Here is a 143,562-nt window from a genome sequence, read left to right as displayed (position 1 = left end):
ATAGGGGAGGGTATGTGATTTGGTGAGTGCTGTGAAGTGTGTAAACCTGGTGATTCACAGACCTGTACCCCTGGGGATAAAAATATATGTTTATAAAAAATAAAAAATTAAAAAGAAAAAAAAAAAAAAACTGTGTACTAATGGAAAAGCAACTTTGTACCTATTGAAAAGCAACTTGCCATTTCTACTTCTCCCAATCACTGGCAATCACTATTCTATTCTCTGCTTCAAAACTCCTCAAAGAAAACATAAAGGGAAACCATCTTTATAGTAGTCTCAGAAACAATTTCTTGGATTTGCCACCAAAAGCATAGGCAACAAAACAAAACATAGACACATGGGACTACATCAAACTAAAAAGCTGCTCAGCAAGGGGAACAATGAAAAAAACTGAAAAGGCGACCAATGAAATGGGAGAAAACATTTGCAAAACATCTCTCTAGAAAGAGGTTAATATCTAAACTATATAAAAATCCCCGACAACACAATAGCAAAAGAAGCAAATATTAACCAGATTAAAAAATGGGCAAACTACTTGAATAGACATTTCACCAACAAAAACACAGAAATGACCTTCCATTTTATGCAACATCACTAATCAACAGGGAAATACAGATCAAAACCACAATGAGCTCTCCCCTCACAGATGTTAGGATAACCAAACAAACAAAACAAAACACCACAAAAGATAACAAGTATTGGGAAGAATGTGGAAAAATTGGAACACTATTACCCTGTTGGTGGGAATACAGAATGATGCAGCCACTATGGAAAAGTGTATAGAATTACTCCAAAAAAAAAAAAAAAAAAAAAAAAAAACTTAAAATTGGAACTACCATATGATCTAGCAATCTCATTTCTGGGTATATATCCAGAGAAAATGAAAGTAGGATCTCAAAAAGACATCTGCATTCCCATGTTCACTGCTGCATTGTTCACAAATAGCCAAGATATAGAAACAACCCAAACGTCTGTCAACAGATAAATGGATAAAGAAAATGTGCTTTTTACGTACAATGGGATATTACTGAATCTTTAAAAAGAATGAGATTCTTGCCATATGTGACAACATGAATGAACTTGGAGGACATTATGCTAAGTGAAATAAGCCAGTCACAGGAAAAATACTGCATGATACCCCTTACATACAGTAACAAAAATAGTAAAACTCAAAGAAGCTGAGAAGAATGGTGGTTGCCAGGGGCTGAAGGGTGGGGGAAATGGGGAGTTGTTGCTTGATGAGTATAAAGTTTCAGTTATCCAAGATGAAGAAATTCTAGAGATGTGCTGTACAACACAGTGCCTATAGGTAAAAATACAAGAGTGTGCACTGAAAAAGTTACGAGAATAGATCTCATGTTAACGTTCTTACCACCAGAGTAGGAAGAAAGAGAAGAGGGAGGGAAGGAAGAAAGTAAGGAAGAAGGAAGGGAGGAAAAGAAAGAAAGGAGGGAGAAGAGGAAGGAAAGAAAGAGACAAAGACAGAGAAAAGAAGGAAGGAAGGAAGGGCTTCCAACTTAAAGTAGTCACAAGATGTTGATGTTTTTAGTGGCTCTCCTCCCCCTCTCTCCCTCCCTTGGTGTCTCTCTCTTGCTTCTGCCATGTCCCTGGACAGAAGAGAGATAAAGGATGCTGAAGCCTGTGCAGAATGACATCAGCATCAGATCCTAGAGACATTAAGACATTAAGAATGTCTCTTAAACCAGAAGAGAGTAATTTAAGATTATAGAAGTCTTGTTAAGAGTAACATACAGAAACATATAGTAACATAACATACAGTACATAACATACAGTAACTCTGGGTGTCCCCCAAATACAGAGACACCCTCAAGGCACATCTGACCCAAGGAAAGAACCCACACAAGTCCAGTTATGATTCATATAGACAAATACGTGATTTGCAAAGATACAAATACGATTCACATAAGTAAGTGGTCATTAGGATAAAAATAATTTCGAAGAACCCCAAGAACATTATTCTGTTTTATTTAAATATTTCTTCTGAGGAGAAAAAATAAGGCTCCACTTAAAATATGCTTTAAAAAATATGACCCTGGCTTCTGGTTCTTCCTTACTAATGAATGATGGTTATCTCAGAAGTGAGTGTGGTTGATAATATTAATGTGCTACAGATCACACTTGTCCTCAATTGCTTCTTCTGTGAAATAAAAATAATTAATAATAGTACCCACCTAATAATGATGTTGCTAATAATACCAATGTTTCCTGAGTTTTACTAGAGTTGGCACGAGGCTCCAAGAATTAGGTCATGTGACATCCACAAGCTTCATGAAAAAGATACTGTTATCATCTCCACTGATTAGACGGGAATTCTAGGTCTAAGAGAGAGTCTAATAATTTCCCCAGCATTGAATCACCAGCAAGTAACAAAAATATTCGAAACTGAGAGTCTGATCGAAGTCACAGCCTAAACCACTGTGAGAAATTAGCTCCTGATTAAAGTAATGCACACACAAGCACTCAATATATCAAAGGGATTACTATTATTTTGTGCAAGTACTGCTTTTGTTTATCCCCACGATAAGTTATGCTACTCATCACCTGAGTATTTTTTTCTTGTGTTGGAATTCATTTCAGTCTTTGTGAACTTTTTCCCCCCATCCCTGCTGATATGACAGCTCAAAATTCTCTTAGAGAACAAGATTTTGCAATTCTTGAGGAGGCATAGCATCTCTCCAGTATGTTCTTGCAAAGTTCAAGCCTCTGAACTGCGGCCTTTGATCTCCTGTGCATTTATGTGTTCATCAAATTGGAGGCTCGTGAACTAAAAAAGAAGGTTAAAAACCACAGCTCAGTCTGTCAGGACTAAGCCTGGCTGTGCCATTTATGAGAAGCTGGGGTTTGGAGACTTTTTCCCTCCTCTGGGATTTCTGTATTCACGGCCAGATGCCATCTAGATTTTCTTTCTGTCAAAGCTCTGTGCAACAGTGGTATCATCCCATAAGTCCTTAAAAAAAAAATTCTGCACTATTACAATTTTAAAAATTGGAGACACTATTGAAAATACCCCCATCCTCACGCCTGGGTGGCTCAGTGGGTTAAAGCCTCTGCCTTTGCCTCAGATCATGATCCCAGGGTCCTGGGATCGAGCCCCACATCGAGCTCTCTGCTCGGCGGGGAGCCTGCTTCCTCCTCTCTCTCTGTCTCTCTCTCTCTGGCTGTCTCTCTGCCTACTTGTAATCTCTGTCAAATAAAAATAAAATAAAATAAAATACCCCCATCCTAGAGAATCTAATTCTCATTAGCCTATTAAAGATGTCCAGAAGCATTGAAGCCAAGAAAGCTGTTTAACTTACTCCTCATAGAAATACATTTCCTTATGTAAATCTATTGGCTCCCCAACTCTTCATAGCATTAGCATTTGGGGGAAAATCCCTACTAGACAGAAATGTGTAACCTGCGAAATTCTTACAGACTGTCCCCTGAGAGCAAGGCATTTCAGGGTGATACTCTGAATATTTCATGCCAGCTTTCAGCCATATAGAGTCCTCTCACTTTCATGATTCTGTCCCATTAGCCTGAGCACCCTGTGAGAACTCATTTTGTTATATTTACCTTCCAGATACCATCGGAACACCTGGATTGTCTTAGTGATCAATATATACTTGTCGAGTAAAGGAATAAATCAGAAACTTGTTTGTTTCATTGATGGGGAATAGAGTAACCAGCCATCCCAATCTGCTCAGGAATGCCAAGTCCCTGGCACTTGGGACTCTCAGTGCAAAATCCAGAAAGTCCCAGGCAAACTGGGACAAAACATCATGCCAGGCAGTGGTAACTTTTTGTTTTGTTGATTTTTGGTTTTACTTATCTTATCCATGCACTCTCTCCATGTGTTGGAAATAGAGTCAAACACTGCCATGAATTAATTTTTTAATCCTCAAAATGATCCTAGGAAATAGGTATTGTTTCGTCTTCATTTCACTGACAAAGAAACTAAGACAAAGCTTGCATGCCCTGCCCAAGAACATACAGCCTTAAGCCCATATGGCTCTAGAGCCTGCACCCTTAACCACTTCTCTCTTCCACCGTCAGAAGTGAATCCTGCAGGTACAGCAAAGAGAATAGGCCATGAAATTCATCTTTGAAAGTAAGCACTTAGTAATTTATGTGGAAAATATCATGGGCCAGCATAATCCATTCCCTGCTAGAGGAGGTAGAGGCAGGGAGAGAAAGAAACCTGGAAAGCCATAATCTTGACATTAATCCAGGAGGCGAGTGAATTTGAATATGAGCTTTTAATATCTTATAAACAGGCCAAGTCAGCCGAGAGCTATTTTTAGCTCTGAGTTATGAGATACAATCACATGGACAGGTGGCCTACATTTTCAGTTTTATAATTGGTGAGAAGTTTTGCGATCTAAGTGACAATGACATCCTACCAACCATGTTTGGAAAAGGCGACCACAGTCCTACAGATTCTGAGCCTGCTGAGCAGGAGAACTGGCTGGTGTTGTGGAGGGGGAGACGGGAAATCTGGGTGGATCCCTGACACAGCCACTCTAGCAATATGACTTAGGAAGAACTACTCAAGGCTTTTGTACCTATTTCCTTATTTGAGAGACAGAAGATGGTGCAGAGGTCCAGGTACAGGAAAAGACATGTAGAGGCTCCAAAATATAAGGATTAAATTCTGGTTCTGCCACTTACTGTCTGTGTACCTGAGCCTCAGTTTTGCCATCTGTCAAATGGGAAATTTAATTCACCGCTCACCCATTTGTTGTGAACTTTAAGGAGATAATGTACATTGAATTATAGAAAACAAATCTGGTATGAAAAAGGTGCTCAATAAAATGATAATTCCCTTTCCTTGAAGGTTCGATCATCTATCCATTCAGTAAGCATCATTGAACACTGCTATGTGCCAGGTACTAAGCTAAGTACTAGGGGCACAAAGGTGAAGATGACAGAGTGCCTATCCTCAAACACCTTATCATTTATTAGAATATGCTCCTCCAAGCGGGTGACCTTTAGTAAGTGACCTCATGTCTCCGAGGCTTGGTTTTATCAACCATAAAATTAGGATACTGAATTCAATGCTAAGAAAGTAAGTGTGAGAAACAAAAATGACAATTCACAGCAGATTATATATGCCTAGCACCCTGGAAACCCTTAGGGAAGACTTGTTGGAGGGAGGTAATGGCCCCTAAAGTCCTTTACATCTCCAGGAAATGTGAAAGTTGTGTGCACTCAACTCAGGACTATTAATTTCCGCTTATTCAGAAAACAAGTCTGCCTCATATCAATCAGAAGGACTAAAATTAACCACGTGGGAAATAGCAGACATTGGCGAGGATGTGGAGAAAGGGAAACCCTCTTACACTGCTGGTGGGAATGCAAGCTGGAATGTAATCCACTCTGGAAAACAGTATGGAGCTAACTCAAAAAACTAAAAATAGAGCTACCCTTTGGCCCAGCAGTTGCACTACTGGGTATTTACTCCAAAGATACAAATGTAGTGATCCAAAGGGGCACCCCAGTATTCATAGCAGCAATGTCCACAACTATGGAAAGAACCCAGATGTCCATCAATAGATGAATGGTTAAGAAGATAGGGAATATATATATATATATATATATATATATATATACACACACACACACAATGGAATACTACCCAGCCATCAAAAAAATGAGATCTTGCTATTTGCAATAATGTGGATGGAACTAGAGGGTATTAAGCTAAGTGGAGTAAGTCAATCAGAGAAAGACAATTATCATATAATTTTACTCATATGTGGAATTTAAGAAGCAAAACAGAGGATCATAGAGGAAGAGAGGAAAAAATAAAACAAGACGAAATCAGAGAGGGAGACAAACCATGAGAGACCATTAATCACAGGGAATAAACTGAGAGTTGCCGGAGGGAAGGGGGGTGATGGAGTAACTGGGTGATGGACATTAAGGAGGGCACATGATGTAATGAGCCCTGGATGTTATATAAGATTGAAGAATCACAGACCTGTGCCTCTGAAACCAATAATACATTATATGTTATTAATTGAATTTAAATAAAATAAAGTTTCACTGAAAAAAAAGAAAAAAAGTCTGGATATTTAGGATTTTATCTCTGAAACTGTGAGCAACCCAAAGCATGATCCCAAAGAAGGTAAAACAATATTATTTAGCCATAATAAGTTTGCAGAATTAAGAGCAGGTGAGAAAACCTCTTAGATCATCTTTTCTGGGAAGCAGGCTCTGAGACGGAGATTTGCGTGCAGGTGGCTCACCAGAAGTTGCTCTCGGGATTAGCCCCTGTGAAGGAGAGATGGTGGTGGGACCAGACAGGAGGGCTTCAGCCTATCCTTTCGGGAACTTGAGCTGGGGTAGGTCTCAGGAATCATCTCAAAGAGAAAAGACAAGGGGCCAGGCTTTTTTATTCTTCACTGACCAGTCTTAGTTGCAGGTTACCTTGGAAGAAGGGGCTCCCTAAAGACAATTAGTAGGGTCCACGTGTCACGCAGGTATAAAGCAACCACTATCAGAAGAGAGAACCAATACTGTGTTCATAAGGACAAAGAGTGATCCTATCAATATCCAGGAAGAAGAAAAAGTAGGTGTTTGCAAGCACGATATGGGAACTGGCCAGTGGCCAGGGCAGCTGTGGTGTGCGTGAGGGTCTGCAGTGGTGGACCATGGCTCAAGATCTGGCTCAGCTACTTCTTGGACACAAGACCACTTCCCCTCCCAGGGCCTCAACTTCCTCATTTGCAACATGTGATGGTAGAACAAAAATAGCCCTGAGGTCCTTCCATCTCTATACCAATAATTCTATATTGTAATCAGCATCGTTAGCAAGAAAACATGATTACAAAATGGATGATTTGGTCGTTACCTTGCTTTCTGCTGGTAAGATAAACCTTATGGCCATGCTTTCTCAGCAGTGTTCATTTTCCTACTAACATCCTAGTTAAAATGCTTAAGATTTCCCTTGAATTATTGAGGGTTTTATTTCTTGTTCTTTTAACATTTTACATTTCTACTCTATTTCCCAATTTCTTGAGGCTGGCATCTTGTCTCTCTTTTTTTTTTTTAAGATTTTATTTATTTATTTGATAGAGAGAGATCACAAGTAGATGGAGAGGCAGGCAGAGAGAGAGAGAGATGGAAGCAGGCTCCCTGCCGAGCAAAGAGCCCGACGCGGGACTTGATCCCAGGACCCTGAGATCATGACCTGAGCCGAAGGCAGTGGCTTAACCCACTGAGCCACCCAGGCGCCCATTGTCCACTCTACGGTCCCCAGTGGAGTGTTGATACATCAGTTGTGTTTCATTCAGTACAGACGATTTCTGGCTAACATAAAGGGGGAAAGGGAGTTAATTAAAAGAATATGAGGTTCACAGAATCAATGGACAAAGGGGCAAAAGGCAGGAACCGGGACCATTGGAGGACTAAGGAACAGAAATCAGTGGTAAAGAAACTATATCCTGTCTAAAATAGCCCAACCGTGATCCCATCATGGGAGCAAATGAGCCCCAAGCCTTCAGGTGGTGGTTGTATCACTTGCTTCAGGTTCAAAATTGGGAGATGAGAACTTTTAATTGTCTGAGCTTAGGACTCACACCTGCCCTCTGTGCACTTCTATGCATTTCTTTGCAGGAAATCTCTCTATAGGGACTTTGCCTCCCATAGGCTTGGGTGAACCCAGGGAATTCTCCCATCAACCCAGCGATTATGACATCATTCTCCAAAGGGAAAGTCTGAATTTGCCTGAAGTAAACAAATGCTTTGCCTTAACATAGGTGCATAAGCAAGACTGTTCTAAGTGGTCTACACTAGTTGGGATTCCACCTCTACTTCTGATATTTGCATGATATCTAGACCTTCCACTTTCAGTTGAGTTTGAATCTAGTTTAAATTGGAAAATCTTAACTTGAAAGACAATGTTCTCCACAGTTGGGCACCAGCCTACAGCATTCCAAACTTACTTTCCCTTACTTCATGAATATTACATTCCAGACAAATAGAACACTTTGGTGAATACATCTGCATAGCTTCATTCTCATTTCACTGCAATGTGTCTTGTCCAGAACAAGTGCTTTTGTCCTTAGTGTCCACCGACAATACCCCCCACCAGGAATCTATTCTTTTTGCAATCTACCATAACAGTTTATCTGCATCTCTTATTGGTCTTTATAATTTGCTACATAGAATTAAAGTTATTCATATGTAGGTGCTATCTCCACTTCAGTTTATGCTATAAAGTTCTTAAATATAGGAACTCTTTTTTAACATTCACATTACAAAATACATCTTATACAGAACAGTACATAACAGGACACATAATGGAAAAGTACATAAAGTTCTGTGATGAAATGTAGGGATGAATATAGGAACTTTTTTCATTTTCTTTTTATAACATTTTTATTGTGATTACATACATATATGTTTGTCTTACACATATAAGTGTGTACACACACACACACACACACATATATATATATATTCAAAAAAGTGCATAAAACATCTAGGTTGTATATTTTTTTATTTTATTTTGTTTTTTTTTACAGTGTTCCAAGATTCATTGTTTATGCAACACACCCACCACCAGGTTCACCCAATCCCCAACCCTCCCTCCCTCCAAAACCCTCAGTTTGTTTCTCAGAGTCCAGTCTCTCATGGTTTGTCTCCCCCTCCCATTTCCCCCAACTCATTTCTCCTCTCCAACTCCCAATGTCCTCTGTGTTATTAAGAATATATTATTAAGATATAATATTAATATATTATTAAGAATATTCACTTACTTATGCTCCACAAGTAAGTAAAACCATATGATAATTGACTCTCTCTACTTGACTCATTTCACTCAGCATAATCTCCTCCAGTCCCATCCATATTGATTCAAAAGTTGGATATTCATCCTTTCTGATAGAGGTGTAATACTCCATTGTCTTCATTTGTCTGTTGAAAGGCATCTTGGCTCTTTCCACAGTTTGGTGACTGTGGCCATTGCTGCTATGACCATTGGGGTACAGAAGACCCTTCTTTTTACTACATCTGTATCTTTGAGGTAAATACCCAGGAGTGCAATTGCAGGGTCAGAGGGAAGCTCTATTTTTAATTTCTTAAGGCATCTCCACACTGTTTTCTAAAGTGGCTGGACCAACTTGCATTCCCACCAACAGTGTAAGAGGGTTCCCCTTTCTCCACATCCTCTCCAACACACATTGTTTACTGTCTTGTTAGTTTTGGCCATTCTAACTGGTGTAAGGTAGTATCTCAATGTGGTTTTGATTTGAATTTCCCCGATGGCTAATGATGAACATTTTTTCATGTGTCTGATAGCCATTTGTATGTTTTCTTTGGAAAGTGTCTGGTCATGTCTTCTGCCCATTTTTTGACATGATTATCTGTTCTGTGTGTGTTGAGTTTGAGGAGTTCTTTATAGATCTTGGATTGTGTTTAATAATAGTTATGAAGCAAATATCAATATAGACACCATCCAAGTCAGGAATAAAGCAGAAGTATTCATTCCATAATTCTGTTTCTGTTTGTTTGTGATTTGCTTTATTTTTACCTAGCAACAGAAAAGTGGCTGAATGCATATGTGTGCCAGGACACAGGACAAAAAGTTCACATCGACATTGTTCATCATTACCCTAAATTGGAGATAAGTAAAATCAACATGAACAATTGACTGAGAGATTCCATTTTGTGTTTTTTTTCTTGAGCTGTCTATCTTTTTCCCACTGATTTGTAAGAAGTTTATACACACACAAACACATACATACACACACCCCTTATGAAGTAATCACAGGCCAACAACAGAAAAATCTCAGGTAATGAATAAGAGGTGAGGTTCTTGGACTTGGATCTGAGTAGCTGAGTGGTGGGATCCTAAAGCAATTTGTCTATAGAGGTACAGTTGCTCCCAGAAGCCCAGGTCCTTCATCCAGCTGGATGGGAACAAGTCCTAACTGCCCGCAGAAGTAATGGACTGAGGAGCTGGTGGTCCATTGACTTGATAGCTGAGTTGTTTGCTTTTCCTACAAGCCTATGCCAACAGAGGGTCCTACCATGTGCAATCCCATCTTCATTCCTGGTTTAAGTGGGTCCCTGTTGGTCAAAAACTCCCCATTCAGCTCTGGTAATAATTTCAATGTCAGTAGCAGTACTATCATTAGCAAGAGGGTAGCATCTTTAAAAATGCTTTCCTTTCCATTATATCCTTTACCCTACAACATCCTTCAGGAAAGTGTGGCCTACTACTATCTCCATTTTGATGAGGAAGAAATTGGCTCCAAGATAAGTGCTTTCGTCTGGTTTCACAGTTAGTAGATGGAAGGGTTTTGACTAGAAGCTAAGTCTCCTCTTTTGGAAGTCTGGGCTCTCTCTACATTATCCTTTCAGAGCTTAGCTCAGGTTCCACTTCCTCCAAGGAGCTTTCCCTGCCCATAGGATTCTGTTTCATCTTTGAAGAGTTCTAATTATTATTTTCCATACTGCTCACTTGACCATGACCACAAATGCCTCAAATTGCCATCTATCTGGAAGCATGTGCCTTGTTTTATTGCATTGTTTGTAAGCTGCTTTCAAAGCAAGAATGGCATTGACTATGGCCTTGTTCCTTCACAGACCTCACAGCATGCCTTTCTTGCAGCTTGTGCTCAGTGCCCAGTAAACATGGCTGCGGCTTGCTCTCTCTGTGGGCTGCAGACCCAACTCCCACTCTCAAGGCTGAAAACAAATGTGCTCTGATCCATTCATGTTCTGTAGTGTCCAGAAAGAATTCCTGCTGACAAAGTTATTGAATACTGAGTCATTAATCTCAAAGTTGCCCTGCAGCAGTCACCATATATGCAGGAGCATTTGCTTTGTTGGAGTAGGAATTATATCTTAAAGTCTTATATTTGTTTGTATTCTGCACAACGCCTTGCCACTGCAAGGACTTATCAGGAAAGACTGTCTATAAATGATTTATACATGAAATAAGTCCTCTGTTGAAACTTACTAAAATATTATGGTACTTGCTCTTTCTCAGAGAATTGGGCAGGGAAGGCAAGACTACCGTTCAAATCTTGGATCCTCTTCTTAATAGTAGGCAGGTACGCTGACTTCTCAAAACTCTGGTTTCCTCGACTGCAAAACTGAAGCACAAAAACCTTCTTTCTGGTAAACAATGAAAGTAAAAACACAAAAATGTCTTCTAACCCATCGAGAACTTTAGACAATGTAAAGAATGAAGAAGAGTCTAATAAGACTTGGTTCTCTGTGAGTTGAAACAAGTTATACTGTGGGAATCTGGACTGTCACCTATAAAAGGAGAGGGTTGGTCGAGATTATTTTTAAAGGCTCTTTGAGGGCTAGAGTTATGAGTCTGTAATGTTAGCTTCAATTGTCAAAGACTCCTAATATTTTCATTGTTCTTTCCCCATACATAAAGCTAAACAAATCATCTACAAATCATCTAATGCACAAAGGGAACCTCGGATTTAGAATAATTCAATCATGAATCCTTTTTTCAAAGGGGTAATCCATCCCGATATAAATAATTGTCCTGATTGATGTGTTTTCACTCTCTTTTGGCCATTTCAGGAAGGAAGTCTTCCTGTGCCTTTACTCTCCTGAGCCATGAGCCTCATTTGCTACCTCCCATTCCTCAGACCATCCCCTCAGGGAGAGGGTGGGTGCTGTTAATAACCAAATGGGCATTTCGTCTCCATCTGACAGATTTCCCATGTGGAAGTGAAAAGCTCCCCACAGGAATGTAGATTCTGAAAATTAATGTCTTGCTGGCGACAAGCCGTCTCCTTCTGAGTAGTTTCTGTACATGAATACTCATGTAATGTCAGCTTGAAATGTGTCTGGTGTAGAACTGGGAGCTTGGAAGAAAGGAAGTTAAGCAATGGCTCGAAATAAAAACTTGGACTTGGATGGGGTGGAGAGAAGGAGGGAGCTCAGAAGCCAAAAGTGGAGAGCACAAGGACAAGCCAAGTGAGAACCAGCACAGGCGTCTCTGCTGTATGGAATATGCATTCGTTATGCTGGCACATTCGGATACTTGATTTTGTCATCTTCACAGTTCAACCTTGATGTTGAAGTCAAATAGATTAAGTGGCTTTCTTGAGGTCCAGTTGATAAGACGAGAACGGATTTTCATCCGGCTCTTGACAGAACGAGTACTCTCTTATACCCATTGGCAGTCAACTGTCACACTGGTTCGGAGAGTGGTGGGGTGGGCGGCTTCAACAAGAAAGGGAAATATAGAGGCATCAGGCCTTTAGCTCTCAGAAGAACCACACATGCTTCTGCCACAATGGGGTGTGGGAGCACGAAGAAACACACCCAGAAATATGTCTTCCTAGGTACCATAACAACTATGATACACAAACTGTACAATCTGATTTTTCATAGGGACTGAATGGTTTCGTGGTGAGGCAAGTTTTTGCTTGGGTTGTGGAGAGAGAAGGGTGAGAAGAAAAGAAAGGGGAAGAAGAGGAACCTGGGAAAGGGGACGTAGAAAAGGAGGAACAGAAAGAAGATGAAAAGAAAGAAGTCAATTATATGGATCCAGTAGGAAAAGAAGCTGAGCTCAGACCAAAATGTCCTCCCTGCTGGGATAGCTGCTCCCAGACTTGCGTCCCAGTCTGGATATCCATGAGCTCTGTGACTTCTGTAAGTCACTGAGAAGGCTCCCATGTGAAGCAGATGCTGATTTTTAGTGATAGTTCTTCTGTGTGTTGCTCAGGAGGCCACCCTGCTACAGGGGGGTAGCAAGAGGTCTAGGCTGTCAAAGCCTTGGATCCAGGAGAAGTTCCTGGTCTCACTGGGTGGCAGTGTCCATGTGTCAGAGGAAACTTCTCCTATAGGTCAGCTTCTGTTCCAAAAACTCCCTCTTCGCTCTTCTCTCCACAAGCTCCATGATCCACTGTCCTCAGACAAAGACTGCCCTGTGCCTAATGAGCCTGATAATCTCAAAACAAATTTGATTTCTGAACTCCCTGATCCAGGCCACCGAGGAGGTTTTTGCACTTAAAATATAAATTCTTGTTTTGTTGACTTTGAGCTTGATGTCATGAAATATGTAGTGACTTAGACTAACTGTGGCTATAAATACCATCAAGCCATTGATATGTGGGGAGTAAAATTAATCCCCACCACTCCACCCCCCCACCCTTGCCCCCCACACACACACACATTCACAGATACCATCCGGTACACAAAACCAGATCCGAAGGTGGACTTGGGTGTCCATCATTGTGCTGTTCCTATTCAGGAAGTAAATTTCTACAGTCTTTTTTATTCTTAAAGCATCTAATTACAGAACATTGCAATGCAAGAAGGATCCAGAGGTGAACTGAATTATTGAAAAAACAGAAGCCAAGAGGGCACAGAAAGCTATTATGTGTACTCATAATAGATTCACCAAACTTAAGGGTGCTGAGAAATGCAAGCATTTAATTCAGAAGGCAAATCTCCTCTTTCATAGCCCATGGGGGAAAAAAATGCTTTTTCCTCCAAAACTTCCACAAGCTTTGGTAATTATGTTAGACAAAGGCCAAAAGCAGGGAACAGAGTGCAAGCTCTCTAAAGAAAGATATGTTGTTGATTTGGGTTAAAGTTTAAACAATTTATCTACTGAAACTGTTGCATACAAAGGTGGCTTATTGTTTTCTACCAAAGTTGTCCCAAAACATTAATAGAAAGAGCTGAAATATACAAAGGTGCTCAACCAACAGGTGAGGAGGAATGTGGGCTGGGGGGTTTGAAGGATTGAAGAGGCATCTGACGCTGGGAGCAGTGCCCTGTCCTTCAAGTTAAAACCTTCTAGAGTCATTATTGAAAATATTAAAACATCTTTTATCTGCATTAGAAACTTTAACTTTCAAACATATGGACCAAAGATGGAAAGCATAATGCTGTGCATTTCAACTAAGTGTTATATGATGAAGATGTGATCCTGAACACAAATTTTAATAGAGAGTGAAAATTTCTTCCAATTAAAAATAGGGAGGGGAAATTCAGTGGATTCAGTTTATGCTTTGATTTTTTTGCTTCAAGTCATATCAAGAAACTACTGCAAGAAGGTTTTTAAATATCCAATGTCATTATTCACTAAACATAAGATTATCTTCCTGAGTGAGACATTTCCAAGTGCTGCTTTCGTGATTTCTCCAAGTAGCAGACATAACCACACCTCAGAAGTCGTGATGGCATTGAGGTCTGGGGGAAGGTTTATTCCTCCATCACCTGCCTACTTCCTACTCATACTCACCGACTGGGGATTAAGTTTGTTGAGTACTTTCCAGAGAGCATTCTTCACTTCTTTGTTCCTAAGGCTGTAGATCAAGGGGTTCAGCATGGGGATCACCACCGAGTAAAACACAGAAGCAATTTTGTCAGTGTCCATGGACTGGCTGGAGCTGGGCTGTAGGTACATGAAGATGATAGTTCCATAGAAGATGGTTACGGCAGTGAGGTGGGAGGCACAGGTGGAGAAGGCTTTCTTCCGTCCTTCAGCAGAACGCATCCTTTGAATGGCAATGTAGATGAAGAGATAAGAGATGAGGATGACCAGGAGGGTGAAAAAGACATTGAAGCCCACCACACAGAAGACAGCCAAGTTGCTGATGCGTGTGTTGGAACACGAGAGAGCCAAGAGTGGAGGAATGTCGCAGAAAAAATGATTAATCTTGTGAGAAGCACAGAACGAGAGTCTAAAGGTGTTTGCTGTGTGAATGGAAGCATTGAGGAAGCCACAGACGTAGGAGCCCGCAGTCAGGAGGGCACACACACCTGCTGTCATGGTGGTGGCATAATGAAGAGGCCGGCATACAGCTGCATGGCGGTCATAGGCCATGCAGGCCAGGAGGTAACACTCGACAGTGGCAAAACCCACAAAGAAGAAGAACTGGGCAGCACAGCCATTGTAGGAGATGACTTTGTTCCCTGACTGCAGGGCAGTCACTGTTTTAGGGGCTACAGCTGATGAGTAACCCAGGTCTACGAAGGAAAGGTTACCAAGGAAGAAATACATCGGGGTGTGGAGGTGGGGGTCAGAGTGGATGATCACCATCATCCCCCCATTCCCAACCAGAGTGATGAGGTAGATGAACAAAAATACCAGGAGGAGGGGGACCTGCAGATTAGGGTCTTCTGTTAACCCCAAGAGGATGAACTCTGTAGCTTCTGTGCTATTTTCCATTGAGGTCAACTTGAATTTCATCTGGTGATTAAAGAAGAGTCAATAAAAATGACAAGAAAGTATAGGCTGGATAATGGATAATGGGATGGTATGAAAATAGTAAACCAGTATGTGTTGACAATGTAAAAGGCACATGCAAAACCCTTCCATTATATTATAGTTTTGAACCCTATGAGATAGGTGCTGCTATACCCATTTTACAGATGAGACAGTTAAGGTTTGAGGAGCTTAATATTGACCAAAATAACCTAACCAGCAGGGGTCAAAATCAAAGGTCCTGAATCCAAAGTCCCATACATTCAGAGCTTGAATTATCCTGACTGCTTACATCAGATAAAACAAATTATGATAAGTCCAGTAACGTAGTTTTTTTTTTTTAAAGATTTTATTTATTTATTTGAGAGAGAGACAGTGAGAGAGAACATGAGCGAGGAGAAGGTCAGAGAGAGAAGCAGACTCCCCGTGGAGCTGGGAGCCCAATGCGGGACTCAATCCCGTGACTCCGGGATCATGACCTGAGGTGAAGGCAGTCGTCCAACCAACTGAGCCACCCAGGTGTCCCAGTTTTTAAGATTTTATTTATTCCATTTTTAAAAATCAAAAAGAGAGGGGCACCTGGTTGCCTCAGTCAGTTAAGCATCTACTCTTGGTTTTGGCTCAGGTCAAGATCTTAGTGTCCTGGGATTGAGCCAAGCCCTACATCTTCAAGGCTCCCCACTCAGAGAGGAGTCTGCCTCCCCTTCCCCTCTCCCTCTGCTCCTACCCCACCTCGCACACCCTCTGTCTCTCTAAAACAAACAAATAAAAATCTTTTTTAAAAAATCAAAAAGAGACAGTTCTATTTTCAACATTTTGAGGAACCTCCATGCTATTTTCCAGAGTGGTTGCACCAGCTTGCATTCTCACCAACAATGTAGGAGGTTTCCCCTTTCTCCGCATCCTCACCAGCATCTATCAAGCGGAGAAAGACAACTATCATATGATCTCCCGATATGAGGAAGTGGTGATGCAACATGGGGGCTTAAGAGGGTAGGAGAAAAATAAATGAAACAGGATGGGATTGGGAGAGAGACAAACCATAAGTGACTCTTAATCTCACAAAACAAACTGAGGGTTGCTGGGGGGAGGGGGTTGGGAAAGGGGGGAGAGGTTATGGTCATTGGGGAGGGTATGTGCTTTGGTAAGTGCTGTGAAGTGTGTAAACCTGGCAATTCACAGACCTGTACCCCTGGGGATAAAAATATATTATATGTTTATAAAAAATAAAAAATAAAAATTTTTTTAAAAAATCAAAAAGAGAATAGTAAGAAGTAAAAAATAAAAATCCCTCATTTCTCATCTTCTTATTCCACTCCCAAGAACATCACCTCCAAAGAGATTTCCTAACATTTTCCATGCATGTATAACTAAATGGTACTAATCACAGAAATCACAACACTGGCTCACTCTATGCCAGGCTTTACTCACAGTGAACTCATTTAATTCTTCAGGTTTGATCCTATAATTTTCCTCACTTTACACAATGAGAAACTGCATAATGATAACACCCTACTCCCTCAATTCTGGTTTTTCACCTTTATAAACAGTGCTCCAAGATAGAGCATTTTTCTCTCTTAGATTATTTCCACTTGGCAGTATATTTTATGCTTGCTTTCCCTTTTTCTGGCTACTGTCTGCTCTTAATATCTAGTAGCTTTTAGATGGGACTGGAGAGCTACTACAGTAATAGTAGTAACTATTGTCCAAAGTCACATAACTAATAAGTGTTGGAAGCGAAATGAAAATTTGGGTCTGCCTGATGTTAAGTCCAGAGGTGTTAATCACAACCTTTAATGTCTTTCTGATTTTATTCTTCAAAAGCAATTCAGTTGATATTTACATATTTATGTGGAGATATGGATGTCCTCACCTGCTGTCAGAAATCACAAATTTTTATTTTCAACTCAGGAAACAACAGATGTTAGTGAGGATGCGGAAAAAGGGGAGCCCTCTTACAGTATTGGTGGGAATGCAAGTTGGTGCAGCTTCTCTGGAAAACAGGAGGGAGGTTCCTCAGAAAGTTAAAAACAGAACTACCCTATGACTCAGCAATTGTACTACTAGGTGTTTATCCAAAGGATATAAAAATAGTGATTTGAAGGGGCACACACACCCCAAAGCTTATAGCAGCAATGTCCATAATAGCCAAACTATGGAAAGAGCCCAGATGTCCATGGACAGAAATATGGATAAAGAAGATGTGGTCTATATATGCAATGGAATATTACTCAGCTGTCAAAAAAGGATGAAATCTTGCCCCAGGCAATAACATGGATGGAACTAGAGGGTATTATGCTAAGCAAAAGAAGTTAGTCAGAGAAAGACAAATGCCATGTGATTTCACTCACGTGGAATTTAAGAAACAAAAACAGAGGAACATAGGGGAAGGGAAGGAAAAATAAAATAAGATAAAAAGAGAGAGGGAGGCAAACTATTAGAGACTTTTGACTCTAGGAACAAACTGAGGGTTGCTGGAGGGGAGGCAGGTGGGGGATGGGCTAAATTGGGTGGTGAGCACTAAGGAGGGGACTTGCGATAAGCACTGCGTGCTGGATGTACGTGATGAATCACTAGATTCTACTCCTGAAACTAATACTACACTATATGTTAACTAAATTGAATTTAGATAAATTAAAAAAAAGAAATCTTTGTGACTGAAGCTGGCTACTATTAAGTCCTCTCTTCCTGTTCTCTCAAAGCTTGAGAGTCTGGCTTGCTTATCACACAATTAGCTGGGCAACCACCCAGTTCCATGACTTGCTCAAAGCCTCTCGGGACCTTTGTCTTCACGGGCTCTGGCCCACCCAGTCTACTGTGGCCCCTTGGCACACAGAGATAAATACTTGATGAATGGGACAGAACATCAACAGCAAAGTATTTCAACATTTTTCATGCTACCTAACTCCACAACAAATTGCTTATTGTTCTCTCGTCTATCTGGACCCATGTTTCCTGCCAAAATATTAGCTTAGGCTTGTGGTATGAAAAATATTCAGAAACAACAGTGCAAATAGAGCCCGCAGACCTGGAGAAGGGCTTGTGTCCGCGTTCGAATGCACTGTCTCTCTCGCTGTTTTTTATTTTCCCTCAGCCTGAGGCCATTATGCTCTTTTCCTGTCCCTGGAAATAGAGCAGAGGAAGGGCTCAGACAAGGAAGACAGAGAAAGTGCAGAGGAAGGAGAAGAAGGGAGAAACAGGGATGAGAAGGGGGAAATGTCTCAACTGTGCTTGACCTTGGCTTACTTAGAAAGCAGCTGCAGTCATCAGTGGGGGGGGGGGGGGTATAGTTAATACACCAGTTTCAGGTGTACACCATAGTAATTCAACAATTCTGTACAATATCCTATGCTCACCACGAGGAGCCTTTCTTACAGCATCAAACAAGGAGACCGCCAAGCCTGCCCTGCTGGGCGAGGGTTTCATGCACCAGTGCTGTGCTGGTGTCACAAGAACAGGCTCAGCCAGCCAGTGAAACCCTACTAGACACAAACCAGCATCCCTCTTCCACTCCTCACTTTCCAGTGTTTCCCCTTTACAAACAACGTTCCATTGAATACCCCTGCACAGGACTCCTCCTTCCTTTGCTTTTCCTCAGGATAAATCTTATAATTGTATCTTTTTCAGCCTCTTTTGCTTGTTGATAGATTCCCATCCTATAATGTACCAGCTAACTTTTCAAACTGGTGCTCTTTCCATTACATTGATCCAGTTCTTTGATTTTTTTTTTCCTCTTGACTTTTGTCATGTGCTTGTTCCATGTAATTTTGCAGTTACAGTATCCTGTCATCTGTGATAGGCGATTTCGTGATCTTATGTATTAAAACCTGAGGTATGTGATGTCCCCTTGATCACATAATTACTTAATTGCAGTATTGATGCAATGCCCCAGAGCAGGATTTCTCAACCTGGGCACTATTGACCTTATGGACTGAACAGTTCTTTAGCTGCTGGTAGGAGGAGGTTGTGGGGGGAGCAGTATCTCTGACCTCTACCCACTGGTTGTGACAACCAACAATGTCTCCAAACACTCCCAACTGTCTCGAATGTTACCTGGGGTTGGGGGGGAGGAGCAATAATGTCCTCACTTGAGAATCACTCTTCTAGAATTCATAAACTCTATTGATCAGTTCTACATTTAACCACAATTCCATCAGTCATATATACTATACATCTTACAGTGCACGTACACACACACACACACACACATAAATGCCTGTATCTATGTATAAATATATACACTAAGAAACTAAGACTTGGGGAGATCAAGTGGCTAGTTCAAGGTATGGAGCACCAGCTAAATGTTGCTGATCTTTGGTGGGGGGAGACCAGGAAGGGACAACCACTTATTAAGCACTGGGATCCTCTGACTAACAAGAAGGTCACCCTCATATCTCATAAACTGACCTCTTCCCCAACCCAAGAGAGGATAAACAACCTGGGAAAAGTCCAAGAATGAAAGGCAGCTGAAGCATGGATCCTGAATTCTATTCCAAAACACCTTCTCAAAACGTTTGCTTGATCAATTTCCTTGGGTAGAACTGACCCCTCAATTATATTCAATTAAGCTAGAGTTGTCACACACTCCCTCTACTGAGCTGTCCCGGATGGCCAACTTCCTATGTTAGCAATTAATATTCGAGGCATTTTCTATGTTCTCAAGATGGACAACCCTTTCCATTATGCATCACAGTCACTGTGGATGAATGTGTCTGGATCCAGAGCAGCAAAGAGAAATCTGAAGGTTTCTTTTGCCCAATGTCATCGCTGCAGGGTTTCAAGGCCTGAATCCAAACCCCGTGGTGTTCCTGCCACGGTATTTCTTTTTCTCAAGTCCTGAAAAGGTCTAAAGTAGATATCAGAAGGAGCCTTGAAAGAATAATGACATTTTTAAATATTTGAAGATACTATGGGATAGACTGCTTTATTTAAGAAATAAGAAAATGTGTTGAAAACTGAAAAACATTAAGACTTAAGGAATTTCAGAAGCTTAAATCACCAAGATAGAGAGTCTGGAAATAAAAGTTTCATCACAGTTGTTTCTAGAGGGGTTTGAAGACCTACCCCTGACCATGACATCCCATTTGGGAAGTTCCAAAGAAGGTTCTCAATGGAAAGGGACTGGACTGTATTTCATGAAGAAAGAGAAAAGGTCTGTTCCCATTTTGTACATCAGTGTACAAACGTGTACATTATTTGGTGTACATTATTCACTGTCTAGACTGGTGCCAGGCACATGGTACACTCGTATATTTGTTGAATGAATGAATGGACTAGAAGCTCAACAATTGAGTTGGAATAATAGTTTTAGGGGCACCTGGTGGGTCAGTCACTTAGCCTTTGGCTAAGTTCATGATCCCAGAGTCCTAGGATCAAGTACCACATCAGGCTCCCTGCTCAGCCCTTCCTGCTCAGCGGGAAGCCTGCTTATCCCTCTCTCACTCTCCCTGCTTGTATTGTCTCTCTCACTGTCTCCCTCTCTGTCAAACAAATAAATAAATTTTAAAAGAAGAAAAGAATAATGGTTTTATTGTTTTACTGTCTTGGCAACCGTAGGCAAGTCATGTTCCCTCTATCAATGAAGGATTCAGTCAGATCAAATATGGAAAAATCCAGTCACTCTGTGGTCCATGGTGGTTCCTCAACACAAACCAATTAATTCTTTTTCTGTTAAACTGTTGGTCAGTCATACAAACATGGCTTCTGGGGTTTATTAACACCAATTGGTATCCGTATTCTATCTGGCAATGACTAAGTCAGTTCCTGTTTAAGACAAGGTGAGCCAAAATTACCTATGGGAGGCTCACTCGGCTCCATTTTTTATAAGCTGTGGCAGAGGAGGATAAGAAAATAGAATTGAGTCATTTTTTTATACCTACTTCTGAGCCCTTTTCTCCTAAACAAACCCATTATTTTCACTCCCAGTGTGAAGAATGCTGCTTTAGAAAAGGTCAGGGAAAACATACCTGGTTCCTGGGGAATTATGAGATCTCACTTCAGAACTAACTGCCTGCAAGTACCAGACTTTTTGAATCTGAAATGGAAAAGCAGAGCTGTTTCGCCTCTGAGAACCTCAGATTTCAAATAGTAAAAGATTTCCTCAGGCTACATGGTAAAAGTGTAAAGGCAGTTGGGCTGGTTTTAGTTTCTTTCAGAGCCCAAGTGAGTCATCCCAAACTGGGAGGGGGCGGGGGCCAAGCAGGAGCTGGCAGCCAGGCAGATTCGGGATCCTTTGGAGGGGTGTTCCCCAAGGCTTCAGTCCCAACCCAGGGCTTAGTGTCTTGCAAACAAGCAATCAAAACACCACTTTCCTGGGGGAATGAAACATTGGCATAATATGGAAGAGGCTTCAGGTCCAGGGGGAGCCCCAGTTCTTCAAGCACAGGTGAAAACTATTGATCTCAAGTTCCACCAAAAATGTCCTCAAAGGAGCTGGAAGGTCTAACTGTCCCTACTTCAGCCTGCAGATTTCTTGTGGGTACTGGGATTTGGCTCCATCTCTAAGACTAAATGCGGAGAACTTTTTAAATGCCAACTAGAGATGGTAAACATCAGAATCCCCGACTTTACCTAAACTCAGCTCGGATCGAAGTACTGAGTTCCAGAGGAGCTTTCTTTCAGGAACCCCCCCCCCCCAACCAATCAATCTGGTTTTCAAGAGCTTTCACATGCAGCTTGTAGGAAGTGAACGATTCTATTATAGCACCTCCTGGATTTTCAGATAATTGGTGCTTCCTATGATTCAGGCCGTTTTACACACGTATGTTTTTCACTGAAAGTTCACACACGTCTATAAGAAATGCATTTCCTTTCCAGTTTTACAGATATGAAAACTTTGGCCTGGTGTCCAGGTCTTGTTTTTTCTAATCATGTTTTCTCAGAAAAGGAACCTGGGCTCCATGGAGAACTGACTGGTTTTTGAACCAGAATATGTCAGACAAACCTGGAGGGTCTTACAGTTCCAGTGAGAACATGCTGAAGTCTGTTGGACTCAGAGTCTCTGTGCTTTTACACTCTGCTGTATGGCAGTATGGAAGAGCCGGCATGTTCTCAGAATCTGGGAAAAGGTCCTATTTCTCATAGCGTCTCACAAAGGCCTGTTCCAGGAAAGTTGGCTACATCTGCAAAGCTTATGTACTTTTCTTTTTTTTCCATGAAAATACTTGCATGGAAAAATTTCCTGCTAGAACAATTAAAAAATATTTTTTATTAATAGAAAGAAATGAGAGGAAGAAAGAAAGAAAGAAAGAGAAAGAAAGAGAAAAAAAGAAAGAAGGAAAGAAAGAAAGAAAAAAGGAAAGAAGGAAAGAAAGAAAGAGAGAGAAAGAAAGAAAAGAGCCAAACAGGTGGCAAGTTAAGTCAAATTAGACCAAGGAGTTTTTGCACCACTCTGGGAATTGTGTAGCCTCTAACCTCCTGAGCCACACATCCAACTCTGAAGACTAGATGTCCTCCTTCTTATATTATTTGACCAATGCAGCAACCAAGGGGAAAATAGAGAGAGGAAGAGGAAGAGATGGAAAAGAAAGAGAAGAAAGAAGAAGAGCAAGAAGGAGGAGGAGATGGAGCCCAGCAGTGGGGACAAGAGGGAGAAAGGGAGGGAGGACAAGGAAGAAGGGGGAGGAAGGGGAGAGCGGGGAGGAGGAGAAGAGGGGGAGGAAGAGGAGGGAGAGGAAGACAAAAGGAAGGAGAAGAAATGGAAGAGAAGACAGAAGTGGGGAGGAGGGAAACGGAGAAAACTTCACCTCTAGGACCAGAACTAACAACTGGGGCAATCTAGCCCAAACACCTGGCTCTATAAAATAATTTAATACTCTCTTTTATTGGTGTTTAATATTTTTAAAAATTACATCGCTGAAAATGAAGACTATTAACATGGTGAAGTGGAATGGTCCCAGGTAGGGATGATTGAGAGACCTAGAATGTGCCGCTCACCTCAGATACGGGATCTCATCAGCTTCTCACAGCACTGGACGTGCCTTCTTCATTTTCCCTCTGGAAGACCCTTGAGGTCCAGGGAATACTTCGGCTTTGACTTCTCTGGCTCCTTCAACAGTTGGTTTCCTCACAAGACTAAATAGTGACTTCACATCCAAGTAGTTATACCCTAGAGATTCAGAAAAACGAAGGGCAAGAAAGGGGCCGCTTCTGAGTTGGGGGCTAGTTCAAGCCCAGACCACGGTGTCTCTCTACCCATCTTTGAGTTAATGCTGCCACCTCGCGACCGTTTCATGCCTTCTGTGAGCTGAGCCAACCCTAGCAGTGCCGGATGGGAAGGAGGAGAACTGGTCTTCATTAAGTTAGAATCAAGAAGCTACTAGTCTGGCTAAAAAGTTAATTTCATGGACACAGCATATGTCAGCACCTCTGACGAACACAGAGATCACTGGGTGCATGGTACACAAGACACTGCCACGTGGGTTCGAATCCCCGTGCTCCCCACTAATGCCTGGAGCGCTCATAGTCAGTTAGCCTCTCCATTCGTCGCTTTCTCATTACAGGGTTGTTGTGAGAATTAATTAAGTTAATGGATGCAAAGTACTCAGAATACTAAGCACCGTATAAATGTGTGTTATTTTGGAAACATCTAATTTTCTCCAGGAGTAAACAGACTCGCAGAGGTGAAGTGATTTGCCTAAAGCCCGAGCTGCTGATTAGCAGCATCACGTAAACCCAGGGCTCGTGTGCATCCATTGACTCCACAGACGTTCCTGAGCCCCACTCAAGTACCAACGTTCTCCGAGGATGACATTTCCCCCTCCTTTACTGAGGGCCCTCTGATATTAGGTTCTCCTTGGCCACACCTTGAATCCATCCTGTCTCCTTCTGCCTTTCTAGCTTAAAGCTTCATTCCTCTCTTTTCAGGTGGTTCGCGCCACTCACATACTGTTGATCCTGCCTCCACTTCCTTTTGTGAGATCTCACTATAGCCGTTAATGCCCATTCTCTATGCCCTCCCATACTCGCTCCTATCTTATTGGTCCACAAACATTCCCAAGTCACCCATCACTTCCCCCAGAACTCTCAAAAGGCTTTCTCCCACCCTAACATACCCAGGGCTATCCCAGGGTCTCTACCATCAAAATTAGCAAGGGTGGTCTACCTCATCTTCCATTCTGTCCTCCTCCCACTGTAACCTCCACTAACGCACCCCTTCCACTGAAACGATATTCTTTTTTTTTTTAAGATTTTATTTATTTACTTATTTATTTGACACACAGAGAGAGAGCACAAGTAGGCAGAGAGACAGGCAGAGAGAGAGGAGGGAAGCAGGCTCCCCACCAAGCAGAGCCCGATGCAGGGCTCCATCCCAGGACCCTGAGATCATAACCTGAGCTGAAGGCAGAGGCTTAACCCACTGAGCCACCCAGGTGCCCTGAAACAATATATATATTTTTTTAGATTATTTATTTATTTATTTATTTATTTATTTATTTAACAGAGAGAGAGAGATCACAAGTAGATAGAGAGGCAGGCAGAGAGAGAGAGAGGAAGGGAAGCAGGCTCCCTGCTGACCCTGGGATCATGACCTGAGCCGAAGGCAGAGGCTTTAACCCACTGACCCACCCAGGCATCCCCTGAAACAATATTCTTAAAGGTCGCTCCAGAGCCCACTTCACAGACACACATCCAGTGCAGTCATGCAGGGCCCTGTGCTAGGAAGGGTCCCATTCTTGGGGTTTGGGAAGATACAGTTCCCATCTTCAAATTACTGGTAATTTCATCTTCCGAATCTGTGCTTTATAACTAAAACCCAGTGGGACAACGGAGCGTGGATGGGAAGCTTGGAACCTCAGCTCGAGCATGGCCAGCCCCTCCCCCCACCCCCGCCCCCGCCACCCCGCCTGCTGCTTCCCACTCTCTTCAATCCACCATGTTCAAAAACCATGATGGCTCACCTGCTACCAAAAAGATATACCTGATATATCAGAATACCTGATATTCAAAGCAAACTAGACCCAGCCAACCTTTCCAGCTTGATTCATAACCACTGTGTATTCTACCTTTTTTCCTCACAAACCCCAAATCGGCTACCACAGCATGTGGCCCAAAGGTGATCCTCAACAGACAATTTCCTTTCTCCACCTCCCACACCAGCACATTTCCCCCTTTGCCTTACTTCGTGCTTTTCCCTCTGGTTGGGATGCTCAGTTTTATCTCTTTCACTTATAGGTTCAAATTAAAGCCATCTCCACCATGAAGTTTTTCTCTGCCGTTATGGAAAATCTATGTGGCCTTCTATTTATAGCACTTACCCAAAGTGCCTTATAATATTCAGTTCTATACATCTTCTGTCTCCTTGTGTTTCCTTACCCAGAAGTCAGACAGTCCCCAACTTATGATGGCTCAATTTATAATTTTTTTTTTACTTTATGACAGTATGAAAGTGATACATGTTCAGTTGAAGGTGTACTTCGAATTTGAAATAATTATCTTTTCCCGGGGCCAGTGATATGCACTACAATCCTCTCTCAGGATGTGGGGCTGGGGCAGAAAGTCGCAGCTCCCAGTCAGCCCTGCCATCACAAGTGTCAACCACCAATACATGCACACAGAAGGGTTATTCTCTACCCACACAACCATCCCGTCTTCCACTCTCAGTATAGAATTGAACATATTACACCAGACTGGCAACACTTATTATAAGGTAGGCTTTGTGTAAGATAATTTTGCTCAACTTGGGGCTAAAGTCAGTGTCTGACTTTAGAACCTCAGCTCGAGCATGGTCAGGTAAGGGAGGCTAGGTGAAGCGGTGATCTTTGGTAGGTTAGCTGTCTTTCATACATTTACTATATTGTCAACTTAAGCTGGGTTTATCCAGACATAATCCTACTGTAAGTCAAGGAAGTTTTCTGCTTTCACTTCTCCCATCCAACGTCTCTGTGTCTTTCACAACCTTTTCGTTAGAGAAGAAATTATCCTGTGTGGACAAGCTCATATTAGGACTGAATGTGCGACCAACATTTTCTAGACTGTAAGCTCCCTGAGAAGAGAGAGTCTGTCTTACGCTTCTTAGGCTACCTTCTGGAACCTAGAATAGTGCCTGTAGACAGTGTGGGCCTACTGAATTATGTAAATCCCACTGGATTCTCTGTTTAGTAAGTTGGATAAGAGATCTAGACACAGAAATGTCACTTGAGGAGCTCACTTATGAAAAATGTATTTGTCCTTAACTCACCAAACATGGTAGTTTTTTAAAAGGACTGTGTGATTAAAGCCTCTGCTTTCGGCTCTGGTCATGATCCCAGGGTTCTGGGATTGAGCCCCGCCTAGGGCTCTCTGCTCCGCAAGGAGCCTGCTTCCCTCCTCTCTCTGCCTACTTGTGATCTTTGTCTGTCAAATAAATAAAATCTTAAAAAAAAAAAAATAGAAAGGGGCACCTGGCTGGCTCAGTAGGTAAAGAATGAGACTCTTGATATCAGGGTCACAAGTTCAAGCCCCACGTTAGGCATGGACCCTACTTTAAAAAGGGGGGAAGGATAAAAATGGAAAATTATCTCTTTGTAAGTTTGTAAACCTTGAAGGCTTTTTTGTTAGTGAAAAATAAAAAAAATTAAAAAAACAGTTTAAATCGGTGCCGTGAAATATATTTCCCATCTTTGAAAAGGAAACCAACCTCCAGTCTCTGTATCACAGTGCATTTGCATATATAAGCACATAGAAGATGGACCGTCTTCATTCCTAAGGATAATGCTCTCATCTGGGCTCTTGCCTCCACCTCATCTGTCTCCTTCAGAACCTGATTTAATCAAATTTTCATCCTAAATCTTCACAACCATCATAATCTTCACCTTAAGCTCCAGCTTCCCCATGGCCACAATCCTCATCCTCTCAGCACACAAACATCCAGAAAACACTTCTCCACTCTGGTTACCCTCACAGCTTCTTCTCTAATGCAACTTTCCTTTCCATAAAACATCTCAAAAGAGATGTTCATGTTCACGGAATGATTGAACAAATGGTCAAAACCCAAGCGATGCCACAGGAGGTAACAGAATGAGTGAGCAGCAGAGCTGTATGGAAACCCACACCCGAAGGCAAGACCCACATCCCAAGGTCATCCTCAGCGAACCATGACTTCTTGTGTTAACTCAAAGAAAACGGGATTACCACACAACAAGCAGAAATCATTATATCCTGTATGTACGTTGGTCAAGACCACAGAGGCCAACAGGAATATCATTTCAAAGATTGGTCACCAAGATGCAGCCAAGATCACTCTTTGGCAAACAACCTCTCAGGGTGCTCATGGGGAAAAGGGAGCAGTTCTTTTGGAGAAGAATGAATTTTCATCCCTCCGAGCAGAAAGTGAGAAAATAAGATGGGAACTGCATCTGTTAAAGGAATAAGTAGTGGATGAAGCAATGAAAATCTGAACAGATTTGCATGCAACCTAAAAAGAAGCAGAGTGAAAAAATTGTGTTCATTGAGTGAACGGAAGCTTCTGGAAGTGAACACAGAAATGGTGGCGTTTCACGCTAGGCAAGATCCTGCCCTTATCAAGACAGACCTGTGATCACCGGCCTCAAAACCATGTTCTAGTCACAGAAGCTTGATAGTATTAAATATTTAGCAAGTCTGTATTCACCTGCCTGTGGGTGGCTCTGGGATTTTTATCACCTGTGGATAGAATAAAGTGTCTCTTTAAAAATAAATAAATAAATAAATAAGAACAAAATTTGCCCATTGGTGAGTTTAGGATTAGTTAACAGAGTGACACCACCTATCTGGTCATCAGAAAGCATGTAGAATTGTATCTTTGCCACTGTGTTCTTCGAAGTCATGTTTTGGGCTGAGTTATGTCCCCACAAAATTCCTGTGTTAAAGCCGTAATCCCCAATGTGTCCATGTTTGGAGAAGGTGTCTTTAAAGAGGTCACTAAGGTTAAATGAAGTCAGAGGGTGGAGAGCTGATCCAATAACATTGGTGTCCTTACAAGAAGAGGAAGGGATACTAGGGAAGCACAAAGCAAAAAGGCCATGTGAGGACACAGTGAGAAAGTGTCCTTGGGAGAAACCAAACCTACTAACCCCTTGATCTTGGGCTTTCCACATCCAGAACTGTGAGAAAACACATTTCTATTGTTTAAGCCACCTCATCTGGTGTTTTGTCACGGTAGCCCCAGGAGACTGATACAAGTAATGATGATAAGGATTTTCCTGGGTATTTCCCTTGAATTATGATTAAGCCACTGACAGGCGGTGAAAATCATAACACTGGTAGGTTCCCAAACTTCCTCCCTGTGGCTGTTTCCTTAACCCAGGTTCACTGTTTTCTGTCTGTGGCAAGTCGCTAACGGGATGGATTTCCTGCACCATGGAAATCACTCACTTGTGAGCGTTGCTTTGTCAATATGTTGCTGCAAAGGAAGATTATGGGCTCAAATTCAAGCTCTTCTAATCTCCCAGCACTTTCAATTCTATCAGCTTTCATCCTGAGCCTTAAAAAAGATTTCTAAAATCATACAGAAACAACGAAAAGCCTGCCATGGTTTCAGTCTCCATGGCAATGCCAGAGATGGAAGTGATGGTGACTTCACGTAGCTCTTGGACTCTTTTGTCGATGCCTTTTATGTATGGTTTGGGGTGGTTTACAAAGCCCCTTTTTCCACTTATTATCTTGGTTAATCCTCACAGCAAACCCACGTGGGAGGAATTATTCCTCACATTTAGCCTATTATGAAACAGATTTGGAGAAGATAAGTGGCTTAACCAAGGTTAACGCACATTGCTAAGTGGAAGACTCAACATTGGAACTTTGATTTGTCTGATGCCAAAGCTACTCTTCTTGATACTATAACCAAAAAGTGGCAGCAGTGGCTCACTTTCCTGCCCTGGTGCCCTCACTTGTCTCCTGAAAATATACTGCCCAGGCCATGTTTCTGAGACCAGCTTTGATGCAGAGCCTCAGCCTAAGAGCCAGTGTCCTAGGCAAAGATGAGGCACACTTTGGCCCGGTTCTAGTGTTATCACTAAAATTGAGTGATTTTGGCCTATTTACATAATTGATCATCTTCTCCATAGGTAAATTGGAAATCATAATTCTTGCCCCCTCTCCTCAATCCTCTCTACCATTTGCTACACTAGATGAAATTCATTAAGCTTTACAGAGCTGGGAGCATTTTAAAGCTTTGTAAACAAAAGTATTGTTTTAAAGTATTATGATTATCAGTGATTGGGAAACTATCTGATGAGTATTTGCTCATATGCTCACCCCTTCGTAACTTCCCCAACAGACGCTGTGAGTCCCCCACTCCCACCCCAGACCCCCACCCCATATCAGTTGGCACTGGCTGCTTGGTGCACACTGATGTTCTTGGAAAGGTTTCAAGCACCTGTGACTTAGAGGAGGGGCTTTCTTTGGCCACAGAAACATGTCTGGCTTACAAAGTGGGGCAGGCTAGAGGATGCAGAGGTGGGGTAGTGGCCCTGGTTGACATCCCATGGGTCCTACAATAAATTCCAGAGAGCCTCAAGAATCCTGAGCTCCATCTTCTTGCACACAGCAGTAGCCTGTTCATCAGTGCACACTGACCTGGGCTGCTTCTTCTTGCTGTCTCATTTTCCCCTCTCTCCTACCTATATATCCAGAGATCCCCCACCCCACCTCAGTAGACTATTACACACAAATCCTACCCTTAGGGTCCACTTCTAGAAAACCCAAACTCAGAGACACTCCAGAATAAGTAATAGCTTCCCCTGGCAGTTTGTATAGATGAAGTGAGTGACAGACAACCCACTCCCCCCACACCCCCTGACTTTCTCCACCTCACAGAGAGTGTGTTATATGTCACCTTTATCTTAGCCATGTTTCTTCCTTTGCTGAAAGCTCTGGAAATTTCACCTTGCCTAACTCACAAGTTCCCTTACATATCCTATAATTTTCTTCCCTCCCACTTTCCCTGCCGTTCAAATTTTTCAGATTATTTTAGAAAATGTCTCTCCTTCTAAGCTCCCCACTTTACTTGTGAGCCTCCAATATTTCTTTGACTCATGGCTGAAAAGGCAAGAGCACTTGGAGAGGGAAAGTCATGTTTTCCAAGTGTCATTGAACATAATGAAAATCGTCACCCTCAACCTCCGAAGCACTGAAAAGTGTCCTAAGATCTCCTCTCAGAATCACTGTAAATGTCTTTTTTCTCTTCCTCAAACTCTTGTAAACCTAATTTTTGTCAAGTACCAAGTTTCAAGATAAAGGTAAATCCAATTCTCTTAAAATTTTCTGAATTTTCTTTTTTTTTTAATTTGCAAGTAAAATATCAAGATTTTTCTAAAACTCTTTTCCTGATAAATACACAGCCTTACAATAACATTAAAGCTATGGTAGTTTTCTATGGATGAGCAGTAGATAAAGCAGCACATTTAACATCATTTCCAACACATTTTTGCATAGAGAATGACAGCACCCTCTTCTCCCTCCTTCCCCTTAGAGATGCTGATACGCATTACTCAGCTTTACTAACCACTTGGACAGGAACAAGAAGTTTGTATTTTCCATATACAGCTATCCACAGGGTGCCTCAGACTTAAAATACGAAGTGTTTCCTTGTGCTCTCATGTAAAAAGCATTGAGAAGATGCGATGCTTGTCTAGTAGTTTTGCACGGTGACATGCAATGTACATACCCTACCACTGTTGGGTTTCTTCATTCATTGATCCATTCTTTCACAAGACTCTATGTCTATAAAGGAGAGAATATGTCTAACCTGATTACACAGTTCTTTGGTCACAGTATTCCAACTCAAATCAGTTTAAGCAAAAAAGAGGACTTATTTGCTCACATAACTTCCTAGTCTGTGGCTAAGGGGTTGATATGGTAGGATTGAGTGGCTCAAGAAAAAGAAGACATGACCTTTTCCTTTTTTGAGATTTACTATTTATTTGAGAGAGAGAACAGGGGCAGGGAGGGAAGGGGAGAGAGAGAATCCCAAGCAGGCTCCCCACTGAGCGTGGAGTCTGACTTGGGGCTTGACTTTACAATCCTGAGATTGTGACCTGAGCCCAAATCTGGAGCCCAACACTCAACCAACTGAGCTATGTAGGTGCCCCAAGTTATGACATCTTCATGACTCAGCAATTCTTTCCTCAATGTTGGCTTCTCTCAGGTAAACTCCCTATATGTCACTAAAGAGATATATGTCAGCAGCAATAGGATTTTATTATGGTCACTGCTGGAATCTCAACCAAATGAGAATAGCTCTTTCCCAATAAACCCAGCAAAGGTCCTGGGAGAAATCTAGTTAGATTTGTTTGTTTGGGTCACATGTCTACTGTTGATCTAATCACCTTGGTCCAGAAGAACAAAGCACACTTACTGGTCAGGCCTGAGAGTGTGTCCATCCCAGAAGCTAAGGGATGGACAACCCCACCCAACCACCTAGGCCGAAGATGGGAGCCTGTGGTACTCCCATTCAATTTCACATCCTCGATTATGTCCAGTCACAGGACATAACTTAGGTTTAATTAACTTGAGTTGACATACTTTAAGTTGGGTTCAAAGGAAGTGAAGTCCTCTTTGATTTCCTGGTCTGCTCACACTGAGCTATAGAAGTTGCTCCATCCGTACCTGTGACCTGAGATATTGTCTCAGTGGAATTACAGTAGTTATCCCAGGCCAAAATGTTCCTGCTAGTAAGATACAGTATTTGGTGAGATGTGGTGATATTCAAAATAGGAGGTAAGAAGAATCGCTCAGCAGGATGCCAGTAGGTCTATTCAATTGTCCAGAATCCATGATCTGTGAACCTAAATGCAGTTAGGACATATCTTCCCACAGAAAATTAATTTAGGTACCATGTGTTTACCATATCTAAGAAGGAGAAAGCTCTTACATAAAGTGTCTCCTTTCTTACAGAATAAATTTGAGACATTGCTGCCTCCTGGCAAAGTTATAAATTTGTAACAAGCACAACTCAAGCCCTAGCTCTTATCTGAGACTTCTCTCTGTCTCATGCAGTGGATCCCAGTAGATTTCCACTTCTCCTTTGAGCTCTTGGTTCTCATGTGCTGCCCTGATGGTGAGTTCTGCCTGGTAACACAGCCTCCACAGTATGTAGGGGGTAGGTGGTCCCTTTTCTCAGTGCCATGTATGAGTGGCTGCCACCACTGCCCTTAGTAGACACCTGCTCATGCCCAAGACGACTGCCCCGAAAGAAAGTTGTCCCTCCTTCTCATCTTTATTTCAGCCAGAAGAGCTCCCTCTTTGGATTCCAAGACTGAGGCTGCTTTTGATGCTTCCTGATGCTGTGTCTCGAGGGTGCCAGAGAAGGCCTGGGCTTCTGCCCCCCAGTCTTCATACCATCATTCCTGGCTCTCCTGTTTTGGACTTCTGTTAAGTTCTGACAGGTTCCCTCGGGGCACTAGAAATATCTGTTTGCTTACCTTCTGTATTACTTTGGAACTCAGAAATGCTTTAAGGTTTTTGCTTTTGAATATATAGTCCTGCAAATTTGAGAGTCTTTACCGCCTCCCCACCTGTACCCAGATTTTTAAAGTATTCACACCTCCTCCACACAGCCCTTGTGTTTTCAGGAACTTAACCCTGCCCATAACTCTAGGAATGGTCTGGTGTGTCTTAAGCCAAGCTGCATAATCCAATCTCTCAGTAAAAACTAATGGTGAGTAATGACCTAAGCTACTTTCGAGAGAGGATAAATCTCAGGACCTGCGCTTGCAAAGCTGGAGAAAAGGGCTCTTCCTCCCTCTACTGGTCACGAGAGAGATGGCATGCGGAGGGTAGCCAGCCGACCACCACAGAAGTACTGCTGCAACTTGTAAGGAAAAATAATTGTTGTCCTTCACCTTGAAGGACTCTATCCTTATCTCAAAGAATAACTGGCCACATGAATTGAGAAGTTTCTCTTTGAGAGACCCATATATGTGGATATAGATATAGGTACAGATATCTAGTGCTCGCTGGTAGAAAAGCCGCATTCCTTTTTCAAAGCTAGAAGTTACTCAGAACCAAGAGTGAACAGGTAGACAACGAGTTTGTGTAACAAACGTTTTTGTTTTTTTGTTTGTTTTTTGTTTCCCAAGGAAAACTTCTTGTGAATGGTTTCCTAGCTGCTAAAACGCCCTGAATGCAGCATCTCTTCTTGAGCAAATAATACCACTTACATTCATCGTAAGGCGAAAAAGTCACTTCTTAGTTGTACCTGGTCAGCACTGCCTTTTCTCTGACTTCTTAAATATATAGATTCTACCAATATCTCGAAATAGCCAATCCTTAAGAAAGAAAAGTGTTAGCACCTGAACATTCTTCCTTAAGGGTTAAAACCTCGAGCATACGTTGCCAAAGCGCCAAAGCAGCCGTGAACACGGTCTTGTCGGCATCTGCACGTGACATTCCAGAGCGCAGCTACTGTTAGGAGGATGTTTGGAAGAACGAATACTCTGCTTGGTCTGGTCTCAACCGAAGAGGGCAAGAGGCCCGATGGCTCCGTGCGTGAAACTCCCACGTAGCTTGGATATGTTGAAGTTTCTGCTAACTGTTACTTCCTTCTAATTCTCATAACCCCCTTATGATATGACCCCATGGAGAAGAAAGATGTGACCAAGTTTAACAAGTATCATTCTCTAAGGAGCCTGTTCCCATACCAGTCTAAAGACATTAAATTGGTCCTATTTTTTTAAATAACTCTGGTAAAGGATTTTCCTCAGTACCTTAAACTCTGTTGTTTTTTTTTTTTTAAATAAATAATCGCACAACTATTTTAAGACCATGGTAAGGAAGGCATAGTACAGATCTTATCGATACCTCTTTTGAGGAACCAGGATTCCTTCTGAAGCTTACTTGAGATAGGACATTAGAAAGGCAGACTCGTCAATAACTAACAAGCTTTTCTACAAATATACTTATGATGTGTTGCAGAGGAACAAATAATTAAATGGGGATTTTCTTGGGGCTTAGATTTCCTAAGCCACACTGGAAATTATCAGATGATCCTTTATAGCAACTTTCACTAGAGATGAAACAGCCACTTGTATGTCTTTTTGAGATAATTATGAAGTTGAGAAAAATGTGTTTTTAAAAAAAACAGCTTTATTGAGATATAATTGGTATACAAAAAATGACTTATTTAATATACACAATTTAATGAGTTTATAGAAATGCATACAAATATGAATTTTCAAGTGTCTAGCAGAGATCTGATTTTTCACTTTGGGTAAACAAAGTGATGAAAACAATTTTAAGGGGCTTTGCCACCTTTTAAGATGATTCAATCATGTCAGTGCAAAAAATAAAATAAGATGAATGTTATGAGCCCAAACTAAGAGAAAAGTTAGTAAACAGGAGTCCCTCCATTCAATTTCTTTTGGTTAAGAGAAAGTGCCTATTGTATGGAAGTAAACAAGAGATAGGATAAGGATTTAATGGCACAGAGTATTGAGTATATAACACAGGAAGCAGTTTATCTTCAAACACAACAGTAAGATGTTAAAACTAAAAGCGGTTTTACTTATCAATGATGTCAGTACTTGAAGTAGTCCAGTTAAAATCTACTTCCTCTTGAAATAGAGAAGAAGTACACTGAAGAGAGATGCAGAGGGCTTCAGAGGGGCCTCAGGACTCCTGAGGTGAGGATAATGCATTGGTCATGAGAAAGTGAGTCAAGGCGGAATGAGGGAGGCGTGAAAAGGCCCAGTGACGAGGGCCAAGGCAGGAGTGAAAATGGGAGAAATCGGAGAAAACTGGTGGTGGAATGAATGTGCACATGTGGAAGACGCAGCTGCAGAGGTTCTAGAAGGAGGACGTAGATCTAAATCCAGATACTTGATTAAGGAAAAAAAATAAGACTAGAAATGTAAAACCTAAGACTACAAGCCTAGGCACGTAACAACTAGAAGTTCATCACCTTTACTTTCCCTATATGCCCACTGAGCTGAAGAGCAGTAACAACAAAGTATACTCCTTCCTCTCCTGGTTTAAATTTTGTAGAGGATCTACGGAGACTGTGGGTTCAGCTGGGATTACAGTGGGAAGAGTTTCGTGAAGCAGGGCTGACAATAGGTCTTGTCATCCTGCTCCCTGAAGATGCCCTTTGACAGCTGTGTCAGGCAGAAGGCACAGACGAAGTGCTCGGGGTGGAACTTGTGGCCCATGGCACTGATGCAGCGGCCGGTGATGGGCTGCCCGCACCCGTGGCAGAGTGTTCCCCGGCGCTGATGGTAATGGAGCTCACAATACGGACGTCCGTCCAGTTCAAAGAAGGAGCCGGAAGAGAAACTGCTGAAGCAGTCCTGGGGGACAAGGTGAAGGGAAAGAAAAGGAATGCAGATGTCAAGAGTAGAATATCAGCAAAGTAAAACTTGCAGCCTTGAACTTCCTGCCAGCTACCCGACCAGTGGAGGCGAGAATATCACCCACTTGCAAAAGAGATGAGCAAATGCCTACAGCCTCTTTTACCAGGACCGCATCAATTCCTCCCCCCAAGCTGTGAACCTTCTTTCCAGTTGCTGTTCTGCCCCTCAGAAAGGAAGACCCTTGACTTTGCCTAAGTCCAAAAGAGAGGTGAGTGTACAGACCCCACACACAAAGCATTCCGGGTGCCAGACGGTGTCCATGGCTGAGAGGTAGTTTTCCAACACTGGGCGGTTGCAGCCACCACACTTGGGTGAGAACATGGCTAAGAAATCCTTCTTGCAATATGGCTTCTTGTCCTTCTCGTGAAAGCCTGAAAAGGTAAAATCAACAGTTCGTGGTGCAGGGTGACACCTTCCGCCAAGCTGGAGGCTGAGAAGAGGCCAATGATTTCAATTCTCCCGAACTCAGTGTCCTCATGTTCAAGACCAACCTCAACAGCTCATTATAAGAAGTACATGAGAAATAATAAATAAATAAATAAATACAGGAGATAATGGGGGACAGGTGCATTCGTGCTGGGCCTGGCTCATACCCAGCCTTTCATGTTAGGGTCTATTTCTGCTCAACATCTCTGCACTAAGTATCACACTGGCCTGCACACAGCTCTGCCCCAGGCTTTGGTGTGGCTAATCTTACCTTACCATTCAGAAATTGGTTCAAATTTCACCCTATCAGAAGCACCTCTTATCAGCCCATATCTGTCACTTCATCTTTTCTAAAATCATCTTTCTAGCATTTACCCTCATCTGAAACCATCTTTGTGGTCTGTCTTCCTGCACTGGAGCATTAGCTCTGAAACTAGATACTGTTGGTCTTGTCATGTTATAACTCTAGTACCTAAAACAGCACCTGGAGAAAAGGCCTTAATCTTTAAAAAGAAAGTGCTATGAAATAATAATTTCTAAATGGATACAAGATTCTATGTGTAACGATTCAAACCACACAAAGGCTTGAGTCAAAAATGAGTGGGTTCCTCGTGAACCTGGGAATGAGAAAACTGTAGTACACATGGCTCAAGTTTCAAAAGCAAGTTAAAAATCAATAAATTTTGCTCCATTAAAAATATATATGAATGACTTGTGCATGACCGAAAGCACCATAAGCAAAAGCAAGACAAGGGACAAACCTATCTGCCGATTGTATCTCAGAAAAATTGTGGATGGGCTGATAAAGCAAGTACGTCAAACATCATGAGGAAGCAGCCACCGTCAAATCAAGAATATGGAACATGTTATCAGACATAGGTTCCAGTTTCTTAACAAATTAATGGTATTTTAGCGGGCGCCTGGGTGGCTCAGTGGGTTAAGCCGCTGCCTTCGGCTCAGGTCATGATCTCAGGGTCCTGGGATCGAGTCCCACATCGGGCTCTCTGCTCAGCAGGGAGCCTGCTTCCCTCCTCTCTCTCTCTCTCTCTGCCTGCCTCTCTGCCTACTTGTGATCTCTCTCTGTCAAATAAATAAATAAAATCTTTAAAAAAAAAAATGGGGAAGAGAGGATCATTACAGGATTTTTAAATTTTGAGAGATAAAATGGCCAAATGCAAGGCATACGTTTTGCCTCGACCCAACAGATTCAAACAAACCAAGTAAACGATGTAGTTTCAGAAATTTGAGAAGTTTAGATGTGGGTTTTGTATGATAATGAGGAATTAATAGTTTCACTAGGTGTGAAAGTAGTTATGTTTAAAAAAAAGTCTTGATTAATCAAAGATGACGCATGTTGAAGTATTTAATGGTGACCTAAGATTTCTTTGATTTGCTTTTAAATATTCCAGCAAGAAAAAGGGGTAGACAGGTGAGTGGAGGTTAGAGGAAATTAGTTTGGTAAAACAGATAGTTGGTGAACCAGGCAGGAAGCCATTTCCATAATTTAAAAAAATAATCAATTTGTTATTGTATAAGGCTTTCTCTTTAATACTGGATATTTTCACAGTTGGGCTCATGTTAAAACCCTGTCTTAAGTCTTATACATCCTACGCCCAGATAAAGAAGGATGAGAAACCCAAGGGATTACTCTTAAAACCCTTTAAAATAAGTCATCCTGGCGCCCCTGGGTGGCTCAGTTGGTTAAGTATCGGCCTTGGATCCGGGTTATGATTCCAGGGTCCTGGATCAAGTCTCTACATCGGGCTCCCTAATCAACAGGGAGTTTGCTTCTCCCTCTGCCTCTTCCCCAGCTTGTGATCTCTCTTGTTCAAATAAATAAATAAAATCTTTAAAAATAAACAAATAAAATAAGTTGTCCTCATAAAGAGACAAATAAGACGAAACACTTTTAGCTGTAATATGTTCAACATGAGTAAATCATGAAACTCAAAAGAAAAAAGTAAAGTTCTAATTTTTGCTAATTAGGAGGTTCAATTTCTAATTTTAGCTAAGTAGTAAAAATAGTGTTAAATAAGTCTACCTAATACCGGAAAATATATGGGAGTGATTCACATATTTATATATTCCCAGTGACAAAGTTAAATGTTAGTATTCTTTTGGAAAATCATTTGGTAATGTTTATCAAGAATTTTTAAAAAAAGATATAAATATCTTTCTCCTGGGAATTAACCCATACAAATAATTGAAAGAAAATATTATGTTTAAAGATAATCACTGCAGTGCTACTAACACACAAGAAGTAATCTAAATATACTATTATGAACACAGTTGTTTATAATATTTGGAACTATAAATAAAGCTTTTAAGCACATACTTTTTATAATTTGTTTACATAAAGCCCTAATGGAATAATTGATATTATTAAAATTATTATTATAAAATTATAAAGTCACATGAGGAAATTCTTAAGTGATGAAAAGGACTTTTAGGTACACCTAACTAATTATGGTATTTTGCATAAATACCAAATGTAGAAAAATATTACTAGGGAAACTTTTTTTATGTTATATTTGTTAACAAGGGTAATAGATTTTAAGTGAAGGTTTCCACAAGGTTTTTTAATCATCTTTACATTTAAAAAAGAAAAATATAATAAAATAGTTCATCTTCAAGCACCTATTTAAGTAATACGTGCCCTCTGCCTTGAGAAGCACTTCTCTAAGATTCCCAGACAGTTTGGTCCTCCACCTCATGAAGGGGCGTGTTCAACAGAACAACAGACCCACCTACCCTGTCTCAAACAGCACCCTATCACTCCTTCTCCTAAAATGGTGGGTAAGTTGTAAGTGAATTATAAGCATAGAGTGAGTGAGTTAATTAGCTGGCTAGTTCTGATGATTATCGGTCTCTCTCAACTAGAATATATGCACCATGAGGGCAGAAACTCTGTCTTTTGTTGCCGTATCCCTTGTACCTAGAACAGTACTTAGACACACAGATAGTAGTTGCTCAATAAATATTTACTGAATGAGCAGACATGTCAACAATGTTACAACTGCACAACTGAGACCATCAGAGGCTCCAGAAGTATGCTGTGGTTTAGAGCCCCTCCAGGACTAACTATAACACCTGTGTAAACAGGTGCCCTCTTCTGTAAGGAACTCTCCTTAGCATCTGTCAGGAGAGCCCGTCTAATGTGAAGATGACCACCAGCAATCCCATTTACGTAGCACGTGCTTTGTAGCGGTTCCAAATGAGGGCTCTACCTGTGGTACTAAATTGAAATTGAATTCTTCACAGCAATGCTCCCATCTCACAAAGGAGAAAAGGGAGGCTCAGAGAAATTACATATAACAAACTAGTCAACAGGGGACCTGATGTTCAAGTCTAGGCCTAACTTCAAAGCCTAACTTCAAAGTCATACCCTTAATTTAAATATACGCTAGTGGTGACCTCTCTGTGAGGACCAATAGTATCAGCTGAGCCCAAAAGCTTTGTAAATATGAGAGCTCTGCCTGTACTCGAACCGAAAGAGCATGTAAGCCAAGTGGACTGGAAAGCAGCCCACTGTGGAAACACACTTCTAGGAGCCCATTTTGATAGTAGTAGCCAGATCCAAAAAGGCAGTAAGAGCAGCCTGGGGTTTGGGACCCAAATCAGGCAACCACACTTTTTCTGTTCTCTCTGGTCACTTTTGGATATCCCTTGCTTTGTTCAACTATGCTGTCTTTGAAGAACAGACAACTGAATAGACTTCTGAGCCTATGCATCTAAGAAACTAGTAATTTTATAAGCTGTCCTATGTTCTGTTAAAGCCCCTGGACATAGAAGAACTCACTTTACTTTTTCCACTCTATCAAAGAACGTCTAGAGTCTGATCAAAGACAACAGAATGCAGGAAGGCCTACCACTTCAGAAGAACAAACCAGCACCTACAACCATCTTCCTTGTTTTTGTGTGGCCCGGTAGTTCTCAAATTCAGTGTGTATCCCGCAGGCACCTGGAGAGCTAGTCAATATGCAGATCGCTTGGGCCCCACCCCCAGAGCTTCTGATTCAGTAGATCGGGGGTGGGGTCCCCAAATTTGCATGTACGCTCCATAAAGCAAGTGACATAAAACTGAACTTGCCTGTAAGTAGGTGTTACTTGAGAAAATTCTAAGACACGCCAAATGACCTGAGAATGACCCTCATCTAGGCATTTGCAGGGTAGCTGGTCTCCAGAATAACACAGCAGGGAAGGAACAGCCTGTTTCAACTAGGGTGAGTCTCAGGAGAGGAATCAAAAGCAATCAGCCGAACTTGCTGTGATGTCCCTGCATTTAGTGATCCAATAAACGGAGAAAGTTTCAGCAGTAACTTTCCTGGAGGCTCTCTCTGGGGCCAATTATCTCTGGAGAACAGATAAGAAACACTAACAATTAAAAGTGCCACAGAGGGGGGGTGGGGTGTTTACGCTCTGGGGTGGTTCCCAGCCACAGGGGAAATTAGGGAGCACCTGCATGGCCTGGATAATGAACGATTTCAAAGGAAAGACATGGGCACTGAAGGCCTGGTCCCTAGGGGAGGATGCTAAGGCCTGAAATGCTTAGAAACTTGAGCCTTCAAGAGGAATTTTCTGAACTGAAACAAAAATGCAGATGAATTTAATTTCCCAGAAGGTTCAGTAGTTAAGCTCTCATTATAGAAACTCCATGTGTGACTATGTGACCTGGGGTGAGGCCGGATGCCACCCAATTAACAAGCCAGCCATATGGCAGGAGACCCACTTACAGAAAGCAAAGGACAAAAACAAAAATATAATGTAGGAGGAGCTTCTGGTAAACAAATGGCCTTCTTTTGTCACGTGTCTCAATAAATGCTTTAAGTGTGGCCTGGTGAGGATGTAAAGTCGTAAGAGACTTGTGTCGTTAGAGGAGGCCAAAGTCAAGAACAGTGAGTATTAGCTCCCTTCATGGTGCTTTCTGGTCATCCTATGGATGGGATACTTTTCTTTTGTATCTAACTCACATCTCATCTTGAAACACGCCTGTTATTCTATGGCTCTGCTCACAGGAGACCTCCTCAGCACGCTCGTCTGTGGGCAGTAAGTACTTGCTGACTGTTCTATTCAACTGACTCTCCCACTTCTGTGGCTACCAATAAAATATAAATTTACCAGGACACACTTCAATATGATTTAGATTAAATCGCAATTAAAAAATCCTGCTTAACTAAAGCACAATCTAGAAATGAAATTCCTAATGATTTGTGAAAAGCATTTAATAGGCTTCCATGAACAAGCAAATTACTGCAAAGCACTTCACTAGTGGATTATGTCAGCGCCACCGTTTCTGGGTCTATTGTCAAACAAGAGCGGAGCACGGCGGCACCACGAAAGTAAAGTAAAGGGAACCAGCTGCAGAAGAAGAACTGAGTCTCTGTCTGGGGGCAGTTGTGATGATGTAGAAACAACATAGAACTTGCAGAAATGGGACCTGAGTTTTGGTGCCAACTCTTCGACTTTCTAGCTGTATCACTTTAAGAAAATTATGTTACCTCCCTGAGGCTCAGTGTTTCCATCTATAACTAGGTAAAATATGGGATAAAAATACCCTCACCAGACTGTGGTGGGGATTAAATGAATAATCGTTAGGAATGTGCATAATAACCCTCCTGACATTTAGGTGAGTCTCCGTGCCAGTGAAGGGCAGGATTCATGGGATTATTTTCACTCCCTCTTGAAACACCACCGACACAATAGTTAAAGAATTATTCAAAATAGAAATACCCACAAGGAATAGGAGAAAAGGAGAGGAGATGCCATCGATGAGACATCAATAAAGTTTTCCAAAATTTTAAGTAGGTGTAAGAGTGGCAATGAGCTTGGCAAACAAGGAAACTGAAGCCTGCATTTCTCCCGAGGGGAGGGGCCCAGACACTTCAGGCTGGCCTTCTCCATTGCGTCAGAGGAGCTCAGAAAGTGAATGTACAAAATAGTCTTCAAGGCTGGAAACAGACTGGCTGAAGAGCAGTGACTAATTCTGGAACTATCACACCAGAGGATCTCAGGCACTAAAAGACCTACCATATGAACAGTCAGGGGTCTCCCAACAAAATGACTGGAGCATGCTACTTGCATACCACACAGCTGAGTCCACCAGTTGACAAATTCTGCTTATACCCACAGAGCTTCCAATTAACATTTTAGGGGCAACCAAAGATCAGCAGCATTTGGCCAAGACTGGTGTAACCAGGTGTAAGGCACAAGATCTAATGGATGTCAATTACAAATTGGGCTTTAAGACATCCCTCAAAGTAGATAGCCATAGACTGTTTATATGATTCTTGAACTCCTCACTCCCTGTGAGGATATAAAACAGGGAGGGAGGAAAGAAATTTGAGAGAGGGATTCCTTTGGAGAAAGCTATGGATGCTCTACGACCATCACACAGCCAAGAGGGATGTGTTCTGGCATGGTTCCCGCTAACCTCAGGTCAAGAGAGGGACCTCAGTAAAGCCACTCAGCGATCTGGGTATGTGTCCCGAGCCATCAGTGGGATATAGTTGATGGAAAAAGTCCATGAGTGAGTCTGGCTGAATAGGGAAACACAGCTGTTAACTGACTATAATCCCACTGAGTGTAAGGAAAAGGTGCCAGTTTCCCATGGTCCATATAGGAAAGTGTGAAAGAGATATCTGAGACCACTGGGATTACTTCTAAGAGATCACCAGGAGGGAACAATGAAAACCCTGCAAAACTGATCTCTGTGGAATGGGTCCTTCAATGTGCCAAGCAGAAAACAGCTGGCTAAGAGTCTGAAGTTGGACCTGTACCGAATTCACAAAAGCATCCAAGGGGAAAAAAAAGTTAAACATCTGCCAGGTCCAGAAAGCATGAAGCAAATTTACAGCATTGAGCAAGTTAGGACTTTCCTGCCCTCCAGGCTCAACTTCCTCCCTGCCAGTTTCAACCCTGAAGGGGTCAGATATCAAGATGAGCAACAGGGGTGAGGGTAGTGGATGTTAAAGGCAGGAAAGGACAGAGGAAGGGCCACAGCACCCTTCCCTGGTCTCTAGCAGTGTAAAGGCCTGACCAGGGGACAGCAGCAGTCACTTTAGTATGCATATATGTGTTGGTTTATTTATTAAGTGGCGGTCACTTTAAGTAAGTTGGATGCTTTAGCTATTACACAGATGGAATTACCCAAGGACTGAGTTTTGTGTTTTGTGTCTGAAACTGATTTTCTATTTAGAACTGTTTATTAAGAGTCATCATAAAAGACATGAGACTGCCCAAGTTTTTATTTAGTTAAGAGGTGAATAGTTTCCCTGCTAAGTTAACTCAAAAAGGACAGGAAAAAAAAAAAATAATAAAGAAGCTTTCTGATTCCACGCATGAGTCATACTTGTTCCAAGTAAACATAAAAAGAAGTCAGGAAAATAAAAAAATCAAAGTTAAGGCAGAAGAAAGAGGGAAAAAAAAACTTGCAAAGAGAGAAGGACCAATCACACAGAAAGGATCAGGAATAAGAACAAAATCTTAAAAACTTCTCAACCACAGAAGCTGGAAGACAGTGAAACGATGTCTTCAGAATTATAGGGGAAAATAGTTTCACCTAGAATTCTATGCCCGGGCAACTTAAGGTAGACAACAGAATTACAATATTTTCAGATATTTCAAGGTCTCAAAAGTTTTACCTCCTCTTCATTCTTTCCTAATTGCTGCTTCACTAAAATAAAGGTAGTAACATGTATTAAAAGACCAGGGATCCAGGAAACAGAGAACCCAAAGATAAAAGCAGTCAAGCAGCAAAAGGAATTCCCAAGACAATGGCCAAGAGTAAATGCTTCACAGCAGGCCTGAGGAGAAACCTTTGCAGACCAGGCAAGAGGATGGAAGTCTCCTGGAAGGATGTTTCCAAGACAAAACCAGTGGGACTGACCCACTACCAGATGCAGCTGACTATGTTGAGAATGATTTCCCAGCTCAGTCACATCAATTAGAGGCAGGTACAAGGAAAATTAAGCTAGTGAAAAAAGAAATCTAAATATTAACTTCAGGGAAAAAATTATATGAAAAAGATACCATGATAGTGATACTAATTTTTACTGTGTTTCCACGTGCCAGGCACTGTTCTAAACACTACACTGTCATTGTATCTTAAAATCCTCTTACTTACTCTGTAAGGCAAGATTACAGGGTAGGAATTATTACCAGGCCCATTTCACCAATGAGGAAAGCAAGGTACAGAGGGGTTAAATGACTTGAATAAAAATCCTATCGCTAATAAATAATACCACAGCCCAGATTTGAACCATGTAGTCTAAACTCTTAGAATCTGTGCTCTGTTGTAACCATACTTTGCAAGAGGGCTCAACAATGAACAATATTTTCATGACTGTGAATATGTGCACATTGAATACTGGTCTGACCTACAATTATGACCTGATTCTATACCGAGAGAAAATGGGGGGAGAGGAAGAATGTTGGGGGTAAAGTGGTAACTTCCTGGTAGGAAGTTAATATATAATGGTTAAAATTAGAAGGGGGGAAAAAAAATCAACCTATAGTAACAGATATAAATATATTATAGAAGAAAAAGCTGAAAACATTTGGAGAGGATAACTGGATTTGGGGGGTAGAGAAAGAAAATCAAGGGACTGATGCTTTTCACTATAATATTTGAGCTTTTAAACTATGCATTTGCATTTCTTCAAGAAAGCAATTTAAATGATATTGGTAAATATTGGGGAAAGGTACGGAGGGGTGGCATCTAGACTAAAATGGGCACATGGACACTGGCGGCAGGAACCGGGACTAGGCAGCAAACCAAGGAAAAGCTCTGCTGGTCTTCTCGCAACCCCAAGAACGGACCTACCTTCCGCACCAAACACCTCTCCGCAGTGAAAGCAGAAGAAGTGCTCTGGGTGCCAGGTTTGGTTCATTGCTGTCAGCACTTTCTGGAAAAGGAAGACACAGAGCCGTATTAGAAAGCCACAGAGCTATAAACCAGGACTATGGTGCAGGGGCAGGAAAAGGGGGTCGACTTACATCCAGGATGGGAGCAGCACAGTAAGCACAGCGTGGGGAAAAGAGATCGTGGTAGTCCTTGGGGCAGTAGGCCAAGCCACTCCGCTCAAAGAAGGGCTGGGGGCCGATCTCCTCCTTGCAGTGAGTGCAGACAAAGTGCTCTGGATGCCACACTTGCCCTAGAGCATGGATCACCTAGGGACGAAATAAAGCATGGCAGGCCATGGCAGCTGGGGGCTGGAGGGCCTACGGTCACACAATCTGGGACAGCACTTTTCCCACAGTATTCCACGCAAACGGCACCTCCTGGGGTGACCCAACACGGAGGTCTAGACCCAGGTCCCTTCTACGGGGTCTGATGTCCATGCTTTATGGATAGTAAAAGGGTGCCCAGTTTCCTGACTAATCATGCTGATAAAAGTCTGTGGGTGTTCGTTAGGTGCTCTGGAGGGTGGGGGAACCAAACCTGAGCATAGTAGAGACAGACAGGGAGGGGTAACTACATTCTGGCCTGGAAGGGATCCCTGGAAGAGGAAAAAGCCAAATGAGAGTTTTATTCCTCTGGTCTGAGCACCTCACTCCTGCCCCACGCTGAGTCAGGGCTCAGAGCCCTCTATTGTGGCTTTGGTGAAGGATGATGTAGAGTTGGAGTCTGTGGCCATGAGTTGGAGCTGAGTCAGCTGAAAGTTACCATCAATCAACTTGACTGCGAACGTTGGGACAGAGGGGCCACGGGAAAGTCCCTCTCAGGACCGGATGTACAGAAAAGCAGTTAAGAGTCACACTCAGGAGTCAGGCTGTCCTGGTTCAAATCTCCCCTCTACCTCTTTCTAGACTTGGACATGTCAGTTATCAACCCAGAGCCCTTGGTTCCCTCGTCTTTACAAAGGAACCATATTACAGTCTCCCTTGCAGGGTTGATGTGACCATTAAATGAATCTTTATACTCATTTAATAAAATGAGTCTTTTATTCATCTAATAATGAATTTAATAAAATTCATTTCATTTCATTCATAAAACTTCATTTAATAAAATGACTCATTTTAAAAAACGAGTCTTTACACATACTTGCAAAGCACTCGGCTCAGTGCCCGGAGCACTGTAAGGGATGAGTGATTACTAGCTACCATGAAGACATCTTAGAAAGTGATAGAACAATCCTTGGTGGGACAGCAGACAGCTGGCTACAGGACCCACACCCTGGCCCACCACACCTTCCCAGCAATCGGTTTCCGACAGGAAGCACAGTGGCCCTTGGACACTGTGGCAACTCCAAGGTCCTGCAGATCCTGCTCCAAATCCCCCAGCATTGAGTCCAGGGAGGCCTTGGGATCCTGCTTATTCGCTGGGTGCTTCTTGCTGGCATCTGCTTTCACTGCAACCTGGCACCAGGGAAAGAACCATGAAGAACCATCAGTCTCATGAATATCTGCCCTCACTGGCATCTTCTACATGACCCCTTAAGCTCACCTCTACAGACTAATGTTTTCTTCTGTACCCAACCTCCATCCAAGGCACTGGAAGAGTCCAACATTGTGACACCAATAAAAATGCTTCTATCTCCCTTTTATCCCGAATTCCTCAGGCCAGGTGAAACACCAGTAATCTTCCTCCATTTGTAAATCTTTTCTGCCCATGAGAAATTGAGTGCACTGAAGATGCTACCTTTCCTCACTCCTTCAATGACCACAGGTCAACAATTACTTGTATCTTCTTTTTACCTATTTATTCTACAGTGTTTCTTGAGCACCTAGTTTGTGATGGTCACAGTTCCAGACTCTTGGTATAGAGCAATGCACAGGGTAACCAAGAAAGTCTGCCATCATGGAGTTTGCTTTACTGGGAGACAGACAATACATGGATTAAATAAATGTATGATGTGATGTCAGGCAGACATGAGACATAAGTCATCTATCAAGACAGAAGTGCCAGAGGGTGGGACAGTGAAAGAGAACTGATTTAGATGAGAAGACCCTCTAAGGAGGTGGCATTTGCATAGATGCACTGAGGGGCCCAGAAATATTGAATTGGTGGGAAAAGCACTCCAGAGGGAAGGAAGGCCCAGAAGGGAACAGTTTGGTATGTCAGGAGAAAAGTCAGAAAGGTTGGGGTGGGGGTGCTGGAACAGAGGGAGGGGGGTAGGCATGGCAGGAGAAGGTGATGGAGAGAGAGGCAAAGATCATGTGGGGCCCTCATGGTAAACTCGGGTTTTATTCCAAGGGCGATGGAGCCTCCAGAGGGGTTCAGGCATGAGAGGGAAAGAATCTGACCCACAAGATCCCTGTGGTAGCTGAGGGAGGAGTTAAGTGTGGACAAGCCAGAGTGGAATCAGAGACCCTAGCTTGGAAGGAGATTATTGTTAACAGTTCAAACCAGAAATAGTGACTTGGACCAGGGTTAGCAGAGAAGGTGATGAGAAGCTGGTAAGACTAACTCATGGACTGGATTTATTTAAGGAAACCCCTAAAAAATAGTTATTAGAACCCACTCAAAAGAAAAGCCTCAAATTACAAAAAAGAGGCAACGCCCAGCTTGTCCTTCATCAGTTCACGTCCCGATTTTCTCTCTCAACTCCCTTCCGACAGGGCTACTACTCCCATCGACTTAATACTTCCTGATCAGGAAACAGGTGCTCTCTACGGCCTCCACCACATCAGATTTGCACGCACTAGACACACGTTCAAAGTCTCCCATCCGCTGCCCTTGCTTTACCTTTCCAATCTCCTCTTTCATTACTCACTAAAAGCCTCCATTGTTTGAGGCCGGCCAGGCTCCCTGCAGTCTCCCGAATGTGATTTGTTACTGTCTGCCCTGAGGCCTCTATGTATCCTATTTTTACTGCCAGGAATAACCTCACATTATCTCACTAATCCAAAATGCTCATTTCCCTTCAAGAAACTTATCAACTGACAGATTTCCTTCCTCCTCTATTATATAATGTTACTTAATGTTGAAGAGATTAGTGTTCCAAAGGTTACCGTCTAGAAAGTCCAAAAGGGTCATCAACATGAAGTAGGTAAAAACAGAATTTTATATGTATATACACATATACAAACACACACACATATATCTATCCATATCCCCATCTGTTTGCTTACATATTCCAGAATACTTCTAAATGAATATATAAGAAACAGGGTTCAGAACTGGATGAGTGGGGGGCAGGGCTGACAGGGAAATAGTTGACTGCAAACTTTTGTACTTTCGATTTTTGTGCAACGTGAACGTAGGGCTCATTCAAAAAATAAATAGATATTTTAAAAATGTAAATAAACTGCAACACATGCTAAGTTAATTAGGAAACACAATTAAAATTCCTAATGCAGATTTTTTCCCCAGTATGGTCAGATATATGATACAATGAGGAAGGTACCCAGCTTTATCATAGGCACTAAAGAAAAATTATTTCTGATGTGCATTCACTTGTTCCTTTAATGTGTCAGGAACTTTGCAGGCACTGGGCGTCCACAGGTGAGTCACAAAGATCAGGCTCCTGACCTCTCCAGTCACACACTTTTTTATATACTGCCTTGCAATTATTTCATAGCCACTCATGTGTGCCTACCAAATCCTCCAATCAATTCAGAGTGGCTGAATTCCCCACCTTAAGAATTCGAGATGATTCCCCTTAACAAATTATTAAGCCCAGTTCTCTGATTTCCATCCCCCTGCCAGGGCACGTGAGCCCACCACTCATGCTCCAGAGGCTAGAATGAGGAGGCCGGTTTTAGCTCTATATGGGGCCCAGGACTCCTCATCCTCCCTGCTTTCAAAGCCACACTCTGATCTTCCCGGCTCGGCCTCCGTTTGGCCTCGTCTGTCCCACAGTCACGACTCCCTGGGTCCTGCGCACTGTATCCAGCCTTAAGATGCCTCTGCCCTCAGAGTCATGCCAACTGGAAGAGCCTCTTCTCTCATCTCTTTGTGTCTCTACCCTTTCCATTCTTCAGAATCCATCCCACATCCCATCTCCAGTTCTGATAAAGTCTCCACATTCTTAATAGTGGCTGTACATATTTTGATACACCATCTGTGTTTTAGTCTACGTATGTATCTACGTATGGGTTTCTGCTTCATTTTACCAAGCACATTCTGCACTCCTTAAGATCAGAGCCTGCACTGCGTGATCTTTTGTGTCCAGATAATACACAACACAAAGTTGAATTCATCCCTGAATTAAACTTAGGCTGGGAGAACTAATGACAACCAAAACTTCCAAAAGGGGCCAGCAGAGCTGAGCTCTGTGGAGACACACTCGGGAACTGTGCTCACCTGAGTCTGCATCTCACACAGGTGGGCCATGAGCTCATCCAGCTGAGCAGCTGCTGAGGTTTTAGGGGGATGTGAGGCCTCCTCTGGCTCTTGGACCTTACTACAAGGAGAGAAAAAAAAAATCCTTACACACTGAAACTTAGATAAATGTTAAGCCACACATAAAATACCAGAAAATGCAGTTTTAACTATTAACCGCTTAGATGTGAATAAAACTAGAGAAAGAAAGTATTTAAAAATAAGTAGTGGAGGGGTGCCTGGGTGGCTCAGTGGGTTAAGGCTCTGGTTGTGATCTCAGGGTCCTGGGATTTATCCCCTGCATTGGGCTTTCTGCACAGCAGGAAGCCTGCTTCCCCCTCTCTCTCTGCCTGCCTCCCTGCCTACTTGTGACCTCTCTCTCTCTGTGTTGAATGAATAAATAAAATCTTTAAAAAAAAATAGGTAGTGGACTAAAAATCTGAATAAGGTCTCCCTGCCGTTTGTCTCTATATCTCTTTTCTGGTCATCTCAAAAGCTGACCATTGTTCTCAAGTACATGAAGAAAAGTGCCGGATGGGTGGCTGGCAGGCCATTCTCCCCCAAGAGTCAGGTTCAAAGTAGCTTCTAATTAAAGACCTTTAAGAAGACAATGGCCTCGATATACATTTTTTATTTTCAAAGCATTCTTTCTGAAATTACAAAGTATTACACTTTCTCTCACTGTTCGGCAAAAGATAAAAACTAAGTAAGAATAAAGAGCAAGCATCAGCAAACTAAAGTCTATGGGCCAAATTTGGCCATGCCCATTCCTTTATATAGGGCTGCTTTCTTACAGAGCTGGATAGTTCCAACAGAGACCTCATGGTCCAAGTTCTAAATATTTACTATCTGCCCTTTACCGAAAAAGACAATGTACATGATGTTGGTTTCACATCTATATAATTGTGAATAAACTGATGATTAAAATTTGGACCCAAAAAACAGAATACAGAGTTGGATTCAAATACTTGCCCAATTGCTAGAAAAAATTTTTAAAGATTTTATTTGTCAGAGAGAGAAAGCACATAAGCAGGGGGTGGTGTGACAGGCAGAGGGAGCAGACTCCCCACTGAGCAGGGAGCCCGACTTGAGGCTCGATTCCAGGAGGGCAGTATCACGACCTGAACCAAAGGCAGATGCTTAACAAACTTAAGACACCCAGGCGTCCCAGGTGTTAATTTGTTAGCTAATTAATTGTGTACGAGAGCACAGAATAAAAGCTCAATAAATTCTAAGAAGTAAATCATACACACCATATTCTTCTATTGCTTTAATACAAATTAATCATAAGAAATCCACCTGCTTAATAAGTACAAATAATCCTAAGTACAAATTACAGTACAAATTAATCATAAAAAATCTACCCACTTAAGAAAAAATAAAGCAATTCCACATAATTCTCGAGACGAAGAAAAAAAATTAATTGAACTTTCAACCTATTTAGAAATAGCAATGAAAGCACATAGACATACACACACACACACCCTTCAGAGGCGAAGCAATACATTTTTTAAGATCGTATTTATTTATTTGTCAGAGAGAGCGCGTGTGTATGGTCAGGCAAGGAGAGGGAGAAGCAGACTTCGCGCTGAGCAAGGAGCCCAATATGACACCTGATCCCAGGGTCCTTTGGCAGACACTTAACCAACTGAGCCACCCAGATGGCCCACCAATATGTTATTAACAGGAAAAAGTACCAACGAACTCAAGTGCGATACTGGAAAATAAGACACTAGAAGCAAATAAACAAAACATCCAACTCAAGAATCTAAAAACAAAACCAAACCAAAATAATTAAACAGAAGAACTAAAAGCATAAATTACTGAAACAGAAAACAAACGGAAAGTGAGGTTTTGGGGAGCATTATGTAAATTTCAAGTACATAGAAAAATATGGAAAATCACCAAATAAGTTCCATAAATATCACAGAGACTCCATACTAAAACCAGACAAAACCCGCACAGTGTATGTGAGTACGTGTGTGTGTGTGTGTGTGTGTGTGAGCCCGTGTGTCACGGAGGCTGGGGGAGGGAGGATAAAAACAGCAGAGATGAGTTTTCAAGACATCCAGGCTATACAGTGTCATGCCAGTGTTTCGTGCATGGTTCAACATTAGAAAAAGGATTACTGTAAATCATTATACTCAAGAACAGGAAAAAGCAGGGCACCTAGGTGGATCAGTGGGTTAAAGCCTCTGCCTTCGGCTCGGGTCATGATCCCAGGGTCCTGGGATCGAGCATCGCATGGGGCTCTCTGCTCAGCAGGGAGCCTGCTTCCTCCTCTCTCTCTCCCTGCCTCTCTATCTACTTGTGATCTCTCTGTCAAATAAATAAATAAATAAATAGAACAGGAAAAAGCTTTATAAACATGTTAATAGATGCTGAAAAGCAACAGAAAACAAATTCTACCACAATTCCTATTGTTGAAGCCCACGGAAAAGAAGTTTCATAACCTGATAAAATATAAAATCTATAATGAACCTCATATTTAATGGTCAAATACTAAACACATCTCGAATTAAGAGCTCCATGCTTGGGGCGCCTTGGTGGCTCAGTCCTTAAGCATCTGCCTTTGGCTGAGGTCATGATCCCAGGGTCCTGGGAGGCCCACATGAGCCCCGCATCAGGCTCCCTACTCAGCAGGAAGCCTGCTTCACCCTCCTCCACTCCCCCTTCTTGTGTTCCTTCTCTTGCTGTGTCTCTGTCAAATGAATAAATAAAATCTTTAAAAAAAATTTAAAAAAAAAAGAAAGAGCTCCGAGCTCAGCAGGGAGTCTGCTTAAGATTCTCTCCCTGGGGGGCGCCTGGGTGGCTCAGTGGGTTGAGCCTCTGCCTTTGGCTTAGGTCGTGATCCCAGGGTCCTGGGATCGAGCCCTGCATCAGGCTCTCTGTACAGCAGGGAGCCTGCTTTCTCCTCTCTGCCTGCCTCTCTGCCTACTTGTGATCTCTCTCTCTCTCTCTCTCTCAAATAAATAAAATCTTAAAAAAAAAAAAGAATTAAAAAAAATTAAAAAATTTTTAAAAAGATTCTTTCCCTGTCCCCCTTCTCCACCTCTCTAAAATAAAATAAATAAATAAAATCTTTAAAAAAGAGAGAGAGAGAAGAGAGGGACAAGGATCCTACTATCATTGATGGTTTATAATTTTATTGCAGATTGAATTACTGGATGCATTTGAGAATACAAATAAGAGATTTATATACTGAAAAGAAAAAAAGCAAAGCAATTCTCACTTCTACTTTCTCTTTTAAATAGATGGTATGATCACTTACCTGGAAAATATAGGGTAAATGACTAGATATTTATTAGAATGTATAGAAAATATCAGGATGGTTACTACGTACAAGGATAAAATGAGGGGGTGCCTGGCTGGCTCAGTGGGTAGCATGTGACTTTTTTTTTTTTTTTTTTAAAGATAGAGCACGTATGTGGAAACATGAGCTAGGGTGTGGGGAGAGTGGGGAGCACCGAGGGGCAGAGGGAGAGAGAGTCTTAAGCAGACTCCACGCTTAGCCTGGAGCCCTGCGATCATACCCTGAGATCACAGCCTGAGCAGAAATCAAGAGCCAGACACTTAACCGGCACAGCCACCCAGAGGCCACAGGGCATGTGATTCTTGATCTTGGGGTTGTGAGTTCAAATTCCATACTGGGGATGGAGCCTACTTAAAATTTAAAAAAAAAAAAATTAAAAATAAAAGAAGAATAAAATAAAATAATTAATATCTTTCCTATACACCAGTAGTAGGCAATTTGAAAATCCACTGGGAAAAAAGAACATGTTCATAATACCAACAAAAAAATTATAAAATATTAAGGAATCATTCTAACAAGAAATGTGTAAGACAGGGCACCCGGGCTCAGTTGGTTAAGCCCTTGCCTTCAGTTCAGTTCATGATCCTGGAGTCCCGGGATTGAGCGCGCATTGGGCTCCCAGCTCCGCAGAAAGTCTGCTTCTCCCTCTGACATTCTTCCCTCTCATGCACGCTCTCTCTCTCTCTCTCTCTCTCACAAATAAATAAATAAAATCTAAAAAAAAAAAGAAATATGTAACACTTCTATGAAGAAAAACCCATTGGTAGGCGTACAAGATGCATATAAATGATGAAGCATAATATGTTAGTTTCTCCCATGAAACTATAAATTCAATGTAATTCATACAGAAGTCCTAATAGAATTATTCAAGTTCATTAACAAGCTCATGCTAAAATTCATGGGCTAGAATGCTTGAGATAATTTGGGGGGGGGGGAGAGATCAAGAGGGAAGACCTGTCCAATAGATGTGCTTTCCTATAAAGTGACAATAAAATTTGTGTCATGTTGGTAAAGAAACAGACAAACAGATCAAAGGAATGGAAGAGAGAGAGCCCAGAAACAGACTCCTGAACCATGAGAATTTTGCATATGCTAAATACGTATCTCAAATAATCAGAAACAGACTATTAGATACAAAATGCATGACAACCTATTCGAAACACAATAAATTTAGATCTTTAACAAACGCTACACATGAATAAGTTTTAAATGAATTAAAGACATAACTGTGTTTAAACATTAAAGTACTAAAAGAAAATGGGGGACATTTTTTATTATTTGGGGTGATGAAGACTTTCCTAAGAAAGGCATAAAACTCTGAAATGAAGCCAAACAGAAAAATTATTAATACTGCTAATCTCAAAAAAATTTAAATATATATAAATATTTAAAACATAAACAATATCCAAATAATAAAAAGTCTACAAATCAATAAGGCAAGCTAATAGAAACATGGGCTAAGAATTAAAAGAAAAAATACAAGTTTCAGAAAAAGAAATTTGAATGTTTATTACTATATGAAAATATGCTCAATCCCAATCTTTAATATGCAAATTAAATACTAAGACACCAATTTTTACTCATCAGTCAAAACTGTGAAAGATTGTTAACATGCAGTGTTGGCAAAAGTCAGGAATATTTACACATATGCATCTACATACATCGTAGATAGCAACGTAAACCTTAATAAATGTTTTTCGAGGCAGTATCTACCAAAATTTCATATGCATATATCCTTGGATTCAGCAATTTCACTTCCAAGATTCTATCCTACAAAAAATTGGAGATATACATACAAAGGCATATGTATAAGTATGCTCCTTAAGACATAAAAAAGTACAGTCTTTATGAACAAATTAAAAATAAAATAAATGGCCATATAGTTAAATAAATTACAGATACATGCTAAAGCATACTATGCAGCTGCTAAAAAGAATGCAGGCATAGATTTATATGAACTAAGGAGGATGCCTTTTTTTTTTTTTTTAAAGATTTTATTTATTTGACAAAGAGAAACAGAGAGAGAGTAAGCATAAACAGGTGAGCAGCAGGCAGAGGAAGAATCAGGTTCCCTGCTGAGCAAGGAGGCCAATGTGGGACTTGATCCCAGGACCCTGGGATCATGACCTGAGCAGAGGGCAGACACTTAACCAACTGAGCCATCTGGGCGCCACAAGCTAAGGAAGATTTCTAAGATACATTGTTAACTTAAAAAAGCAAAGCTCACAACAATATGAAATCTATCCTTCCATCCATGTAAAATTATAAGCACATATACATACGTGTGATTTTGCATACACAAAGGAATGTAAGGAGACATGTCTGACAGCAGTTACCCATGGGGATAGCAATTAGGTGGTAGGAGGGTACATTCGAAGGGAGGGGGTCTAACTTTTTACTCTGTATATTTCTGAATTATTAAAGCTATTTTTACTATTAAAAGGCTAAATATAAAGTTCATGTAAGTATAGAAAATTTTAAAACTGCAGAGAAATATAAAAGAAAAAATTAAAATCACATATAACTCTTCTTTTGAAAGGCAATTAATTACTCTGGACATGTTGGCCTACACTAACTATGCCCTTCTATGATTGTGCCTAATTTTGGAAAATTAGAATGACCTTTTTTTCATATCTTAAAGTGAACATTTTCCAAATCCTTATTTTCTTATCCAACATTGCATTCATGGCTAGTGCTTACTGTTCACCCTATACGAGGCCCTCCATAAAAACACTGCATGTTTTCTCTAAATACTAATAACAACCTTAAGAGTTAGGTATTTTCACCCCCAGAAGAAAAAACTGAGGCTTAGAGAAGTAAAAAACTTTGCTCCATATAATACAGCTGGTAAATCACAGAGTTTGGGCCTACCGACTGCAAAGCTTATGATATCTAACACCATGCCCAACAATCCTCCAAAACAATGTTTAAAGGTTATCCAGCTTTCAAAGGTAGAATGTACCATGATTTATTAAACCACTTATCATTAGACACCTAGACTGTTTCTGATTTTCACTATTATAATGCAGTATATAAGTATTTGCATCCATATCTGATTATTTCTATAGAGTAAATTTTGAGAAGTGAAAACACTGAATCATAAACGTAACAGACTCTGGAGTAATGCTGTAATCAGCATTGACTAAGCTTAGCTAACAACCCACCAAACTGACTCTGACTCTCCATCCCTCCCTCCCTCCCTCTTTCTCTCTCTTTCCCTCTCACTTACACATATACACAAGCACACACGCACACAAAGCCATAAGTAAAACCAAATATTGTAAGTCTTCCACTAAATATTTTCAAAAAAATGAAAACGTAGATGTACTAGTTTACTTATTGGTGTGTTTACCAACCAGCAAAAAGGCAGAAGGAAAACATCTTCTTCTCTTAAAGAAAAAAGACTCTCTTTTGGGTACCACATGTCCCCTACTGATTTACTTATGTTTGAGTATTTAGCTATAAGAAAAAAGTAGGAGGAAGTGGGTACCTTCCCCTTTGAAGATAAGATTTTGTCTTTTAGGTATAACATGGCCTCCTGCGAGGCACAATTTTTTTTCGTTTATTTGTTTAATCTAGGACCAAAATGGTCAGATATGCACATGCCTGATTTGGTCCTTGAAGGAGTCCAAGAAAGTGCAGGGAGCTCCTTACAACACTTTGGGATCATAATCCCTTAGTCCTTGCTGCCATAGGCATGTGTCTTCAAAGTACAAAAGCAGCAGGGCTGTCAGCACACTCTCTGCTCTGTTTCCCCGTGTAGAATAAATGTGGCTTTTTTTTTTTTTTAAGATTTTATTTATTCATTTGGCAGAGAGAGAGACACAGTAAGAGAGGGATCACAAGCAGGGGGAGTAGGAGAGGGAGAGCACCGAGCAGGGAGCCTGCCAGGACCCTGGGATCATGACCTGAGCCCAAGGCATATGCTTAACCGACTGAGACATCCAGGCGCCTCTAAATGTAGCTTCTTGTATGGGTCTGTATGATCCTAAAAACCTATCCATCTCACAGTTGGGGCATCCTTGTGCTTACTAAAAAAAAATACGTACCGATTTTTAGCAAGAGTCCTAGAGCAGGAAGGAAAGAGAAGTAGACCATTTTTGTGATAACCTAATAGTAACTGAGTCAACAATATAATATTCTAAATAAGAATGGAAAGGCCTTAAAGAGTTGGTGATGACATCATTACAGGAAGTGTTCCAAAAAAGAGAGGAATCTCGAAACCAAAGCTCCTTTGAGGTGTCCCCTCACATCTTGAAGATGGTAAAAGTGCTTTGCTACATCATGAACAACAGTCTAATTCATGAGTCAGCGATTTTAATAAGATCCAAATACAAGAGATGTGTTTAAAAGAATACAGACTCCTCACGTGAGGGGCTTCTCTGTGCTGGAGTTTTCCCGTTCACTCCTCCGTAATTTTTTTATGAATTTTTTTCTCCTTATTCTTACCAAAATTGTTTTTGTTCATGTGCACATTTCTAAATTATTGTTCATATTGCTCTTGATACATATAACTACACTAGAAATACGATCACATCACTTAGTATTGAATACAGTTTCAAGTTTGGGAGTAATATTCAGTTCACTTAAGCAAGCTGAAGGAAATCGTGGACGCTGGAATGTGGGAGTCTAGTTTCTCAGTCTCAAGTGCTATCTATACCTGGGAGCTTTATCAGCTCTGAGTTACGCCAGTCATAGGGATTTGCATCAGTCTATTACATATTGACGAGACCACCTGGATTTCCTATCGGTCTCCCACGCAGATCGATAGGGCAAGTATCATTCCCTACTTGGGGAGGTAAATCAGTCACTGCCCACAGAGGAAAATGCAAACACACTGGGAGCAAGCAGAAGGAATTCAATCCAGAAGTTTGATTACACAGGTGATGGCAGAACTAAAGAAGCAAACAAATGATATTAAAGTAACTCAGAGATTAGCCACAGCAGGTAGCCATTAGGCCAAAGGGACCACCACCACCACCAACAACAAAAGGCAAAGTTGCTAAAAGCCAGGGGCCAGGGCAGATAGGCACATACTGGAACTGCAGCAGATGGGTCTTGCTCTAGCCAAAGCCATAAATGAGGTGCAGCTGCTGACTGGGATGACGATGTGGTGGAGAGACTAGGGGGGGGCCTGTCCTGACTTGCTTGCCCTGCCTTCCGCCCTCCAGCTCTCTGCACAGTGCCTGCCACTGGTCGAAGCCTGAGAAAGCCAACAGGGGTCAGCTCCCTTGGAATACAGAGCAGACCAAGAAAAAGAAATGGGTCCGGTGGGAAAAAGATCAAAGACTTAGACACTGGCATGCCATCAGTTGATCACAATGCCAGTTACGCAGGAAAATCGGTGTTGGTCATGCTGGTTTTTACGTTCTGCAGGCCTGTGGTCACTAATATTTCTACTGAAGTCCTGGTATCCTAGTTTTTAAAAGTCAGTATTTAGTGAAAGCCTATGCGTGCCAAGCACTATTTTGTTGTTGTTTTACTTATTTTGATTTTTTTTTTTTTTACAAAAAGGATGGACAGGGTAATTGTCTAGGGGACATCCCACTAGCCAGTCTCCTGGAACTGGAATAAACTGGAAATTATATTAATAAACTGGCCTTACTCCCATAGAAGTAGAAAGTGTCCTCAGGTGGGAAGTTATAAAAAGACTTCATGATAACACAGGTCCTTCCCTTATTTGGCGTCCTATGTGTGCACTACTGGCGGCAATTCTAGAACCAAATAAGGTGTGGTGTGATACTCTTTACCAGCATGAACCTTTGTTATCTTGTTTCCCTTTTAATTAGTTAAGCCCTTCAATTTGTTTCCCAGAAAGCTGTCTGATTTTTTTTTTTTTTTTTTTTTTTAAGTTACAACCACTACTTGAAGAGAAAACAAGAAAAGCAGCCTTGGCCAGCAGAAACGATTTAGTAAGTGGATCTGTTTCAGTACATAACGTTTTTAAAAGGAAACCCCCTTCCCCGGCTAAATACATCTTGAGCAAATATAGAAAGAAGAAGTACCGATTCACTAGAAGTATATTTTCAGTAGTCTGCTGCAGAGACCCTCTTGTCTCAGTCTGACCCTGATCCTAGATCTGGTTTTGGCATCTTGCTAAAATTTCGCTAGGTGTTTCCTCTTCCATGAACTGGAGCATGCTATTTAGAGTGGTCCGGCAGAAACATATGGGGTGACTCGAACTATTTGCACTTTTTTTTTTTTAAAGATTTTATTTATTTATTTGACAGAGAGAAATCACAAGTAGACGGAGAGGCAGGCAGAGAGAGAGAGGGGGAAGCAGGCTCCCCGCTGAGCAGAGAGCCCGATGCGGGACTCGATCCCAGGACCTCGAGATCATGACCTGAGCCGAAAGCAGCGGCCCAACCCACTGAGCCACCCAGGCGCCCCTATTTGCACTTTTTTCAGGTGGTGAAGGAAACAGCAGAGCCCACCAGACTGGACAGCCCATCTAGAAGCCACATACCCTGAGTAACTGCCAGCTGAGCTTGGCAGAATTCCACCTCTGCTCAAACACCGTGAAAGAGGAGGAGGGACTTAGCAGGAGTCTAATAATGAACACACGCTAAAGCAAACTGTTGTCCAAACATGGATGGATGATAACAATTATCTTATAACTTTGACTTTTTAAAAATATTTAATAAAAAACGTACCTGTAGATATTGGGCTCCTGGATATGGGTCGTATACACGAGCTGTACCTAAGACATATAAGTGACAGAGAAGAGCAGAGAATGAGTATCTTTAGAAGAATGTTGGCACTCATCTACACCCTGAATTAGAGGATGTTTTTAGCTTCTAAATGGGACTGATAACTAGTATATCTCTGAGATCATTCACAAGGCAGAGGAATACCAGCCATCCTACAGCAAAAGGCCACATTCTAAGCAGAGCAGTTGGCAATGGGAACAAATAATAGTGTCCCTTTCCCTGCCCCCAAAGCAAGAAATCGGGAAGTTGATCGTACTCACATAGAAACCACAAAACAAACAAAATGAATCAGAACAGAGTGCCTGGTGGCTCAGTGGGTTAAGCCTCTGCCTTCTGCTCAGGTTATGATCTCAGGGTCCTGGGATCAAGTCCTGCATCGGGCTCTCTGCTTAGCAGGGAGCCTCTTTCCCTCTCTCTCTCTCTGCCTGTCTCTCTGCCTACTTGTGATCTCTCTCTCTGTCAAATATATAATTTTTTTTAAATCTTTAAAAACAAACAAATAAATAAACAAAATGAATCAGAACAAAGCCCCTTAACTAGACAGGATAGTGTCTAGGGGAAAACTATAACATGACTAAATTTAACATACAAAATAATAATAATAATAATGTGTGTTCTTAAAGGGTAGTTGACCAGCAGCTCATTTATTTATTGAACAAATATTGACTGAGTGCCTGTCATGTGCCAGGGCCAGGGATGCAGCAGTTGAAAAACAAATGAACAAACGAAACTTGTCTGCCCTAACCTTACACTACGGTGGTGAGAAACAGGAAATTAAAAAAAAAATTAGTAAGAAAAAGAATAAATCTATTAGTATGTAAAACTCATCAGAAGGTGGGAGATGAGAAATGGGCGAGGGATGGCAATTAAAATTATATTGATCAGAGAAGGACTCACAGAGAAGGGGACACTTGAGTGAGGACTCATAGAAGGTGAGAAAGGTAAGCAGATTTCAGAGGGAACACGGTCCAGGGGACCCTCTGTGGAACAGAAAGGAGGCCAGGGTAGCATGCACAGTGAACTGGTGAGACAGGGATGGGAGTAAAAAGGGGCCAGATCAAGCAAGTAGGGTGACCATATAATTTATTGTTCAGAATGGGATGTTCTTGAAAGTGAATGAGGGGATTTTTATTACCAAAAATAATAACACATAATTTTTAAATATATATTTATTGACTAAAAATTTGGTTTTATTGTATTGATAAACCTACAAAATGCTTCCACTGAAAACTTCTTTTCTTTTTTTTTTTTTTAAAGATTTATTTATTTGCAGACAGAGATCACAAGTAGGCAGAGGGGCAGGCAGAGAAAGATTGGGGGAAGCAGGCTCCCAACCGAACAGAGAGCCTAATGCAGGGCTTGATCCCAGACCCCGAGATCATGACCGGAGCCGAAGGCAGAGTTTTAACCCACTGAGCCACCCAGATGCCCCGAAAACTTATTTTCAAAATAAAATTTTCTAGAATACTTTTAAATGACATGTAGCTGTAAACATCAATTTCTTCTAAGATTTATTTATTTTAGAGAGAGAGAGAGTGAGCACATGCAGGGGAGGGGCAGAGGGAGAAGGAGAGAGAATCTCAGGCTGACTCTCCGGTTGAGTGAGGAGTCTGACGTGAGGCTCCATCTCACGACCCTGAGATCATGACCTGAGCCAAAATCAGGAGTCAGATGGTTAACCAAATGAGCCACACAGTTGCCCCTAAACAATAACTAAAAATAAAATAAAATAAAATAAAACTTTTATATTAATTATTTGAATATTTTTAAATAGCACAGTAAATAATTATTCTTGATATAGACTCACATACCTTAATTGGTTGCCTAGCCATTGTTGTCTCTAATGTTGTGATGCAGAAATTTTTATGAAAGATATCTTTTTTTTGCCTTGGTTTCATTTTTGAAAGATAACTTTTTAAAAATATGATCTTGTTATTTTCATAGTTTTTAATAAAACTGCAAACTTCTGCAGTCTCCGCACAAAATACTCCTGCTTGACTGCTGCTAATTCTCTAAGTTCAGGACATATTCTGCTAAATGGAGAATATCCTCAATTGTTTCTCATATTAAAATGTATAAATATTTCTACCCCCATATTTTCACAGGTGCTATATTTCTGCCTCCACTCAGAGCACCTTTCTTCAGTAATGTTTTTACAAGATGAGCTCTTAAGTTGTCTCTATTCATGATTCTTTTTAACGTTTTGCCAAATGTAGATACTGCAAAATCATAGGCCTTCACAATTCCATCCCATTCTGGTGGAGAATATAAATTTATCCAATTAAAATTAGAAACTCCATCAAAGGCAAGATTTTTCCAAAGCACAATTTTCAAATTAGGTAATTAAGACATTTGAGCTCCCATCTTTTAACTTGTTCAATTCCTCCGCAGCTTTTGTCAAGAGACATTTGAGCTCCTTCCTTTTTGCAAGCTTTGTTTTACATAATTGCAACTTGCTAAAAGCTTCAAAGGCTGAATTTTCATGCTACATTCACTGAATAATTTGATTAAATATTTTTGACTGATTTTGCACATAATGCAACCTATATTTAAGTTGCTTTACAAAGCATTTTTTCAAAGGCTCAGGCATTTCTAAAATCTGACGGACGACAGGCAACACAGAAAAAGCCTATGCAGCCATGCTGAAATGTCTCCGTTTTCAACATCAGCTTCTGTCACGAGAACTTTGTAGACGAGTTATATATATGTACTGCAATTGTGTAAGTACATATTTGTAAATTTTGACATTTGCAATTTCTATTTTGATTGGTGGAATCCTGCCACTTCTTTGGAAGCAGTCATGAATTTTGTGTACATCACAACCAATTCCAAGCACATTTCTGCTTTATAGATTTTTACATCTGTAAAGAACATTTTTTTTTACCATAAATCTGTGCTCCACCAAAACCTGTATTCATATTACTACCACCACCCCCCCCACCCACTTTGTCTTCAATGTTGAACTTTCAACTCAATTTACCACGGCATGAACAACATCAGATGTTTTAATTCTTTTTGACAGAAGAATGAATGTCCAAGTATTTTTATTTAGATCCTTTGGATTGGATGAGAAAAACAAAAGTTTTTGGAATTAACAAATCTTCTGACCAAGGCGGCACTGATATAAAGCTGACATTATTTGGTGGCTTACGAAGGGAGCCAACTCAATCATCACGTTTACTTTAGTTACAAGCACCAGATCCCTTGAAACTGAAAATGAGCAAAACCAATTTAGAGGCATCACTTGATTCAAACAGGAAGGTGTACTTCCCTCTGACATGCAGACACAACTCTTGCAACTGTACATGTTAAAGCATCAGGCACACTCTTCTTAAACTATTAACTTCTGAAGGAGAGGCTGATGCTTCTTCCCCATAGCTGTGTCTTCCTGTCTTCCAAGGGGGCAGTAACCTCTCCACTTGCCTCCAGGGCGGCCAGGAAATGTTGGCAAATATTTTGTGCAAATTACACATTCGTCATCAATTTCTTGAGAAGATTAAACATGTAATTTTGGATTTGGTTTTGGTTTCAGCCAAATGCTGCTAAAAGCATCTACTGCAAAAACAAAAGCATTGCCAAATAATAAAATAGCTACAGCTTTACATGTACAATTAAGGCCAAAACTGCTTTACCGAGAACATTTAGATTATGCTACACTCAATGCAATGCTTAGCCTCTATTTCCTAAACACAATTTGTATGACATTAAGCCACAGGTTCCTATATTTTTCTCTGACCCTGAGGAGGCTCCATGCACCTCATGAACATGAGTGGTGGCATACCAAATGGACAGCTGGAGGAAACACCTCAGAAGTTTTCCGCCCACCACCTAAGACCAAAGGAGTTGGCCGTTCCTGACTGTGCTTAAGCTCTTAGCTTTAACCAACAGCACCCTGCATATTATCCCTGAAAGGGTGCTTACCAGTTAGGATTTGTCTGAACAGGAGCAGGAAAAGAAGAGAAGAGTTATCATTAGCCATCTTTTGGACTGAGCCATAATAAAGTTAGAACTCTGTTTGCTGAATATATTTCACTTGCTACTAGATGAGATGTTGGAAGAAGCCAGAAGAGCCAAACGGAGGTTTATCAACCCATGCTGGTTTATGTTAGTGGGAATACTAATAAGAAAACTTCATAAAATATGGGAAATCTAGGGTAAATGGCAAAGCCAATAACAGAATGTTGAGAAAACAAGCAAAAACCCAGGGCTCTTCCAAGTGAGCCAAGACATACAGTCACCCCACTTAGGTCAGCATCAAGACCATGGCTTTTACTTCAAATGCAGGTGGAAAATCACAGTGGGGTTCTGAGTAGAGGAATGACATGATCTAAGTTTTACAGGATCACTCTGGCTGCTATTCTGAAAATAAAATGCAGGGGGCAAGTGTAACAAACCAGCTAAGAGCCTGTGGCTATGATCTTGCATTGAGGGAAAAAGACAGTATCTCCCTAGCAGAGAAATAAATGTGCATCCTTAAAACCATGTATATGTAGCTGGAGGGAAGAACAGTTAAAGGGGGAAAGAGCCACAGGCTCAAACTTCAGGTCCACGCAACCTGTGATTTCATACCAAGCGTACACAAATGAATCAGAGTACTGTAGTTCAAAGCACCACATATGAAGAATATCTACTTAATTCCTCTTAAACTAATTCCATTCTCATCAAGCAACTTCCTAATTATAAAGTAGATTCATGTAGACTGACCAACAGCAAGGGAAGATATGTATCAGCAAATTCTATTCTCTGTTCTACTTGAATGGTTTTGACTCTAGCCAGAAATTAATAAATTGGATTTCTGGGTTTTTCTTACACATCATTTTGATGAGTTTAGCTTATTTGTGTTGTTGGCTCCCTAGAGCATCACCATCTGTAGGTATACTAATAATTGAGTTTCCTAATACATTCAACAGAAAATAAGACCTGGAAAGTTATGACCTTAAAAAGTCATGTTGATAAGACTTGTCTGAGCTGCCACTTGGCCTCGCCCAGGTGACCCCCCCCCACCCCCGGTCTTGGAGAGTGCCATTCCAGTCAAACTGCAACAGGCAGCTCTCATACCCAGACAGTCATACCAGAATATACTGAGTAAACGAGGGAATACTGTGTTACCATACCCTCATTAGAAAAAGTTCAGTTCTCAAAGGCTTATTCTTCTGTGATGATTTTCTGAATTCTCATCCTTTCCAAAAACAACCACCTTCAAGTTATCATAGAGGGATTTTTCTTTCTCTTTCCTGGATACATGATTCTTTTTTCACATCACTTTATGTAAAATACAATTAATTTTCAGAAAGGCACTCAAACTATGTATATTCAAAGTACCCTAATAAACAAAAAGTTACCGGCAAGGAACTTGTATCATTCTGAACAATGGTCTCTGAAGTTTCAGCAAGGTCACTGTCCTTTCTGGAGCGCTGATCGAGGGGAAGAGGAGCTGGGCTGGAGGGTTCATCACTGTCCTGGAGGGTGGAGTGCTCCAGTTCCTCCAATAAGGCATCTATATCAAAAGATACAAGAGAATTCTAATACAGAACATGGGATGATTTGCCCCTTAAATATCACCCCTGTGCTTCCATTCACCTCCTTCTCTCTTGGGTTAAGACTATCTTCAATATCTTCCCTTACTTCTTATGTTACTTCAAGATGTGGTCTATTCTCCCAGAGGATGTTTAATGCCTCCACATAGTGTGACCTATTTTCTATGGTTGCATTCAATTTCACAGCATCTCTCAAGAATTTGACTTCTTATATTTCAGAGCACTAATTTTTATCATTCATTTAGGGTGGGTTTCCCACAAAGATCCCCATTTAGAAAAAAAGTAAATCCTACCAGAAAAGTATAACAACAATTTTTTTTCTAAGTGTACCAACACAGTAATGCTTTTTCTTAACCCTGATTATTGTTTTCTTATATCCCAAGTACGAACAAAATTTTCAAAACAAAGTAAAAGTATTCTGTCTTTTAGGGCATATAAGGTAAAAAAAAAAGGGGGGGGGGGTGGAGATCAAGGAGAAAATAGATACTGCAAAATCAAGCAAGATGGCATTGCAATCCAAATCTTGAGATTTGTTTCTGCTGTAGTTTTCTTGGAAAAAAACAATGCACTTGGGGTGCCTGGGTGGCTCAGTGGGTTAAGCTGCTGCCTTTAGCTCAGGTCATGATCCCAGGGTCCTGGGTTCAAGCCCCACATTGGGCTCTCTGCTCAGCAGGGAGCCTGCTTCCTCCTTCCTCTCTCTCTGCCTGCCTCTCTGACTACCTGTGATCTCTGTCAAATAAATAAATAAAATCTTTAAAAAAACAAAACAAATGCACTTTACAAGTATCAAACTACTTTTCTGTTACAATGAAATTAATAATTAATAAAAATTGACACATTACAGGCACTATGCTCAGGAATTTCTGTATTTCATTTAGTCATCCCAAAGCTTTAAGGCAGGTGATATTGTTGTCCTTATTTTATAGATCAAGAAAGAGACTGGGGCACCTGGGTTGCTCAGTTGGCTAAGCATCCAACTTTTGATTTCAGCTCAGATCAAGATTTCAGGGTTGTGAGACTGAGCCCCGTGGAGCCTGCTTTAAGAGTCTCTCTCTCCCCCTTCCTCTGTCCCTACCAACCCTCTCCCTCTAAAAAAAACAAAAAGAGAGAGAGAGAGAGAGAGAAAAGAAAGAAAAGAAAAAGAGAAAGAAAAAAGTAGTGTCAGACTGTTACTGATGCAGATCCTGTCTAATCCTGGGCTATCTGATCGTAGCCCCTGCACTAACTTCATGTCAAACATTCCAGTCCCCATCTTCATGTGGATTCTCAGGATCATCTTGGCATGATATGATCTTCTCTGAAGCCGTTTCCTTGTCTACACAATCAAGCAATTCTATTACAATTTTTTTCAAATTAGGGGTTGAGACCCATTAGTGGATCTCTGGTGGATTTTTTTTTTTTTTTTTTTTACCACAGGTCATGATTTTTAAAAGTTTGCAAAACAGTGGATTATACTATTTGACATTGTTTGATTTCTGCAGATTAAGGGCAATAGGGACATACTTACCAATGAACATGACATATCTGATATTGCTTTCAAATAATCCGGGACTGAGAGGAATGGGTGGGCGTATTAATGAAACAAGACTGGCCAAGAGTTGATCATTTTTAAGCTGGTTGATGAGTATACTAGATTTCATTAAACTATTTTCTTCACTTTTATATATTTTTTAAAATTCCTCATAATCGAACGTTTTTTCAAAAGAAGGAAAAAAGAAAAAAAACTAATGTGGAAAGAGAAAGAAAGACTAATTTTCTTATAACTTTACTAGCCAGATTGAATGCCAAACTTCTGGGTTCTAATCTTTTGCTCTATACCCCTCTATGAAGATATAGTCCTTTTCTATTTTCTAAGCTTTGCTCCAACCAGACGTCATGGATCTTGGATTCAAAATAATAAGACATTTATAGTAAAGATTAGGGGAGAAGGGATACTCTCTGTAAGAGAAGCAAACCGTATCTCTAAGAGGAGAAGGTTACCCTTAGAAGCATCAGTGAACCAAAGTTAGTGAAACTCCCTCTTCTGGGTCATGAGTTAACAGGGCTTTCTCTTCCTGTTTCCTAGGAGTGCACATAACACCAACTCCCAAGATGTTCTTGCCTTCTGCCAGATCCCGTAATTTGCAGATGACTAATTTTAGTATGACGAATGTGGGATCATAAGGGGTGGGGGGAGGTATTAGATGGAAAACTCTGTAGTCCTTCCCTATAGCCCTTCATCTGCAGAAATCCGGTAACATCAACACTAACATAAAAGGGATAAAGTGAGGTCTCTTGGGGGATCTCAATGGATTGGAATGATTTCATTCAGAGCCAGAATCTGTTCCTGGTTCCCCTTTATCTAGCATCCCCAAGTAATGAAAGTTTAGGTAAAATCTGCTGGACAGAAACAAACCATCAAGGTTGGAGGAAGTACTGCAAAAAGGAAATACCGCCTGCCTTTGCTGACCTGTCTTGCACCCTATTTCTCTGCAGCTGGAAGAACGAACAACCCTAAGTCTGGGTAGTTACTGAGCTACTGACAATACGAACAAAGATAGATTACATGAATGTCACCCCTTCCAGGTGGCTTGGTACTTTCTACATTTCTGGACCAGATTCCTCTACCATTCATCCTGCTCAAGTAGTGGAAAACTGTGCAAATCTAATTTTTAATTATTTTAAATTATCTGGGTTGTTCTATTGGTTGGAACACCTGAGCCAATGCACTGCTAAAAGAGGAGACTGCCTTGTAGCTTAATCAGTTTTGGTGTCAGGGGCTCCTGGGAGTGATGCTGAAAACATTTATGGTTTTTCTTGGTTCTCATTGGAAGAAAACACAAAACAGATAGTAGTTATTTCAGAGAGTTGCTTCCGACATTAACATGGTTAATATACTCAAAAATGTCAAGTTTTAGTTTAAGTCACTAAATAGGTATTACTTCCCTTTTGAATTACCCACATGAAAGCCATTAAGTTATTGCTAAAATAAGTCTTTGAGCTGGACTTTGAACTCAGGCAGAAATGTGAACTTCCCTAATCTCACAGAGTTAAGAATCTGGTTTCTGCTCCAAGTCCAAAATACTTTCTACCCCAAGCTTCAAAATAGACTTTACCTCCAAAACAGTTTAATATTTATTAAATACCACCTTTCCCTCTTCATTAACATCTCTTCCCTCCTGTAATTTGCTTATCTTCCTCTCTGCTCCTCTAGTTCTCAAATTACGCTGCGAACAATTACCACCACCACCAAGACAATATGCAAGATCTGTTTTAGGTTGTTCACACTTTTTATGTACGCCAAACATACAAAAACTCAGAACACTGTATATTAATACAGCTTGGAAATTGAGTAAAAGGTTAGTGACTTAGTGTTAATAAGAATGCCAGCAACAAAAGTCAGCAAAGGATAAGGAATGAATCCCAAGAATGACAAACCTTCCATTACTCCAAAGATTGGAAGTCCGGGATCTGTCTGAGCAATGTAACCAATTGTTTCACTGCTGGTTCTAATTGTTCGAAATGGAAAGAGTATCATATTTGCAGGCCACAGTAATCTGTTACTTCAGAATTCCTCTGAATAAAAAGCTTAGCAACAGAATGGCTGGAGTTTTAGCTCTAATTCTCCTTGATTTAATACTAAACCATGGAACAAATGAAACCACCCTGGCCTTGCTCCAACATTTACAGATCCCTCATTCTCATTCTTCTATTCCATTTCTTTTCCTTATAACACCCCCTTTATGCCTCTCCCTTTTCTTTTTTTCTTCCTAAATCGCAAATCTGTAGGTGCCAACTGTGTGACCACCCTATGACCTGCAACAGCCCCCAAGGGGCAAATACTCATAATAAAATCACAATTCGGTCCAAAAGTATTTGTGCATAGTTTACCCTGGTGAGCACCCAACTTTCAGCCTATTTGTGCCACTGAAAAGAGTGAACCAATAGTTCCCCAAAACAATCATAGTTCCTCATGCTTCACTCTTGGTTGGACTGAGGTCATGAGAGAAGTGGAAGCACAATCTTCCAGCACCACTCTCCCTCTGGCTAGAAGTCCACCCCACCACAGAAATGGCAGCCAAGTCTTCATTCCCCCAGAGTTTCTCCTCCAAGAAAGTCCTCACTCACCCAACTCTTCCATTGTCACACACCCAAGATGCTCTGGTCCCACAGGTTGTGAGGAACTGCTGTGGCATGTGCTGAAGAAGAGGACCGCAAAGGAACTGAGTAAGACAGCGTGAAGCAGCCTCTATAACCCTTTTGGTTCCTGTATTTGCTTAGCACTTCCTCTCTTTTGATTTGGTGAGTTTCTTTTTTTTTTCTTTCCTTTTCTCTTTCTTCCTTTCTTTTCTTTTCTTCTTCTTTTTTTTTGGAGGGGGGTAAGTTAAAGTTTGGAAAATGGGACATAGAAAGATGGGTAGTAGGATTTGAGTTTTGTTAGTGCATTGGCGAGGGCGAGATTCAAAATTAACTTTGAAAAAATTGAGCACCTCCTATGCACCAGGATTCATTCTGAATTCATGGGATCGCAGACTTGCACTTGTGTTTTTCCCCAGTGTGGGTATCCCACTGTGACTGTGCATCAGAAAACCTGCTGTATGTGTGTGAATGTGAGTGTGTGAGTGTGTGTGTGTGAAACTGATGACCATGGAAGTGGTTTCCTTCATAAAATTTCCATCAGAGTTAACCAGCAACCAATTCATTTTGCTGTCTTTATTTACTCAATGATCCAGAAATTATGCTTACCTGCTTTCCTGAATAGACTGTAAATCCATTAAAAGCAGTGCAGAGTAGCTGTCACATCTGGATTTTCAGGACTATTAGTTCTTTCTGCGGTCCAAAACACGAACAGTTATAGTGATCATGAAGAATGAAACTGGAAGACAAGACACAAGGTGTTTAGCTGCAAATGTCTCAGGGAAGGATAATTTGTGCTTAGTTATGTTGCCTAATAAAAGGGACTCTGAGATTAACATTTTTTTCACCTTTTTTACCACTGTGATTTTACTCACCTTGAATGAAATAAAACATTTACAAAAGGCCAAATATGAGAGAGCAGTATGTAAAGAACTATAATTATGGCTCTGTGAAACATAATATTATCTCCATTTTTACCAGTGGTGAAATAGATTCAAGGGATAGTAACTTCCTAAAGATAACAGAATTACAGATAGCTTAACTATTTACTATAACCCAGATTTAATTTCAATACCCTGTGAGCTTTCTTCTGCAATACATGGTCTTTTTTTTGGGTGATGTAAAGGAATCATTCATTCTCCCTTTCCATTGTGATGCTTTTTTATTTTTATTTTATTTTTTTTAAATAAAAAGGAGATTCCCGCTCTGCATTACTTGGAGCAGCCATTGGATGTCAGTGCTGTTCCAAAAGTCTGCTTCAAAAGTCCAAATGGGTTTGAAAAAATTCCCATCCTCACTAATCCATAATAGTTTTTACAACTGAAATGTCACTGGTCCTATGAAAGTGCAGAACACTTGGAGAATATAAAACATTTGCCTAATCTGTGGTGGTAACTGAGCCAAAACACTGAAAGGAAAAATGCACTTCAGCCCTTGGCTTGCAAATATTAGACTGTATCTGCAATTTAAATGAATGATTAATGTGAAATTTAGAATTGGATCCCGAGATCTTGTTTCCATCCGCTTTCTGTAAGTGTGTGTGTGTGTGTGTGTGTGGGGGGGTGTTATCCCCAGATGCTTTATTTTCCAAGGTTAAGAACCGTTCTTTCAAACCGCTCCTTGATTATAGTGCATGAAAGGAATGCTGGAAACCCACTGCTGTCACTGAATGCAAGTTGGAAAACAAATGGAAACTGCCATTTGACGCATTTAGGATAATTGAGTTGCACGCGCTAGCGGACTGAAAAGTAATTTCTGACAAAGCTGCTATTCTGACTGTGCTTCCTGTGCAGCAGAAACATTCAAAACCACAGAAGCCAAGTGGCTTCGAGGCAGGGAGCACGAAGGAGGCCTTCGGTTTCTGTGAATAGGTCACAGAATCACGCTAACAACCCTTCCCCCTTCCTCTTTCCCCGCAGCCCAGAGACCACAGCCAAGTTAAGCAGCCGACGCCAGCTCCTTGGCACCGAAACCATTTGGTAGAACAGCCACTTTACAATTTCCAGACTTAATTATTAAGACCCAAGTGAGTGGTGGGATTTGTGTTCCGTCCCGAGCACCTGACAGATCCCGATTCAGTCCCTGACCCCCAGGAGCTCACAGGTTAGGGAGTCAGAGAATGACGAGGCGAATACTGCAGGCATGAACGCTAGGAGGTGCGGAGTAACCAACCCGACCTAAGGGCTACTGACGTGGCCAAGCAAGAAAGGTTTCGCCAACACCAACTGAAATAGTCGGGAAAACCATCCCAAGCGATCCCGACCAGCAACCGGTTTGCCATTTCTGCTCGGATCTGTGCGGGTGTCGCGGCCTAACCCGGAAACACTACCTCCCTGAAAAAGCAAACGCCGGCTGCAGAAAAAATTAACTACCTTTCCCATCGTGCATCAGTCAAAAACCTCCCAGCATCCTCTCCGCCCCTTCTTTCTCATTTTTTTTTTCTTAAAGTATATTTGAGACTTCATTTCCCAAGATGCCTTTTGACAAGGTAACCCTGCGCATGCGCCAAGAGGCGGGCCATCCTTGCCCTCACGACCCCGCCTCTGTTCTACCGCCGCCATTTTTTCAGAGACTTTCATCCGGCTGTCGACGGGGTTTTTTTTTCTTAAAGGAGAAGCGACAACTCAAAAATTTTCCCCCTTCTTCCCGCAAGACCTGGCGGCGCTGGGGACAGAAAGGCCACACACAGGAAAGTGGGATCGGGGTGGAGGCAGAAGAACGCCAAGGCTCCTTCCGCGGCTTAAGGAAGAAGGATAGAAAGAGCCCTGTGGCATTAGCGGCTCCTTAGGGAGGCAGGTGCGCGCGCAGCTAGTCCAGCGTGCGAGCAAGGCGGGGGAAAAGGTGCGTTTTCCTCCCACCAATCTCCTCGCGGGACCTGCTCCTCCCACTGCCCCCAGCGCGCGCTGAGCTCGTGGCGCAGGGGGTGGGGGTGGAGGAAGGTCACTTTAGGATTGTCGCGAGACACAGCCGTTTAACGGTGAGAACGGGTGCGCGGGGAAGGAAACCTCGCGCGCTCCCTTGGAGCCGTTTCCTGATTGGTTGAAGGAAGGGGTGGGGGAGGGAACCGGGGACGTCGCTGCGTGAGAGACCACGAGGGGCAGGGCGAGGAAGCCGTCCCTCCTCTCCGATTGGTCTGCTGAACGTCTGTGGCGGGCGCGCGCGCGCCGCCAGCGGTAGCGGGCCCTGGGGGGCGGGGGGCGGGGGGGGCGCCCCGGGAGCCGGGGGGGGGGGGGGGGGGGCGCGCGGGGGGCAAAGGGGGGGGGGGGGAGCAGCGCCGCGGCTGCCGCCGCCCCCGCCTCCGCCGCCGGGGACGAGGGGGTGGGGGACGGACGAGCCCCGATGCCGGGGGAGACGGAAGAGCCGAGACCCCCGGAGCAGCAGGACCAGGAAGGGGGAGAGGCGGCGGCGGCCAAGGCGGCTCCAGAGGAGCCCCAACAACATAACCCTGCGGCGGCGGCGGCGGCGGCGCCTGCGGGGACCACTAGCAGCCGCGTGCTGAGGGGAGGTCGAGACCGGGGCCGGGCCGCTGCGGCGGCCGCCGCCGCCGCCGCTGTGTCTCGCCGGAGGAAGGCCGAGTATCCCCGCCGGCGGAGGAGCAGCCCCAGCGCCAGGCCTCCCGACGCCCCAGGGCAGCAGTCCCAGGCCGCGAAGCCTCCGTCTCCAGCTCAGGGCAAGAAGAGTCCGCGACTCCTGTGAGTAACGCAGTCTTTCAGGCGGTGGGAAAGACCCCCCTCTGTCCGCACGCAACCCTCTCGGCTCCCGTAGCGCCCACTCCACGTGACATCCTGCCTGCTCTGCCCCCTGCCGGCTCGCACGCCAGATGTCACGCCGCTCCCCTGCTAGCTGCCTCACCGCCGCTCTTCGGCCCTCCCCCCGTGTCCTCGGTCTGTGGGGCCACTTCCCCTCTCCCTGAAGTCGTCCTTTGTGGGGTACACCTCTTTTGCTCTGTGGTGCCCCCCCCCCCCGCCCTGCCGCCGCAGGCTTCGCCCGCACTCTGGCATCTGCACTCCCTTTGTCAGCCTGTCCGCCTCGTTCGGCGGCTCTCCAGTATTACATCACATCCCCATTAGGAAATCAGCACAGTCTTAGCCTTCAGAAGTGTGCGTGTCCGTCCGTCCCCCCCCCCCCCCCCCATTAATTAGCTCAAGAGGTAGTTGTACTGGTAGCTTCATGTAGCTTTTTCCACTCTGCTAAATTTTCACATCACGTTCCCCTTGTTTTACACATCTGGTACTTAGGGTAAAACGTGGCTCTGCCAGTCTTTCACTCGAGACTAGCATGGTATTTTTTCGTGTGTTGTTTTGTTTTGTTTAGTTTTTGCTTGTCTACTTGTGCTTATGTTTTCGTGTAAGAACTTCGTCCTTAGACTACTCTGAAAGGGATTACCTTATTATCGAAAGACAGTGGAGGGACCAGGAACGTACAGTTTTAAATTTTAAATTGTTAGTATTAAAATGTTCCTATGTTGAAAATACTGAAGTGCATGTGTCTGTAAATTGTAGAAGTTAATCATATTAGTCATTGAATTCGTTAATTGAAAACATTTGTGTCTTTTGACTTTCAAGTGAAAAAAGTTGATAAAAAGGGAAATTAAAGTGGGGGGGAATTAGAGTTTTAAGTGCCCCCCTCCCAGAGAGATTATGGCAAGATTACCAAATTTAAAACTTGAAACACACCTCCTCCAAAAGAAAGAATTAAGTCTGTGACTTGTTTGCTTGCCTTAGAAGCTTCTCAGAAAGAAAAATTAAAAGGTGTCATGTTGTAGTATTAGATCTGCTTCAAATTTTTGAATTATTATTTAAATTAACATAATTTAGAGAATTTATTGTGTAACTACAGTTCTTTGGACAACAAAGATCTGAACTTACAAATTACTTGGCTGCAATTAGGATTCTAATTGCTTAGATGAATTTCACAGTCACAAAAATTTTAAGATTCTGTATTTCATTTTACCAGTTTGAAAAGAGCTGTCATTACCCTTACTTGAATTAAATGTCTTGAATGAATTTGTTAAACCGTGTATGCTTTAGTTCCACCATCTGTAGGAAATAATGTTAATCCTTATGAGATAGTGAAAGTATAGCATGTGACACAAAGCCTGGTACATAGTACATACAATATTTGTTTAAAATTACTGTTTTGAGTTGTGATGGAATGATAGAGGTATAAGTGGTGTGTAGTGATTCTCATGTAAACGCTGCAAAATTGTTGTGGTTTTTTTTTCTTTTTCTTTTTTTCTTTTATTTCTGTTGCCATAGGTGGCTAATAATTTAATAATGTATTTCTTAAATGCCCTTCCATCCTTACCTACCCATTTGAGAGTAAAATACACCTAGATTTCCTTGCTGCATTTCCCTCCCACTGTTTTACCACTACCAGTTTTACTTACAGAAATGATACCTTAAAATAAGCTAGTGCAATATTTTTTTTCATCTCATTGTTTGTTTTCTTCACTAACTCTTGGCAAAAAGTACTTATGGGTCTTTTTATTTCTACAATATAAAAAAACAGTTGAAGTTGGGTGAAGATGACTTAATTAAATCCCTTCAGTTTTTTCTTCATGTTATTCCCTGTGGGGAGAAAGATAGTCTTAATTCTTAGTGTCCCTCCCTCTCACATCCACTATCATAAAAGATAGTAGTGTTCTTTTACCTTCTCTTAGCCTCCGGAAGGTCTCCTAATTACGTATTTTGTTGCACAGTTTTGATCAGATTGTTAAAATAAATTTTCATAGTAATAATTTATTTGTTATGTGTTTTTAATTTACTGCATGCCTTGGAAATCAAAGGAGTTCTAAAGCATTTCAGCTAGGTAAATCATAATTGAGCAGTACCTGGGCCTGGTTCTATGCTGAGATAGGCTTTATAAAGGTAAATGAGACATGGCCCTTGTCTTCAAGACCTCGCAGTATGGGGGGGAAGATGCATCGATTAGTGGAGGTTTGTCAGGCGTACGTGTGGTTTATAGATTTTCAAAGTGATAAACTTTAAAACTAATTGAGAAATTTAATTAATCCTTCAAGACATTTCGTGAGATTTTGAGTATCAATTTACTGAATCCTGGTCAAGTACCTTCTGACCTCTTTTATCCTAACATGTGAGGTATCTTAATTACCCCTTCTGTTCAGGTTCTTTCACCATGTCCCACCATTTCCTCCTATAAATTCTAATAGCTGTTTTCTCCTACATGTGTTTCTCTTGATTGAAGAGACAGCAAAATACAGTAGTATTAAAAGGTCAATAAATACAAAGATTTGGATTGATTGAAACCTCTTTTTCTGCTAGAAGGCAAAGTAGTGCAGTAGAGAAAATATTGGACTATATAGTTAAAGTTTGTGTTCTCAGCTTTCCGCTGCTCAGTAAGTGACCTCAGGCAAGTCACTTAAGCTCTTTAAATCGGTATCTTCATCTATAACTGGTAATTTAGGATTTGTTACAAGCATAAGTGTGTATAAATGATAATTAGGTTACAGTTTTATATAAATTTATGTTTATAAGAGCATTTTTATTTGCTTTGAAACATTCAAGGGTTAATGAAAAGAGCAGGAAATCCTTGTGAAAGGAAATAATTAGTGAATTTGCTCAAGAGGAATTCATAAAGTTAAATGCTAAAATCGTTTTAAAATCAAACGTAAAGCCAGTTAAAAGGAAAGATAAACCAAATTTGAAGAAAGGTTATATACGTCAGTACTACTTACGAATTAGGCTCATCATTTGCTGTATTTTGGTCCATAAACTCCAGAGTTCAGATTCTTATATTTTAAATGCAGATGTTTATATGCATGTCTAATTTTAAATATATAAAATACCAATTTTTCTGATTCATAAAGTTAAAACACCCATGTTTTCTACTAATATGGAAACATAGTTAAACTAAGACTAGGTTAAATCGCAAAAAGGCTTCTTTTCATTCTACTGTGATGAGTCCTCTGCATTTCCTAGCCAATGCATTTCATGTAGAACTTCAATAAATACTTTTTTAAACTTAACGATTTAGCTATTGAGTAGCCCTATTGGCTATCACTGCGTATTATTAGAGGTTTTCCTACAGGTTCAGGTGGGTTCCAAATGAAACAAATACTGCTTTATTTTCTGGGATATGGAATTCCATTTTTGTTTCGTTTTCTTGCTTAAAGTAAAATAGTAGTAGACCTTCGAGCGACATTTTCTTGGTATATCATTTTGTAAGGAAAACGTGAACATCATGGATAGTGAGGATGAAGAGGCCATAATATTCTGAATTGAAAGAGCTTTTGTGGCTCTTTGGAGAAAGCTCCGGTTCTATAAGTTTAAAATTCTTAAGTTTTCCTCCCAAGGAAATCAGTATGGTAATAGAAACATCTTCCCATTCCAAACGGTGTTTGGAGGGAAGTTTATTGTATAATGTTTCTGTATTTAGGTATTACATCTGTACTATTCTTTAGAATTAGGATGATCGGTTGTCTTGTGTTAATTATTAATTGGACATTAATGATATAATTTAAAATAAAGTAATATCCAGAGTTTAAGAAAGTGGGATGAGAAAATGACAGCTGTTCTTTCTAAAGAGAACAGAATTTGTATTACATTACATCTGTATTTATTTGGCTATTCTGTAACGTAACAGTCCTCATTTACATCAAGTTTACTTTTAAAAAATAAAAAATAAAATAAAAAATAAAACAAAATAAAAAATAAAACAAAAAACAAAAACCAAAAAGCCTTGTACCAGCTCAAGATACCATGTGTCATCTTTATAGTAAAGATCCAGGACCTGTGGACTTTTGAATCTGGGTAATGGCTCCAGGGTAGAGGTTCGTTATACTGTGCTTAACAGTTATGAATGAAAGAAATGTTACCAAATTAAAAACATGACAACATTTTTTAACAGTCTATAAGACATTAGAGTCTTTACTGTTCCTGATTTGTAAAGTACAAGTTATATTAATTTCTGAGGTCCAGTCTTTTGCCTTTGTAGAAATGGTTTTTGACTGGGGTATAGTAAATGAATAATTCAGGGTTTTCTGTTAGGTTCATTGAATTTTTATTATTATGAAAATTGTCAAGTATACACATACAAAAAAAAAAGTACAATGAAATGCCCATTCCCAGTATTTACCACTAGATTTAGCAGTTCTCAAGATTTTGCCATGCTTAATTACCTTTATCTCTCTGTCCCTCTTTTTTTTCCTGAAGTATTTTAGAGAAAATCTCAAACATTATTTCACCCCTAGTTACTGCAGTTGGTAAGACAAGGACACTTTCTTATATAACCCACTTAATAAAACAAAATCAACAATATTTTCTTTGTATTACTTTTTTTTTTTTTTGCAGTTAAAAACTTTTTGAGTGCTACTCTAGCTGTATGCTAACAGATTGGATAGCTGCATGATATCTGTTTAAATTTACATTAATTAAAATTAAAAATTCACAATCCTCAATTACAAACAAGCTGTTTCAAGCACTCAGTAGCCACACATGACTACCCTATTTGACAGTGCAGATATAGAATATTTTCATCACTGCAGAAAGTTCTATTGACCACACTACTCTAGATGTGTTCTGCATCACTCTGAAAATGAACCTGAAAGATAAATATCTGTGTTTTAGGAATGTATACAAGATTGTTCATTTAATATTTGATTCTCATTTCTTTCAGATGTGTAGACAAAGTAACAACTGACAAAGGTAAGACTTGGTCATTTTTACTCTGTCATATATATTAACACTGATGATTCTATGATCGGATAGAAAATAGAATAATCTTCAGCCTGATAATTCAGATCTTCCCATTTTAAAGTGACCTTCATTTAGTAAAATAAAATAATTGGAGTAGTTAGAACCTGTGTAGCTAATAGGTTTGGGCTAGTGAAACATTTGGCATTATTTGGAAACCTAGTGATGGGAAATCAGATTATTTAATGTCACTTTATTATAATTTGTTTTTAGCTGTTTGCATTTGTAATAAAGTAACTAGAAGAAAAATTATACATAACACAGAGTAAAGCTTAGACAAAATCTTGGTACTGGTAGAGACTCGAATTATAAATGCAGTTTGAATAATGCGGAAAGAAAAGTGTTCTAAGATTTCAGCCTGGTGAATAATTAAATGGGATCATTTGGTTGTTTTTCACCAAACCAAATATATATATTAAATGTAGTCTTCTGCTTATCTGGATTATAAAGGAAAACTAATGTCCGAATTTTTCTTTTAAATCACTTCCTCAAAAAGATTTCATTCTGGCTTTGCAGATTGGAGTTATTAAAATTGCCCCTAATATGCTGGACCTCATTCATTATTCATATAAAATATATTCGTATATGTAGTTATTGGCTGTATTTCTTGATGTTAAATTCAAATATACAACATCCTACTTAAAACTTGAGTAGATAAACTCCTAAGCATATTTCATTTCTTATGTCTGACAGAAATCTATTTAATAACCAAGGGTTGGCCAGTTTATTGTATATGTGCATGTGTTTATAAATTAAAAAATTAAGATTTTTCCTTCACAAAGAATGCTTTGAGAATATGTAATATATAATACGTATAAGGCAAGTTTAAAACCTGGATTTTATGCTACTTAGAAGAATGATACTGTGGTTAGGAACCAATAACTTGAATTGGTGGCTGCTTTGTAAATAATTAGCTATCAGTGATCAGGTTTCTTTGTCCTCTGAATTTTAGAATCTGAGGCTGGTATTTCATAGTTTACTAGGCAGAAGTATTTGTTCTAGGCAAATTTTTTCTGTGACAAAACTTTGCCTGACTAATTTGTCTAGTAAATTCTTGGTGGTTTTGGCTGCTGTTGCTTGAAAGATAGGATATGTCTGCCAATAATGGAAGGTCTTGTGCTCCTTATTTAGAGATCATTTTGAAATGTTATGATGTGATGGAAATGTAGAGACAGGTGCAATCAAGTACCACAGCAGTTTCTGTTAAAACAAAGGACAAAACCTCCATACCTGCCTTTATCCAGCTAAAATTACTTTTGTGTCTAAAGAGTATGTATAAAGGAATTATTTGGGTTGCTTTGAGGAGAGCTTTGAGGATGTGGTAGAAATTTCAAATTCCTGTTGGAGATAAACTAATTGCTCTTTGTGTAGATTACTTAAACCAGAAAAGTTGGCTTGTTACGTAGTTGTGCAGCTGTGGCAAGATTAAAACTGCATTCTGGGTAATGTCAGTCTCAACATCAGTCCCGTTCTAATTCACTTTGTTAAATGCTCTGGATCTGGAGTTAGACTCAGGGTTTGAATTCAAGTTCTGCCTCTTATTGCAAATAATTCACTACCCGGAATCCAGTGAACATGCAGTAGAAGGTAGCTGTTTGTAAAATCTTGAAAAAGTACTCTGTGGCTCCCATTTTCATCTCTATTGGTTCATCTTCATCTCCCGTCTTCATCTCTTCAGCTCTTATGGTAGCTGTTCAGTATGTATAGGGACCACATACATTGAAACAACTACATCAGGGAATAAAGAAATGGAGGCTGTGATGGTCACATTTCCCTGCGCTCTTTAATATTTAGAATTCACCTCAGCTCTTCCTTTTTCTTGTCACTTCTCAGAAAGTTGTTCTGCTACTCAGGAATAGTTTTCATGTTAAGTCTGCTGAATTTTAGCTGAAGTAACTTGTACTTGTTTCAGAGGTTGAGGTTTTTTTCAAAACTGAATAGGTTTTGATATTTTGTAGAGGTACAGCTAGCTCTCTGTTTTATGGATATTGATAAGATGTTTTCAGGATTTTTGTTATGTTTTCAGAATTGTTCTTATTTACTTCAAACGACTTGAAATTACATACTTTCCTTCTGTCAAAAATAACAACCTTTGGCATGTTTGAACAGATAGTTTGCACACACAGAAAAAACTCACTATTGTTTTAGAATTATTAAGTTGCAAAATGGCATGTTCATTCTTCACACTGAAATAATAGTGGTCCCTGTTCTTGCTGTATTTATTTAATCCTGATGGGTAAATATAAAAACAAGTGGAAATTTGCAAAAATAGTGTTTATTCATCCATATACTCATATAATTTATTAATTTATTGAATAAGTAATTGTTGAACATCCCACTATGTGTCCAGCACCACTGAACTGATTAAAATAATGTGATACAGTGTTTGATGAAGTTAAGATGTTAAGGGAAGACTTCTTTTGAGAAGGCGACATTTGAGCTGAGACCTGAATACACGATAGCCAGATGAAGAGCATCCCACACAGAAGAAGCAAAAAGGGCAAAACTTGAAACTTGAAAGCTTAGTTTACCACTGCCAGAGGATTATCGTCATCATAGTGGAGCTTCCAAGAGTGTTAGAAATTTTGAGGCATGGAGCCTGGCAGGGTTCTTTTAACTTGGTTTTATGTTTTCCTTCTGTTCTCTGGTTTCAACCAGTACTACTTTTATGGTGATGAAGTATAGCGATAGTTTGCCTCAATGTAGTTTATTAGTTACTCTAGTATTACTTTATCCACTAATTTTCTTTCACTTTCAAACCTCCACCTGAAACTGTACAAGATAAATCCTTATTTAAAAAGGGAGACTATAATATCTTAATGTTTATTAGAGTGAGTTTCACATGTTTCGTGGAATAGTGAGTATTAGAGTCAAATGTGGTAGGTGCTTGAGTCGTCAGTGTGCTAGTTTATTTGTTGCAGGACCTCTCAAGAAGAGATTTTGATTGTGAGTGATAAGTAGCATAAATACTGGGACATCTGGGTGGCTCAGTGGTTAAGCGTCTACTTTTGGCTCGGGTCATGATCCGAGGGTCCAGGGATCAAGTCCCACATAGGGTTCCTTGCTCAGTGGAAGCCTGCTTCTCCCTCTGCCTCTGCTTGCCACTCCCCTGCTTGTGCACACTTGATGTCTCTAACAAATAAATAAATAAAATCATTTTTTTAAAAAGGCAATATAAATTCCACAATAACTTAATTGACTGTAAGATAGCCCCCCCTCTTTTAATGGATAGTTCATAAAATTAGAATTTTTAGAAAATATTTTGAAGTACTGGGTGTTTGAAAATTTGATTGTATTAAACTCTGGGTCTCACCTTTTATTTAAAATCATTTTACTATTTTTAGTTACTCTTGTTATGGATGGGGTAGTAAGATTGCCTTGATGGAGTCAGCAAATAAGTTCATAATAGATCTGGGAATTTACTTAGCTTCTTTAGAGCTTTGACTATTTGGCTTATTTAGTTTATAATCAACATATTTCCTGGAATTACTATTAAAATATTAGCTTGTTTTGATAATTCTTTCCTGGATCACATCCTCAGTTTGTGTTCTCATTGATCTAATTTATAGATAATAGCTCTGTGTTCCTTTTTTTTTTAAAGATTTTATTTATTTGAAAGAGAGAGCATGACTAGGGAGAGGGGCAGGAGCAGGGGTAGAATCAAGACTCTCTGCTGAGCAGGGAGCCTGTTAGCCCCAAGACCCTGAGATCATTACCTGAGCCGGAGGCAGACACCCAACCGACTGAGCCACCCAGGCACCTCTCTTCCTTTAAAAAATTGAAATTTATTTACTTTTAGCAATTATAGTTTTTATTTCATCAGAGTAATTTTTCCTATTTTAGAATACCTTGGATTATTTCTTACCCTGTCATTTCCAGTACTCTTAAACAACATTTTTGTTATTCTTAAATAATAGAACAGTCATTCCCACCGGTTTTTTCCACTCCGTTGAGAAAAATCTAATTTATAATTTTTACCATTTAGTTTTTGTACAAAAGGGTGATCTGAGAAGTTACTCAGGACATTGTCTTCACAATTCTTTCTTGAAAGATTTTGAGTCTCCTTGGCGATAACCTGGTTTCCCTAGTTAAACTAAAGTCTTACTGGTTTTGAATAGAAGTGTTCTGGAAGGAGATTCATTAAGTTAAAATAGGCATATACTTAGTTTTAGTCTTAACTCTCAGTGTACGATCACTTTTAACGGAAGCATTCTTCACAAATTCATACTCTTCTGAAATGGCTTAAATAAAAGTTTAAAAAAGAGGGACGCCTGGGTGGCTCAGTTGGTTAAGCAGCTGCCTTCGGCTCAGGTCATGATCTCAGCGTCCTGGGATCCAGTCCCACATCAGGCTCCTTGCTCCGCAGGGAACCTGCTTCTCCCTCTGACTCTGTCTTCCACTCTGTCTGTCTATGCTCACTCTCGCTCGCTCTCTCTCTGACAAATAAATAAATAAAATCTTTAAAAAAAAAAAGTTTAAAAAAGAGAGCCTTATTTTCCTTAACTTCTTAATACTGCTGATATTGGAATATTTCAAAATGGACTTTACTAATTATTTGTGGGAAACAAATAATAGCTAATTATAGAAATACACCTGATCAGGTTTCAGAAACTGGAGTTTCTGACTCTTAGGATAATTTTCATGTCTCAAATGGCTGACAGTATGTATAGCATTTTGTCTGTCCTGCTTTCTAGGCCTTTTCTTAAGGTAACAGGAACTGTGTTATATCTCTCAGTATGAGAATGATCTACTCAGACATCTCATTCCTTGTTGGGAATGCCCCATGTGCTTCAAACCATTTTTAGTTCAAATATCTTGGCTTCCTGTGGTTCTTCCACTCCATTCTAGTTTTCTAGAAGTACAGACATACCTCACATACATGTGGATTGTGATATGGGCTTAGAAAGTACTTTCGGATATTTTATGATTCAGGTAAATGAGTCTTTCTGTCCCTTACATAGAAAGAATTCTGTAACAGTTCACCTATTTTGATTCCACTTATATAGAAACCATCTCAGACAACCATTTTAAGTTTATTTTGTAATATATAGTAATTATTTTATACTGAGATCCAATTCCTGCCATAACCACTTGAGAAGTGCAGCAGAACGCCCTGATGGAAGTAAACTGAAGCAGGAGTGAACAAGAACCTCTGACAAAAAGGAATTAGCTCTGCTGTCATGCCCCTTGACCTTTTAAGTCCAAGAAGGATCAAGCTTCTCTGAATTAAAACTAGCCAGATTGATCTAACTACATCAAGGCAAAGGCAAAGACCCCTTTAGATTCAGTACAAGTAATTGTCTTAGAGGTAACTGTGGTTGTATCTTCTGCCTGTACATGATCTGCTTTGATCCCAGTTAAGCTCCCAGCTTGTATCCTAGCTTCTTATTGGCTGATTCTGCTTGTGACTTGTCTCTTTTAGAATTTCTAAACCCTATTTTCTTTACTGTGACTCTCCCTAAATTTTGTCAGGTATCTGTTGATTTATAACAACTGTCCAAAAACTCAGTGGTTTAAAATACAAAAATTTGTTATTTCTCAGTTGGGCTCTTCCCTCTTCTCATTGGTCTTTCAGTGTAGACATTTTCATGTCATGGTAGTCTCCAAGCAGTGTTCCAAAAAGGTTGAAGGCAAAAGCTGCAAGGTGTTTTGATGCCGCCTCACATGATACAAGATGAACATACCAAAAAATCAGTTGTATTTCTACATATTAGTAACAAATATATTTCAAACAAAATATATTTCAACAAAACATTGAAATTATAAAATGAACAAATTATACCATTTAAGTAGTATAAAAAATATGAATTGCTTAGGGATAAATCTCACAAGACCTGAAAGTACAAAACACTGTTGAGTGACATTGAAGACTTACTTTACTTAAGTAAATGGAACAAATGATGTACCATCATGGGTTTGAGGGCTTGATATTGTTAAGATGTCATTTCTCCCCATTTTGATCTACACATGAAATCTAATCCAAATAAAAATTCCAGTACATTTGTTTGGTTTGTTTGTTTTTGGAGAGTTTTGCTCTTGCAAACTTCTTGAAGGAGTTGACAAACTGCACTTTGAAAGCCTTAAGCTTGCACTGGTCAGGAACCCCACCATGTTTTTAAGAGTGGGGTTGATTGTTTAAGGAAAGAGGAAGGGATAAAACAGATACTTGGTGGGTACCCAACCCCGGCTACTATTACATGCATATCCTATAATTTGTTTAACCCTTACTTGATTAAAGGTCACTTTAATCACTTTAATCACTTTAACACTTCTCAGTATTTTTTCTAGGATTACAGGTGATATTTTTGAAAGTCTTTTAAGATAACATGATTCATATGCAGAAGTATACTTGTCATAAATCTACAGCTTTGCGAATAGTCACAAGGCAAGCTCAGTTATGTAATCATTAGCCAGCTCAAGAAATAGAACCTGATCGACCACCCCCAAGTATAACCAGCATTCTGACTTTGAACAGCACAAATCTCTTTTGCCTTTTTTTGGATCCTACATATATAGAAAAGTAGAGTATGTACTCTTAGGAAGGCCTTCTTTGCTCAGCATTATGTGAGGTTTCTGTAGGTTGTGTTTTTAGAGATTGTTCATTTTCATTGTTGTAGGCCAGTGTGGAATAAAATGATTTATTCATTTTACTGTTGGTTAGTATTTGGGTAGCTTTTAGTTATTGGCCTTTATGACTAGTGATGTGTTGCATATGTTATTAATATTTTATTGAGACATAATTTTCATATCATGAAATACACCCATTTCAAGTGTGTAATGCTGTCCATATAGGTTTTCCTTCTCTGGGCATTTTATAAACGGACTTGTACATAGAGTATGTGTTTTTTTGTTTTTTGTGTCTGGCTTTCACTTTGCATAATTTTGAGGTTAATTTATGTTGTGGCACGTATCAATATTTCATTCCTTTGTGTGGTATTTCTGTGTATGGAAATACTCCATTTGATTTGTCCCTCAGTTAATCTACTTTTTAGCCATCATGAATAATGATAGTGTGAATATTCATGGGCAAGCTTTTGTGTGAATGGATGTTTTTATTTCTTTCGGGTAGATATCTGTGAGGGAAATTTCTAGATTGTATATGGTAAATGTATGCTAAAGAGATTGGCAAAGAGTTTTGCATAGTGGCTGTGACATTTGTGTTCCCTAGTGATCGATGAGGATTTCTGTTTCTCCACAATCTCAACAATGTTGTTACTGTCATTCCACTATTCTGTCAAGCCAGCCACTTTAGGATGGTGGGGCACATGGTAAGACCAGTGAATTCCATGAGCATGGGTCCATTGCTGCATTTCATTTGCTGAGAAGTGAGTTCCTTGTTCAGAAGAAATGCTGTGTGGAAAACCATGACTGGGATAAGGCATTCTGTAAGTCCATAAATGGTATTTTTTTACAGAAGCACTGTATGCAGGGAAGGCAAATCCATATCCAGGGTGTTGATTTATTGCCATTTCCATAGTGGAATGGAACCTGCCATTAGGGAGCTGGCTGATGATACTGGGGGATGGTACTATAGCAGGGACTTCTTGCTGGTCTCTGCTGTTAGCAGATGGCACTCCGCAGTGCCTGTACCCACATCGTCCTTGGTGAGAGTCTGGTTTGGTTTCCAGCAGTCTCAGGTCTACAGCTGTAGGAAGAAGGGATTTCTTTCAGGACAGGCATGGAAACGTTCAGGTCATTTATGTGATGCTTCAGCTTGGAATTGAGTCCCTCAGCACATGCCTGTGTTTCTCAACTTTGTCCAGTGCATTTAGAAGCAGCCAGCCAATTTCATCTTAATCAGCTTGAAATATTTTAAAGTAGCGAATACATGATAACCAGAACTTTGTCTCTTATTTAGTAAGTATTTGATCAGGAGTACGCATTGGTGATTTTTTTTTTTTTTTACCTATTTTTATTGCTATATCATGCAGTTGACATTCAGTGTTCTCTTTAGTACTGAAAAATAGAGTCATTAGTGCCTTTAAATCTAATCAAAAAAACAATTTCAGAAATCCCAGAACCAGTTCAGAAAACATCCTCGAAATTCTCTTCTAATAGGAAATTTATAGCAATACAGGCCTGTCCCAAGAAGCAAAAAAAAATCTCAAATAAACAACTCAACCTTACACCTAAAGAATTAGAAAAAGAACAAGCAAAACCCAAACCCAGCAGTAGGAAGGAAAAAATAAAGAGCAGAGTAGACATAGACAAAAATAGAAACTAGGAGCTTGTTCTTTGAAAAGTCAACAAAATTAGGTGCATCTGGGTGATTCAGTTGGCTAAGGATCTGACTCATGATTTTGGCTCAGGTCATGATCTTAGGGTTGTAAGATCAAGTCCTGCATTTGGCTTCCAGTTCAGCACTCAGCAGAATGTCTGCTAGTGATTCTCTCTCTCCTTCTGCCCCTTCCCCTGCTCACACATGTGTGCACACATGTTGTCTCTAAAATAAATAAAATTAATAAAAAATAAAAATAAATCAACAAAATTGGTAAACTTTTATCCAGACTCATTTAAAAAGGAGAGTGAGGACTCAAAATTAGAAATGAAAGAGGAGAAACAAAACCGACACCACAGAAATACAAAGGACTGGGGCACCTGGGTGGCTCAGTCTGTCTAACTTGTCTGTTTAACTTGTCTGTCAGTCTGTTTAACTTGATTTTAGTTCAGATCTGTTCTCAGCGTCATTGGTTCAGGCCCCATATTGGGCTCCACATTGGATAGAGCCTACTTAAAAAAAAATACAAAAGATTTATAAGAGAATATTATGAAAAATTAAATGCCAAAAAATTGGACCGCCTATTAAGAAATGAATAAATTCCTAGAAACATACAACCTCCCAAAACTGAATCAAGAAAAAATAGAACATTTAAACAGACTGATTACCAGCAATGGAATTGAATCAGTAATCAACAAACTCCCAACAAGCAAAAGTCCAGAACCAGAGGGCCTCACAGGTGAATTCTACTGAACATTTAAGGAACAGTTAATACCTATTCTTCTTCAACTATTCCAAAAACTGGAAGAGGAGGGGAAGCTTCCAAATTCATTCTCTGAGGCCAGCAATACCTTGATACCAATACCAGAAAAAGACACTACCAAAAAAAGAGAACTACAGGCCAATATATCTGGTGAACATAGATGCAAAATTCCTCAACAAAATACTAGCAAACTGAATCCATCAGTACATTTAAAAAATATTCACCACAATGAAGTAGGATTTTTCCCCCTTGCACACAAAGCTGGCACAGTATTTGCAAAGCAATCAGCATGATCTATCACATCAGTAAGGGAAGGGATAAAAACATGATCATATCAATAGGTGCAGGAAAAGCATGTGACAAAGTACAATATTCATGAGAAAAACCCTCAACAAAGAAAGTTTAGGGGGAACAAACCAACAGAATAAAGGTCATATATGAAACCCCCCCCCAACTAACATCATATTCATTTGTGAAAAACTGAGCACTTTTAAGATCAGGAACAAGACAAGCATGTCTACTCTTAACACTTTTGTTTAACATAGTACTGGAAGTCCTAACCACAGCACTCAGAGAAGAAAAAGAAATAAAAGATACCCAAATTTGTAAGGAAAAAGTGAAACTGTCACTATGTGCAGATACTAAAAGCCCTAAAGACTGCACCAAAAAGCTGTTAGAACTGATAAATGAATTCAGTAAGGTCCTGTGATATAAAATCAACATAGAGAAATCCATTGGATTTCTAGACACTAATAATAAAGTAGCAGAAAGAGAAATTAAGAAAATAGTCCCATTTACTAGTTGCACCAAAAATAATAAAATACCAGGAGTAAACTTTACTTTACTCCTTGACTTGACTATACTCTGAAAACTATTAACACATTGATGAAATAAATTGACATGACACAAATAAGTGGAAAGATATTTCATGCTGATGGATTGGGAGAACAAATACTGTTAAAATGTCTCATACAGCCAAAAGCAGTCTACAGATTTAATGTAGTCCCTATCAGAACACCAACAGCATTTATTTTATTTATTTTTTACAAAACTAGAACAAATAATCCCAAAATGTGTGGGGAGCCACAAAAGACCCTGAGTAGCTAAAGCAATCTTGGAAAAGAACAAAACTGGAGGTAAAACAATCCCTGATTTCAAGCTATACTACAAAGCTATAATAAAGCAGTATGGTACTGGCACAAAATAGACACATATATCAGTGAATAGAATGGAGAGCCCAGAAATAGATCCATGATTTTCTGGCCAATTTGTCTTTGATAAAGGAGGCAAGAATATATAATGGGAAAAAGACAGTCCCTTTAATAAATGATGTTGGGAAAACTGGGATAGCTACATGCAAAAGAATGAAACTGGACCATTTTATTATGCCATATACAAAAATAAACTTGAACTAAAGACCTAAATGTGAGACCTGAAACCATAAAAATTTTAGAAAAGAACATAGGCATCAATTTTTCTGATATTGGCCATAGCAACTTTTTTTTTTTTTGTCTCCTAAGGGGAAACAAAAGCAAAAATAAACTCTTGGGACTATATCAAAATAAATGCTTCTGTGCAGCAAAGAAAACAATCAACAAATAGTCTACTGAATGGGAAAAGATACTTGCAAATGACATACTCAATAAAGTTTTAGTATCCAAAATATATAAAAAATTATAACCCAACACCAAAAAAATCCAGTTTACAAAAATGGGCAGAAAACATGAGTAGACATTTCTCCAAAGAAGACCTCCAGATGACTAACAGACACATGAAAAGATGCTCAACATCACTCGTCAGGAAAATGCAAGTCAAACCACAGTGAGGGAAAGAAAGGCAAGAAATACTCCCTCACACCTGTCAGAATGGCTAAAATCCAAAAACACAAGAAACAAGTGTTGGTGAGGATGTGGAGAAAAAACACTCTTGTAGTGTTGGCAAGAGTGCAAACTGTGCAGCAACTGTGGAAGACAGTATGGAGAGTGCTCAGAAAATTAAAAACACTACTGTATGATACAGCTAATTCCAGTACTGGGTATTTACCCAATGAATACGGAAACACTAATTCAAAAAGATACATGTATCCCTGTGTTCATTGCAGCAATATTTACAATAGCCAAATTATGGAAGCAACTCAGGTGTCCATCGATAGATGAATGGGTAAACAAGAAATGGCTATATATACATATATAATGGGATATTACTGAGCCATTAAAAAAGAGTGAAGTTTTGCCATTTGCAACAACATGGATGGATCTAGAGGGTGTAATCCTAAGTGAAATAAATGAAAGATAGCTATCCTAGGATTTTATTATATGTAGAGTTTAAGAAATGAACAAAGGAAAAAAAAAAAAAACCCAGATTCTTAAAAAGAAAAAACTGATTGTTACCAGAGATGAAGTGGGTCCCTGGGGATGGGTGAAATGAGTGAAGGTGGGATTAAGATACACTTACTATGATGAGCACTGAGTAATGTATAGAATTGCTGCTATATTATATACCTGAAACTAATATCACTGTGTATCTTAATTATACTAGATTTAAAATTTTAGAAATGTTTATGAAATTTGAAAAAAGGATTGTCTTCCCATAGAAGCACTTTCAGTACCAGAGTATTAGTATTAGTTGGGGCCCTTGATTGAAGCAGAACTAATAGGAGGTATACAGAGAAAGGTTTATTTTTTAAGGAATTAGCTTATGTGATTGTGGCAGCAATCAAAATCCACAGGGCAGATCAGCAGACCGGAAATTCAGAAAAGAGGTGGTCTTATAATCTTAAAACTAAACTTCATGAAATCTTTGCTCCTAAGCCTTCAACTGATTGGATAAGGCCCACCCACATTATAGAGGGTAGTTACTCCGAGTCTACTGATTTAAATGTTAATCTTATCTTTAAAAAGGACTTGCACAGCAACATTTAGACTGCTGTTTGACCAAACAACTAGGCGGGGTTGGAGAGGAGGTGGTTTGCCACACAGCAGTCAAGCAATTCCCAGACACCAGCAGGATATCCAAGAATTCAACTAAATTCTGTCACTGTGAGCGCCTGGGTGGCTCAGTTGTTTAAGTACTGCCTTTGGCTCAGGTCATGATTCTGGAGTCCTAAGATCAAGTCTCATATCGGGCTCCCTGCTTGGCAGGGAGTCTGCTTCTGCCACTGCCCTGTCTCCTCTCGCCCTCTCTCTCAAATAATAAAATCTTAAAAAAAAAAAAAAAATCTGTCACTGCCTGTAAGGAAATAACCTCAGATTCCATAGATTAAGGGCTGTCTTACAAGACTCCTCCCCCACTCCCCATTCAGATACCGGTAGGAGGTCCAGGTTGTTACCTGTTCTGAACAACTGGCTATAAATCACAAATTCCTATGACCCCCCTCCTTGTGTTCAGTTAATTTGCTAGAGCTACTCACAGAACTCAGAAACATTTTACTTACTGAGTAGCTGGTTTATTATAAAAGGATATAACTAATTTAGGAATAGCCAGTTGAAAGAGATGTATAGAGCAAGGTATGGGGCAAAAGGGCAAAAAGCTTCAGTAACTGAACTAACATGAGTTGGATACTTGATAAGTCACAAATAGAAGCTACACCAGGTAAGTTGTTACAGAAAGGAAACTTTATTTGCAACAAATAAAGTGATCTCGGAGAATGACTTCCAAAGCTGTGATGCTCCTAGTAAGGGTGAATGGGTTCCTTTTATTTAGGGTTAGGATGAATATTTAGATAGAGAAAGTTTATCATATGTAGAGGCTGGTGAAGGCCATATATGTACCTTAAGGAAACATGTTTATACGTATATGTTACAGAAATGAGACTTGTGCTCCTTGGGCAGAGATTTTAGTATTATAATGAGGTAACAGTTGTTGGTCATTTTAGAGGTTACTCCATGGTCCATCTAGGCAGGCGCAAGTCAGGAGTTACACTCAAACTGGTTTGGGTGGTCTGGGTGGTCTCGACTGGCTTGAGGTCTTGTCTGGACAGTCACTATTGCTTGAGGGGTGGCTTCGGTTTCCACTTGCTTGAGTTAAGAGATAAGCTAGAAAGAAGAGCTTAAGTAAAAAATGTGAGACAAAGGTCAGTGGGTACAAGCAGGTGGGCAGTAAAGGTCAGGTCTTGGGGTCTAACTGGGTTATTTCCCTCCTCAGTCAAAGCATGCCATTCTCCCCAAATCTCCATGGGTTTACCAACCTGGAAGCTCTTTGAACCCTGTCTTGGGTTTTTATAGAGGCTTCATTGTGGTCCTGTCTAAGTCGTTGGCTGTTGGTGTTCCAGTCAAGCCCTTGTCTCTCTAGAAGTACTGAGGAGGTTGAGGGAGGGAAATAAAAGTTCAACCTTCTGGCAACCTACCTTCCTTAGGTGGGGTGGGAAAGTCACATTATTAACATGACAAGAAACACTTCTGTCACTCTTAACAGGAAATCGCAAGGATTTGGATGAAGACCTAATATATATTTTTCTTACAGATCACAACATCACACTAGCCAAGTTGACACACAACACATAAATGACACTAAATTAAAATTCATGTCTTAAGTTTATAGCAGAATTTGTTATTTGTTAACTGTCACTTTTGCGTTCTCTATTTAATTTGATCTTTTATCCCATTTCTTAACCCTTTCTGCTCTGGTCGTTTTCTCTGCTTAACACCTTTTCTTCGAGGTTTTAATTCTTGCTGTCATGTTTTTAATTTCCAATAGCTTTTTTTTAGAGTGTATTACTTTTGTTTGTTTGTTGGGTTTTTTAAAGATGTATTTATTTTAGAGAGCAAGTGTGAATTAGGGGAGATGTAGAAGAGAGGGAGGATCTAAAGCAGATTCCCTGCTGAGCCCGGAGCCCAGGTCAGGCTGGATCTCATGACCCTGAGATCACCATCCAAGGCATAGTCAAGAGTCGGCTGTTTAACTAACTGAACCACCCAGGTGCCCATATTCTTTAACTATAAACTTACCTCCCATCCTAGGACATATTAATGTATATACATACTTTTTTTTTTCCTTCTGTTCCCTGAATTGCCCATTTCTTTCAGGTGGTTTTTCCCATTTGTTTCTTTAGCCTCTCAGAAATTTTCATCAAGTTTTGGGTGTTTCCTGACTTCTGATTTTTAGAGTAAAGTACCTAAGTGCTGATTGGGAGGGCTGTATGCATAGATTAGACTTCTGTCCATTATAAAGGGGTGATGTGGGCCATTTCTGTTTCTTCAGAGAGAAATTCTGGTACCTATGGTTACATGAGGTGGGTGGGAGATCAGGGAGGAGGGTCCTTAGCGTTTATTATTTTTGCTTCCATTTAATTACCCCTATTCTCTGATAATACTTCACCTCTACTCTTACCTGAAACTTTTGATGCCAGAACACGTCTGGTTCAACCTTTCCTAAATCATAAGCCTCTGCTCAAAAGGAGGGATAGTTGCAGGCAGCTTGGGATGGAAGGGTCTGGGTGTTCAAATTCAAACTACTTTTCAAACCTTCCACCTGCTCTTTTCTTTTTTCAGTCTTAACTCTGCACCCTCTTTCAGAGGCACCTTGTGACTCTGATTCCTGTTTCTTTCTGAAGTGGCTAAGAGTGTATACGTGTGTGTGCTTGCTTGCTTGCTTGCTACTTGTTTATTTCCCCACCTTCTAGTGTAAGCTTAAACTCTATTTGATGTATAGAGTCTTTATCACTATCCTCGTTTTGGTTTTCTAAAATTTTGTTGAAATGAAATCATAGAACTTTTGTCTCCTTTTGAGTTCCTTTGCTTCTTAGTCACTTTTAGTTCTTTTCTGTCATTTTAATGACGTTTTAGAAGGAAACAGACAAAAAAATGTATTTCAGTCTGCTGTGTTTAATAGAAGTTCCCTTGCACGATATTTAAAACTTAAAACCTTGATTAGTTGTTGTATTCCTCATAATTCCATCAAATCATTGTAACATTCCACCAAATCTCTTTGTTGTTTTGTTTCTTATATCTGAGAATGTGAAGTGTGAAAGAGTAAATCATAATGTTTATGTTGGAGATAATCTCAAGAGTTCATAATTTTATAGATGAGAACATTGAGACTATCAGTTATGTTTTTCATTTTAGAATACAACGTCCTGACTTAGTGTCTTAATACAGTTTTATTTCTTGTTGTTCTTTGGTTGGCAGGAGGTTTTCCTGCAGTTCTTCTGGGCTCATTGAGCAGCTGCAGTCACACAACAGCTGAAACGGCTGGACGGGGCAAGATGGGTACGCCGGCAAGTGTGGCAGTTGGTGCTGGCTCTGAGCCAGCACCATGGTTTTCCTCCTTATGGCCTCTCCTCCTCCACTAGGCTAGTCTAGCATCTTAATAACATGGCAGTCTCTGGGCAGCTTTCCAAAAGGACAAGCCTCACTTGGAAAAGTGCTTCTCAAACCTCTGCTTGTGTCACATTTGCATCTTATATTCTATCACCAGAACTCTTTATATTCTGTTGTTTTGGACTTTCTGTATCACTGAAAATCTTGGGCTTTGCAGTGAAGCCAAAGGATTAGAAAGTTGATTGTTAACGTGACTTTAGGAAAAAGATTCTCGGAGATGGAGAATTAGTGATTCCAACATTTCCTAGCATCAGGTTACTTGGTAACTCACACATCCTTTTCTAAATGTGTTGCCAGAACCACGATGTCTGACCACTGGATTAGTCTTCTTTTGCTGTGTAACAAATTACCACAAGCTGAAAACAACACCCATTTGCCATCTCTTAGTTCATCTGGGTCAGGAGTCTGGACACAGCTTGGCTATATCGTCCACTTTGGGCTTCACGAGAGTCTAAAGTTAAAGAGGAGATGACCAATAGATAGTTGGTTATAAAAGTTTGGGCTTTTAGATAGTACTTGAACTCAGAGTGGATGAGGTCATGCAGGTATTTTCAGTAAAAAGAGAAGCAGGCCTGTGAACACCAACATTTCAAGAAGAGTATGGAGGGCCCAAATGAGACCAAGAAGGATGAAAGGCCCAGGAAGAACAAATGGTAGAAAGAAGGAAAGGCAAAGCATTTTAAGTTTTCAGAGTGGGTAGCTGGGACAGGGCAGATGCTACCAAAAGATTATACATGATTAAGAACAGAAAGGTATCGTTAGCTTTAGTTGAAGGGATCTGTGGATTAACTATATTCCATTACAGTTTTCTTTGTCTTATTTTCAAATCCTCTTTTATTTTATGCACTTAATAATAATCCTGAGAAAGGAGTATATAAGCTTTACCACATCCTCCGAAGGAGTCCATGACACACAAAGGTGAGAGATCCTGCTCGACATTGTTGACCTTGGTAAAAGCAGTTTTAAAGGAACATTGGTATCATAACCAAAGTGCAAGATCAAGAGATAATGATGCAGAATGCCAAGACAGAGGACAGAACTGAGTTCAAGATTTCTTTACTGTGAGAGTATCACCATTAAAGAACATAGTCTTCAAAATGGATTTGAACTCTGCTTTGCTTTGGCTTAACATGTGACCTTGGGAAGTTTTCTTAACTTGTCCATGTCTCAGTTTGCCTATCTGTAAAATTGAGAAAGTATGTAATGAGTACATTAAGCATTGAGAGTATTGAGAATTCAATGTAAAATGAATCAGTGAACTACTTAGAACAGTGGCAGTCACCTTTTAATATTCCTTATTATTGGTCATTAATTAGGTTAACTCAAGTGCTAAATCCATTTTTAGGTGATTTTGTGTATGTGCTGTATTTTCATTGTATATTGATTTGTACTTTAATTATTAAAAGGCAACTCTTTCCCAGTGTATGGTGAATGCCTCCCTATTAAAGTACCACCGTCCCGCTTTACTGAGTACTTACCGAGACCCCTAGGAAGGTGGCTGTTAGAATGGATACTGTTTGACAGGCAAAAGTAGATTATGGAGAGAATGATAAAGAATAAGAGGAGACTCTGAGACTGAGCTCTGGCATTTAAATCTAAAGGACAGAGGAGGAGGAGAAGCTACCAAGGAAGACTGAAAAGGGGAAACCAGGGAAGTGGGAAAAAGACCAAGGAAGTGTGATACCGTGAAAGCCAATTGTCAAAAGATTAAGTAAGATGGGAACTGAAAAATGTCAAACTACATGGAAGACATTGGGAACCTGAACAACAGCTGTTCTGGTAGGATAGCAGGGGCAGAGGTCGCATAGCCATGATGCCTCTTTCTTACCTCTGCATCTCTGCTGAGATGGTCAGGATCTTCTTGTTTTGTGTAACAACACCCCCCCACCCCACCCCACCCCACCCCACCCCAGCCCAGCCCAGACTTGACCTCAGGCCTATCAACCTTTTATCTATTAGAATTTTTAAGTCCGGTCTTTAGTAAAACTAGATGCAGTACAGTTGCATCCCAGTTGATTCTCTTAATTGCAACTCTCAAACTACCGCTCCTCTATTATGAATTCACCGTGTGCTACATTGATCTCTATTCAGGTCTATTCAGAGATTCTCTAATGCCTGTCTAACTTCAAATTTCTTAGGCTTGGATTCAGAGCCTCTACAGTGTGGATTTCCTCAGCCTTACTGCTCACAATTCTCCTTAGGTGGACTCCCAGATTTTTCCCTGTAGTATTTCCGAACCCCAGTTATCTCTGAGCTTTTCTGTTTTTGCAGCACTGTTGTGCTTTTTCCTTATCCTGAATGTATCCTCATTGTCAGTGTCATATGCATACTTCAGTACAACAGTCTTTACATGCCCAGATACTCTGCTATGCTACATTTTACCATCAAAATGTGATAGACTACTTAGGAGAGGATGGATTAAAAGACTGAACAAAACTGTACTATGGTTAGTTTTTTAAAATAGATTTTAGAATACAAAACTATTTCTGGAACAAAGGAACCAGTGAATAAGCAAATATTGGGAATACCTAAAAACATATTTCAAGAAAGTCAAAAATTATTGTATGTGGAAGATGCTAAATCTAGATCATATCACTATAATCAGACATGATGATGTCAATTCCCCTTTGTATGTAGGTAGCCCAGACCCCTTCCTCTGAACTTCAGACGCACTGATGTTTTACCCAGCAGATATCTCAGATTGAACTTGTCCACGATGGAATACATATTCACTCTGCTGTTTCCTCAAAACAACAAAAGACACCTGATCTTTTTCTGTGAGTTCTTTCACCATCTCTCCAGTTGTCTAGGTCATAAATCTAGAAACTAAATCCATGTTCTCTCTCTGTCCCTCTTTGTCTTTTTATGAAGTCATTCTTTAGTCCTCTGTGGTCTGTCTCCTAAGTATTTTGCAGATCCCCAGTGCTATTACTCTTTTTTCAAGCTATTTGTTGCTTAGTCTATTGCAGTAGACTTTTAACTAGGTCTCTTTGAATCCACTCTTCCCCCCACACAGGTCATTCTGTAGCCTGCAATCAGAGTGAACATTAAAATTGCAAATGTCATCATGCCACATTTCAACTTAAATTCTTCCTCTGGTTTTCTGTGGCTATTAGGATAAAATCTAAAATCCTTCAAGGATCTTTGACCTTTTTTTTTTTTTTTTTTTTTAAGATTGATTTGAAAGAGAAAGCACTTGAGCAAGGGGGGAGGTGGGAGAGCAGAGGGAAAGAGAATCTCGAGCAGACTCCATGCTGAGCACAGAGCCCGGTGTAGGGCTCAACCCGGGGCTCCATCTCGTGACCCTGAGATCATGACTGGAGCCAGAATCAAAAGTTGGACGCTGAACTGACTGTAAGCCACCCAGTCTTCCCAAGGACCTTCTTTATTAGACATTTTCCTGCCTTTTCAGCAACGGTGTAAATGACAGTTTCTGGCCTATTCTCTCTGCTGCAGTCATATTGGTCTTACTTTCAGTCCACATCTCATGACATTTGCACGTGCTCTTCCTTCCTACTTCCCATCTATCACCTAGCTAGCACTTAATCATCCTTCAGAGTCCAGCCATATTCAAATTTAAATGTTAAATTTTGAGGTATAGTGACTATTCAGTTAATGAACACTGGTTTTCAAAGTGACAGTATTAAGAATATATCCTTTCAATATATCCTTTTCTCAAACCTGTGTACAAGCAAAGTCTCTCTCTCTCTCTTTTTTTTTTTTTAGATTTTCTTTATTTGACAAAGATCACAAGTAGGCAGAGAGAGAGAGGAGGAAGCAGACTCCCCACTGAGCAGAGAGCCTGACTCAGGGCTCAATTCCAGGACCCTCAGATCATGACCTGAGCCGAAGGCAGAAGCTTTAACCCACTGAGCCACCCAGGCACCCCTAAGCAAAGTCTCTTAACTTAATGTTTTTAAGAGACAGAACTAATTCACCTAATGTCTGTACTTTGAAAATTAATAGCTTAGTTTGTGATTCTCATTTTTTGACCGGAAATTTTAAGATCCATAGAAATTTTATAAATGCTCATTAGTATTTTTTTAACGTTTATTTTCTTTCTCTTGGTGTTCCAGTGAATAGGTAAGAAAGAATAGGTAAGGTATAGGAATAGGTAAGAAAGAAAATAAAAGCATAGATATAGTAAGTAGTGAGGAAAATGACTGGAACAAGGAAGAAAAATCTAAGTATTTACACATATGCGCATACACACACACACATAGTCTTATTGTTTAAAAAATGGGTAAACCAGGGGTGCCTGGGTGGCTCAGTGAGTCAAGTGGCTGGCTTTGGCTTAGGTCATGATCCCAAGCTCCTGGGATCAGGCCTGGCATCAGGCTCTCTGCTCAGCATAGAGCCTGCTTCTACTTTTTTCCTTCTGCCCGACTCTCTGCCCACTTGTGCACACACTCTCTCTCTCTGTCAAATAAATAAAATCTTTAAAAAAAAAAAAAAAAAGTAAACCAGATTGAAATACACTAATCATTTAATTTCTTAATTGAAATTTGAAAATCTCTCAGCTTTGTTCTCGTTTTTAATCATAAAATAGTCCTTCTATTTCTCTGTTTTGAAACAAATAATCGTGCAGTTTTAGATTAAAAATTCACTTTCATGAAATAATTCTTGTGGTCTTTAAGCCAGTTTATTGCATAAATGAGACCCTCTCTTGACACCTTGAACTTTCTGCTGAGTGGTTGTGAGCCAAATCTAAATAAAGCCCTTCACTGGCACTTTTTCTATTTCTCTCTTATATGGTTGGGAGTGGTATAATAGAAGGAATACAGACTTTGAACTTAGATATATCTGGCTTCAAATCCCAGCTCTGCAGCTTAATTTGTGAGGCTGGGAAAGTTAGTTACTTCTTTTCCTCATCTATACAAACAAGAATAAAAATTACTTGACAGAGTTATGGAACTAAATTTGAAAAATATTATCATACTGTCAGGCACTTAATATTTGTCAAGTATTTTTTAGTTTTCCAGGCAAAAAATGTAAATATTTAAATAGAAATGAGAAGAATTTTACTGTGGTTTCTTTCCAGTTTACCAACTATTCCCTGTTTTTACCCCACAATCAGTGTTAGCTTTGTAAACTTGAACAAGTCATTTAATTTCTCTAAGCTTCAGTTAGAAAACTAGGGCAGTCTAAAGGAGAACTAGATCATACTAGGTAGGATAGCCCATCCAATTTGAAGTGTTTTATCATGGTGAAGTAGCTCTCCTCTTTTGTAATTTGATGAGTTAGCTTATTTTGAAAGAATTAACTGTTGCTATAGAATTGAGATAATTACTGCTACATCTCATCTTTTGCTACCCAAAAGAATTAGGACTAACTTTCCTGCCATTAGTGTCAGTATCTTTTTGTCTTTATTATAGTATCAACCATTCTTTCTTTGTCCCTTCTTCCTCTTTAAAGAATGTGGTATTCTCTGTGCCTACATGTTCTGTTGCTCAGACTGTAGTTTTACCTGATGTCTTCCTTCACTTGGGCTATTGTGGGGTTTTTTTCTTCTTTCTTACTGTATATCAAGGAGCCTGTCAACTGCTTTTATGAGAAACAGCTAGAAATTAAGTTCTAATTTATTTATTTGACAGAGATCGCAAGTAGGCAGAGAGGGGGGCAGGGGAAGCAGGCTCCCTGCTGAGCAGAGAGCCCAATGCAGGGCTCCATCCCAGGACCCTGAGACCATGTCCTGAGCCGAAGGCAGAGGCTTAACCCACTGAGCCACCCAGGCACCCCAGAAATTGTCTTTAAAGTGCCATGCAAGAGAAACTTGATTCCATTCTATCTGGTCATGATGGTTTATCCTAAGTTTATCCTAATATATGAGTTATCCATTGGTTGTCAGTTTCTGGTGTTGGGAGACTGACAGTGCCTTTTGGGATTTTTTGAGATTAAATTAACAAACATAACTATTTTTTTTTTTTTTTAAGAGAGAGAAAGTGAGCAGGGGAGAGATCAGGAGAATCTCAAACAGGCTCCACATCTTCCGTGGAACCTGTCTTCAGGCTCGATCTCACAACCCTGAGATCATGACCTGAACTGAAATCAGAGTGTGGTGCTTAACCGATTTTGCCACTCAGGTGCCCCAGTATTAACCATTTTTAAAGCATACAGTTTAGTCACATTTAATACATTTATAATGTTATACAGCATCGTTTCCATCTAGTTCCAAACATTTCTATCCCCACCAAACTGGACCCCAAGGCCATTAAAAATAGTCATTCCCTATTATTCCCCTCTCTCTAGCCTCTAACGAAGATAATCTGCTTTTACCTCATTTATCTGAAAACATTAACTTGAAAAAAAAACATTAATTTGAATTTACCTATTCTGAATACTTGGTGTAAGTGGACTCCTACGTATGACTTTTCATGTCTCCTTCTGTTGTATTGCATGGTACTTTCAAGGTTCATCCATATTGTAGCGTGTGTTAATACATGTTAGTATTTCATTCCTTTATTTGAGTAGTATGCTCCTGTATGGATAGACTTCATTTTGTTTCTGTTCAGTGTTTGATGGACATTTGGATTATTTTCACATTTTAGCTTTTGTGAATTGTACTGAAATGAACATTCGTGTACAAGTGTTTGTTTGGATACCTGTTTTCAATTTTGAGGGACCATCCCTAGGAGTGGATATGCTGGGTTATATGGTAATTTTATGTTTGTTTTTGAGGAACTGCCTGCTATCCACAGTAGCTGTAGCCTTTTACATTCCTACCAACACTGTACAAGAGTTGTAGTTTCTCCACATCTCTCCAACATTTGTTATTTTGTGGTTTTGGTTTAAGTTATTGTTAAAGCTATCCTAGTTAGTGTGAAATGGGAATCTCACTATGGTTTTTATTTGCATCTCATAAATTATTTATATTGAGCATCTTCTTGTATATGTTCTTTTGCCATTTGTGTCTTTGGAGAAATGTCTTAAAGACCTTTGCTCATTTTTTAGTTGGTATTCATCTTTTTGTTGAGCTGAGAGTTCTTTATATATTCTGAATAGTAGACTCTTATTAGATATAATGCCTGGAAATAATTTTCTCCTATTCTGTAGGTTTTTCTTCTAAGGGTTTTTTAGCATTAGCTTTTAAATATTTAGGTCTTTGATCCATTTTGAGTTAATATTTATATATAGCATAAAGTAAGGGTTCAACTTCATTCTTTGCATGTGGATATGAAGTTGCCCCAGCAGTCATTGAGGAGACTGTTCTCTCCCCACTAATGGTCTCAGCAAACTTGTTGAAAATCAGTTGACCATAAAATGTATGGGTTTATATAGACTCTGAATTCAGTTCCTTTGGTCATTTTGTTTGTCCTTATGCCAGTACCACACGGTGGTACTGATTGATTACTGCAGCTTTGAGGTTTTTTGTTCTTTGTGTGTGGGTGGAGGGTGTTTAAGATTTTATTTATTCATTAGAGAGAGAGAGAGCACGCACAAGCACAAGTAGGTGGAACGGCAGAGGGGGAGGGAGAAGCAGGCTCCCCGCTGAACAGGTAGCACAACTCAGGGCTCCATCCCGGGACCCTGAGATCATGACATGAACCAAAGGCAGTCACTTAATGAACCGAGCCATCCAGGTGCTTTGTTGTGAGTTGTAAATTGTGAGACTGGGATGAGTAAAGTGCGTCTTTTTCAAGATTGTTTTGGATAATCTGGGTCCTTTAAATTTTCATATGAATTTTAGGATTAGGTTGTCAATTTCTGCAAAAAAGGATGCTGGGACTTTGATAGGGATTATATTTAATCTGTAGATCAGTTTGGGGACTATTAACATCCTACTTATATTTAAGTATTTTATTGTTTTTATTATAAATGGTATTGTTTTTTTATTTCCCTTTTTGAATTACTCATTGCTGGTATATTTAAAACAAAATGTTTTTGTGTGTTGATCTTGTATTCTGCAACTTTGCTAAATTTGTTACATTAAAAGTTTTGCAGAATCTTCAGAATTTTCTTTAGAAATAAGATAATTTCTTCTGCAAATAGAGGTAGTTTTATCTCTTCCTTTCCAATTTGGGTGGCTTCCCCCCACCACTTTAACTAGTGGCTCTAGCTAGAAGTCCAGTACAGCTTTGAAAGAAATGGAGGAAGGTGTGTATGTGTGTGTGTGGGGGGGTCCTTGTCTTGTTCCTGATCTTTGGGAGAGAGCTTTCAGTCTTTTACCATTGAATATGTTAGCTCTGCGGTTTTGGTAAGTGCCCTCTATCGGGTTGAGGAAGTTTCATTCTGTTCCTAGTTTGCTGTGTGTTCTCACCATGAAAGTCCTCTGAATTATGTTAAATGCTTTTTCTACATTACTTGGGATGATTGTGGTATTTTACATTCTGTTAATGTGGTATATTATAACAGGTGATTTTTGTATGCTGAACCACCCTCATAATCCTAGAATACATACCATCTGATCTGAGTGTTAAAATCCTGCAGTCTTAATGCACTGCTGACTTTGGTTTGCAAGGGAAGTTGGTGAGTTGTTTTCTTGTCATGTGTCTTTGTCTTTGGTATCAGTAATGATGGCCTGACAGAATGAATCAAGAAGTAAATGGTACCCTCTTTTAATTTTTTGGAAGAACTTGATAAGGGGTTGCTGTTAATTCTTTAAATGATTGGTAGAATTCACCAGTGAATTCTGCTGCTCCTGGGCTTCTCCCCCACCATTGGAAGGTACTTGTTTTTGGAAGTCATCATTTTATTTTTTTTTGTCTCAAATTTTTATTTAAATTCTAGTTAGTTAACATATAGTGTAATGTTGGTTCAGATGTAGAATTCAGTGATTCATCACTTGCAACACTTAGTGCTCATTATATCATGTGCCCTTTTTAAAAAGCATCACCCATTTAGCCCGTCCCCCACCCACCGCCTTCCATGAACCCTCAGTTTGTTCTCTGTAGTTGAGTCTCTTATGATGTGCTTCCCTCTTTTTTTTCACCCCTTCCCATATGTGCATCTGTTTTGTTTCTTAAATTCCACATATGAGTGGAATCATATGGTATTTGTTCTTCTCTAACTTATTTTGTTTAGCATAACACTCTCTAGCTCCATTCATGTCATTGCAAATGGCAAGAATTCATTCGTTTTGATGGCTGAGTAATAATTCAGTGTGTGTGTGTGTGTGTGTGTGTGTAAATATATATATATATACACATACCACATTTTTTATTAACATATTACGTATTATTTGCCTCAGGTCTGTGAATCATCAGTCTTACACATTTCAGAGCAGTCACCATAGCACATACCCTCCCCAATGTTCATAACCCAGCCACCCTGTTCCTCCCCTACTATCCCCCTGCAACCCTCAGTTTGTTTCCTGAGGTTAAGAGTCTCTTAATGGTTTGTCTCCCTCCCGGGTCCCATCTTGTTTCATTTTTCCCTCCCTACCCACCACGATCCCTCGCCCTGCTTCTCAAAAATTCCTCATGTCAGAGAGATCATATGATAATAGTCTTTCTCTGATTGACTTATTTTGCTTAGCATAATACCCTCTAGTTTCATCCACATTTTTGCAAATAGCAAGTTTTTGGAGTTTTTGATGGGTGCATAGTATTCCATTATATATCAGTCACATCTTTAACCATTCATCTGTTGTTGGACATCTAGGTTCTTTCCATAGTTTGACTATTGTGGACATTGGTGCTATAAACATTTGGGTCCATGGTACCCTTTTCAGATCACTACATTTGTATCTTTAGGGTAAATACCCAGTAGTGTGATTGCTGGGTCATATCACATACCACATCTTCTTTTTTTTTTTTTTTAAGATTTTATTTATTTATTTGACAGAGATCACAAGTAGGCAGAGAAGCAGGCAGAGAGAGAGGAGGAAGCAGGCTCCCTGTTGAGCAGAGAGCCCGATGCGGGGCTCAATCCCAGGACCCTGGGATCATGACCTGAGCCGAAGGCAGAGGCTTTAACCCACTGAGCCACCCAGGTGCCCCAAATCTTCTTTATCCATTCATCAGTTATGGACATTTAGGCTTTTTCCATAGTTTGGCTATGGTTGGTGATGTTCTTTGGGAGGTTTTTGATTACTGATTCTTTCTTTTCACTTGTTGTATGTTCAGGTTTCTGTTTCGTCTTGAGTTTTTTAGTGTGTGTCTAGGTGTTTATTTCATGTAGGTTATCTCATTTGTTTGCATATAATTATTAATTGTGTTCTCAATCCTTTTTATTTCTATAAGGTCAGTAATGAGGTCTTCACTTTAATTTCCAATTTTAGTAATTTGAGTTTTGTGGGGTTTTTGTTTTTTTTTTTTAAAGCTTAGCTGAAGGCTTCAATTCGTTAACCTTTCCAAGTAACCAACTTCCAGTTTTATGGATTTTTCTCTGTTGATTTCTATTTTATTTATCTCTACTTTAATTTTTATTTCCTTCCTTCCACTAGCTTTGGCTTCCTTTTTTCCCTTTTTTCTTTAAGGTGTAAATTATTGATTTGCCATGTGTTTTGTTTGTTTTGTTATTTCTATTTTAATGTAGGCATTTATGGCTATAAATTTCTCCCCAAGCATTGCTTTTGCTGCAGCTTGTAAGTTATGCTATCTTGTGTTTTCCTTTTTACTCATCTTTAAGAGTTTTCTAATTTCCTTTGTGATTTCTTTAACCTATTTGTTTGAAGAGTGTATTAACTTCCACATACTTGTGAATTTTCTAGTTTTCTTTCTGCTGCTGATTTCTAGTTTCATTCTACTGTGATCAGAGAACATTCTTTATGTGATCTTTTAAAATTTCTTGAGACTTGTTTTGTGGCTAGCATATGGTCTTCTCTGGAGAATCTTCTGTGTGTACTTGAGAATGTGTATTCTGGTTTTGTGTGAAGTATTTTTTATCTCTTTGTTAGGTCTAATTTTTTCACAGGATTGCTCAAGTCCCTTTATTTCCAAACTGGACTTCTGACAAGTTACTCTATCCATTACTGAAAGTAAGTCTCGCTCTTATTTTGGTACTGGGTATTTCTCCCTTCAATTCTGTCATTTTTTTCCTTCATATATTAGGTTTGTATATGTTTATAATCCTTATAGCTTCTTGATTGACCCTTTTATTGATATACAGTGTCCTTTTTTGTCTCATAACAGTTTTTGACTTGAAGTCTAGCTTGTCTTCTATTAGTAGAGTCACTTGCCTTGGGTTGAATTGTTTCCCCTCAAAAGATGTTGAATACTTGTGAATGTTATGTATTTGAAATAGGATCTTTGCAGATAAATAGGTCTTCGTGGTAACTTGTTATGGAAGTCCTAGGAAACAAATAGAGTTTGGTACTGGAAGTGGTGTGTTGCTGCAACAAAATACCTGAAAATGTGGAGATTATTTTGGCTAATGGCTAGTACCTGGGGGAATTCTAAGGCAGTTAATCATTAAGCAGCCTGAATTGCCTTAAAAAAAGGTTGGCAGAAATACAGATGTGAAAAGTAATTTGGGGAGGACTTAGAAGGAAATGATAGACATGTTGATGGGCAGTGGAGACAAGGTGATCCTTGCTATAAAGTGGCAGATAACTTAGCTGAATTATGTTCTCTTGGGTGGAAAGTAGAACTTCTAAGTGAGGAACCTGTATATTTAGCTGAGAAGATTTCCAGGCTATGTGTGGTTAAGTGCAGTCTGGTTTCTTCTTATCACTTCATACTAAAAATGAGAGGAATTAGATAAATTAAGGAATGAATTGTTGAGCAAAACTTGGAATCTTTCTATATAGTGTGCCCATTAAAATAGGTTTTTAATTACTGTTTTATATATACCTGACTTTTAAGCCATGTAGGGGAAAAATGAGGAGTTATAAATCAAAAACACAATAATACTGTTTTATATTTATTTATGTAACTGCAGTTTTTTATTTCCTCATACATCTTTGAATTACTTTCTAGTGTCCTTTCAGCCTGGAGGACTCCCTATAGCATTTTTTGTTGGGCAGATCTTACTAGCAACAAATTCTACTTTTATCTGAGAATGTCTCCATTTTGAAAGGGTAATTTGCCAGATATAGATTTCTTGCTTGACATTACCACTTTATATATGGAATCCCTCTGCCTTCTGGTCTCTGTAGTTTCTGATGAGCAATAGGCTGTTAATGATATTGAGCATTTCTTGTACCTGATGAGTCATTTCTCTTTCGTTTTTCAAGGTTATATTTGGCTTTTGACAGTTTGATTGTAATGTGTCTTGGTGTGGATCTCTTGAGTCATTGACCTTAAAAGTAAAACAGTCAATTATTTTACCAGCAAAATAGGTTTATTCAGGAATAGCAAAGGAATTAGAATTCTGGACAAGCAAGCAATAACAAAAGCCATAAGCAAATCCTGTGAACAAAGGAGAGGAACTTTTGGTTGGGGGTAGGAGGTAGGGGGCTGTTAGAAACACAAAGTCCATTGGAGTAAACTAGGAGTTTGAAATGTATTAGACTTTCATTGGCTGAGTTGTGACTGTGTCTCATTGCCTGGGCTGTTGCCAGGCAAGGAAAAAAATCTTCCTTCCTCCTGCTGGGATAGTAGATTGGGCTTCTTTCTCTTGGGGTTTGCAAAGGATAGCAACAAATTGTATGGCATGAGAGCTTCACTTTCTGGCCAGCCAACTCCACTGTAAATATGTTTCCTTAATTCAGTTTCACAGAATTTGTCCTACTGGAGTTTGAGCTTGTGGAGCTTTTTGTTTGTGTAGATTCATGTCTTACTAATTTTGAGAAACTTTTGGCCTTTATTCATTCATTTATTTATTTATTTATTTATTTTAAAAAAATTCCATTCTCTGCACTCTCCTGAGACTCAAGTATATGTCACTACGTTTTATGGTCCCATGGGTATCTTGGGCTCTGTTTTCTTTCTGTCCTTTGGACTGGATACTCTTACTTGACCGGTCTTAAAGATTGCCAATTCGTCTGTTCTCTCAAATCTGTTAAATCCTCGAGTGAATTTTTCATTTCATTTGTTTAACTTTTCAGCTCCAGATTTTGTTTTTTATAATTACCACCTCTTTATTGACATTCTCTATTTGTTGAGACGTTATTATGATTGCTGTTAGTTAATTGTCAATGTTTTAAAGCCTTTAGCTTTTTTGAGCATATTTTTAAAAACTGTAGTCTTTGTCTTCTGTCATCTCATAAGTCTCTCTTTCCTTTAGCTTGTGTTCAGTGAGTGATTTGATCAAGATTTCCTTAAAGGTCTTGTTTAACTCTTTTAGTGTTCACTTGGTTGCTAAAAACCAGAGTTTTTTACAAAGTTGATTCTGGTGTGTATGTATGTGCATGCACAGGCATGCATATGAATGCATGTTTGTTTCTGTTGAGGGACATTTTTGCTGACATCAGCCTCTGATAATACTTTATTTTTAAGACTAGAGTTTTGGAGGAATGGGGTGGTATTCATAAAATAGGCTATTATACTTTATTTATAGGTAAAAGCAATTCTCATCAAATTGCCATCATTTGATCAAGGTTAGGAAAGGGTGCGGCCATACAATCCTTTCATCATGAAGGAAAAAACCTTTACAGGAAGTTATGGAGTGGGTTTAAAGTCCAAATTAGTTTTATTGAGTAAAAAGGAAGACTCTTCATTATTTATCCTTCTTTATAGAGGATGATGAATTGTTCCCTCTGAAGAAATTATCTTAAAAGCAGCCATGACCTAGATGGAAAAGTTCTTGATTGCTAGTCTCAAGACATGATTTTTATATCTGAGTTTTCTTAGCTAGCTTTGTGATTTTGAACAAGTTGTCTTTGGCCTTGCAGTTACTTTATGGGTAAAACTCATTGGACTGTATATAGTTTGTTCATTTTGGGGTTTTTTTTCCCCAGTGTTCAAAGATTCATTGTTTATGTACGACACCCAGTTCTCCATACAATATGTGCCCTTCTTAATTACACCCCCACAGGCTTGCCTATCATGCACCCCTCTCCCCTCTAAAACCCTGTTTGTTTCTCAGAGTCCACAGTCTCATGGTTCATCTCCCCCTCCAATTTCCCCCAGTTCACTTTTCCTTTCCTTCTCATGTCCTCCATATTATTCCATACGTTCCACAAGTAAGTGAAACCATATGGTAAGTGACTTTCTGTGCTTGACTTATTTCACTTAGCATAATCTCTTCCAGTCCCATCCATGTTGATATAAAAGTTGGGTATTCATCCTTTGCGATGGCGGAGTAATATTCCATTGTATGTATGGACCACATCTTCTTTATCCATTCGTCTGTTGAAGAGTAAACAACTCCTCAAACTCAACACCCAGAAAAACCAGATAATCATGTCAAAAAAGGGCAGAAGACATGAATAGACAGTTATCCAGTGAAGATATACAAATGGCCAACAGACACATGAAAAAATGTTCATCATCATTAGCCATCAGGGAAATTCAAATCAAAACCACATTGAGATATACTGCCTTACACCAGTTAGAATGGAAAGATTAACAAGAGAGGAAACAACAAATGTTGAAGCGGATGTGGAGAAAGGGGAACCCTCTTAAACTGTTGGTAGGAATGCAAGTTGGTGCAGCCACTTTGGAAAACAGTGTGGAGATTCCTCAAAAAATTAAAATAGAGCTACCCTATGACCCTGCAATTGCACTACTGGGTATTTACCCCAAAGATACAGATGTAGTGAAAAGAAGGGTCATCTGTACCCCAATGTTCATAGCAGCAGTGTCCACAGTAGCCAAACTGTGGACTGTATGTAGTTGAAGATATTTTTAATTCTAACCTTTTTACTATTATTGTTATTATTATTATATTATCTTGATACTTAAAGTAGCTCAGATATGAGAACAAGGAGAAAGGCACTAATGAGTGGGAAGGAAAATTGAAAGGAAATGCATAACTAATTTAATAATTATGTCCAGTTATTAGGAGTTCACTCTGCTGTTCTCTGTATTTCAAACTAGTTTTATTTCAGTACTTCAGTATATTCTCTTAAAACTTTCAAAGAGTATATAGTTAAAGTTGCAATGGCCCCCCATTCACCACCTTCTTCCACAGTGGAGGAAACTTTATTTTTCAGATCTTAAAAAAAAGTTATAGTTTCATGTTTTGTTTTTTTGCTTAATTTTTGTTTAACATAGTATTTTTACCAGCAATTCCATGTGATTCTTTACAGATACCTAATATTCCATCTCACTAATATGCCATGGTTTATTTGAACATTTTCTTGTAGAGGATAATGGGATAGGTCGTTTCCATTCTTTAGCTGTTATAAACATGAACCTCCATGTGCCAGTTTATTTTCCTAGGGTAGATGTTGAGGAATTACTGGGCATAATTTTGGACCTTCTCTGTAAGTAACCAGTACTTATCAATTTCTTGTACATCCTTCCAGAAGTATTACCGTATAAAAGATATATGTCTTACATATATAACATTTATTTCTCTATATATAAAACAAATGTATACCTATATAATATTTGGATATTATATGGATGTGAGGTTTTACTGCATAATAAAGTATCATGGAATTATTTCCATGCTGTCCCCTCCTGATGTTTAGTTTTCTGCTCTTTCACTACTAAAAACAGTGTATAGTGATTGCCTCTATACATAGGTCATTTCATAAGTGTGATTATAATTCTGTAGGATAAATTCCTAGTAGTTGAAATTACTAGGTTGTGTAAGGTTGTACATTTATAATTTTGATAGATACTGCCAAATTGTCCTTCATAGAGGTTTTGCCACTGCATGTGCTGTCATCTATGTTACTCTTTTCTCCAGCCTTCCTAATACACACTTGTCAAACATTCGGATCATTGCCAGTATGATAAAGAACAGTGGTATCACACTAACCGTTTTCACTTGAGTTTCTCCCATTATGAGAGGATTGACCTTTTCGTTTGTGTGAAAGCCATGTGTTTTTACTGAACTGCTCTTTTTCTGTTGTGCTGTTAGACTTACAGCGGAATTTGCCGTGCAGAAAATTGCTTTTATGTTTATATTGTCATAGATACCAGTATTAAGACTTTAAATTTTATATTGTTCTTAGAAAGGCCTTTTACATCCTGAGAGTATTAAAAGAATTGCCCATAGTCAAAATATACTTTTAATATACTAACATATATATAAGTAATAAGTTACTCTAGGGACAAAAGTTATATTAAGCTTTTTTGTTATTTACTTATTGCTCAGGAGTGAATAGCCCTACCTCACTTCGTTCACCCTTCAAAGCATGAAGAAAATATAGGATAAGAGGGATAGATTGTGTGTGTACCTGTGCACAGCATCTCGTAGGATACCTAAAGTAGGACTTATCATGATTGCCCTGTAGATAAGTTCACACTCATGGTGTGATTCTAAGAACTATTGAATAGAGTCAAGGGAAGGCATTTTTAATATGGGATTCCTCTTTAGCAATTTCTTTAGCATTGTTCAGTTGCTAAAACATCTGGAGCTGTGATTGTTCCTTTCTTGTGCTTCTGTAAGAAGTTCTGGCTATCTTTCTGGGAGCACTCACTTAATTTAGTTCCTTTTGTCTTGGATGTAAATGTTAGAATCCCATGAATTGAATTGGGTGCATTTTGCATACTTCTCTTAGTCCATTTTTTAGTAGATATTACAATATAAAACTGCTGCTTGACCACATGGAAGTTTTAGAACGATGACAGTAAGGGTACGTTTTCTCTCATCTTGTTTCTGGTATCTCAGTATAAAAATCTGAGGGGCTTTGCTCCTGAAAAATAAATTAATTTACCTTCTTCTTTATTAACTTTTTATTTACAATAGTAGGTATACTGAGATGGTTATTGGTTAACCATAAGCAATGGTATATGTTTTCATCTAGATCCTAAGGAAGAGAAAGAGGAAGAAGATGATTCTACCCTCCCTCAGGAAGTTTCCGTTGCTGCAACTAGGCCTAGCCGGGGCTGGCGCAGCAGTAGCAGGACATCTGTTTCTCGGCATCTTGACACAGAGAACACCCGAAGTTCTAGGTCGAAGACTGGTTCATTGCAGCTCATCTGCAAGTCAGAACCAAATACAGATCAGCTTGATTATGGTACAGTATACGTGGAATATGGTTCTTTAATAACTGGTTGTCTGCTCCTTTTAAATGTAAAATAGCTTACCTTTCACGGGTAGGTATGGTGATACAGGGGTTCCTTTATAACGATAAGATTTTGTTCTGCTTTCTTTCTCCAGATGGAGCAGAAGAACATCAGTCTCCAGGTGGCATTAGGTAAGAAACTTCACATTTCATATCACGTTGCTTTCTACTTGAAAGAGCATTGAGCCTTTAAAATTTTAACTTTGGTTTTGGTATTTAGTTTAGATGTCACTTCATTCTTGATTAGAGCGTTAACCATGTAATCTTTAGTTACCTTAGTTCCAAAAGCAGGTCTTGAGTACTTTCTGTATTCTGGCTTATTCCGTGCTAGCCACTGATGGGAAGCGTGGATGTTTTAAGTGGGATTTTTGAAATTTGTATTCCATGGTAAGTCTTGTGAATTTTTGTTTTCTTGGCTTTTTCATCTTTTTGGTAACGCAGGTCACTGGATTACTAGATACAGGATTATGAAGTCGGTTGTTTTCGTTTGTGTTTTAAGAGAGGGAGAACGGGTTGAGGGACGGGGTATTAAAGGGTAGAGGGAGAAGGAGAGAGAATCTTGACATAGGGCTCCATGTCTCAACCCTGAGATCATGACCTGAGCCAATATCAAGGTTTGGTCGCTTACCAACTGAACCACTCAGGCACTATATAAGGTCCGTTGTTTTGGCTGCTGCTGCTGTTTGTTATTTTAGCTCTTAGTGACGTTGAACAGTCATCACCTTACCTTTATTTAACGAAGGAATAGTATTTCTAGGATTTATGTATTTTTAGTTAGAATTACCATTGTGAGGATAAAACAGCTAGATTGCAGTCCAATTAGACCATAAGGATGAAAATTCTAGATAACTTACTGTGAATCTTTGGCAACCTCTAAATAAATTAGCAAATAAAATCCAGTGGGATATAATCCTTACAACTAGAAATTCTAATCCAGAAATGTGCTTCTTTTTAGTAGTGAGGAGGAGGAGGAAGAGGAAGAAGAGATGTTAATCAGTGAAGAGGAAATACCATTCAAAGATGACCCAAGAGACGAGACCTACAAACCCCACTTAGAGAGGCACGTCTTGGATTTTACTGCAGACATGTCAATGAAAAATAAGTTAGGAAAGCACTGCTGCATGCTTTTAGTTCACTTGTTGCTGAACTGATGGGTATAGACTTAATTTTAAATGAGTAATTAATCATGTATTTAACATTGTCTTATAACTCCTTCTCCCAGCCCTGTCTTCTAGTTATAGAACTCTATTTTTATCATATCCAAATTTTTGGATGTCTTCGTACTTCATCTTGATGAAACAAGATATCAGTTGCCTGAATACTTTTTTTTTTTTTTTTACTTTTGTCTTTCTCTTTACAACTCTAGTTGAGTTCTGATTCCCAGGTATTGTTAGCCTAACGGCTTTTACTGTGCACATGAGGAATAGTTGACTGGAAATCACATTTCATCAGCTAAGGATCATAATTTTACAATAAATCGATGATAAGTGCACATTTTACCCTTATGTCACAGTTTCCCTTGCAACGATCCTTTGCAGGATACCAATGTTGAAATGTGTTTGTATTTTCAGGGAGACCCCAAAACCACGGAGAAAATCAGGGAAGGTGAAAGAAGAGAAGGAGAAGAAAGAAATTAAAGTGGAAGTAGAGGTAGAGGTGAAAGAAGAAGAGCATGAAATCAGGGAGGATGAGGAACCTCCCAGGAAGTGAGTAGGCAACTACTACTAAAAATGGAAACCTAACAGATTTTGAAGCCATTGGTGGGGAAAAGAGTGGGAGTGTGAGGAGGGCTATTGACAGGTGCATATTGCTGCCTCAGGCAGCTGACAGTTTCATTGCAGAGGCTCTCTCAAAAGCTTGAAAAGTTTAAATTTAATCCAGAGCAGTACTTAAAGACGTCTAAATGAGTGGGCAGGACAGTAGTAGCTAATGGGATGCAGAGTGAGTAAAGATAGCAAGAAAAAGTGTGGCAAATGTGAATCCTCAAAAGAAGAGCAAATGAGGGCAAGAGATCGAAGAATCTTGACTTTCTGTCCAGCAGTCATTGCCTGTTGCAGAAATAAGATTTGTTTAGTCTTTTTGGTTCTATTAAAAGGAGAGTTTAGTTTTATATTCTTAAGGTTTTTAGATAATAGACTCCTTTATTCTACTTTTTAAATTGATTAAGTGATCAAGTTTTTACTGGAACTACTCTTCAGGTAGTAACCTTGAGGTTTATCCAAATCTTCCATGTAATGTGTAGTTTGTGATAGGTTTATATTTAACTTGTAGTGCAGATTTATTTCTGTGAAATTACTTCAGAATGACATCTTTGTTTGGCTTGTAAGGTATGTTTTTGGCTCTGTGTGTTCTGCGTTATCCTCTGTTTCTGCCACCTGCTCTTTGATCTTGAGTGTATGTCTTTAGTCACCCTTCACTCTGTAAGCTTCATTCTGGAATATGTGGACAGTTACTCTGTTCTTTAATTATAGGAGAGGAAGAAGGCGAAAAGATGACAAAAGTCCACGATTACCCAAAAGGAGGTAATTTATATTCCTAACTATGTTCCTTATTCCTGGTAGTAAGCATTTTACTCACATAATTACTCATAATTACCCTGCAGGAATGGCTGTTTAAAAATTTCTCAGATGCAACTTTACTAATGTCCTTGATGCAGAATTCCTGTGTTTTTATTCCATTGTAGGGTCTTAAAGTTTCTAAAAATCTTAACACTTCTTTACCTTTTGGGGGGTTACTAGTTTATTTTGTGCTGTTTTTAAAAACTCTTATCAAACATTGGTAGTTTCTGGTTATTTCTAACAAATTCTGTGCAAGCTCTATACTAGCAAAGAGATATTAATTCTTCATGCTATAAAATTGCTTTTCCCTGTAGTGCATTGAGTTAAGCCACTGTGCAGAGTGCCTCTTCTGTTTGCTAACTTTTCTCCTACGTATTGATAATAGAAAAAAGCCTCCAATCCAGTATGTCCGTTGTGAGATGGAAGGATGTGGAACTGTTCTTGCTCACCCTCGCTATTTGCAGGTTAGTAGATTGTTATGTAAGGCAGCCTTTCAGGTTATGTTCCATTACTGGTTCTTACATTTCATGAGATGCTATAATTTGTGAACTTGTGTAGGCTTTATCATTGCCGTACATTGTCAAGAAAAATCTTCCTTTAAAAAGGCGTAAAACTACTTTAGTCATTGTCTTAAAAGAAAAATGTCTAACAGCATGAGGTCAAATAAAGGATTTCCTTGTAATCTTGGAGTAGTATCCCATTGTGGTGTTGAAACTACTACTGATATAAAGAGATGATTGTACTGACACGCTAAAGACACAGTTGAACAAACTTTATTATAATGTGTATTTTTAAAAAATAAATTTAGCAACTCTAACCTGTGATTTCTGAAATAATGTTTAAAGGAAATAATTAATTTTTAGGGTTTTTGGTTTTGGGAGTTTTTTTAGTAGATTTTTTTTTTTAATGAATTAAAGATGCAGCTTATATTTAGGTCTGGCAGAAAACATGAAAGTGAAATGTTTATTGCTAAAGCTAAAGAAATGCCTGTTTGGTTTTTAGTTTAGCAGCAAGGATAATGCAAGACTAAGACCCTCACCCTGATTCTGTCTCTGTGGTAATAGTGAATGCTTCTGTCCTGCCACTGTATGCCATGTGCTGCACTAAGCACCATTCAACATGTGATCTCTGTGTCCTCGCAGTAACGCTGTGAGACACTGATAGTTACCTCCATTTTACACATGAGAACTGTAACTCACAGTATTTAAGCACATCTCCTGAGGTCACACTGCTCGTGAATGACAGACCCAGGTTGGAACCCAGGTCTGTCTTATTTTCATAGCCTGTGTTCTTAACTGTTTTATTATACTGTTATTCACCCCCCCCCCCATATTCAGAGTATCTGGTTTCCCTTTAGCACTTTTTTGGGTGGGGGGTGGGGGCAGAGGGTTAAAGAGAGAGAGAGAGTCTCAAGCAGACTCCACCCAGCATGGAGCCTGATGGGGGGCTCCATCTCCGGACCCTGAGATCATGATCTGAGTTAAATCAAGAGTTGGACGCTTAACCAACTGAGCTACCCAGATGCCCCTCTTTAAAACTTTTGACTTAGCAAAGGAACAGGCTTTCAGGAAGCCTTCATTTTTCCCCCTCTTTATTTTCTCTTACTATTTTAGCACCACATTAAGTATCAGCATTTGCTGAAGAAGAAATATGTATGTCCTCATCCCTCCTGTGGGCGATTGTTCAGGCTCCAGAAGCAACTTCTACGACATGCCAAACATCATACAGGTACTTTTTTAAATAAAATGTTTTATCACGTGTTAAATGCATTCTGCTTTTAAATGTGTGTAGATTGGTGATTATATTTCTTCCTAATATAAATCTTAGGAGTCTACAGTCAAGTGTGAGAGAAGGTATGAAAATAAAATGTAATAAAACAAATTTTGCAAGGGATGAGCAAACTAGGGCTTTTTACTTTTATCCTTTGACTTTTTTTTTTTTTTTTTAAGATTTTATTTATTTATTTGACAGAGAGACCACAAGCAAGGGGAGTGGGAGAGGGAGAAGCAAGCTTCCCACTGAGCAGGGAGCCTGATGCCAGGACTCGATCCCAGAACCCTGGGATCATGACCCGAGCCATAGGCAGACGCCTAACGGCTAAGCCACCGAGGCGCCCCTGTCCTTTGACTTTTTAAAGAACTTCTGTGACCAGAATAATTTTTTATTGAGTTCATATCCTGTATCAACTGTTAACTGCTTATCCATCCATTCAGCATCACCAAGTTCTCTTGTTTTTTTTTTTTTTTTTTTTTTTTGAAGATTTTTATTTATTTATCAGAGAAAGAGAGGGGGAGAGAGTGAGCACAGGCAGACAGAATGGCAGGCAGAGGCAGAGGGATAAGCAGGCTCCCTGCTGAGCAAGGAGCCCAATGTGGGACTCTATCCCAGGATGCTGGGATCATGACCTGAGCCGAAGGCAGCTGCTTAACCAACTGAGCCACCCAGGCGTCCCAAGTTCTCTTGTTTAATCCTTGTTTTACATCTAAGAAACCAAAGGCTTTGCACATTAGGTAACTTGCCTTTGGTCACACTGCTAGGTTCTAGTAGAACCAGGATTTTCTATTGCCATTTCCAGTAGATATTTGGAGGAGCTTTTACGGACTGGAAGTGGGGATTAGGAAGAGAGAACCTTGATGGTAAAGAGGCTTGCCTGTTGGTTTATGGTAACTACTAAGTAGCTTCTGGCACTTCTGCTGCTACTGCACTCATGGAGGCTAGCTACTGAATTCACATGTCATCTCCTGTAGGAGTTATTGACTCAAAAAGAGAAACTGAATGTCTATATTATACATAATGTAGGATGATTTCAGATTGCATTCATTTTTAGCCACTGACAGTCTGTGTGCAGTTCATCTAATGGGAACAAATGAAGATGGGTATTAGTGCTAATTGAGTAGGTGCCAGACTCTGTACTGTTGCATGCCATGTTCTCCACAGTCATAGAGGGGTAAGACTAGGAATTCTAGTTGTCTTCTACCCCAGAGTTATACTGGCAGATGTACCCTTCCCAGTGTTTATTGTATGTGTGACTTAGACAAGGTACTTCTCACTTTCCTTCATCTGAAAAACAAGGGATAATAATGTCACTGATACTGGGGAATTAGTCTAAGGATGAAATGAGATAACATATAAAGTGCTGTTTACTGCACAGGGCCTGGCACACAGTAGACATTTCAGAGCAGCAGGACTTGCGCTCAGGCCTGAATCACTGCAGAGTCACAGTCTCTGCACTGTACCATGCTGCTTCCGGAGAGAGCTGTCTCCACTCCGTTCCTTGCAGCTTGCTGCCTTTTTTCCACTCCTTCTCCCTGTTAATTATGTTGTTCCCTACAAAAGTAGTTTCTGACAACCAGTTTAGACTACTTTAGCTAAATATCACAGGACTACTGTGACAAATTGACTGTTTTAGAAGTTCAGTCCATTCCAGATACTTACATCTGGTTAGTACAGTTTTATGATGTTATTGTAGTTCTCTTTTTCCAAATTAGTGCAGACAGATTCCCTTTGAAGATGTGATTTATTTAAGCAAATGGATGCCCCAACCAGGCTTGCCATGTGACTATGAAGCTAGAAAGGTGGACAAGACCTGGGAGACAGACACTTAGAGTTGTCCCTTGGTTAAAAGTGCATTTTTAGACCTTGCCTACTCAGCATGTAGACAATAGCTCAAGAGGCATTGGTGGCACTTGATCCGCTGTTCGAGATGCAACATCTCAGACTCTGCCTCAGACCTGCTCAGTAATATCCCCCATTGATTCTGAAATGTATTCTAGCTTGAGACAGACTTGGCTCCTCTTTTGTTTTGACTTTAGAACGATATGGGATGGAATATAGAATTAAATTGCATACTCTTTGCCTTTTAACTTATCCTCATGTTTTCCCTGTGACTTTCTGTAGCAGTTTTAAGTGAAAACTATAGAAAACAATAGTGGTCATTTATTCAAGAGATACAGAGCATCTCTTATCTGCTTCTTTCCCAAACCAAGTAATAAAGAAATAATTAAGTGCAGTGCTTCTTTGGCCCATAGATTCAACACCATGTTGCCAGATTCATCAAAATGCTGTGAAATTTGGGGGGATTGTGAAATGACAGGGAGACAGTTGAATGCTGCAGAAGATGTGGGGGTAGGAGAATAAGATAAAGAATATAGGTACTATTTACATATATTTGAAAGTAGCAACTTGAACCTCTTGAGAGGAATTCAAATTGTTTGTTTTGGGTAACAGGTTTTAAACCTGAAACAGAAGATAGGATTACCACTTTAATTGTGGATCAGTTTTCTAAGAGGGAATGCCAAATTCTGTGGTGGTGGTTTGAGTTCCAAATTCTTTATATGTAAGTTTTCAGGTTTCAGGGAAAATGTTCTTTACTTACTAAGCAAGTTTTCCAAGATCTGGATTACAGGGATTGAGATTGGGCTTCTAATTCTCATATTGCCATTAAATTGTTTCTGTTTTGCTTTGTTTAGCTTTTTTTTTTTTTTTTTAAACAAGGCCTTATGCTACTGAATGTAGGGACTTTCAAAAAAAGTTGAAAATGGTGTATTTCTTTTTAAAATTTTATTTATCCAAGGTGTTTTATACATTAAAAACAGCATTACCCTTATTGTAACTGTCTTGACTGATGATCTTCTTACTTCCTGTGAACTGGGAAAATTAAACACTTATAGGGATTCCCCATGGAACCCTAACCACATTATTTTTCTTTTTAGATCAAAGGGATTATATCTGTGAATATTGTGCTAGGGCCTTCAAGAGTTCTCACAATCTGGCAGTCCACCGGATGATTCACACCGGCGAGAAGCCATTACAGTGAGTGTTACTTACTGGTGGGCATGTGGGTGGGAAGTGTGTATCAATCCTACTTTCTGGTTAGCCCCCATGCAAACATTTCAGTCACCACTGCTGTTGACTTTTACCAAATTAGAATGAGTATTGATTGGGAATGCTACTTAGTGAACTTTGGCTTATTCCTTCAGTTTTTTAAACAAATGAAACAGATTAATTTTCCATCTAGTTAGCTTTTCCTAATTTTTCCCAAGAAGTGTGTTTCTGACTATTGGCTTTATATGGACCTCTGAATGCTTGCCCTGACCCCAAGAGGAGCCCTCTTCATTTCTCTGCTCAGCCATTCCTCTTCCATTCCATTCCTAGATGCGAGATCTGTGGATTTACGTGCCGGCAGAAGGCATCCCTTAATTGGCACATGAAGAAGCATGATGCAGATTCCTTCTACCAGTTCTCTTGCAATATCTGTGGCAAAAAATTTGAGAAGAAGGACAGCGTAGTGGCACACAAAGCAAAAAGCCACCCTGAGGTGCTGATTGCCGAAGCTCTGGCTGCCAATGCAGGCGCCCTCATCACCAGCACAGATATCTTGGGCACTAGCCCAGAGTCGCTGACACAACCTGCAGATGGGCAGGGTCTTCCTCTTCTTCCTGAGCCATTGGGAAACTCCACGTCTGGAGAGTGCCTCCTCCTAGAAGCTGAAGGGATGTCAAAGTCATACTGTAGTGGGACAGAACGGGTGAGCCTGATGGCTGATGGGAAGATCTTTGTGGGAAGTGGCAGCAGTGGGGGCACTGAAGGGCTGGTCATGAACTCGGATATACTCGGTGCTACCACAGAGGTTCTGATTGAAGATTCAGACTCTACTGGACCTTAGTGGAAGGGAAGACTTTGGGCAGTGGGACAGCTCAGACTTTGTATTTAAAAGATAAAAAGGACAAAAAAAAATTTAAAGCATTTAAAATCTAGTAAAATAACTGAAGGGCCTGCTCTTTCCATTGTGAATCACAGCACACACACCTACACCCTCTCTTCTCCCTCTATTGTCCCCTTTATAAAATTGATGTTGCCTTTACCAAAAAGGTAGGCAAAAAAGAAGAAGCTCTTAAAGCGAGGGTTATCCTCCTCCTTGGTTCCAGCCAGGCAGACTTCCTGCTCACCGGCAGATCCCTTCTTAAACCTGTAACTCTGATGTGCTCTGGATCAGCTTTTAACTCTTGATAGTATATTAACTGTCCTCTAAACCCCTTCTCCTCTACTGCTGCCCTATGGTTCTGGCTTCTACCCACTGCAGCACACTTACCCCCAAAGTATCATACAGTTCTAATCTCTGGAGGCTGGCAGCTTGACTTGGCACTTTAGGCCCCTTTGCAGGGTGAGCTGTTAAAACAGCACACCCCTCTCACTCAACCCCATTTCCTCCATTCCCCGCTGGGTTTCAGAAAGGAAGGATTCATGGGGACCACCTCCCTCCTCTGTGACCCCAGCACTTCAGTCCCCTTCCACCACCTCCATCTGGTTCTCAGTGGTGCTCACTAGCTTGGAAGCAGGCTCCCAACAGGGAGGGGGCTGCCCTCTGCATGGTTTCTCTGACCATAAGACAGGGCTCTGTATCAGTGAGACAAGTCCCAGACTAATGGCAGAAATTTGCACTTTGAACATGTGTGTTTTTGTGTTGTGGAACCCGAGATTCCTTATTTATTAACGGAAAGTCTGATTTTTTTTGGGTGGGGGGGACTTCATTGCTATATTTTGTGGGGCTGGGAGAGATTAGGTTATTCTGACATGGGGTCCTTTCCATAAGAGGTACTTTAGCAGGCAGGATATAGGGTTGAAGAAGCACAGCCAGCCTCTAAAATCATAGCTCTCCAGTGGCCTTTAACGAAAACTGGTCCTCAGCACTAACAAAATCACTACAGTAGCCTACTGCTTTCTCGGAAGCCTTTTTAGGGAAGGATGTTAGGTTTTTGGTAACTAGTGCTCTTTGAGTTCTTAGAGCATTGAGATTTAGAAATTTTAAGGGGATAAGAAGGGTTGTTCAGGGTCTGAATTACAGATAAAAGATTTTTCTCTTGTGAATTTATTTCTTTTTTTATCCCCATTATTTCTTTCTAGACCTTACTTTTGGCCCAATTCTGGCTCCTTGCTTTGTTTTGGGTTTTGCTTTGCTTTATCATTGTTTCATCCCAGATCCCAATTAGTGAAGGACACTACCATTAGCGAAGAGATAGTCTATGACTTGTACAGTTTGAAGTCAAGGAAAATCACTCTGTTTCCTTTTTATAAAGAATAACACTTCAGAAGGGGAAAGGCTTCCATAGACAAAGTTAATAATCTGCATAATAATGGCTTTGGCTTTCACCTAAAATTCTGGGAATTACCACTTCCATTGAGATAGGGATTTTCTTGGGGTGGATTGCTTATTACTGGCCATGGGAGAGGCAGGTGATGTTTTTGTATAAGTTTATAACTCCCAGAAGACTTAAAAACTTAATTTGGCTCATTTTTAGAGAATTAGAAGGGCAGTTTCTATCCTGTGTACCTCACAAACTGGAATTAAAGGCTTGCCCTATTCATTGTTTGTCAGAAATGTGTGATGGCTGCTGGAAAGAATGAAGTTTTGCTGAGAGCAAAATAGGGAACAGCTTGTTTTACACAAACACTAAAACTACAAAGTTTATCAATTTTCTCTTTGATATATTTTTTCCCAAAAGAGGGGGTAACAAAATGTCATCTCTGAAAGAGGCTTACTTGACACCCACTAGCGTCAGTGGTTGGGATGCCAGGGAATAGGGCGTCAGACACCTACAGCGAACAGACTTAAATGCACTATTGTTTCTTTGCAGAGTGTTGCAGATTTGCCATCCCTCCAGTGTGGGGGTAGAAAATGGAATAAGGATAGAAGGGATGTAGAATATGCTTTCCTGCCCACAGTAAGGATTTGGAATTGACTTGGTATGTTGAGTACATTTGAACATACTTATCAGGTTGATTGGGTGGGTTTACAACAAGGTTGTTCCACTCCCATTATAAGTCCATTTTGTACTGTTTCACTAGCTCGCATCTGTTCCCCACATTTACTTTTGTCTCTGTCACATTTATCTCCTTTGTCTCTGTAAGTTATATTCGCAGTGGTTAGTCATCAGATATTTTAACCACCTACACAAAAGCAAACTGCATAAAAAAACTTGAGATTTAGGGAAAATATGCTCTTCCCTATATCACCCTCCTCCCCACCAAAGCAACAAGTTAGTTCTAATAATTAGAAACTTTCTTTTCTTCCTCCTTTTGTTTTTTGACCTCTTTGTAGGTATCACTTGCCTATAATTTGCTTCAGCAAATTATTACAGTAGTTTGCAGTCAGTCTTAAAACACTCTCCATGAACTTCATCTTTTTTCCTTTTGAGAAAGAGATGCTAGCACAATAAAGAGTGGTGTAAGTAAGCTGTCTTATACTAGGCCCTCTTCCTTCTGCCTCTGCTTCTCATGCTCTTCACTTCTGTGTCCTTCCAAGGAGCCCTTTCAGTCTTAAAATTCTGCATTTTCTACTCTTAGTCAAATTGAGTTACCTTTTTAATAACTCTCCCCACTGCATATTCTCCAATCTGAATTGGCAGTTCAAAATTCTAAAAATGTAATTGAAATACAAGTATTATTTCTGGGAGATGCGTTTTCCCCTAGTCTCTGGTTGTCCAAGGTTATTCTGCATAATTGAGACTTACTATGCTCCAGAGAGTTTGGAAAAACACTGGCCAGGATTACTGGGAATTAAAAAAGAATTCAGGTATGGAAAAAAGCATCTACATAGAGCACTTGAACCTCCTTTGTACCTGTTGGGAAAAATATATAAAGAGTGTACTAAACCCAGCTAAGGCTATTACAGTCTGGTTGTTTAAAGTACCATTTTTCCTTCCTTTTTCCCACTTTTCAATGTACTCAAGAAAATTAAAAAATTGTAATGGATCAATTTAAAATATTTTTATTTCTAAAAGCCTTTTTTGCCTGTTATAATGTGCAGGACCCTTCTCCTTTGATGGGAGAGACAGGTAGTTACCTGAATCTAGGTTGAAAAGGTTATGTAAAAAGAAATTATAATAAAAGGGATACTCTGCTTTTCAAATCCTTGTTTTCTCTTAATCTAGGTAAGGCATATCCAAAATAAATATGTAAAGAAGAAAAATAAAAGTTGTCTTCATGGAAGCAACTTGTTTTCCTTGATTGTACTGAGTTACAGTTATCCAAAGGGTTAAAACAATTGATGCTGTTAACTGAGAGTCCAGTGGCCAGAGCATGACGTTTATGTAAAGGCAGGTGCTATTGCTTCTCTCCGGCAGAGTTGAGATAGTTCACTTCTGACTCTGTTCTTGATCTCTAATGCTGAGTTGCCATAGGATTCTATGATCATCTGGCCAGCTTGGAAACTCCTCCTGTGTTTGAGCCTTCTGGAAAAGATGGCCTTATTAATCTATTAGAGAGAACTTTAAGGATGCTGTGAGGTTTATGTTAGTCTGATAACGACAAAACCTTGATAACATTTAATATCAGTGCTTTTTCACAAAACTCCATGTCCATAGCCAGTACTAACTTTAAAAAAAAAAAAGGAAAAATAGAATCCTCCTACCTTCTTAAAAGGCCTACTGTGGGCTGCCAGTCTCACTTTTCCTCCCTTCCACCCCTTTTTTATTGTTTCACTGTGGAAGTTTGTACCTGAGAAGGCATGTGTTTCCATTTAGAGAAAATGTCTATGGTATGAAATAGTGAAAGTCAGTTGATTTGGGGATGACTCAGCTCTTTCGGGGAGCATCATCTTCTAACCTGCAGAGTTAAGTTAGATGCAGTAGAAAAGAATTCTGCACCTGCGTTTAAACTCTTTTGCCCTTATTTCAAAGCCCAGCTCGTTCTCGGAATTTGTTAAGAAGCAGTGTGGTGTGACTGGGGTAAGGAAGAAAAAGAAAAGCATGTTGTCACTTGAGACTGCCTTAGAACTGTCCCAGTCAGGGTTGGGTGTTTCCTGTCCTTTGGAAGAGAACAGGCCTAAACAGTACCTCCTTCATCCTGCAGCTGTGAGGAAGGCACCAGGATCGAGGTTAGAGATGACTTACCTGGCTGATGTTTAGTTGAGGGTAAATGAAACTAACTTTAAATACGTAATGAAACAATAGAAGTGAAAAGATGCTGTGTTTTTAAAGGACGCATTTCACATAAATTTTATTTCTTGAGCAAAATGTAAAAAACCTAAAGAATGAAATTGCAAAGTCAGTGGGGGAATCAGAGACCTATATTTAAATGATATGCCTGCTTGTTGGATTTTGTGCAACATTTAGTTTCTTTAAGCCTTAGTTTCTTAATGTAAAATGGGGTAAATAGTATTTATCTCATAGAATTATCCTAAAGATCAAATAAAGGCTTTAAAGCCTTTTACATAGTGTCTGTCTCAGAGTAGCTGCTTAATCAATGGCAGCTATATTGATGATAAAAACTCAATATTATTGAATACTTTACCAGGCCAAAAAAGGAAAGAAAGAAGGAAGAGGACATGGGGAGTACAAGGGACGGTGATAACAAAATGAGCTGATGATGTGTATATAAAGTAGATCACATTAGGCAGGGGTGTCATGAGGATTAGTGTGATAGTGACCTTGTTGCTAAGTGCAAAAGCAAAACAATGACATAAAAACAAGTAGGCTCGGCACTGGTGGAGGAGAGAGATGGCGGCAGACACTGCAGGAAAGAAAGCTGATTAAAAAGGGGCCTTTGATTCCACAGGCACAAAAATCCACAGCCAGGAATTTGCTGCCACCTCTGAGTCAGGCAGGGGGGTGGGGGTGGGGTGCACAATCCCATTAGTAGAGAATGCCCAGTGGATTTAGTCTGAGAGTCACATTTCTTATTTGGACCAGTGTAGACCGAAGCAAACCCAGCTCACTTGTTTCCTGGGACAGTTGAGTTAGGGGATGGCTTTTGCAGAGCACTCACCGCTGACCCCTCACCGCCGGGACCTCTGTAGCCGCTCTATCTGGCTAGCAAGGAAGATTCGTTCAGACCTGACTGCTCTTTTGGAATCTTATGTAAGTCGCCTAATTTGCTGTTGTCTGTTTTCACTTCATCTCTTCTGATGCAGCTCCTTATCATCCTGTTCCAGCCCCCATTACCAGTCATGAAGGCCCTAATCATAAAATCATTCATAGATTGGGGGCCTATTACTTGATATGGTTCCTTCCCTTAAGGAAATTCCTGTGACCTTATTTTCTTCTCTGGGCTGTTTAGGAAGCATGTTCTTCGAATAAGAAAATAGCCATAGGTTTCTGGGTAGAATTGGCTGCATATCGTGGAGACTATTCCTAATTTGATTGCCTACAGTCTGAATTCTCCCAGAATAGATTAACCATGGGCCCTCCATGAAGTGTGGGTTCTTCATCCACATTATCCACATTCTGAATTTTTGAGCTATGTAAATGAAAGAATGAGGTTTATAGGATTGGGAGAAGAACAGCATAAACCCAAAGAATTTCTAATGTACAGTATTAGCCACCCAGTCTTTCATTACATATATCAAGTCTCTGTGTGCCTAAGGAGAATGGTCACCTACACTATCAAAAGGACCCCCTAGAAGATTCACTGGGGACTTAGGGAAGTGTCAAAGGAGCTAATAACCATGCAGTTCCAGGTTGGTTTTCTGATAGTGGGAGATCCCCATCAGTCTCCACCTAAGGCCTGCTATTATAGAAACACTGAAAAGGGGCGCCTGGGTGGCTCGGTGGATTGGGCCGCTGCCTTCGGCTGAGGTCATGATCTCGGGGTCCTGGGATCGAGTCCCACGTCGGGCTCTCTGCTCAGCAGGGAGCCTGCTTCCCTCTCTCTCTCTCTCTCTGCCTGACTCTCTGTCTACTGTGATCTCTCTCTGTCAAATAAATAAATAAAATCTTTAAAAAAAAAAAAAAAGAAAGAAACACTGAAAAGGAGAGTTCTAAATTTAAATTCTCTGAGAATTTGTTTATCTTTATACAGCCTCACCAGTTAGAAGTCAGACTCTTTCAAGTAACGTTTTTTACTTTTAAATTTTTCTTTGTTTAATTCCCACTGAATTCTTTAAAGGATTGTCTTCACCATTGAGAGTGGATAATGAAGGAGAGGAGGTTAGAAAAACTCTGCAGTGGGTTAATTCTAGGGCTTCTTAATAGGTCTGGTCAGTGTCTTCAAGTACGTTTAAAATACCTAAAACTCCAGTATGATTCAAATATTCCAGTTTCCAGGAGGGAGTTCAAGTGGGAAGGAAAAATTGTAGACCAGTGTTTTTCAACCTTCAGAATCTAATGAAAGCTGCAAATTCTCCCACAAAAAATGAATAGGTAGTCAAAGCAGTATATATCATTTCAGGGAGAGTAAGGTCTTCCTAAAGTCCAGTCATTGGATCCCAAATGAAGAGTTCCTTTTGGAGAATTTTTATTTTCTTTACAATTTGGATCCTTGACCAGGAAGGTTTTTAAGACTTCACATGAGATTTAGAGATTAAATGAAAATTTGGGGATAATTACAGAAGATGTGATGTTTTTATGTATCCTTGGCCAGATGAAGCATCAGGGCCTGAACGAGAACATAAACCTGGACTCTGTGGATGGCGTGCCAATGGCAAGCACTGATCGGTGGAGTGAGCTGACTGAGGCAGAGCGACTCCAAGAGAACCTCCAAGCTTATCGTGCCTTCCATGCTATGTTGGCCAGGCTTTTAGAAGACCAGCAGGTGCATTTTACTCCAGCTGAAGGGGATTTCCATCAAGCAATACATACCATCCTGCTCCAAGTTGCTGCCTTTGCTTACCAGCTGGAGGAATTAATGATGCTCTTGGAACACAAGATCCCCCCCAACGAGGCAGATGGGATGCCCATGATTGGTGGAGATGGTGGTCTCTTCGAGAAGAAGCTGTGGGGCCTAAAGGTGTTGCGAGAGCTTTCACAGTGGACAGTGAGATCTATCCATGACCTTCGAGTCATTTCTTCTCATCAGACTGGGATTCCAACACATGGGAGCCATTATATTGCTAATGACAAGAAAATATAGCAATTATCCCCTCCTCTCTCTCCCTCCTTCCTTTTCTAATGGAATATACACTGCCCTGAGGCCTCAGTTTCCCATTCTTGTTTTAAAGGTTTGAAAGTTTTCTAGCCTTTGAGACCATAGGCATTTTCATCAAGTAGGGTTGGAGACATGGACAGGTTTGATATGTGTGTGTGTGTGTGTGTGTGTGTGTGTGTGTGTGTGTGTGTTGGAGCCATAATGGAATGGAGGCAAGGGCAACATCCTTCACCTTAGTGCTCTAACCTTTACCCACTAAGTTAACTTTACAAGGATTTAACAGTCTCACAGGATAAATGTGTTTAATTTTAGTCCTAGATGACTTTTCTGGGAAGATTAAAAATTAGTCCTGGACTCTAGCCGATTCAAACTCCTAGATAATAAAAATACTAACATTTATTAAGTACTATATTGTAGCAGTATGCCGGGAGCTCTGTGTGTCTTAAAATATTTACAACAACCCTCTTGAGGGAGGTAGTGTCATTCCCATCTGGCAGATGAGAAAACAAGTTCTAACTTGGTCAAATTACCCAACTAGCAAATGGCACACTTAAGTTCGAACCCAGGTATTTCTTAGCCCAAAGTCTATGTGCCCTTTACTCTAGAGGCCTGATTATGACCCTCTGTCACTGCACCTCTTTGCCGTAGAGAGTTGGAAAATACATTCATGTATTCTATCCCCAGCACTGGAAAACAATCCCCATTATATGTCCTTATAGGTCAGTGACACAGTTTTAGTGTTTAAAGGCGGTATTTGTTGCCCACGCTTGGCAAAGACGAGAGCATTAGAGATGTTAAAATTCTGTTTGGGGAAAAGAGTAGGCCCACCAGACTTCTGAAATTAGGAAACTGAAGATGTGCTGTAATACAGCCTGCTTTATAAAGTGTTCCCAAATGTTTTAGGGTTGGGCACAGCTCAGAGCAGCTTACCCCGCATTTATGGTGATCAGCAGTACAGCGATACAGGCCCTGTAAGCAAACATTCACGGACAATGGTTGGAATAGTACTCAGGTTAAAATGTCACAAAACTCCTTTACCACACATTCTCTGGACTTAGTCATGAGGAGAGGGTGAGGCCCACTCTGTTCCCAGTGGGAATGCCAGCAATTCTGAAACAATATATAGCACAGCCTCCATGTTTCACAACAGAGGGACAGGGCGCTGTGTTGAATGTTCTTGAGAGAAACACTATGAAAGACACCAATGGGCAAATGTGGGAATTAATGGAAAGGTCATTTGTAGTCGGGTCTGTGGACTAGTGGTGCGGCATAAATCCAGAAGTTCCCAGGTGTAATGGTATTTCACGCTACCAGTTAAACCCACCATCTTGGATGCAGGACCCAGATTAATTTAGTTTACTTATTTGAATCAGCTCCTGTGCTCTTAAGTGAATCAGGAATCAGAGAGGGCTGGCGCCCATAGGCTGCATGAGATGGGATGGGGTGACCTAGCTTGTGTCTTTTTCCCACAAGGGTTCATGGGGTCAGTGTTAAAAGGACTCTGGGTTGGGCACTGTGGCAATACAAAGAACATAAGGCCCTGCTATGTTCTCTGCATTTGTGGAAATGACCTTGTATGCATAGAAGACATCAATACTGGTTGAAATTGGGAGGCACAGGTGTAAGTGTTAGGGAGTTAAAGAAAAGGAGCTCGACAAGGACCCGAAATCCCTTTCTGGAGGAGGGGGGAGTTCAGTTGTGTCTCAGAGGTTGGCTGAGTACCAAATAGAAGAGATGCGACAGAGACAAGAAAGAGTTGCCTGTTTAGAAGAAAGTGAGTCAGTTAATAAACATTCGGGTCCCACTGCCACTAGAAGTTTATTGTTTGGTTTTATTTGTAATTTTGGAGTAGAGATAGACATTTCCTTAGTAAATGCATGGAGGCTTATTTCATTCAAGCTTTTTCTTCCAACTGGTTCTGCTTCAAGAGCAATATTTCTCATTGATAAAGTACCTGTGAAACTCTTAGATTTAATTAAATTAATGTGAAACTCTTAGATTTATCTGTGAAATATTTTACACTCTTTAATAGATACAGAGGTGACTACAAATTTTCAGTGGGGAATAACTGATTACAAAGTTGTTGAATCTGAAAAGAGTGACCCCTTATATTTAGGAGATGGGACAGAGCAGACGTCAGCAGAAGTTTCAGAAGTCAATGGAACGTGGCTTGAGCTCTGAATTACGTGTGAAGGAATATTTATATGTAAGAGGCACATCTGAAGTGGCAGAGGGTCCAGAAAAGGTACCAGTACTAACTATTGAATGGGAGGAGATAGGAACCTGTAGAAGTCTCTGTTAGGTCATAAGCAGCAAGTCACCAGGGTGTACTCCCAGGCTCGTGCTGAGTTCCGTACCAGTTTCTTCCTCAAGAAAACTTGCAACGTGCCTCAAAAGCAGTATGGAGAAAATCCTTAGAAAAGTGTAGATAAAATAAAGGAAAAGTGAGCACTTACCTTTAAAAACTAAGTCATAAATGTGAATGGATCTGAGTGTGTAGACTGCATCATGCTTATCTGAAATGGACAAGACAATGACAAAGGGACCAACAATAGGTCCATGTTCTAGGTGTGTGTCTTAAGTACAGATAGGGATAAGGGCAACACTGTGGAAGTGTGGTTTCTTTAAGGATCCAGAATCCAAGAGAAATTTTTGGTCTTTAGATTTTACTTTCCTTGTTCCTTAGATCTATATATGGATTGGATCTCTGGGGAATCATATTTTTATATACATGTAAACTGTATTATATAATACATAACTATAAAATTTATATATAATGTATAACATGTAACTATATAGTGATATATGTGTATGTGTGTGTGCGTGTGTGTAGATACAAATAAAAGGCATGAATGTAGTTTCTAACCCCAACTCATATTTTGTAAAGATTATTCCTTTTACCCCACAGCCTGTAGAAGTCATCTGTGGAAGAGAGATTTTGTTCTCCTGAATCTGTTAAGGAATTGCATATGTGAGAGAAGATAAACTCTTTTTACATTGATTTAAGAAGGTGGTTTGGAAAAAACTTGCAAATTGACACAAACTCACAAGCAATCACCGAATAAAAATAGCTTTGAAATAGGTTTGAGGGAAGTGAGAATTTTAATAAAATCATAGCCTTGGTATTGCTGTCATTCCAGCCTCCTGTGGATTAAAGCCCAATGGATGACTCATTCTGGTAACCAGTGGTCAAACAGAGGACAAGTGAATATTTCAGGGAGACCTGTCTGAGAAGTGGTTTAGAATGACTTCGTGAATCCTCAGCTCCTCAAGTAGCTGAGCATCATCTATTAATACTAAGGAGTAAAATAGAAATGCAGGAGGTGAAGGGGCTTTCACCACAATGAGAAAGTCATGAAGAGGAAGAGGCGGGGGAGAGCTTGGCTATCGCTTCAGTTGACTTACCGTGTGTACATGTCTCTAGACATGTACTGTCTCTGGACAGTTTTCAGACCAGGGCATTTACAAAGGATGGTTTGGCCTCCTGCCTTGTCCCACCCAAGAATGAACCCTCTGAATGTTGGTACATTGAAAGAGTGAAAGTGATAAAAATGTCATCTTTCCACTCAAAAGCTTCTATAGAGCTCTAAAGTCTATAGATAAAGACAGTAAAATAATTTGATCTTTTGGTAAAATGTGTGAGGTATACAATAACATCCGTGTGTGTGATTCTTACATTACTTGGAGCCGTCTATTTTCGGCAGATAGAATATAAAAGATGCAAGAACAGCTAACAATAAAGATCTCGCCTCAGCAGGACCATGAGTTGCTTCTTTTATTTCTGTATCTTTGGATGAGCAAGAGGAATTTCAAGTGATTTCAACATTGGATGAAACCTAATCCTCCCAGCCAGGGCCATGCTCAGTCAAGCGTGCCGGGTAAATCGCCATGGTGCCAGGCCACTGGGAAAATCTCCCAAGGCCAGGCAGCCTAGAAAAGGTAGATTGCCCCATACCTATCAGCTGGTCTGCAGGTGAGGCAGATTTCCTTTCCTATGGTTTAATTCAAGTATTTGAACCCAAGGCAAACTTTTGAAGGGCAGAGGAAAACCCCAATTAGTCCATTTCTTGTCTAGTTTAAAGGTAGAAACGAAGTTAGGGAAGAGAATTACCAAGAGATGCTGTGTTTTTATCCACATGTTCAAGGTATGAATACTGTGTTTACTTAGGTAGTGTCATTTATCCTCTGAAATACCATCTCACAAATGAGGGAAGCGAGAATGAGCATCTACTTGCCCAAGTCCCTGCCCTAGTACCAGACAGGTTTGGAGTTCTAGTTCTGGCTCCAAAGCTCACTACACCCACTGCTGTGGGCCGCCTAGCAATAGAGGTTATTTTATGTTGAAATACATTCTCCCATCTCTGTAATTCATTTTCCTTGGATAAAGCCTATATGGACTTGTGCCAAATCCTGGCCTGTGACAAATCTGGTAAGTTTCCAAACTTGGAGAAAAGTCACCAATTCTGAGCTTCCTCATTTATGAAACAGAAATGAACTTCACAGGTTGATCAATGGTTTAGACAAGTGAGTATCTGAAAGTACTTGTGAATGGCATACAAACCGAGTATATAATGGCTCAAACAGCTTGGATTCGTTTAAGGCCTTCCGCTGAGGAGAGAGCTCTCATCTCAGAGTATCTCAGTGTCTCCGAGAAATACCAGTTGCTCCCCGGAAGCCCATCTGGTCACAGCCTAGACGTCACCCTGTTGTGCCTGTCAGCCTTTGGCCACTAGAGACCAACCCAGCAGCTGCGAGGAATCCAGACCTCCTGAGACTGGCTGTCGTCTACACTCAGAAGGTACCATTCAGAGAAGGTGGGGTCAGACAAGGAGCACCCTGGCAGACACTGCCCAGGGTGTGTGAAAGCACGCATTTAGACAGAAGTCTAAATAAGCCCCCTGCCATATAGCCCCACCCCCCAGGGCTAGAGAGCTTTGGGGAATCTGCCCTGGCTAAAAAGTAGAAGAATTAGCACCACGACTTAGTCTTCCCTCTTCTCCATTAGACCATCCTCATCCTAGGAGACACCTGGTATTTGTGCAACCTTTTCATTCCCTCACATCCAGCACTTTCTGGCAACCCTTCCAAGCCCACGGAAAGTGTGGGGACAACTCATAACCCAGACTTCTCTGGCCACCCCAGCCACCACCTCTGCTATCATCTGGTGGTCCTATAATGCCATCCCTCCCTGGATACGGGAAAAGTAAGACCCAGTCCGAGGTAATGGTGAAAGGTGTTGTGCCCTCCAGGATAAGTGTCTTTCGAACGAGGGATCCAGGGAAGCTTTTTAAAAACACGTTTCTGAGGCAGGTGTCTATCTTTAGGTCAGACCAGCACTATGCCCTACCAGTAGGTAAACATTTAGGACTGCTTTCTCTTCTCTCAATTACCCCTGGCTCTTATCCTCAAATCTTGGGGGTGGAGGGAGAGTGGGGGGTTACACAGAGAACATAGTATGCCACTTAAAAACAAAACAAAACAAACAAACAAAAACAGTACTAAGCTCCAACAGGCTTTGAGCCGTTTCCTGCCCTGCTCCAACCAAATTCAACAACAGTACGTATTGTATGTATTGATGCTCGCTTTGGACCAGTAATAAAGATACAGAAAAGAATGTTAATCATAGTATCAAACATTTAATCAGTGTTCATTTTACACTGTGCCAATCATTGTCCTAAGTGCCTTACGTGCATTAACTGCTTTATTCCTCACAAAAACTATGAGATAGGTACTGACCAGGTTCAGAGTAAGCCACCCCAAAATGTGCTGCTTTGGCATATTGATAAGTTACTTAAAACAGCCTGTGCAGGGGGCACAGGATGCTCTGGCCCCCCTTTGTCCCCTGAAAGCAAGAACTATATCTCCATGGGAAATTACCCACCCGGTGCCAAGGGCGGGACCTCCTCCACCAGAGAGAGAACTGAGGGCTGAGAAGGCTGTTTAAACAAACCTTGTTACTTCTTCACTCATTTATTACCTCAAGCCCAGACCCCTTGCTCTTGTCAATTCTTCACAGATGTGTTTGTCTAAAAGGTGTAAAAGTTGCCTGCTCTGGTCACTTCTCTGAGTCTCATGTTTTCCTATGCGTGTGTATGAAACGAAACGTGTTTTTCTCCTCTTAATCCATCTTCTGTCAATTTAATTCTTAGACCAGTCAATGAGCCTAGAGAGGAAGAAAGAAGTTTTCTTCCCCTACAGTACAAAGAATTCTTACTGTACAACTGAAGAAAGTGGCACAGACAGCAGGTGGTCCCCTGCCCTGCAAACACAGGAGGCAGGACGGCTCTGAGAAAGACAACAGGTATACAGCCAATGGGGACAGAAGTCAGGGTGCAGCTGGTCGCGCCAGGAGCGAGAAAGCAGAGCTGAGGGAGCCCCACAGAGGGGAGGAAGGAATGCAGAGAACTCCAAACAGGCATTTTGGGAGCTAGGGTTTTGGCCTGGGCCGAGGGGGTGGGCGGGGGTGGAGGAACGAGAAGTGGGCAAGAACATTTTGGAGAGAAGGAGCAGCACTAGTCAATGCCTGCAAGCTGGGAGGCTTGGGCATGTTTGCGAATGTTCCCCAGGACCGAGCGCAGGGGTCTCCAAGAGCCACAGGTTGGGGGAGGTGCTGACACCTTCAGCAGACGCTCTCTTTGTTTTAGAAAACCAGTTCAGATGGTTCTGTAAGAGCTGTACAGGACGTGGAAGTGCCCCAGGGGCAAAGGGATCCGTTAGGAAGATGCTGCTATTCTCAAGGTAGGATATGTTTCAGCTGTTCGTGGAAATGCTAGAGGCACTGGGATACAGAGGTGGACATGACATAATCCCTGATCTTTTAATAATTGAATTCCGGTGGGGGAAGGCAGGCAACACATAATAATTTAGAGAGAGGTAAGAATCATGTAAGCAATCAAAAAGGTGTGATTATAAAATTACTAAGAGATGGGGCCATGATGGGCTTTCTCAAGTGGTTTTCCCCCCAGAAATCTGAAGGATGGGGACTCAGCCCCCAAACGACCTGAGAGTAGGTACCCTGGGCACAGAGAACTAGTGAGTGCAAAGCCCTGAGGCAGGGCTGAGCTTCCCATTCTCTTGGAACTGAAAGGAAGCCAACACAGCAGAAATCAGGAGGAGCAGGGGAGCAATGCCAGGGCCAAGGCCCTCGGCCAAAGACCAGGAGAAACGCATCTGTGGCTAAACAGGTGGCTTTATTGCTCCTTGCAGCGAGGAAGAACAAGCACCATGGGAAACTGTGAGGTATCTCAGTTAGAGAGTGTTAGAACTTACTGTAGAATGAGGCTTCCTCTGGGTGACTCAGAGGAGGACCTGGGAAGGCCAAGCTCGCCCCAGCTTGGATGCTGTCAGAGAGTGAGGGCAATTCTATGATTGGGGATTTTGTGGGCACCACAGAGACCTTGCTCTTGTCTTTGATTAGACAAAATTAGGAAGTGGCCCTGTTTTGTTTTACTTATCGTGGTCTCAGGATAGCTTTGTGTGAGGTGATGGTTCTCTGAGATTATTTAAATTGGTTAGGCTCATGGGCCGTGAGCCTCGGACCAGCTCATAATGCTACTGCAGTCGAGCCACACATGTCGGATCAAGGCTGCACATCACAGCCTGCATGTTTTCTCGCTCACCCGCAGTAAGAGTATGTGTGGACAGGGATCTGGATTTTATTTTAACCGCTGAATACAGACAACAAGTGTACAACCAACCCTGAGAGCAGCCAACATGAGGTTAATATTTCCAACTCTATGAGGTAGGTACTGGTGGGGTTCAGGGAAGGCCACCCCCAAATGTGCTCCTTCTAGATAAAAATGAACCCACTTGTAGAATTGCTCCTCTTTTCCACAGCACACAGTTCAGAGCAAAACTATACTTCACAGTAACCTTCCCCAAACTAACCCAAGTCCCAAGCCTATAATGAATCCCAGCTGACACTTTCTTATTGAGGTGCCCTAATGTCCCCCATGATATGCTGCTGTCTCCCTCACTGCAACAAGCCAATAAACCCAACTCTGACTGCTGATGTTGAACATCATGCTAAGGAATTTAGCTTCATTCTACAGGCAGTGAGGGACCATTCAAGGTTTTTATATCAGTGATCCTCTTAAAGTTGGCCTAAACAAGACCAAGACCAGAAGGAAGGAAAGATAAGGAAAAATCATCAGGGTTCATGTCAGTTCTTCTGCCTTAGTTTTATAGAGAACTGCAGGGGTTCCCTGGTCCAAATCCAAGTGCAGAACCCCTTGTGATTCTGACGGCCACCAGAGCTTGAGTTGTCCTAAGGCATATCAGGAAATCGCCCTACTCTCCACCTCCCCAACTGGGCCAATTGGCGTCTCCCAAGAAGATTTTTCATTATAGCCATGTTGGAACTAAGATTGAACTTAGCAACAAAAATGTATAGAAAGGGCCAAAATTTGGTTCTAAGCTTTCCAGAAGTCAAAACAAGGACACAGACCTCCTTATTTTATGTGAACTCAGTGTCCTAAGATAGCGACAGCCCTGTTGTCCAAGGCTGCTCCAGGAGACAACATTGCATAGTGTCCAAGGGACAACTCGTTGACGGTAGCCTGGTGGTCTCCATTCTATCAGTGGCTGGGATAGGACTGTAGCAGCCTCTCTTCCGTTCCCCAGAGTCCTCAAAGGGGCTAGGATGCTGGATGGTGGCACCATGCTGCCACCTCCCCTTTGCCCATTTATTTATTTACTTTTGCCTATCTGCCTTGAATACTTTGAGACAGGGAAAATTTCAGTTTTATTCACGTTTGTATTTATTCAAGCACTTCCAATGGGCAAAATTGATTTATCAATGAAATCAAACATTTAATAATCTAAGAGAAGCAGGTCACCTTCTGGTCTTCTTTCATTCAGCAAGCATGTACTCACTAGGGGTTCTGCCTGATATTGAGCTCTGGAAGTTCACCACAGTGAGCACGCTACTCCTCCCCCCATCCAAAGAGCTCCTAGTCACTGTGGGTCAAGAACTCAGGCCACGTGACCAACTCACAGTGACATACTGCTGAAGAGATTGAGAGGAGTAAGAAAGGATTCTTCCTGGAAGACTGAAGGGGTGTGTGAGGTAGGGGAAGAATAGGCAAACAGAAATGTGTTGTCAGGGGAGAACTGAGACCGTCATCAGGAAGGAAAGAATCTGCTGAAAGAATCCTCCAAGGCTAGCAGAACTGAACACATTCGAAAATGTGCCTGCCTGAGCCCAAGAGACCTGTCCCCCCTAGGAAGCTTTGCCTTCCCGCTTAGAATTTGCATCCCTCGTTCACTTTCTCATCATGTTTTGTTGGAAGCTCTATGACATTTCCACAATGAGAATTTCTCTTTTGTGGGTGTCTGACCCACTCAACTGTGAGTCTTAATGATGCATCTTTGTGTGTCCAGACCACTGCTGCTCACCTCTGCAGAGCACTGCTGCTCACCTCTGCACATCACCAACAGAATTATCTGCACCTTGTGGGGTGCCTGGGTGGCTCAGTTGGTTAAACATCTGACTTCAGCTCAAGTCATAATCTCGGGGTCCTAGGATTGAGCTCCACTTTGGGTGCCCTGCTCATTGGGGAGTCTGCTTCTCCCTCCCCCGCTCCCTGCTATGCTCTCTCTCAAATAAATAAAATCCTAAAAAAAAAAAAATTATCTGCATGTTGTGACATCTCTGGGTGACGTGCCAGGCACAGTACTAAAGGATTTACTTGTATCATCTAACTTAATCCTTGTAACAGTTTATGACATCAGTCTCATGATTATCTCCATTTTATAGATGAGATTAGCTCTCAGAGAGGTGAGATGATTTGCCCCTGTAAACAAGCAGGTGTGCTGGGAAGGGGACGTGAGCTCGGGTCTGTATGATCTGGCTCTGGGATCCTACTCTTAAAGTAGTGGCAAATCAGACTTCATAGATTTAAATTTAAATTAGAAAATTAAGATTTGAGTTTTTAAAGTCTAGGCTGTTCCAAGATGCTTTGTATCTATTAACTCATTTGGTCTTCTCAAGTAACCTAAGAATTTAACATGCTACCTCCATTTAATGGAGGACCAAACTAAAGCACAAGGAATTATCAGAGGCCGATATCTGACTCGGATCAAAGCTATAGATTTACTGCTATGCTCAGCTGCAGTTTCCTGCTTCTCTGAACCTCCGTTTATGCTCTGGTAAAATAGGGATATTCCCAGTGCCTAACAAAAATCATTTTTCAAGGAATTAAATGAAACAACATTGGGGCGCCTGGGTGGCTCAGTTGGTTAAGTGTCCAACTCTTGATTTCGGCTCAGGTCTTGGTCTTAAGGTCACGAGTTTGAGCCCCATATTGGGCTCCACTCTAGGCATGGTGCCTACTTACTTACAAATCAATCAATCAATAAACCAACTTTTGCAAAGGGTAAAGGCTAAAACTTGGTAGGTACCAGGCATTAGTATTCATAGTACTGGAGGCATGGGACTTTGGGCAAGTCACTTAGCCTTTCTGAGCCCCAATCTCCTCCTATGAGAATAACTTACCGAACTCAGGGTTTGTGAAGATGAAGTGAGATGCTTTTAGAAAGGTACTTCTCACATAGGGAAAGTCTCTTTAAATGGTAGTCATGACAAGTCTGGAGAGAGCACGGGAGAGGCAATAGTCAGTCCTTAGCTGGCGGCATACATCAGACCAGCACGAGAGCTGATCTCAGATAACCCAGTGTCACTTGGATTTCAGCTGCCTCTTCCTCTCAGGATTTGGAGCTGGCACCAATACTACATCATCAGTATCCAGATATCTTCCCATTTGGAGCTTGAGCACTTGAAATACTAAGAAATGAAACCCAAGTTGGGGAATTGGGGTCTTGTGAACCCTCTGAGGTCATGCTTCCTGACTACCAGCCCCCAGAGTCTCTCCATGTACCTTCAGAATTGGCTCTAAAAACTCACACCCCGAGGCACCATCTGAACTAGGTTCTGCATGCCCTGGGGTTCTAAGGTTTATGGCTTAATGGGACACCCTCAGTTTCTCCTGTGACAGCCAGAGACCCACTCGGGTTAAACTGTGACGTAGCCTGTGTTTCAAGAACACTGCGAAACTTGCTCCCAAGAGACTGATGTCTTGGATTAGGGAACGGGAATTCACTCTGGCATATCCACACTCAACAGCACCTCCGTAAGGAAGGCTCTCTGATAAGGGTGGTTGGGAGTGAGGAGATTCTGGGGACACATGTAAGTTTTCCAAAGCTAAGCTTCATGGAACATCCCTCCCAAACAGTGGCCCTTTTGATTCCTTCCTACCAAAGACCATCAGGAATACACCTGTATTGGGGGCAGAGTTGGGCTTATTGGCTCCTTGCAAAAAGGGAGTGATAGCAACCTGTCACTGGGCAGTGGGGAGGGTGGGGCTTCTCAGCCAGAGGGTGTCAGGGAAAGGGATTGACAGGACTTGAGTGTTAGGTGATCTGGAGGAGGGTCCCAGGAAACAGTCTAGTTCTACAATGGTGCCTTCCCAAAGTGCAGCCAATTCTGTATTTGGGTATCTGACTTTTTATCTAGGTTGTAGAAGACAGTGGGCTAAAGCCTTAATTAGGAAGGATGCAGCAGACCTGTTTTTTGTTTTGTTTTAAGTTTGGACAGGATTCCTGTCATTATCTGTGCATTCAGATGGAGCTGGGCTCCGCAGTCTTGGGTGGCCCCGCAGGCCCTCTGTTCCTCTGTCAGGATGCCTCTCTAGAGTCCCCTGTAGGCCCCCCATTTCTTGTAGCAACTGCAGCCAGAGCTTCTGCCCGGAGCAAGAGCCACCGCAGCCACAGTGGGGCCCACCCAGGTGCTAGCAATGGCCCATGTTCTTGGGCCCGAGGCAGCCTGGCCGGGAGGGGTGGGTCATGGATGCTGGCCTGTCACCAGTGCTACAGCCTCACCGTGATTGCTGAGCACGGGACTCAGCCAGGACAGGGAGCCTGTGGGTGCTGTTGCCGTTAAGCAAGGGGGTGGGGGGTGGAAGAGAAGGGGGCATCCGCTCAGCTGTCTGCTGCTGGTCCAAGAGTGGCCCAGCCCCGAGGCAGGAGAGGATTCGGCAGCCATCGCTGAGGCCGCCCAGGTGTTAGTTGTACCCTGAGGGACACTTCATGGGGTGGTCCGTGGAGCTGTCCTGACAGGGGCCAGGGCTCTCTGGTCCTTCACAAGGCCCACCAAGGGGTGTTCCACCTGTAGCTGAAGACACCCCCAGCGGGGACGGCCTGGGCTGCGCGCAGCTCTGAGTCACCGCGGACACACACCTTGAGGCGCGCCGGAGGGGGAAGCCTCAGGGGCAGGCCTCCGCCCAGGTGAGCCGGCTAGGGCTGCGGACCGTGGGGGTCCCCGAAGAGGTGGCGGGCAGGGAGGCCTCCGAGGCGCGCCCCGCACCGTGCTGCTCGCGGGCTGGCGGCCGGGTTGGAAGAGCGGGCCCCCGCGGCGGCGCGGGCGGGTGTTTAGCTCGCCCGGAACTGGCCGGGCAAGAGCGGGCTCGGGAAGCGTCCCGCCCGCCCGCGGCCTCGCCCTCCGGGAAGACGCCCCCACACGCCGGTCCGCGCCGCGACCGCCCGCGCGAGCCGCGTTTCCGGTGGCCTGGGCTCGACGGCGGGCGCGGCGCCCCCCTGCGGGGTGACGCCCGCCCGGCCCGGGTGGGAAACGCGGCGGGGGCGGCGCACGTGACGTCGCTGTCCCCGCGAGCCCGCCGGGGGCCGCGCCCGCCTCGCCCGGTCCTCACGGAACCTCGGCCCCGCGCCCCCTCCCCGGGTTCCCTGCGCTCGCGGGGTCCGCAGATGCCGCCGGGAGGCGGGCGGCAGGTCTGGGGTGCCGGGCTCGAGTGGTGCAGTGGGGGACCGGCTGGGACTCCGGGCGGTGTATCTCGACGTCCCGGCGGCGGCCGGAGAGCGCAGCGCGGAGCCCCGGGAGGAGGATGGGATGTGGATGGAGGCCGCCCGGGTGTGCGTGCAGCCGAGCCCGTGGGCGGTGAGCCCGGCGCGGGTCTCCCTGTGCCCTCCCGCCACGTGCACGTGGTCTGGGGTGCGGTTGTCGCTGCTTCGGTGGTGGGGCACAGCGAGCAGTCGCGCCACAGCCCAGCTCCACGCTGCGCAGGTTATAGCACAGCCGCCTCACCCCTACAGAGCACCCCCCCCACCCCGCCCCGGTACCCCCACGGCCAGGGCCTGTTCCCTCGGGCCTGGTGAGCCCGGCCGGGGGCAGGGCCAGCAGGGGCACGGGGCGTGGGCAGAGGCTGGAGGAGAGCGTCACCTGGCTGCCTGCTGCCGCCCAGCGACTCCATGGCCTGAGAGCGGAAATACGTCCAGTCACAGGGCAGTGACTTGGCAAGACTTAGGTCCCTCGCCAACAAGTAGTCCCTCCCAGGCTGTCCCCCATGAAGTCTTCAGGGGAAAGAACAACCATCATGGCTGTGATCAGAAGCACCAAGGGGAGTGATTGCGCTGGGCCAGGGACAGGACGAGGCTGGTGAAGATCAGGCCGCGGGAGGGTCCTCTCCGTTGAGCTCTGTGAAGAAAATCACATCTCATGGACTGAGCACCTAGTGTGTTAGTCTCCCTGGTTCCTGGCCCCAGGACCGGGTAGGGCCCTGCTAATGCTGTTGCACTGAATGAGGATGTGACCCAGGGGCTCAGCCTGGAAAACTGGGTCTTTACCCCCTTGACCAGGCAGCTTGTGAGTGAGGCACTGTGGCTGGGAGGTCACATTTAATTTACTGCAGGCCTGTTTCTCCTGGGCCTTCTACAGACATTGCAGAAGAGGAGCCCCCTTCTGGCTGGGGCAGGTTCCAAGTAGCTCTAAGGTGACCGTGTCCCTGCTCCAGAGCCCAGGCGTGTGGGCAGTCTGAGCTTCTGAAGGAGGCTTAGCTGCCCATGAACAGTCCAGGGTCCAAGAACTGTCCTCCTCCTGTCCCAGCTTGGAGCTCTGCAGGGGTGCCCTGTTCCTGAGATCAGCAGCTCCTCTCAGTGTGATTCTGGGCTAGGTGCTGTAATATTCTATTTTAACCTCTCACTAGTGGCCTTTTACATTTTAGGAATCTGAGGCCCAGGGAAGTCAGGTGAAGTACCAGCGTCACAGGTGCTCGGTAGAGCGAGGATTTGAATCATTCAATGAATGAATTTGGCATTTATCGAATGCCAAAGCACAGTTTCCATCCAGGGATCTGTGCCTGTCCTTCCTAAGCAGTGTCAGGGTCTGGATTTGGGATTTCTTAACCCAGTGGGATCACTCCTGGGTAGATCTGGTTTCTGTAGCGTGCTTGGAGCAGCTCTTCTCCCCAGCATGTGTGGGAGAGGGGACACCATCCAGAGGAATGGGTGTTGGCCTTGATGTCCTGATATGAGCTGGAATCCGGGCCTTAGCAATTTCATCAGCTGAGGCCTCCCACATTGTGGCTTTCTTCCCAGAGTCCCACTTTTCTCATCTGTTGTACATTGAGAACAATGCAAACTTCTTCAGGCTTGAGCTCTTAGTGTAAAATGCCCCACAGAGTGCCTGGCACAAAATAAGGTGTCCATTTAGTAAATCGGGTTAAGTGACTTGTTCAAGGTTTGGATTTTCACCCAGGTTGGTCTGACTCCAAAGCTACATGTGGTTCCTTCCACTCTCTATTTTTGCATTCTCCTTATTAAGAAGTGTAATTGATTTATCATAAGGTACTTTGGGGTAGATTATTTGCTAGAGAGAGACTGTTCTCTGAGGAGACAGAAAGCCTCTTTCCCCCACTGGTGTATCTTCCTATGACAAGGACAAGTAATCATGCTGCTTTGCCATACCCTGCTCAGTCCCTTGGACTTGTGACTTAAGAACAAACACCTCATGTCACTGGAAATCCAAAGGAGTCTAGAAATTCATCTTGTTTGGTGATAACTCTTTCCCAGGACCTGGGGCAGTTTGGAGCATTTTATAGCTGTGGAAACAAGAGAAAATAAACGTGCTTTGGCTAAATGGTGGGCTAAGCGTTTGTTGATGTGGATCAGATGCAAGCAGGAGGGCAAGGAAAGTTCTAAAGATGTTTTTTTTTTTTTTTTTTTTTTTTTTACCAGCCCTGGGCAGCATTTGCTGAGGCCTGGGGACGAGGGGTTCAAATGGTGCCCTGAACTCACATCCCCTAATTGTTCAGAGGCAGCGTAAGGAACCTACGGGCAGGGCAGCCTTGAGTTAGATGCCAAGGCTCTGTGACCCCAGATAAGAAGTGTGACTTCTTGCAAAATAGGGGCAAATAGGACTTTCTTCACTATTAACTTCACTATTGAAAAAAATTACAATAAATGCTTGTTATGGCAAACTAAAAGAGTAAAGAGGTTAGATAAAAAAAGACCTCCTTCAGCCCGACCCACGCCCCAGAGATGACCACGTGAACAGGTGGGTATATCTCTTTTCCACACATGTGAAAACATGTACGCACTTGTACACACACTGTTTTCTTTTACAAACGTGGTCCAAGGCCATACACACTTTCATTTTACCCACAGAGATATTGATTCCCGGAGAAAGTGATGTGCACAAGATCATACACAATAGATTGTAGCTAGGCTGAATCTGAGTTCCTGCCTCCTGACTCCATGTCCCGGGCTCTGTCCACACCCCATCCTTCCGGCCTCTGGGCATCCTTACTCCAGTTGAGCTTTCCAGGGGACGCACATACGATTACCCTTGCGGATCAGCAGAGGAGGTAGTCCAGATGTTTAATGCCGCACACGTTGTAGTCCCAGCTGGTCAGAATCCATACGGGCTGGAAATGGCCTTCTTGAGGTTACTGGCTAAATAGTGGCCCTGTGTGTGGGGGTCTCATTTCATACCTTACCTGTCTCTCAATGCAGGAAGGGAAGAAGGAAGGAAGATGCAAAATGGTCTTAAATAAAACCGCAGTAGAAGAAAGAAAATGCTTTCAACAGAATCACAGTGTTATCAACTGTAGCAATATCTATCTATTTTTTTTAATAAGGACAAAGGCAAGGGAAACAAAAGCAAAAAGGAACTATTGGGACTTCAAGATCAGAAGCTTTTGCACAGCCAAGGAAACAGTCGACAAAACCAAAAGCCAACCTACAGAATGAGAGAAGATATTCACAAATGACATATCTGATAACAGGCTAGTATCTAAAATCTATAAAGAACTTACCAAACACCCAAAATACTAAAAGTCCAGTTAAGAAATGGGCAGAGGACATGAACAGAAATTTTTCCAAAAAAGATCTCCAAATGGCCAACAGACCCTTGAAAAAATGCTCCACATCACTTAGCATCAGGGAAATACAGATCAAAACCACAGTGAGATACCACTTCACACCAGTTAGAAGGGCTAAAATGAACAAGTCAGGAAAAAAAAAATGGTGAGGATGTGGAGAAAGGGGAACCCTCTTCCTCCACTGGTGGGACTGTAAGCTGATGCAGCCACTTTGAAAAACAGTATGGAGGTTCCTCAAGAAGTTACAAATAGAGCTATCCTACGACCCAGCAATTGTACTACTAGGTATTTACTCAAAAGATACAAACATATGATACAGAGAGGCACCTGCACCCCACAATAGCAATGTCCACAATGACCAAAACATGGAAAGAGCCCAGATGTCCATCAACAGATGAATAAATAAGAAGATGCAGTCTGTATATACAATGGAATATTATTCAGCCATCAACAAATAAAAATCTTACCATTTGCAGAGACAGGACTGGAACCAGAGAGTAGTATGCTAAGTAAAGTGAATCAGTCAGAGAAAGAATGTTAAATGATTTCACTTATATGTGGAATTTAAGAAACAAAACAGAGGATCCTAGGGGAAGAGAGGGAAAAATAAAATAAGGCTAAATCAGAGAGGGAGACAAACCGTAAGAGACTCTTAACTATAGAAAACAAACTGATGCTTACTGGAGGGGCGTGGGGTGGGGAAGTGGGGAAGTGGGTGACAGACACTAAGGGCACGTGATGTGATGAGCTCTGGTTGTCCTATGCACCTGATGAATCACTGAACTCTACTGAATCTAATACAATACACCATATATTAATTGAATTGAAACAAAATTAAATAAGGACAAGGAAATCATGCTGCTTGAGAGAAGGGAAGAGACAACAATGAAAAATGAAGTAAATAGGAAGAATTTGGCTGAACTGGTTTTGGGGTGCAGCTTTGCCCTCAGTAGCTCTGTAACCTTGGACTTAATCTCCTTGAGCTTCCGTTCTGTAGATCGCCTGTGAAGGTGAAGGGGAAGGAGAGAAACGAAGAGGAATTGAACCAAGATTACCAAGACTGAGGGTTCTGGGAGACTTTTAGTCTGGTGGGCTATAGACAGTTCAAGTCAGGGCTGGTCTGGGGAGCCTAAATTCCAGATGAGGGTCTTCAGGCCTTTCTTACCTTGAGTTCAAGCTGTTGGGGATTCTGGAGTAAACCTCGAAATAAGTTTCATTCTTTAAAGTCCTATGGTTTATCTTGTAGAGTCTGGGATAACTGTTGAGGGGATGTGGAGGTTATGGTCACAGGGTGGCTTTCGACCTCCTTGGTTTATGGATTAGGATTTTGACCGTGTTTTTACCCCCACGAGCATAACTTTCTGACTGTTTTAAAAGCCATGAGTGACCATAAAATAAAAGGCTCATGGAATGGAAAATTTGATTCTACGCTAGAAGCCCAAAGCGCTCCTCCCTGCATCAGCTTCACTGACCAGCAGAGGGCAGTACAGACAGCGACATCACCGCAGGTGATTTGTGCGGTGGAAGGGCGTTTTAAAATTTTTAAATTCCAGTTGTGGTAAACAAAGCAAAAACAGACAAAGAAAAATCTCACATAACATAAAGTTTACCATTGTAGCTATTTCTGATTGTATAGTTCATTAGTGTTAAGTCTGTTCCCACTGTTGTACAAACAACCTCCAGAATTTTATTTTACAGAGGAAACCTTGCACCCCTTAGGCCACCAATCCCCATTCTCCCCGCCCCATAGCTCCTGGCAAACTACCTTTCTTCTTTCTGTTTCTGGGAATTTGACGGCTCTAGGTGTCTCGGAGACGTGGAATCATCCAGTGCTTGTCTTTTTCTGACCGGCTCGTGTCACTGAGGATAATATCTTTAGAATTCATCCTTAGCCTGACGTGTGTTGGGCTTTCCTTCCTTTTTGAAATGATTATTTTTGCCTTTTGCACAATATGCAGATGTCACAAATCTCATCTTCCTTGATTTGAACTCTGCTGGTATGTCCTGTATCTGCAAGTGGGGGCATCAGTGTTGGCCTTCAAGTCCTGCCTGAGCCAGCCATGTCTGTGTGTTCGTTGGGCAG

The 143,562-nt window shown here is 40.9% G+C and overlaps 4 protein-coding genes across 10 annotated transcripts; 2 read left to right on the top strand and 2 right to left on the bottom strand.

The window, feature by feature from the left end:
- Positions 1-14,215: 14,215 nt before the first annotated feature.
- On the bottom strand, positions 14,216-15,166 carry LOC132009475 (olfactory receptor 5B21). The gene has a single exon (XM_059387611.1). It carries the CDS (start codon positions 15,164-15,166, stop codon positions 14,216-14,218), a length of 951 nt encoding a protein of 316 aa, XP_059243594.1.
- A 19,060-nt stretch (positions 15,167-34,226) lies between these two features.
- On the bottom strand, positions 34,227-71,192 carry LPXN (leupaxin). Of its 4 annotated transcripts, none has more exons than XM_059405028.1 (11): positions 70,976-71,192; positions 69,484-69,613; positions 68,866-68,936; positions 64,564-64,718; positions 59,165-59,211; positions 49,181-49,280; positions 46,123-46,290; positions 44,929-45,102; positions 44,756-44,837; positions 35,731-35,879; positions 34,227-35,445 (listed from the first exon to the last, which is right to left on the bottom strand). In XM_059405028.1, the coding sequence occupies exons 2-11, from the start codon at positions 69,510-69,512 to the stop codon at positions 35,176-35,178; spliced, it is 1,245 nt and encodes a 414-aa protein (XP_059261011.1). In that variant the 5' UTR covers positions 69,513-69,613; positions 70,976-71,192; the 3' UTR covers positions 34,227-35,175. The 4 variants fall into 4 exon arrangements, with proteins under 4 accessions (XP_059261011.1, XP_059261013.1, XP_059261012.1 ...); XM_059405030.1 differs by having other exon boundaries at positions 69,484-69,567; positions 71,052-71,192; XM_059405029.1 differs by having other exon boundaries at positions 71,067-71,192.
- A 940-nt stretch (positions 71,193-72,132) lies between these two features.
- ZFP91 (ZFP91 zinc finger protein, atypical E3 ubiquitin ligase) lies at positions 72,133-118,171 on the top strand. Of its 2 annotated transcripts, none has more exons than XM_059405017.1 (11): positions 72,133-72,566; positions 77,512-77,540; positions 109,631-109,843; positions 109,987-110,023; positions 110,850-110,951; positions 111,463-111,597; positions 112,363-112,413; positions 112,835-112,913; positions 114,063-114,177; positions 117,162-117,261; positions 117,604-118,171. In XM_059405017.1, the coding sequence occupies exons 1-11, from the start codon at positions 72,214-72,216 to the stop codon at positions 118,112-118,114; spliced, it is 1,725 nt and encodes a 574-aa protein (XP_059261000.1). In that variant the 5' UTR covers positions 72,133-72,213; the 3' UTR covers positions 118,115-118,171. The 2 variants fall into 2 exon arrangements, with proteins under 2 accessions (XP_059261000.1, XP_059260992.1); XM_059405009.1 differs by having other exon boundaries at positions 110,847-110,951.
- CNTF (ciliary neurotrophic factor) lies at positions 117,916-125,399 on the top strand. Of its 3 annotated transcripts, none has more exons than XM_059405027.1 (3): positions 117,916-117,976; positions 123,143-123,305; positions 124,807-125,399. In XM_059405027.1, exons 2-3 carry the CDS (start codon positions 123,192-123,194, stop codon positions 125,293-125,295), a joined length of 603 nt encoding a protein of 200 aa, XP_059261010.1. In that variant the 5' UTR covers positions 117,916-117,976; positions 123,143-123,191; the 3' UTR covers positions 125,296-125,399. The 3 variants fall into 3 exon arrangements, with proteins under 3 accessions (XP_059261010.1, XP_059261007.1, XP_059261006.1); XM_059405024.1 differs by lacking the exon at positions 117,916-117,976 and adding an exon at positions 119,911-120,192; XM_059405023.1 differs by lacking the exon at positions 117,916-117,976 and adding an exon at positions 119,911-120,192 and having other exon boundaries at positions 123,138-123,305.
- The last annotated feature ends 18,163 nt before the right edge of the window (positions 125,400-143,562 follow it).

Source organism: Mustela nigripes, chromosome 1, assembly GCF_022355385.1.
Source record: "Mustela nigripes isolate SB6536 chromosome 1, MUSNIG.SB6536, whole genome shotgun sequence".
Classification (NCBI taxonomy): Eukaryota; Metazoa; Chordata; class Mammalia; order Carnivora; family Mustelidae; genus Mustela; species Mustela nigripes.
This window is presented reverse-complemented; position numbering and strand designations above follow the sequence as displayed.

What these genes read in the sequence shown, in the direction of transcription:
- LOC132009475 (XM_059387611.1), bottom strand. Translation starts at nt 15,166, where the DNA reads ATGGAAAATAGCACAGAAGCTACAGAGTTCATCCTCTTGGGGTTAACA.
- LPXN (XM_059405028.1), bottom strand. Translation starts at nt 69,512, where the DNA reads ATGGATTTACAGTCTATTCAGGAAAGCAG. An exon ending in CAGTCTATTCAGGAAAGCAG is followed by an intron (nt 68,937 to 69,483) that starts GTAAGCATAATT and finishes CCTCTTCTTCAG; the next exon opens with CACATGCCACAGCAGTTCCT. An exon ending in ATGATACAAGTTCCTTGCCG is followed by an intron (nt 59,212 to 64,563) that starts GTAACTTTTTGT and finishes TATATGTCTTAG; the next exon opens with GTACAGCTCGTGTATACGAC.
- ZFP91 (XM_059405009.1), top strand. Translation starts at nt 72,214, where the DNA reads ATGCCGGGGGAGACGGAAGAGCCGAGACCCCCGGAGCAGCAGGACCAG. An exon ending in GATGAGGAACCTCCCAGGAA is followed by an intron (nt 111,598 to 112,362) that starts GTGAGTAGGCAA and finishes CTTTAATTATAG; the next exon opens with GAGAGGAAGAAGGCGAAAAG. An exon ending in ACCGGCGAGAAGCCATTACA is followed by an intron (nt 117,262 to 117,603) that starts GTGAGTGTTACT and finishes TTCCATTCCTAG; the next exon opens with ATGCGAGATCTGTGGATTTA.
- CNTF (XM_059405027.1), top strand. Translation starts at nt 123,192, where the DNA reads ATGGCTTTTGCAGAGCACTCACCGCTGACCCCTCACCGCCGGGACCTC. An exon ending in CTGCTCTTTTGGAATCTTAT is followed by an intron (nt 123,306 to 124,806) that starts GTAAGTCGCCTA and finishes ATCCTTGGCCAG; the next exon opens with ATGAAGCATCAGGGCCTGAA.